At 45.0% G+C, this 139,347-nt stretch overlaps 2 protein-coding genes across 10 annotated transcripts; both read left to right on the top strand.

Annotated features, from left to right (window-relative positions):
• The first annotated feature begins 34,072 nt into the window (after positions 1-34,072).
• slam (slow as molasses) lies at positions 34,073-105,808 on the top strand. 8 transcript variants are annotated; one of them, XR_008612747.2, is made up of 16 exons: positions 34,073-34,441; positions 34,754-34,854; positions 39,879-39,926; positions 43,303-43,377; positions 45,516-45,605; positions 55,470-55,544; positions 63,651-63,903; positions 70,738-71,001; positions 73,445-73,533; positions 74,774-74,858; positions 81,604-81,871; positions 92,694-92,815; positions 99,386-99,447; positions 100,092-100,205; positions 100,673-100,741; positions 102,788-104,954. XR_008612747.2 is itself a non-coding variant. In XM_055071345.2 (15 exons), the coding sequence occupies exons 2-15, from the start codon at positions 34,760-34,762 to the stop codon at positions 105,367-105,369; spliced, it is 1,656 nt and encodes a 551-aa protein (XP_054927320.1). In that variant the 5' UTR covers positions 34,073-34,441; positions 34,754-34,759; the 3' UTR covers positions 105,370-105,808. The 8 variants fall into 8 exon arrangements, 6 of the variants coding, with proteins under 6 accessions (XP_054927320.1, XP_054927319.1, XP_054927323.1 ...); XR_008612748.2 differs by having other exon boundaries at positions 100,092-100,212; XM_055071345.2 differs by lacking the exons at positions 100,673-100,741; positions 102,788-104,954 and adding an exon at positions 105,351-105,808 and having other exon boundaries at positions 92,697-92,815.
• Positions 105,809-119,030: 13,222 nt separating this feature from the next.
• Positions 119,031-137,553, top strand: LOC126531664 (uncharacterized). Of its 2 annotated transcripts, none has more exons than XM_055071343.2 (6): positions 119,031-119,323; positions 124,103-124,337; positions 125,926-126,047; positions 127,396-127,457; positions 131,918-131,997; positions 137,181-137,553. In XM_055071343.2, exons 2-6 carry the CDS (start codon positions 124,187-124,189, stop codon positions 137,210-137,212), a joined length of 447 nt encoding a protein of 148 aa, XP_054927318.1. In that variant the 5' UTR covers positions 119,031-119,323; positions 124,103-124,186; the 3' UTR covers positions 137,213-137,553. The 2 variants fall into 2 exon arrangements, with proteins under 2 accessions (XP_054927318.1, XP_050035269.1); XM_050179312.3 differs by having other exon boundaries at positions 119,034-119,323; positions 131,882-131,997.
• The last annotated feature ends 1,794 nt before the right edge of the window (positions 137,554-139,347 follow it).

The raw sequence follows: 139,347 nt of genomic DNA, 5'->3' as shown, positions 1-139,347 counted from the left end.
GCTAGCTCAATGACCCCACAGAGCGCTCGGCCACAAGTTCAGCGCCGCGCGGCGCTGTGAACTTTCGGCCCGTTGCGGCAGAAAAAACCCGTACCCCCGCGAGCGCCTTGCGAGGAGCGTGCGCGCCCGCAGGCACCGGGAAAACGGCCTCGCATCGCTGATAACGAACCGCGTCCTTGTGACGTGTACGCAATTCACAGTAACAAATGGGTAAGACTTCACAAAGTTGATCTCAAAATGCCAGACATGACGTCATCGACACGTCGTGTAGCATGACCAGTGGCCACAGTGGCATAGCCAGGGTGGAGGAGGGGAGGGGGAGGGTAGAACGTGCCGGATGTGCCCATGATGTGCCCCTGCTGTTGACGTTGCGCATGAAACAGTAGAGCTTCTAGTACACGCTAGTGTTGCGTGTGTTTCTTCTGGATGCGCTCGCGTGGAGAAGCCGCACCGATCACAGGAACGGAGCGAGGCAGCAGTGCACCTTGATGTCATGACAAATTCCCCTATTCCTGGTTTGAAGAAACAAATGTAGTATAAACATTTGTTGAGAGCGTTCTGACGCTTGACAATACTTTCTCTCTTGTTAAGAGGCTTTGGACTTTAATATACCGCAATTAAGTAATAGAGAGAGCGTCGGAAATGTATTAAGTATATGCCATTGAACGTGATGACGTAACCGCGAAAATTTACGTTGAGCTCAGCACAAAAATATGTACAGTGTTCGTCGCACGAAAGAACCAGCGAGCAAAAAAAAAAAAAACGTTTTCCTTGTCGAACGCTGCACAAAGCTCAGGCGCGACATCCTCTCCCTCCCTCCCTTCCCTCCCCGCAATTCGTTGCGTAAGAGCACGCGCCCTTTCTTTCGGCGCCTTTGCATGCAAGTCCGACCCCTTGACCAACAATAACGGGCGAAATAGGCAAAGGAAGCTATTCGCTTTAAAGAAAAAAATCTTTTGACATGCGTGGGGGCTTGCGAATGACTTCGTCTCGCTCTTGGTGTGGTTTACGCAATCGTGCCCACGTAATTAACCCTTAACTACACGTATATATGTATAGACTCTAGTGCGACATTTACCCCCTTTATAAGACATGTAAAAGGACAATATCGAGAGCAACACTGAGTCAGTTAGTGAATCATTCTTCAAAACATTATGTTTATTCATATTGCAGAAAAGGTATGGGTATTACATGAGAAAATGCGTGCCAAAGCTCAATTTCGCGAATTTTTCGCAAAAGCTTCAGCGCCGGTACACTTGTCTTTCGTTTCTGCTTTTCTTTTTTTCTGGCATATACGGGCGATCATATTTAAATTTTACGAAATCTTAATATTCGCCTGTTGCTGCAGATAAAATATTTCTAGTCCTTGAGCTGGATTATTCAGAGAGGCAGACATTACTTGCACGAGAAATCGAAAAATAAAAAGACATATTCAACTAGTTAAACAATACTAATTATTTTTTAATAATTACCTTACGGCACATATTCCAATTTATGAATTGCAGCCGATGAGATTGCACGGCGTGTGTACTTGGAATTAATTTCCAGAACAACACCAGTTTGGAGATATGCGCCATTGAACTCGCCGTATATATGCATTGTTGTTCCACTTCTTTAAAAAACACGCTCTTTTATGCATTGAAGCACAAATGTAACTGGAACGCCCACATATTTCGCCCCACACTTTGGGAAATAATGTCTCGAAGCTGATGTCATCCTATACATTCATTTCAAGCGGAGACGCCTTTTGCAAACTCAGCGGCTGCCTTTCGTAAATTGCAATATGAGCCGTAAAATAATTAATTAGGAATTAAATTAGTGTATATTTGCTCATTAGTTACATATGTGTTTCGATTTCTCGTGCTAGTAATGTGCGCCTCTTCGAATAATCCAGCCCAAGGGACAAGAATTGTGCTCTCTGCTACAGGCGATTTTTAAAGATTTTGGTAGACTTCAGTAAAAATGATCCCTCCGTAAACTATCCCTCATCCCACTGTGCCTGTTGTACTATTACAAATGTGTAATTTACTAATGCAACTTAATATTCCCTTCTAGTGACCTTTTACCCGCCGTAGTGACTTACTGGCTTTGGCGTTGCGCTGCTAAGTCCGAGGACGCGGGATCGAATCCCGGCCGCAGCGGCCGCTTTTCGATGGAGGCGAAAGGCAAAAACACCCGTGAACCGTACATACATTGGGTGCACATTAAAGAACTCCACATGGTCAAAATAAATGCGGAGTCCCACACTATGGCGTGCCTCATAGTCACATCTTGGTTTGGGCACGTTAAACCCTACATTTTTCTTTTTTGTCCTTTTATAGTACGGACCGCTATGCCGGTACATGCAGGGTTAGCGACACGGCACTCTCGATCTCCACTTTTGACTTTGAAAGCGTGCCTTATGACATGTATATTTTCGTACATATACGCAGCTGCTGCCGAGCTCCTATCTGCTTTTGAGGATTCAAAAGGCAGCTGTTCACTTGTGTATACGTATTGTACTGCACGCGTCATACTATATGAAACTTTTGTGAGCCTGCTACGTTGATGGATTTCACTTTCCCGTTCACTTTATTTCCTTAATAAGGGATGGAGTAAAAAAAAATACTGAACATTTTGTTTCAATGAGTATCGCGAGGTAATTGCTTCCATGAAGGCGGATGAGCTGGTCATGGCAGCGATACTGCGCATGCGCAAGATCGCGTTCCAGTCATTGGCTCTCCTAGTTTTCGGAATTATTCTGTTGCCTTCGTGTGTATCAGGCTAAGTAGTTATTTTACAGCGAAGCTTTTAGTGCGACTAGAAGCGCTCGAAAATGTTATATGCGCGTTTGACGATGTCGTGAAAGAGCTAGATAATTATGAGTTTGTACTGTAGCAAAGCTAGCTGTTATTTGTAGAAATATAGTGAGCCCACAGAAGGCGCTATAAAACGTTTTATGCGTGGTTTCACGGTTTCCTGGAAGAATTAAGTAGGTCTAGGAGAATACACTTAAAATAAATGTAGGGGATGTTAGAGGTAATACGCAGGAAAATGTTCAAATGTGTGGACAAGCTATAGGGGCTAAATTAAAATTACTATACCTTCTTTTCCTCGTTCTTTCCTTTTTCTGTTTAGAAACGTTTATATGAAACGCTTGACTAAAGTTTTCCAGCTGAGAATCAAAGGTGATAGCAATTCTATATCAGCAGAACAGAAAGATCATATTATGGATGACGCGTACTAAAATTTTAGGCGTGTAGGTTAATTACAGCTTTTGTACATGTTTACTTATCCAAGTGAGCTATAGAGCTTTGCAGGCGTGTGTTACGAACCGCAAAAAAAGGACGTTCGCCCAATGTCCTGAAAGAACTCAAAGGGCACAACTTAGAAATTTTTAGAGAATAGGGGGTATTTTTATGGGCGACGTATAGGTGAATTATGATTTTTTTTCATTGGCGTCAGTTAATTACAGCCTTTACAAAAAAAGAAAAAGGAAGTTTAATCAAGTGCTTGAAAGTGTTATACGGCCGTTATTAGCTATGTTTGTCATATTGTTCCGAGATAGCTCCGCGCATTTTCCGGTGCCTGTGTCACTAACCGTTTTCTCGTCAACTTGGGTCACTGGGTAGTTCATGATCTAATGGGTATAGAGAGTCAGACTGCTGTGCTGAGCAGACCGTGTTCGAAACCAACCGTCGGACCAACTTAGGTCGCTGAGTATATATGTTACACTGGGTATGTGGCTCCCTTAAACTCTTAGACGCTTGCGTCCGCACGCAGCCGCCGTTGTAATGCATGCCATCGCGTCGTCGTCATATTCAGTTGTCGCATTCGTTGTTATACCGTCGTGATCGTTCCATCGTCATCATTCCAAGATTCGTCCTTCTATTTTCGTCATACAGAGAGAGGGGGGAGGGAGGGGGAGGAAGAGATCAAGCTTTAATGACAAGCTGGAGATATTAGCCTGACATGCTACTCCACGTGCTGGGTGATGGCTATGACATATATACAGTGATAAAGAGTTAATAGCCCATACTGTCACACATATATACACTATCGAGATATACAGTCGTTGCACGTCATCGTCGTCATTCAGCCGTCGCCGTAGTCATTCTCACGCCATCAAACATACTCGTCGTCATCCCACTGTCTTCATGCCATCGTACCCATATTACGCTGTCGTCACTATACCATCGTCATCATTTCAGAATCGTCAGCGCCATAATGCCATCATCGTTCAATCAACGCCATTCCTTCGTTATCACTGCTTCTTCGTCACACAGCCGTCGTCATGCTATTACACATCATGGCCTAGTCTGACCCATGGCGACAGAGTGTCATAACAAAGTGGGCCGATACCGGATATTGTACGTCACATATAGCCGAAGCAATGGAAATCTCAGAACAGCTGCAACATCATTCTAAATAAAGGTATCTTCAGCAATACAGGCCAGGTTGTGTCGCCGTACATTAAATTGTTTGAATACTAATAGCATTAATGTCGACAGACATCGTGAAATGGGTTCTACCGAAATATATTTTATTTGGTGAAATTTCGGCGCATTTTAAGTGTGCAACGCGGCAAAACATTATTCACATTTCTACTTTAATTATGAGCTTTGCAAATAATTACTGAACGCACGTCTTCTCGCTATTTTCATGCGTTATATACGTACATACAAGGATCGTAGAAGGTTTCCACAGTGAACTACCCAAAAGGAAGCTCGTTTATATTTTGTCGAGATAAGGGAAATGTTACGGGTGTGTAGGCACCAAGTATGAAGTGTGTGTTAATTAGAGCCATTGCAGTAAAGTACGTACTCAAGAGCTCCAGAGAAGGTGTCTTTTACCAACGACCAAGGAGCATGCGAAGGTAAATGTGTGTGGATATATTACATCCCTTGAAAAAATTTTATTCAGCAAGTGCTTGAAAGCGCATAAGGTCGTCGTTAGAGAAGTTGCTCAGTGTCCTAGGATAATGATGCTTGGCACCAAGTCCAAATTCAGTGCGAAGGGGGACATATTAGCAATAATGCATGAGGAAAGTTGGACCTTTTCTAAAACAAATAGGATATTTGCAATTAAATGCTATTTCTCGTTTTCTGCCTACCTACATGAGTTCCGTGAGACATGAATTACCTATAGGTTTTCCCGATGCCCTCGGTGAACAAAACGATCGGGGCGCTTGGTTTGTATTTGGTGAAAATAAGGGGCAAAATATGCGTAATGTTAGGCAATGTTCAGAGTGTGTGGGTCAATTGCGGCCTTGGCAGCGTTGCAAGTGTGTTTTACGAGCGACGCATAAATATATAGCCATCTGTTCTCGGAGAAATACAACCATAGAGGAATATATTAGCTTCCACCGAGATCAAATTTAGTAAATTAATGCAACATTGAGGGCTGATGTGCAATCGAAGTTAAAGTTGTGTGTAAGTGAAGTACGGCTTCAGAAAAAAAATTAAGCAAGTGCTTGAAAGTGTTGGCGACGTCTTGAAGTGTGTTGTTTAATTAAAGCAACTGAAATTCTTAATACAACTTCTCGAGAAAAAAAAAACCAACGCTGCAAATTCAGCTGCAATTCTGCAAATTTTCATATGTCTTTCTTTAGAAGAAAGGAGGGTAATCATACATGTGATGTGGATGCAATTAAACTGTGAAGGTCATTAAGGGGCTAAATGCAAGTAGCTAATAACAGACTTCCTGCTTGCTTAGATACTTTAAATGAAACGCTTACAGTTTTCCCACTTCCCTGGAAGAACAAAAGCTTGCAGCAATATTATATTCGGAGAAAATGTGGGCCATGTTATTACGACGTTCTACCGAAAGTTTCAAGCATGTAGATGAACTATGTATTTTGAAAGTATTTAACTGAATGTTCAGTTTCTTCCTGTGTTCGTGTATGGTGAGGTACGTAGTTGGTTTTGTCAGAATTCTCGGTGAACGTTGTTCATATTTCGTTGAAATAAAAAGCATGCTGTAGGTGACGTACCAAATAGTTTAAAACTGTGAGGTTAATCATACGTTACGCAGAAAATTACTTATAGAAGCGTCCCAGAGCTTCGCAAACGTACTTTACGAACCACGCAGGAAGTTTGACCAATGCCTTGAAAGAAATCGACGTGCCAAAAAGTAGACATTTCGAGGAAACAGGGGGTACCTTATGAATGACGCATGGGCAAAGGTTCAAGAGCGTCACTTATTTACGGGCTTTGCAAGAAGTTCCTTTAAGGAAGTGCGCGAAAGCGTTATACGTTCGTATCCGAAATATTTCATGAAACTGTTTGCGACATCGAGTTCACATATATTCGGTGAAAAGTGGGCCATGGGACAGTATCTGGAAAAAAAAGTATAAAGTTTATGGCTTAATTATGGCTGTTCCAAATATTTACTGAATACTCGTTTTACTCCTCTATTCAGGCGTGCACGAGGTACGTATTGACCCTTTTCGCGGCGATCCCGTAGGCGCTCCCATGTATGATCACGTGGTGACGCGTCCATTGCTTGCCTCAACTGCCTCCGTTACCTTCGTGTTTACAATTGGTTGTGTATGACGCCACTGCGGTTTAGCAAACCTCCATTTCGAGAGATATCGTCGACGGTGACTGAGTAGACGACACGAAGCTTTGGCCCCAGCTTCAGAGAACATGCAAAAACGCTTTCGGAGCTGATTAAGCTATGTCCAAACGGCGCGAGCAGCGCATATGGTGCTTGTTCTGAAAGCGGGACTAAATATGTATTCCAAGTTATCCTAACTTTCCACTCATGAATTGAATCAGGATTAGTGTGTTTTGCTCTTCATTCTTTAGTTCGCAAATATTTTGAAGCAGTGGCTTGTCACATTTCTGACTCAGTAAATTTCCTCAGTGCGGTCGCTATCTCATTATTTTCTGCCTAATCGCTCACGGGTGTGCTCAGTTCCGATAGATTTGTTCTTGCTGCCCGCAAGGCTTGAAAAGTAGCTGTCTTGTACCTTGTAACACCTTGCAGCAAGGATGTATTATCGCTAGTAACTCGCTTACTTTTGTGGACCGTCACGAAACATTCAGCTTCGACCATTCGGGAGCTATCGGTGTAGTCCGTCATTTACTGTGCGTATAAAGTGCGCATACATTCAAGTGTGCGCCCAATCACTCATTGACACGTTGGCGAAAGAGTGGGCGTAAGTTCCATGCCAGTTGGAATAGATGTGCGTCGATACTGTGCGCGAAACTTACTATATGACAGGATGTGACGCTGCTCCTTTTGTCATTGTTTAACGAGTGGTACTCACTCTTGCCGACGTTCCGGGGCTAAAGAACTTTCTTTGAAGGTTAGCGATACAACGCTGGCAGATGAGCAAATTTCCGTGTCCTCGAGGAAAGCCGTACATCTCGAAGTGCCAGTAACACGTACGGACAGTTGCAGCAGCGGTCCGCGAATTTGGCCACACAGATTTATTCCGTTCCTTAATATGCTATATCACTATTTTTGCAACCAACTACTGCACACGTCTTCAATTTATATGATTATCCAGCATGATTGAAGCACAGTGCGTTAGCGAAAACACGGCTGCATTTCCAACAGCTGATCCCACAGAAGCAAGGTGGAAGCGGTAGTGGTTTCGTATTCGTGCGCTGTCGCTGAGGCTACATGCGGCGCGCCGCCAGAAGTGCCATCTCGTTTCTCTGGAACAAATTGCTCCGAGAAAAGACTCAATAGGTTTTCCGGTTGACTTCGTGTTGAAGTAAACTACGGTAACCTTGTTTATCTTTACCGATTATAAAATGCATCTTGTGGGTAATCTGTGGACAAAGTTCAAGTGTGTGCAAATTGATTGCGATCTGTAAATTGCCTATGCAAGCGCTCGGGTTCGCTATAAGTGTGTGCTACAAGCGACACAGGTCCGCTATCCTGCGAATTTAATAAGAATAGGGAAAGGGTTGGGAGGGGGGGCATTATAGCCGACGCACATGCAAAGTTAATATGCGTTTTGATGAATTACAGTTTTTGTAAATAGATATGTTCCTTCCGCAAGTACTTGAAAGCATAAATATGGCCTTCCGCTATGCTTCTCAGAGTCTCGCGATAACTCTAAAAAAGGGGCATCTTAAGCGTAATGTGAGGTGAAACTTTTTAACGATTTTGGCTTAACTATAAACTTTTTTAAATAATTACCGAACCCTCGTTTTCTCGCCATCTTCATGCAATATTCGAGGCCCCCGCGATGTCCTTGACAAAATTAATAAAAAAATCAACTTGTTTATGTTATGTGGAAATATATGGGTATGGTGAGCGTGGATATATGTAAAGAGTTGAAGGGTGTGTGGTAAAAAACAGTTAAACAGTTAAACAAAAAATAAAATAGTTAAACAAGCGCTCCAGAAAGTTGTAGGTGTGCTTCAATTGGTGCATCTCAAAACGGCAAGGACATCCTCTGTGTACTTCCCGCGAAGCGACCACTTCTCCAACGTGTATCCTCGCGCCGGGCGCTGACTATTGACGGGTAAAGAAAGACGCTCCCTTCAATGTGATGGCAACCGGCGCATTCAGTGGAAGCAGTAATGGCCGTCTAGGCCAGGCTTCTGAAATCGCTGCAAGCTGACCCTCACAGAGAGCCAGTAGTCATCGTCCAACGACTTCCGTGGAAACGGCGTTGACCCCTGCTTCCTGATAGCCTCCGGATTGCGTCGGAGGCGGGTACATCACATGCGCAGTCCGGAAAGGGGTAGTGACATCGTGTGCGGCGTGCTGCGAACAGTTAGACCCTTCAGATCGGTCGGGGTAAGGACATTAAATTTCCTCGCCTAGTGGCTTAGGGACGGACATTTTGAATATATAGGAGGGGCGCAGATATATTAAAGTACTCCGACATGTATATAGTGTGCTTCGATTTAGTCATGTAGACTGCTGAAATATATAGTGGGCTCCCAGAACGATGGAGTCAGTTGAAAATATCTAATGTATAAGCCCGTTGTTTTTTTTGTTGTTTTTTTTTTCATTTAACCTTCCGACCTCATCTCCTCACCAACATGCAACTCTCGGTGGTGGATACGGACGATGGCGTTAGTCAGCTTATATATAGTGCGACGACATATGGTGTAATGCAGGCGAGCTACCACGTTTTAGGCGCTCCGGCGCCATAGGCAAGCGACCCTCTGAATAACGTCCGACTCCAAACCCCATAACCATGATTTTAACAGCCTTAGGACACCGAATTTAGTCAGTTGTACTGACATATAGAACAGCCACTGTGAACAAATATTGTGAAAGTGGGGAAATTTAAAGATGCTCTCATCAGGTTTGGGCTTTACAAACAGGCAAGTACGGTGTCCAGATTACGCGCTGACTATCGTGTCTGCCAAGTATCAAACCACTGTTAGTGAAAATAGTTGAAATTTTAAACAAAAGCTGGCGCCCTTACTATTGAGGGATTCGCGCTTCCTGCCTGAGAATCAAGGTCACAAGCACAAATGCATCTACGTAAGACTATATAGTAAGACGTACTGCATATACAATAAACGTCTTAACAACCTTGAGGGTGTAAATCAGTTTGTTGCCAGACGAGCACCGTTAGGATGTTAATACCAGCACCCTTATAAGATTAATACCGTTAATGAAAGGTGTTTCGAGGAGCGAAATGAAAGAAAAATGTCACCATGAGCTCGTCGGGCATTCCACTGTTTACGAGTTGTTTATTAGCATTACTACGTAAGCGGAATCAATGGAACAAGCGCAATTCATCCATAACTATATGTTACGGAAGAAATGTACAGAGGTGGATTCGAACTAAGGAATTTCACGTAAGAGCCAGACAATCTATTCACTGCGCTACAGGGGAGACACGTTGTAGCTCTTAATATATTGGTATATTAACTGCATAATGTGTCCAGAAACTCAAACTACTAGCTTCATTTCATCAGAAACCTTGCATCAAGCCACATCTCGCATCGCGGAAAATGCTTTTATTACGCTTGAAACCTAACCTTCTTTAGTTACAGGGTCAGTTTTCAACAATATAGTAACACATAAACTTATAGAAGGAACGTGCCCGCTTTGCCATCCCTGTCTTCGCCACTGACGCTGACTCGATATAAGTATACTGTTCTGTTCTGACTCAGGCTGGGCGATAACGTTGTCTCCGTGAAACAGAAGTCTACGGAAGGCCTCGAGAAAAACAACTCCTGTGTTGAAAAATATATATATATATATGCGAAGCACATTGCAGGTAATTGGCTGAACAACATCGTCTGGTGCTCTGCAAAGCGTGCACCAGATGGACGACACATCAGCAACATGACAACTGCATGGGTTAGTTCACAAAAACTCTTTTCTATGGGTTAAGGAGGTAACTTACAGGCACAACAAAACACAATTTTGCGAATTCCTTTAGTGTGCATACACTGTGAGTAATCGATTGTACGCGAAGTGCTTTGCAGGTAACTACTGACTAACCAGCATCGTTTACCATGCGTTCTGCAAATCGTAAAATCTCAAGGTAAGCGCCGGCTCGGCTTGCTCTAACTGAGTATACACGATGATTATGATGCTACATGTATGGCGGGCTCACCGTTAAACCCATGTAGAACCAACTTTATCGCATATGTAGGTAGTGACGGAGCAAGAAACTAATGTAGTCAAAGTACGCCGAGCATACACTGCGAATTTTCGCAACTCGCTGGTGTTGCTCATGCGGTGGGTGTGTCTGCATGCAGGGTGCGAATTCAGCCTTAGTGCTGAAGTGCAGTCGGTGACTACATGCGTGTCAGGGCGTTTTATTATACGTGTTTTTCACTCTCTCTCTCTTTCCGCAAAACGACAAATCCAACAGTAATCTATCTGTACGCACGAACTACGGCTCAAGAGCGAAGGACATTTTCAGAAAAAAAAAAAAATGATATGTTCTTGAAGTGCGGTTGTAAACATACTTGGGCGGTGAACTGCCACTGTGTCTGTATCGTACGTAACAAAGCGAGTTCAAGACCGCGTCATGATGCGAGTACTACTCTTTTTTTAATTTTATGGTCGCAGAGGTTCACCTCTAGAAGGCGCACGTGAACGAATGCCATTACAGTATAGGAAAGGGATCATGTTTACCTACTTTCAGGGTATACACGAGCCATGCTATAGGCTTGACAGAGTATTGCTCTTGATCCAGTGCTTGCAAGTCTCGAGTAAGCCCCATAGCTCAGCCGCAGCCTCCTATTCGCGCAGCGACGACTGGCTCTTTGGTCGTGCCAGATGTCATCAACGCAAATCACCAGCTATGGAACTGCCCTTTGATGTCACGGTGCTCCAATTCATAGAGTCACCACTCCCTTATTCTTTTCTTCTTTCTATTCCCCCTTTCCATCACCCCCAGTGTAGGTTAGCAAACCGGACACTCGTCTGGTTGATCTCTCTCTCTCTCTCTCTCTCTCTCTCTCTCATGTCAGCTGAGGTAATTCATATCACGACTACTAAGTCACACCTGCTCCCGATATCGAAGGATCTGATTCAGTCGCAGAACTGCTCCGTTATTCTAACCTGGAGCTGTTAGAAACGCGTAGACAAAATAAAAATAGATTGAAAGTATTATTCCACATACTCCAAGGCCAAATAAATATTAGGAAAGAAACATACATACTGGCACCTTGTAAACGGAGCTCCAGAGCTAACTATAATCGGCCAATCCAAGCTCACAACGCTCACACTGGTATATTCAGGTACTCCTTTTTCAACTATAATCGGTCAATCCAAGCTCACAACGCTCACACTGATATGTTCAGGTACTCCTTCTTTCCCAACGTAATTGCAGTGTGGAATAAGTTACCGTGTTGGGGAACATAGTGATTTGTTCAAACAAATCGCGTACGAGTATGCCACTTGACTCCAATGCACTCTGTGTTTGCGAATATTGTACTTTCTTTTTTCATTACCTTCTCTGTAAGGACCCTCGCAAGGGGATTGACAGTATTGTTAAACAAATAACTAAATACAACGAACTATGCACCTCAGAGCGATCGGCTCCACAAGAACAGCGAAACACCTCAGTGACTTGGGTCATTACACTGCCGTTACATCTGTCACATTTAAATGCATGACGCACGACTAATAGAAAGTGATGCCGGGGGAGTTGCTCGACCATGAATTTATGAAGGTACACTGTCACGCGGCACTATTGGCCTAAACGACGGCCGTGTATGAGAGAGCTATGATTGCCGTCGAAAGCCGTGCCACTCGAATGGCTGTTACAAGCTACAGGTCCTGCGTCTAAGTTACCGCTGTATTACAGTTTCTGTTGCTCAACGTCCGTTAAGAATGAGTACCGGAAAGAGGACGTTGACACTGCCGCTGGCCATTTTTGAGGCGCGTATATATAGACGAACGCGTGTTTACAAACAGTCGCTTCCTCGACGAAAGATTCTCAGAACTCAGAGCACTCAAGGTGACTTTCGGTCGCATAGTCTGTGACGTAACACGCACACAAATAAGTCAGCAAACTTACTTTATATCTCGGAGTAATATATTATTACTTTTTTCTTTTGTTTAACGCAGGCTTTTGTTACCTTCGCACTGTTCCTGGGCGCCTGTATAAAGCACTTGTGTGAGTCAAGTCGCGCACGCGAAAAGCCAGGCTTCACTCAGAGAAAGAGGAAGAAAATACAGTTAACGGTAATATTTCAGCCTTATCCGCGTTAGTCTCTCTTGGGGCGTCGGCACTCTAGGACACTGCAATAGGAAGGAATGTATTTGATGCCATATCTATTTTTGTAAGTGAAACAAACAGACTGCCATGTTAACTTAATTATTTTGCTATCCACTGTAAAAATGTTTGCACCCTTAAAGGTGTTTTCTCGTCGGTCTGGTAACACCCTTACCGTTAGGGCCTTGCAAAAATTTATACAGGCCGACCATGGAGCTCTAACTAGATGTGCGATGAAAAAAGACGTAGTTGAATACTAGGTAATCATCCTTACAGCCTTGGGCACAGAGAAATATCCGACAAGAGAATTTCACAGAAAGAGACATGAAATTCTCCCGTCGGATATTACGGTGCGCCCAAGGCTGTCAGAATGATTACATATTTTTCAAGTACGTCTTTTGTCACCGCGCGTCTAGTTAGAGCTCCGTTGTCGTCCTCTATAAATTTTTGTAAGGCCCTTACGGTAAGGGTGTTACCAGTGCTACAAGAAAACACCCTTAAGGGTGCAAACATTTTTACAGTGTCCTTAATATGAACACAAGAATATTAACTTCAAATTTTAAAATAAAGCATCCTGAAAATTGATAATAACGTTTAGTAGTCATCTAATATCATTTCTAAATTACAAAATCCTAGTTAAGTATTCTTCCCTTCTAACCTACTGCCTCCCGATTCATGGCTGATCCCCCGTACTGGGTTGAGCCATTCTATAGGCACCAAACCAAACCAAACCGCGTTACATTGGCATGGAATATATATATATATATATATATATATATATATATATATATATATATATATATATATATATATATATATATATATATATATAAACATAAATTCGATGCTTAAACAGCACCAGCAGCACCCATGACAAATTGATGATGTTGCACTTGCGGCAGTTTTACCTGTCCGAGACTCGTTTGTTTGTTTGTTTGTTGCTAATTTACAGCGTTGTATAGCCTGATTTCTTCTTTAATTTACAATTACAAATATGCCGATCGAATCTATGTGAAGTGAAGCTTTAGGGAAGCAGCTATTTGATTGCTTTAAAGCTGTTCATCTCGTGCACCGCGTTTTGCAGCATAGTGATTACGTGCCTGCCCGTCAAGACGGCAAGACGCGAAGACTCCCCCAACACACAACCCACATGGCCCACACGATCGCGGAGTATACACTGCCTCCGGGATCAGCCGAGCTTTTACTGCACCACGCATTTCCAGGAATGATCCACTTTAGTATATAGCACTATGCCATCATGAAACAGAACGAGCAGACGTGCAAACCCGGGAGAAGGCATAGGCAGCTTCATTTTATTAAACGAATTATGCACTTGAAGGCGTATATTTCTTTCTGGCGTAGCCCCGGTCGAGAGGATAAGTCGAATCCCCCCCCACAGCCCCCTATGACATTTTCTGACGAACCCCCCTTCCCCATTTCCCACGGAGCAGAAAGTTTCAGGAGGTGCGACATGGATGAAAGGGAAAGCTTGAGGCGAGGGCTAGTGGCGGTCCGAGGCAGAGGGTGTTGTCCGAGGTGGGGTGTCGTGGGGTTGATCCCCTCTCCCACGCACAGAACATTCCGGCCCCACTCACGGCGCCCCTTTACGTCATTCCGGATCGTGTTAACCATAACTGCTGAGGGGGGAGCAGCGCCAAAAAAATACACACACACATAAAGATAGGACGAGCACGTGAGTCAATCGTGGGGGGGGGGGGGGGGGGTATTGTTGCTCTAAATCAGGCCTTCGTGTCGTCGAAGAGCTTTTCGTTTCTTGTACTTGATCGAATCGTCGATGATGAAACGCGGAAGAAAAGCATTCCAAAAATATTTTGAATTGCTTGTCTAGGAAATGCATAATAAGCATCCCCCTCCTTCCTTTTCAACAACCGCCACAACAAACAGTTGGGAAGGCAGGTACACGAATGGCTTCGTATTCCACGCAGGAACAGAAATATAGGAACGTTAGGGGCCTCCGCGCCGTTCAACAACCCAATGAGTGTTGAAGAGTGTAACAGTGACTAACGGAAAGGAATGTTAAGAACGGGAGAAGGGTGATGGATATGAGGAGGGGGGAGGGGGGTTGACACGCATAGAAGGCGCCAAAAACGAAGTTCGCGGACATAAGGAGAGCGTCTCATCACTGCCCGATCGCTCAAGACCAGGCGGCCGTGGTCAATCGCCTAGCTGAGACTCACCTACCCCATCGTAACACCTGTTGCTTGCTGCGGAGAGCCCATCATAACTAAACGTCTCAACGTCTCAGCAATTTTCAGAATAGACAGGTATCAGTAGACGCGACGCTTTCAAATCTCTCGGAGCTAGTGGTCCTTATTTTACTGCGAACTACGGATGCCGTAATTTTCACGAAGGCTTCTAAACAGGAAGCAGCCCTGCTTCGGACTGTCTCCCTCATCAATTCCCGAGTTTGATCAAATAACAATATGCGTCGCATGATGACTACAATACCATGACCGCCAGTTACTTCCAAACGTCTCTTCAAACAAGTCGGACAGCAGGTCACCGAAACTGAGTGAAACTTGCATAATATGATACATCGAAGTTCTAGCGCAAAGCTTCGTTCCTGTATTTTTTAAATCTAGAACAATATAGCATGTCCACAACGCCGAAAGCGCGATTGAGTGATAGGCGACTTGCAAAATAGTGACCGCTCTCTTCCGTACGTATCCGTGGCCGTACCACTCACTAGAAGATCTGACTTGAAATCAACAGTTGCCTCCACTATTACCTGGGCTGCAACAGGTCTGGCCTGCAAACAAGACCCGCGACAGGGTGCTGCCTTGTTCTTGTTTTGCCCGTTTTCAGCGCTGTTCGTTTTTCTATGTCATGTTCCATCTAGGCCATCGACACATTATGTAAATGCATCAATTCGGAAACGAAATATTAGCTTGTTTTAAATATCTGCATGTTTAAAACTAGCTGATAACATAATTTGATGCGGAGTGGCTGTACGCCTTACCAAACTTATTAAGCAAACTTGTTTTAAATAAACTGTTGTTTCGGCAACATAAGAACGTGCATCCTGGTTATTAAAGCATTCTTGTTCTGGGAGTGCTAGGAGTTTATATATATATATATATGTGTGTGTGTGTGTGTGTGTGTGTGTGTGTGTGTGTGTGTGTGTGTGTGAGAGAGAGAGAGAGAGAGAGAGAGAGAGAGAAAGAGAGAGAGAGGGGTGAAGGAGGAAGAGTTGTCGGCAGAGAACGTCCCCTCCAAATAAATTTCTGGCTGCGCCACTGGTGAGGACGTTTGTATAGCGTTTGTTGTTTCATTGTGTAATTCCATGGAGGAGGAAGCCGCTCGCCGATAAAAATAACTGGTAGGGGCAGTACGGATGGCTATATACAAGCCAATTCGTTTATACCGCGTGATCCGCCGCGGTGGCTTGGCGTCTACGATGATTGCGCTGCTAAGCTCGAGGTCGCGTGATCAAATCCTGGCCGCGGCGGCCGCATTTCGATGCAAAAACAAACGCAAAAAAACGCTCATGTATCGTGCATTGGCGTAACGTTAAAGAACCCCAGGTGGTCAAAATTGATCTGGAGTCCCTTACTACGACGTGCCTCATGAATAAGATCGTGGTTTTAGGACGTGAAACCCCAGAATTTAAAACACACCATGTTTCCCAGCATTAGCCAAGCCGTACAACGAAAAAGAATATTTGAAAAAGATGGTGCAAGATACAATGATAAAACATTCGGTGTTCGGTCGACACAGCCGTGACGACCGAACACCGTAGGTCTTACTCTCGTACCTTGCACCACGTTTTTTTTTTTCATTTCCTCTTTTTTAACCGCTTTGCTAACGTTAGCTGGGACAAGCTATATATGAGATATAAGTGTTGTCGTGTGTGTGAGCTAATGGGCAAGACAGCAGCATGAGCCGCGGTCAGCAGTGTATGTAACAGTGTAAAAAATAGTTTTGCTTTAAAATGCAACCCTATCTTTGAGTTATAGATATTAACTAGCTGTCTTTGGTAGCAACTGGAAAATTCGATGCGGCTATGTATAGCTGGTGCGGAAATTCAACCATGGAGCCGCCACCAGCTTTTTCGTTTTTACGTGCTATTTGGAACGGCCAGAAAAGCTGCCATAATCTTACCTAATGTCGTAAAATTTGGTAAATTTGTCGTAATGGGTAAAATTTACGAGTTAGCTTTCACAAACTTTCTTTCTTTGATTCCTTTTTTTTTGCATTTTCCCCGATAGCGACTATCCAGGGAAATCAAAGCGACTTTCAATATGAATCAGCCGGAAAGTTATTTGGAAATACAGGCGAGGGCGGCGATATGGTGCCTGTTGGTTGGTCATCATGGAAGGGTACCTGCAGGCATAGCGCAGCATTGATAGTTATAGCGCTTCTGTCCGTCTGTAATTTCTTCTTGTATCCGTGTCTTGCTGCGCTTTGTCAGATGTCATTCAAGGATAAAGGGGGCGAGGGAGTCGACTGCAGTCCCACCAAGCCCACCACTACTTCCATCTGATTTACCCACAGAGGCGTCTCGTCCTGCGCAGGCGAAGCATGTTCGGCCGCCTGCAGGGCGGTATACACATTTACTCATGCCTCACATAGTGAGGTTTATATTTTTGGATACGCGTATAATACACCTAAATTTGGTGCTAGGGTGGATAAGGCCGCCATAATTTGTCTTTGCCTGGAATGGCAAAATACCTTGAAACGCTGGTGTGTATCTGACGTCTTTGTTAACAAAAGAGGGAAATAGAGAAAAAAAAGGGCAAGACAGACAAATAGCTTTAAGTGACTATTAAACAGGCAGCAATATTAAATATTCCCGAAGGCGAGCGTTAGGATATGTGTGACAATCACTGATGAACTAATTAACGAAATAAACAGAGATTTGAAGCGCAAGAAAACAAAAGAAAACAAGGCAGAAAAAGAAGAGGTCTCAAGAAGCACACATCAAAATGGGACTTGGGACCAGCGCTGACTTCCAAATGAATGTTTGCTCATTGGAAACCACATTTATTTATATGTGTGCACCAGAGTATTACAATAAACCTGCCAACAAATTGACCTCCTTTCGCACCAGTGGCAGTGAAGGCGTGTTGATGCACTGTTTCCTTCTAACTTGAAGTATGTGTTTGTGACCTAGCGTTCGAGCTTATCTCGCTCCCTTTTTTATAAACGAGGTTTTGTCAAAAAAGCGGAATATCTATTTGCACTGTTTACTATAAAAGGTAAGATGCCTAAAAGGTAAGATATATACAGCCGACGTGTTCCGTGGAAGGCACATCGACCCGTGCTTCCCGTCTGTCCCTCTCTCCCCTTTGCGAACTTTCCCACCGAGACACCGGTATACTACCTCAACCAACACCCCTAGCTCCTACTTCATTTTTCCCCTTATCTGGCAAAGCTAAGACTTGCAAGACAGCACTATCCGCACTGTGGAGACAGTCCTTCTCTTTTCCACGTGGTCTGGCGATGCTAGGCCGTTCCTTTCGTTACTTCAATTACTAATCATCCTCAAACCTCCTGGACGAATGGATTGACCGACCCCACCGCTACCGGTCAACAATGTCTGGTACATATAGGGCCTAGAACTGGGGGCTCCACTTTGCAGACGCATGTAAAAATATTTGACTTATAAACCTTGCGGCAGAATCCACCTCATGATGACTGTCGACGGTAATGCATTAGCACTGAATCAATATAGCGACACAACGTATTGCCACCGTCGAAACGAGCTATGTACGAGGCGTGTATTGCAACGGGACTCCTTTTCGCGCATCCCCAGAAACACTCGGCGCCATCTAGCGCCGCCGCCGCGAAGCCTGCCCGTGGCCTCCGGAATCCATGGTGCACCGATGCGTGCGAACGCTGAGAGACACGTTAGGCGGCAACCGGGCTCCTATCGCATTTTTTTATCACGCTCCGCCAACTAGTGGCACTGCTTATAGAAGTCCGTGCATGGCCTCCCAGACGAGAGAAGCGTGGCGCACCGGGGCCTGCGCTTGCCGCACAATCTGTTGCCCATACACAGACACCCTAGTTGGCGAGAGGTTATTGAAGAGCAGCACATACCCAGTGCGTTCATGACGCGCAGTTCGCTAAAGCGTTGGCGTGAAAGGTGTTCATTGAAAAGAGTCAGAGCTAGAGACAACTTCATTCGTCAGAGTGGGGAGCTAACTCAAGGGCTCGTCAGGAAGGCCAGATGGCCGCCAGGTGATGCGTGACGGCGACCTCTTCGTCTCGCTCCACGGCTCGGAGTTGCACGTCCGGGCTGGAGCTAAGCACCACTTCCACGATGAAGGTGAGGGAGAGGCCAGGAGATCGGGGGGAGGGGGCTCCTCATCACAGTCCCCGAGGATGTGACTGAGCATAGCTAGCTCGCCGCACACGCGACAGTACGGACTTACTCTGTCCGGGTAAATGTGCGAGTATACGTAGGGGTTCAGGTACGAGTGTGTCTGCATGTAACCTGCACCATGTGATCTCCTGACGCTTGTCTAATTTACTGTGTGGTGCGGGCCTAGTGTGTCATATGTAATACGGTATATTGGGTGATGTCGTGATACGAGTGCAGGACTTCGTTTGAGGACTCCGGTTCCGGCAGGCCCTCCGCTCGGCTGACGAATCCACGAGCATGTTGGTGAGCCGCTTCGTTCCTGGTGGAGCTCAGTGGAATCTTAAGTACTCCGCATGTGCACTTGCCTTACATGTAAACAGTGCAAATCCTTTTTGACAAAACCTTGTTTTATTGCGATAGCAATCATATGGACACTCCAGGCCCATTTCTGCCGTCGGCGTCGCCGTAAGGTTCCGTATGAGTGAAAGCGTGTGAGGGTGAGCCGGCGAACGCGGTTCAATCTGAGTGCGCGTGCGAGGAATGCAGCCCGGATGCGTTTCCTCTGTGGTCGCGCTCGAGGCGGGGGGGGGGGGGGGAGAGTCAGGCGAGGGAGGAGGGGCGTTCTTCACTAGCGGCTGCTGCTAGACTGCCTCGATGTCCTCCTCGCCCGCCGCTCCGTACAGAGTGGAGACAAGCGCGGCGTCTACTATGACGTTGGCCACGCTGATCGCGGACTTCGTAGTAGACGCCCTTGGTGGACGCCGTAGGGACGGTGGCCAAATTGCGCAGCCGCGCGGGACTCATCTTCAAAGCGATCTGCGATGTTTGCAGAATGCGCGTAGTGCCGGTATAGCTTCGTATGCGCTGTGCTTTCAACGTTTCGTTCGCGTTGGAGTGAGAGATGCATGAAGGTCAATTCGCTTGCTGGTTCAAGCGACGGTCGTCAAGGGCTTCGAACCAAGTGGAAAAATCTCCTTCAGTCACATTACGCCGTGATCACGCACCCAGCGACAGGCCGCAGTGGAGACGGGAGGGTAGGTACAATTGCAAGACGCCCCATTCAAACTATCCGAAAACCTCGTATTTCATTAAGAAAGGGGGAGTGGTGTGTATGGTTACCGCCGCACATATAGGATGGCGCCACACACTGCGACAGCTAGTGTTCGGGGCTCAAATGCCCGCTCCGCTCAGGTGTCCGCGCACGCACGGGACAGGCGCATTTCAATCACGGAAGCCGGCGCACGGCCGATCGCGATTTCTGTGCCCATCTGTTGTGCAAACAGTTCTTGCCAAAGAGTAAAATTTGCAGCCTTCAGTTTTAACTAAAATCTTCAAATGATCTTATGCAGAGGATCATCATCATCGTCGTCAGCCTGTTACGCCCACTGCAGGGCAAAGGTCTCTCCCATACTTCTCCAACTGTATAGCCCGGTCATGTTCTAATTGTGGCCATGTTGTCCCTGCAAACTTCATAATCTCATCCGCCCGCCTAACTTTCTGCCGCCCCCTGCTACGCTTCCCTTCCCTTGGAATCCAGTCTGCAACCCTTAATGACCATCGGTTATCTTCCCTCCTCATTACATGCCCTGCCCATGCCCATTTCTTTTTCTTGATTTCAACTAAGATGTCACTAAATCGCGTTTGTTCCCTCACCCAATTTGCTCTTTTCTTATCCCTTAACGTTACACCCATCATTCTTCTTTCCATAGCTCGTTGCGTCGTCCTCAATTTAAGTAAAACCCTTTTCGTAAGCCTCCAGGTTTCTGCCCCGTACGTGAGTACTGGTAAGACGCAGCTGTTATACACTTTTCTCTTGAGCGATAATGGCAACCTGCTATTCATGATTTGAGAATGCCTGCTAAACGCCCCCCAGCCCATTCTTATTCTTCTAGTTATTTCAGTCTCATGATCCGGATCCGTGGTCACTACCTGCCCTAATTAGATGTATTCCCTTACCACTTCCAGTGCCTCGCTACCTATCGTAAACTACTGTTCTCTTCCGAGACCGTTAAACATTACTTTAGTTTTCTGCAGATTAATTTTTAGTCCCACCCTTCTGCTTTGCCTCTCCAGGTCAGTGAGCATGCATCGCAATTGGTCCCCTGAGTTACTAAGCAAGGCAATCTCATCCGCGAATCGCAAGTTACTAAGGTATTCTCCATTAACTCTTATCCCCAATTCTTCCCAATCCAGGTCTCTGAATACCTCCTGTAAACACGCTGTGAATAGCATTGGAGAGATCGTATCTCCCTGTCTGACGCCTTTCTTTATTGGGATTTTGTTGCTTTCTTTATGGAGGACTACGGTGGCTGTGGAGCCGCTATAGATATCTTTCAGTATTTTTACATACGGCTCGTCTACACCCTGATTCCGTAATGCCTCCATAACTGCTGATGTTTCGACTGAATCACTGAATGCAGAGGAATATGTATACAAAGGAGAAGAGTTGACCTTTGCAACACAGTTGCCGGCACAACGGCAACCGGGCGCAGAGAGAACAAATGACGTTCTTTCGACTCTCGATCGTCTCCACGGGTATCGCCATTCGCAACCGAAAATAGAGACAGTGTTTGCGTGTGTGTGTTTTGTCTACGCCGCGCTCTTCGCACGGCGCGATCTGAAGGGTATGCAGCCCAGCCAACGTCAATCCGAGACACTGCCGAAAAGGCTCCTTCCTGGTGAAGAGCGTCATATAATCGTGGTGTTATAACTCCTCTTGATACAGTTTTATTTTGCCTCATACAAAAATTAACCGAATTAATCTTAGGGGGAACGCCCGCATCGCGTTGATGCACATTTTATGAGCACCAGCTGAGGTGGCTCAGATGACGGTACATGGTGTTCTGCTGCTGAGGTCTATAAACCCACTCGCTCGGTTTCCGGCCGCTGCGAAAGCGCTCGCGTACTGCACCTTGGGTTCACGTTAAAACGCAAAGTGGTCCAAATTAATTCGGAGCCTCTATATACTACGGAATCCCTCATAACCACTGTGTGGCAAACCACACGATTCAAATAGCCAATTCCCGAATTGAAAGTATACATGCAGTACGTGACGTCATTAGAGATATGTGACCAGTATAACAGAAACTTCGGCGCTGTCGATCCCGTGTATGCGTGCGTGCAGGTTCCGATTCCGGTATTAAAATCAGAAGAAGACAAGTTGGCGAACACCGCGGCGACGGATACTTTAAATCCCATTTCCAAAATACTTGTTTTATTTCACCTTAACTTATTTTAAAGAAAAGGACAGTTTTTTCCCCGCCCGATTCATGGCCGATACCCCAAGCGGGTTGCGCCATTTCACTATGGAACAAGAACAAGAATACCAGCGTCCCAAAGGCGATGATTTCGACCCTGACTCGTACCTTTCGTCCAAGAACCAACGGTGATGAAACCGCGCATACACGTGTACTAGAAGAACGCCCTGTGTATATATTTCCTTTCGGGCATCTATGGTTTTAAGTCTTACGCAGCGCACAGGGGACACAGCAAACAGCCCACAGGGCTATTTGGTGTAGCCAGTCTTATTAATGCATTCTGCTGACTTAGTCGGTATGTCTACTAAGCCAGATACCGGCAACGATTGTACCGTAATGCGCAACAGTGATATTAGCAGTCGAGATACCAAAAGTTAATTGAAGAGTAATAGGTTCTGTGAGGGTCCTCGCAATAGGCACCGTTTAGTGCACTGTCTGGGACACTGAAAGCATGAAAAGGAGGAGCCGGCGCCAATTAAAGGCGACATCTCCTAAATACCATATAATCATTAAAAAGAAGTGAGCATACGTCCAGGTTAATTGGTCTCTCTCGAAAATTACTTTTTATACTTTTCTGGGAGTTTATTTTACTCGACTCTTGCGCTGACTGGAATTTTTGGATCTATAACGTTACTTCATTCCTATAGATTTTCTCTTATTGCGATATCAATTCTACGGACACTCCAGGCGAATTTTTGTCGTCGTCGTCGCCGTTAGGTTCCGATAAAATCCAGGTGCGATAGCATCGCGGCCGCACGCAAAGGAGGAAGGCGGGGAGGGTGCACGCCAACTTTCGCGCGGGAAAGAGGGGGAGATACACACACACACACACACACGCGCGCGCACGCACACGCACACGCACACAAAGCTATTTATAAATCCAGCGCTTCCCGTGCACATAAAGAATGTGCGCACGCAGCAGGAAAAACCACAGCAAGCAATCAGCGGCTTCCGTACGTACATGCATGACCTCCGCGACAGCAATAACTACCAATCCCGGAGGCCATATGTTGCACCACTTGCCAACAATGACTCCAAGCTGCAGCGACAGGTGGCGCTGCAGTAGACCGGCGGCTACTGCAGGAAAGGAAAGGAAAAAAGAAACCGAAAAGCTGGTGGAACAAGGAGATACGAGAAGCCATCGCCGAACGACAGAAAGCATCTCGAGAGCACAGGCAGGCAAAGAAGGCGCAGTTGCCACAGGATGAAGTAACCAGTAAATGGGAAATATACCGGGAGAAAAAGTCCATGGTTCAAATACTGGTGCAAGCAAAATTAAAAGGTGAAAGTGAACGTTGGTTGTCAGAAATACGTGAGAAAAAGAAGGCTGCACCTAGAATATTTTGGAATCACATAAAATTATTAGGCAGGAAGGCAACAACAATACAACAACATATCCTAGACGAAGATGAAAACAGACTGGAAGGAGAAGCAGCAATAAATTACATCCAAAAAGTAACAGCCGAATCTTTCCAAGGCAAGGACAAGGTTGTATTTGAAGAAAAAAAGAGCATGAAAGAGACCCAAGGGGGAAAGGAGCTAGTGCTTACAAATTTAAACTGGAAGAAAGCGGAAGAGAAAATTCCTAAGCGCACAGCCACAGGGCTAGACGAGGTTCCCGTTAGGCTGATAAATGAACTGGGACCAAAAAGTAAGGAAGCTCTCGTGAAAGCAGTTGAAAAAACTTTAAAAGATAGACGAATACCAGACAGTTGGCGACAAAGTAGAATGAATTTAATTTATAAAGGTAAGGGGGAGAAAGACAGAATTCACTCGTATAGACCGTTGACCATTACATCGGTAATATACAGGCTAGCAATGCAGGCAGTGAAATTAAAGCTTCAAGCATGGGCAGAAAATAATGGCATTTTGGGAGAGCTTCAGAATGGCTTTAGAATAGGTAGGCGTTTGGATGATAACTTGTTTGTTCTTACTCAGTGTATTGAAATATCAAAAGCAGAAAGCAGACCGTTGTATGTAGCCTTTTTGGACATTACAGGAGCATACGACAACGTAGACCGCAGCATTTTGTGGGATATTCTGGAAGGGGAAGGCTTAGGTAACGATTGTATACAGCTCTTGAGAGAGATATACCTAGAAAATACTGTTTGCGTTGAATGGGAAGGGATGAGGAGCGCGGAGAAAGTTCATATCAACAAGGGACTGAGGCAGGGGTGCCCTTTATCCCCGCTGCTGTTTATGATGTACATGGTGAGGATGGAGAGGGCGCTAGAAGGGAGTAATATCGGGTTTAATCTCTCATACAAACAGGCAGGTACAGTAATAGAGCAGCAACTCCCAGGTTTATTTTATGCGGACGACATTGTGTTGCTCGCAAACAAGCAAAGTGATTTGCAACGTCTGGCTAATATCTGTGGACAGGAGGGCAACAAGTTAGGTTTGAAATTTAGTGTTAGAAAATCAGGTGTTATTGTATTCAATGAAAACAGTGAACAGACAGTGGAGATACAGGGCCAAGAAATACCTCGGGTAACAGAATATAAATACCTTGGTATATGGATAAACGAAGGCAATGGATATATGGAAACACAGGAAAAAACCGTAACAGTCAAGGGGAAGAGAAATGCAGCCATAATGAAGCACAGAGCGCTATGGGGATACAATAGGTACGAGGTCCTCCGAGGTATGTGGAAAGGGGTAATGGTTCCAGGACTTACTTTTGGAAATGCGGTTGTTTGCTTTAAATCAGGGGTACAATCAGGACTCGACGGGAACCAAAGGTCAGTGGGTCGCCTCGCATTGGGCGCTCACGGGAAGACTACAAATGAAGCTGTGCAAGGGGATATGGGCTGGACTAGTTTTGAAGTGAGGGAAGCCCGCAGTAAAATTGAGTACGAAGAACGGCTGAAGAATATGGAGGAAAGTAAATGGGCTGGGAGAGTGTTCAGGTATCTGTACAGGCAAAACATTGATTCACAGTGGAGGAAAAGAACTAGGAAGCTTACCAGCAAGTATGCGGCCTGTGGGGTGGGCAACACAGCAACAAAGAAGGTCAAGCGGAAAGTCAGAGAGGCTGAATTAATCTCATGGGTGGCGGCAATGGAAAAGAAACCTGCCATGAGTAACTACTTAAGGGGAAAAAACGAAATTAGGAAAGAAACCATTTATGATAACTCAAAGGGAAGCTCATTACTTTTCGAAGCGAGATCGGGATGCCTTAGAACACGCACCTATAAAGCGAGATATAAGAATGAAGAAGAAACATGTGCTTGCTGCGGTAAAGCTAGGGAAACGACGGAACATATTTTATTAGAATGTGAGGACGTCTACCCAGCGGTCGATTTAGGCACCACTGGCCTCCTTGAAGCCCTTGGGTTCAGCGGGAGCAGTGGTAAAGCAAACAGGTCCGCAATAGACATCAGTAAGAGGCGATTGGAGGATTGGTGGAAGAAAAGTAGGGAAACGACAAAAGACGGAGACGTACAAAAGCACAGTTCGCAATAGGGTATCAGAAAATTTGGACGTGGTAGTTCATAGTGGGTTTTTTTTTTTTTTTTTTTTTTTTTTTTTTTTTTTTTCATTGGTGAACATAGGTAGGATATTAGGCAGCATAGTAGTAAGAGCTTGGTGGCGCAAGCCACCGCCCCGTTCCAAAGGGGACGCTCATAACATCCATCCATCCATCCGGCTAAAGCCCCTCAATTTTTCAAAAGTAGCGCCATTCTTAGATCTTTCCGCCACCCCGCTCACCCTGGCGCGTCCTCCTCCACGCCTCCTGTCGCCCCAGCCTCCTCCGCTTCTCCATTGGCCAACCTGTGTCACGTGGAAGCAGGCGCCGCGCTTTTGCATATTTTTTCTTTCCAGCGCGGAGCAGGCGCCGCGCTTTTGTTTATTTTTTTCTTTCTAGCGCGCGCCGACCTCCATTGTTGGGCCTGCGCGACGAAAGTACGGCAGGCGGACTGACGGAGTGCGTTAGCGTAATAGAATGTGTAGGGCCGAGAACTTAATTGCGACGCCATGCTGCTGCACCTTCGGTTGCCGCAACAGACACAGCGAGGGCAAAAAGCTTTTTGCTTTGCCGTCCGGCGGGCGCAACGCAAAAAGAAGTGTGGATTCGCAGGATCGGGCGGGCTGACTTCGAGGAAGTGGCAAAGAACGCACGGCTTAGTGAAGTAAGGGCCACGGCTACTCACAACCTCTTATTTCGAGCCTAGTTCACGCCTTCCGCTTTGAAAAAGTGTTTGTTCATGCTCTGCGTGGTTTTTAGCGCGTTGTTTGACTTTTTTTTTCGAATGTGCTCTCTTTATTTCATGTAGTTTCGTCTTGCGGTGAAATGCACGCATCTGCAGCTGGCCTGTGACATAAGAGCGACTTTATTCAGGATGTGTTTTGAGCTCCAGCAGAAGTTAGCACATTCTCGACGCTTTTGCAAGGCTCAATATGACTTACGATGCAGTCTTTTAGCTTCGAATGTACGCCCGCATGTATTGATTTGGTTTGTGGTGATTAACGTTTTTAACATTCCGAAGCGACTAAAGCTAGGATGCAGGTCGTAGTGGATGGCTCCGGATAACATTATATAGCTCGCCTGGGGATGTTTAACGTGAACTTTCATCGTAGAGTCGTACGTGGGCCGGTAAATTCCTCGTTGGCGTTTCATAATACTCGCGCGGGCGCGCTAGCGCTGCTTTAGAAGTTGGCGCCTCGGCGCGATTGTATTTCTTCAATAAATTTTATTTACTAGTTGTAACACCTTGTCATTATTTCGTATTACTGACGGCGCCTCCAGGGCACCAAAGCCGCAACGGGAACACCAAAGCTAGAACCAGGGCTGGATGGGGCTCGCCGAAGCCTGCGCATGCCAAGGGGGTATAAGATCGTGGACAGCCAATTTTGTATGCGAACACTCCCTGCGACGCCTGCATTATTGTAATGTCACGTGCTCTTCAGAGGCCTCCGTTAGCCATTACATGTGCCCTCCTGGAGCAGTACTTGTGAAAGAAAAAACAATATGTAGTCACGATTACCAAAGCACCGCGCAATGAAAAAAACGGCCCTGTTGCCAGGCATTGCTGACCGCACACAGCCATTCCAGTTGTGTGCGGTCAGCAATCTCTCACGCGCCGGCCTAACAAAAGTATCCTGCAGGTACGTAAATGAACATACGAAACCACGTACACATACTTTCACGCTGTCAACACCTGAAACTTTGGTAATTACGCGCGTGTTTGAGTACGCCGCGTGCTTGCGTCCTGTTTCAGCAATACGAACTCTCAACGTCGCGCGCTTTACGCCTTAAATACGCCTTGAATAATGGTCCTTTTCTATATTTCTTCCGCAATTCCAACACGAAATTCTAAAGGCCAGTTACCGACTGACAAAGAAAGATCTCGATTGGAAAAACTGCTCCGCAGGGCTCGAACGAACTTCTCTGCGGATTTCCTCCCGTAGCGTGTTAGCCGTCGTCTGCTACGGCAGGCCCACCACCGGCGGCGCCACCGTCGAGGCCACGCCGAGCGGAGGAGGAGGGAAGTGAATGGCGCTACTTTGGGAGATTGAGGGGTTTTAAGCCGAGGAGAAAAAGCGCGCCGTGCGCAGCCGGCGAGTTAGGAGAATAGAGGAGGAAAGCGCCGCGAGGAGGAGAGTGTCGCTACTTTCAAATTATCAAGTGGCTTTACCGGCGGCGGGGAAAAGTGGGCAGAGATTGAGGAGCAGTTAAATAGAGAACAAATAGGGGTGTATGCGGTTACAGAAACGTACCTTAGAGACTCGGAAGAGCTGCCAGTGATTGAGAATTATGTTTGGGAAGGGTGCAACAGAACTAAGTCGGATAGAAAGGGAGGGGGAGTCGGAACGCTCATCCATCAGGGAGCCAAATGGAAGAGAGTAAATTCAAAATGTCAAGAGTATCTTTGCTTATCAGGTACAATGAGCGGGAAAAAATCTTGCTGGGCGTTACGTATTTGTGGATCGGAAATAATTGCACAGAGAAGAATAAAGAGTTAGTGGAATGCATAAGCGCTGATATTAAGGGTTTCGGGAATGGTGCTGAAATTATCCTATTAGCTGACATGAATGCCCACATACAGGATTTAGATTGCTATACCGACAACAACGGGAAGTCAATGCTAGACCTTTGTGAGCAACATAACCTCGTTATCGTGAATACATGGCCTAAGTGTGAAGGGCAGATAACGTGGGAAGTGGGAAACCGGCAATCAACCATTGATTACTGTCTGATGGCAGAAGGAATTCATGATAAGTTGAGAGAGATGGTCATTGATGAGCAAGGGTATAACAGCATAGGGAGTGACCATAAACGCATCATTTTGAAAATGGGATGTGTAGTTGGGAAAGAGCAAGGAGTGCGAAATGGCCAGTCCAAATTTGAATGCTGAACAAATAACAAATATAGTCACTAGAGTCGAGGAAGAACTTGGCAAATGGCCAAATAAAGAGTGGGAATATAGTGAGCTTCTAAGTGTAATAACGACAGAAATACGGAAAGAGAAAAAAACATGTTCGATGGAAAATAAAAAAGAAACTGAAAAGCTGGTAGAACAGGGAAATACGAGAAGCGATCGCCGAACGACAGAAAGCATCCCGAGAGCACAGGCAGCAAAGAAGGCGCAGTTGCCGCAGGATGAAGTAGCCAGTAAATGGGAGATATACCGGGAGAAAAAGTCTATGGTTCAAATACTGGTGCAAGCAAAATTAAAAGGTGAAAGTGAACGTTGGTTGTCAGAAATACGTGAGAAAAAGAAGGCCGCACCTAGAATATTTTGGAACCACATAAAATCATTAGGCAGGAAGTCAACGACAATACATAAACATATCCTAGACGAAGACGGAAACAGACTGGAAGGAGAAGCGGCAATAAATTACATCCGAAAAATAACAGCCGATTCTTTCCAAGGCAATGACGAGGTTGCATTTGAAGTAAAAAGAGGATGAAGGAGACCCAGGTGGAAAAGGATCTGGTGCTGACAAATTTCGACTGGAAGAAAGCCGAAGCGAAAATTCCTAAGCGCACAACCACAGGGTGAGACGAGTTTCCCGTTAGGCTGAATAATGAACTAAGACCAAAGAGTAAGGAACCTCTGGTGAAAGCAGTGGAAAAAAAAGCTTTAAAAGATAGACGAATACCAGACAGTTTGCGACAAAGTAGAATGAACTTAATTTATAAGGGTAAGGGGGAGAAAGATAGAATTCACTCGTATAGACCGTTGACCATTACATCGGTAATATACAGGCTAGCAATGCAGGCAATCAAATTAAAGCTTCAAGCATGGGCAGAGAAAAATGGCATTTTGGGAGAACTTCAGAATGGCTTCAGAATAGGTAGGCGTTTAGATGATAACTGATTTGTTCTTACTCAGTGTATTGAAATATCAAAAGCAGACCGTTATATGTGGCCTTTTTAGACATTACAGGAGCCTATGACAACGTAGACCACAACATGTTGTGGGATATTATGGAAGGGGAAGGCTTAGGTGACGATTGTCTACAGCTTTTGAGAGAGATTTACCTAGAAAATACTGTTTGCGTTGAATGGGAAGGAATGAGGAGCGAGGAGAAAGTTCATATCAACAAGGGATTGAGGCAGGGGTGCCCTTTATCCCCACTGCTGTTTATGATGTACATGGTGAGGATGGAGAGGGCGCTAGAAGGAAGTAATATCGGGTTAAATCTCTCATACAAACAGGCGGGTACAGTAGTAGAGCAGCAGCTTCCAGGCTTATTTTATGCGGACGACATTGTGTTGCTAGCTAATAAGAAAAGTGATTTGCAATGTCTGGCTAATATCTGTGGACAGGAAGGCAACAATTTAGGTTTGAAATTTAGCGTTAGAAAATCAGGTGTTATGGTATTCAATGAAAACAGTGAACAGACAGTGGCAATATACAGGGCCAAGAAATACCTCGGGTAACAGAATATAAATATATTGCTATATGGATAAACGAAGGCAACACATATATGGAAAGACAAAAAAAAAACAATAACAGTGAAGGGGAAGAGAAATGGCAGCCATAATGAAGCACAGAGCGTTATGGGGATACAACAGGTACGAGGTACTCCGAGGTATGTGGAAAGGTGTAATGGTTCCAGGACTTACTTCTGGAAATGCCGTTGCTTTCTTTAAATCAGGGGTACAATCAGGACTCGATGGGAACCAAAGGTCAATGGGTGGCCTCGCATTGGGCGCTCACAGGAAGACTACAAATGAAGCTGTGCAGGGTGATATGGGCTGCACTAGTTTTGTGAGGGAAGGTCGCAGTAAAATTGAGTTTGAAGAACGACTGAGGAATATGGAAGAAAGCAAATGGGCAGGGAGACTGTTGAGGTATCTGTACAGGAAAACACATTGATTCACAGTGGAGGAAAAGAACTAGGAAGCTTACCAGCAAGTACGCGGCCTGTAGGGTGGGCAACACAGCAACAAAGAACGTCAAGCGGAAAGTCAGAGAGGCTGAAATAATTTCATGGGTGGCGGCAATGGAAAAGAAACCTGCCATGAGTAATTACTTAAGAGGAGAAAACGAAATCAGGAAAGAAACAATTTATGATAACTCAAAGGGAAGTTCATTACTTTTCGAAGCGAGATCAGGATGCCTTAGAACACGCACCTATATAAAGCGAGGTACAAGAAGGAAGAATCATGTGCTCGCTGCGGTAAAGATAGGGAAACTATGGAGCAGGTTTTATTAGAATGTGAAGACGTCTACCCAGCGGTCGATTTATGCACTACTGGCCTCCTTGAAACCCTTGGGTTCAGCGATAGCAGTGGAAAAGTAAACATGTATTAGTAAGAGGCGATTGAAGGATTTATGGAAGAAATGTGCGTAAACGACAAAAAAAAAAAAAAAAAGCGGAGACGTACAAAAGCACAGTTCGCAATAGGGGATCAGAAAATTTGGCTGTGGGAGTTCCATAGTGTTTCTTTTTTTTATTGTTCTTTAACCGCTTGATAGCGCAACCCACCGCCGGAAGGAAACTTCCTCCGTGGCCGGGGGTGTTGGAATGGCCTCTATATTTTTTTCCGTAATAGGAAACTGGCCAATAATGACTCTTCTTAGTGGTACTGCTGGTGGCAGCCTGCTACAAAAAGGGACAACATTGTTAATCCCTTACCGTGTTGTGTATGCATAAAATACCTCCAAATGTGTAGCAGTGAAAAACAGGGAACATCACTCTGAAAATAATTTTTTTATATATTTTTCTTGAATAATGCTTGGCTGCAGCTAGTCGCACAACACATAAGTTAGTAAATAAACAGGTTATTTTGACAATTTTTACACTTGTAATCAGCATACAAAAACAAACCGGGGTGTTTGTTTGGAGAGGCCCTACCCCCTCCGCGCGCTAGGAGAAAAGTGTGGCGGAAATGACGTAGTAGGTTCTCATTTTTTTGCTGCTTTTTAATTTTTTTTGTTGTATGGCCACGCCTTTTGGGCCACAATAGACCTCAGACTCTGCCCAGGCGGCGCTGCGGAAAAACCCATCACCAGCGCCCCCATCGGAGCCTTGGCGCGAACTGAGTAGTGCAAGGAGAGCCGGGAGAGCTGTCCGCAAGCGAAGGTGCATAGGCCACAATTGACCCTTCTCTTTCGTTTGTGTTGAGGCACGGTTTCCTAAAAATCAAGGACCTGGAAAGCTTGTTCCGCCCATCCACGCCTCGGAAAGGAAGCTCAGCCGGGCGAAGTACGTGTACAATATAAAATAAAGTCTCAAGTATTATTTCGGCGTGCTGCTACTCGCAAGTACAGAGAGCATCAGGTTTGTCTATAGGCATATCAGCATAAAGATCTAAGCATTTCAAATTGGTTTATATTGAATATGTCCTGAACACAAGACTTAAGTATCTCCTACATTTTTATGTATTTTATCATAATGTTTGTCTCGCAATTATTTACAGAGTAAATCCTTTCATAGCCTTTTCCAGGGCAGTAACAGAAAACGTTTTCCAAGGCAGCGAATAGCGTGCGATCATAACGAAAGTAAGCTTCCTACAGTGCATACGCGCTGCACCTTTCTTTCTCTCAGGAGCTTCAGCACCGCTCAGTACCTTAATTTGAAGTTTTCGTAGACGCTTCAAGCAACAAGCGCGCACAAATAAATGTAAATAAATGCTACATTTTTTTCTTTACACACGTGCGTTACTTCTCAATTACCCATCCAGTGCTCCTATAGCAACCTTATTGCTCACATCTGAAAAACGCAGTCGAGCAGGCTGAGCACGTTGCGAAGCGTGCTTGTTGTATCGGCGCAGGACATACAAAATACCGAAAGTAGAAATGAGCTCGCGATACAAAGATGCTCTAGAACAGGATTTTGAATTCATAAACGAACCAAAATGTTTGGTTAAGCTGACCTGCCAAATCTCTCCGTTCCACTTGTTGAGTCAAGCGGGGACGGACGTCTGTTAAAAGGTGGACATCGATGGCACATAAGCAGGATGGTTCGCAACGTTGTTTTTTCTGTTACCAACGAAGTGGCGGCTGCAGATTCTTGAGTTTTCGCTTGGTTACCACGGTCCTCCGTCAGAGCCACGCAACACAATTACAGAAGAACAAAATTGTCGCACTTTCTCATGCGAGCCGCTGTGTTGTGGGGAATGCAAGTAATCCGATTACCCAACAGGTTGAACGGCCCGTATCCAGCGCTCTCGCCTTTCCTCTTCATACGATCGCGATGGAAATCGGTAAAACTGAACGTTATGATTGCAACCTTCACGTTCATGGCAATTTGCTACACAACAGTAGCGTGGATTGCGGCGTTTCTTCGTAGCGCGCGGAGCTATCGCGGTTGCCGTCGTTTCGGCCATCAGGCTGCCAGCAAGCGCTTTATGGCAGTTCAGCGGCGCGTCCGACTAGCGTAGAAATTCATAGCTCTCTGTCTGGGTGTTAAATGCGCAAAACACTCGCAATATGGACCAAAATCTAGTTAAATCGTTGTTTCGCAGTCGCTAGCTGCATAGGCAACTTAGCAAGGGAGTCGGGCTTCGCACTACTCAATTACTGCCTCTTCGCAACGGCAGGTGGCGCTAGGCGTCTTGCAAAACTCTATAGAGTCTGACGTCCATGGCGGCGTTGTTATGGTTTTGAGCGCTCACACGTGTTGCTCTGATAGGTTTCGGGCCGTGGCAAAGGCGCTGAGTGGGCGGGTTTGCGTTAGTCACCGTGTCTTGTTGCGCTGTGTTACTTGCACCGTGCTCTGCCAGATGTTGCGCGAGCGCGCGCGCTCCGCGCGCGACACCACGCGCAGCGCGGCGTGGTTTCGCGAAAGATGTAAACAAGAGAGGAGGGTGGCCCAAAAGGCGGAGCATCGCCATGAGCAACGCCAAATTCCGGCTTCACTTTTGCTTCACAAAGAGTGACGTCAGGGCCTCTCCTTAGTTTCCTTCCTCCGTGCCCCCGGCCGTCATCGCAAAAAGAGGCACGTTTTCGCCGCCGCACTACAGTGTACTAGAAGTACACCGTAGCCTCTGTAGCCGAACGACACCATACCCTTACGGAGCGTTCGCTTACCAAGGCTGGCTGCGTGACGTAATGCTCTCTCCTTTTTCCGTCCTATATGTGGAACACCCTGCGTTGTCGATTCCCGAGTCGCTCAATCCCACCAACAGTTTCAGCGTTTCCTTCCTTTCTTTCTTTCTCTTTTTACTACGACTTTAGAGCTAACAGGAACATTAGAGCAACTCATATGCAATCATGCAAGTCACTCAAAGTGATCTCTCCACTGATCTGTAAAACTATAGTGGAAATCAGTGGTCTCTGTGTCATTAGCATAGTCATTAGCCACGGTCCCTTGCCAAGCTGTTTCAGTTTTACAGAAATGAAACCGAAACTGTTTACGCCCAATGCGACATCTGGGTTTCGGCTATGCCCTTTACAGGTGCTTAGATGTGTGTATGTGCTATGTAACAGTCAGTGAACGCGAGTGAACACTTTTAATTTTTATTGCTTCAAATGGGCGTAGCGGGCACTTGCTATTCGTTGACATTTTGCAATGAAACGGTGTTTGAAAAAAGAAAGAGAGAAAGAAAACGCATCGCACGCTTATCGCGGCTTGCCGCTTGACATATTGTGATTGGCCAGTGGTTCCACATGAGGGTATTTACGTGGTGCGTGAGCGCGAGTTGCTCGAGCAGCTCGAGCGCGAGCCACGTTCGACGTTCGCATTTGGAACCCGGTTGTCGTGCGGTATCGGCTAGAAGCTTCGATTCTTCCTTCAGAGGCCGACGAAGCTCAGGTGAGCTATTTCTCCCTTCACTCAGGGCTACAGCTGCTCGCCCCGGGCACTCGTTCGCCTTTCGAGACGTCATGAAACGTTGCCTCACTCGCGGCGCATTCAAAAACTAAAGAAAAACGTCTCTGCCGTATTGCCTGTAACTGAATGCTCAGGGCGCGGCCCCGTGATTTAACGTTACTTTGTTCGTTACTAAGAGAAGCCTTTAATACGAGCAGCTGCTGTATCAGACGAGAAAATGTGAATTCCGCTTATTGTTTCGGAATGCTGTGTTAACAGCATGGTTGACAGTCTATGCTACAATGGCGAATGCAGGACGAGATGTCAACTGTCGCTGCAAAGCGTGAAAGGAGAAAGAAACCCAAGCCTAAGCTTTCGTTTGGCTCCTCAAGTGGTGCTTCCGGTAACCTGCCTTCGTGAGTATACCTTCGAAGGCGTTTAACTTGCTTTTCTCGTAACTTATTATGTGTGAGGGCAGCGAGTGAGAAGTACTATCTGCTGCCGGCTGTACATCATCGTGTGAGCGCGAGTGATTGTACTTGCATTTGGTAAACTTTTTTCACTATTAATTTGCTTATTTGATTGCTCTAAACCATCGCACTGCGTAGAGCTCACTGAAATACACCAGTGAATGTAAGGAAGAAAAAACCGCGCGGGGCTTCTTTTTTCTCCGAATGCATTTCGATATGCAAACTACGTAAAACTCTTTATTGCGGCTTGTTTCGTTCCTTTCGGGAGCCATTGCCTTTGATCAATTGCTGCCCTGACATAAAATGTTCAGATATTCCGCAGCCCCGCCCCTGCCCACTTGGCCCCACACTGGCAGACCTTACTATATTTCCCTCTGTAGATGGATTCCTGCAGGAAAAGGCTAGTTATAATTAATTGAAAGTGCTTACACCTAGTGTTTAGTTTAGTGCACATTATGTGGCAACAAAAGGAGCCTCTTTGGTTGAGGTGAGGATCGCTGACCTCAGTGTTCTGACGACATTTTTCCGGCACACCTCTTGTTCTCTAGTTCTTACCAACATCTTCAATGCCCCTTCGGTCTGTGCGGTGCACATTTGCCACTGTTTTAGTTGTGTTAGTTCTCACCGAAAGTGCATTGGTGGGCTGAAAGGCCCACTTCATTCTGCACACCAAGAACGGTCTGCATTCTGAAACAGTGCAGGTCAAAAACATGCTACAATGCCCGAACAGTTGTAGCATGTAATATCCATGAGATTGCGCACGAATGCATAAGTCATCCCTCCATCACCCTAACACAGGATGAATTTAACTCTTTAAAGCAAGTGTGAGCTGCGTGGTGCTGTTGTGCGTTTTCTGTGTGTTTTCCTGCTTTGGTGCTTCCTGTTGTTTATATTGTCCACGTGTCTGCATTGAAGATTCAGTTGATAGACAGTGCCTGTGATCGTCTCTTCTTTTTTTTGCCGTGTCTAGTTGCGCTTACGGGTCACGAACAGATTCCTACTCAACCAGTTCTCATTACTTGGTCCTTCCCATAATGTAGCTTGTAATCTGTACTAACCTGTATGACACACCAGCAAACCCAAAATAGCAACCTTAGTCAGATAAGACATGTGCCTGCATGCAGATTCATTGCATCACATCTGCTATATTTAGCTGATAAATGCACGAAAACTGGTAACCCTGAATGTGGCAGATTATAAATACAGCTGCTGCGTTGGCTTGAACTTTTCAACTTCGCAAACTTTACACATGCTTATACAGGCTTGCATTCTGAATAACAATCCATAGGTTTTTTCTGCCGCACTTATAGACCCCTGAAATAGCCAGGACAAATTTTGTAGATGCGTAGGGTACAGTGAAAGTTAATTCGCAGCACAAATTGTGTGAAGCGTCCAATAATAAGAGAGGTACAGACGATTACAAGTTACCCTCCTCCACAGTCATTTATTTTCTCCTCAACTCGTTCGCCGAGTGATCGAGGCTAAGCTCCGCCTTCACTGGCTCTGCATCATGATGGCACATTGTGTTGTTGAATTCCGGTTCTCTAGGAGCGAGCAGGCGAAGCTTCTCCAAACTGTCCGCCAACTGCCTGGCAATCGACCCCAAGCGAGAGCTATCCAAGCAGTGTGCGTTGCGAGCTGGGCGTTTCGACGGATGCATGGAGACATAAACTCAAGCTGATGAAGGAACTTTTGTATAGACGGATGTGAGCGGCCTAATTGATCTGCACGGTTCAGCCACCTGTAGGCGCAGAGCTTAACCAGCCAAACAAAGTGCTAATATTGCTCTGACCAAGTGTAAAACATTTTAAACATTTACAAAAGCGTGTTACAATTACACCACTGAAAAAAATTTACACCAGCAGCAAATAATACATTTTGTTACTGCTATTGTGTGTGGTAGAGTTCTGTGCCACCAGGTGGCTGCACCGTGCAGACCATTCACATTTGTGTTTTTGCTCATCCCGTAAAACGTCACGGTCAAACGGCCAGGCACTGTCCCCTTGTGCTTGCGTTTACCTGAATACCGGACTCGCAATACGCTATTGTGGTAGTAATCCTCCGGTGTAAAGTGACTGCCGCAAACTCTCAAATCCTAGTGCCAATCGGGTACCGACAGTCCGATGCGCTGCAGCCAGTCCACTCGCTTGCTGCCTTGCAGAGGGACATGATGTTGCAGCTTGACGTATTGCCAGTCGCTACATTTGCAGCCCACAACACAACAAAGTCGAATCATGGTGCTCGCGAAAAGACTGAGACCGACTCTGATCGAAGAGCTCTCGTCAAAATGGAGCACGTTGTAACACAGACATTTGCTGTGTGCCAGAAGAGCTTAAGGGTAGTGAGAAATTGCTCTTGTCCATTCTCTTTCTGTTGCTTTCTTTTTATAGAAACAAGTTGACTAACATTCCAACTATTACAAACATTTGTTCGCCAAAAAGTTGGAAAAATTGTTGATGACGTGCCCTGGTTAGCTCATCCTACTAACGATAGCCCTACTATTCGATAGCTCACCCTACTAACGTCAAATGATGTCAAATGGGTTGGGGTGACTTAAAATTCAGCTGAGCGATGTGCCACGATCGGCAGCGATGTACATTTTTAAAACTTTATAATAAATTACACACTTTACGCGGAGGGCTTAGACGCGTCAATGATCAGAAGGACCTACTCTGACTCAGTACGTTTGTACAAAATCGTCAATCGCTTTAATCCCTTTAACGTTACTGACACATCAATAGGTTGTGTATTCTATGTATGGTTGCTTTTCTCCTTTCTTTTTAAAGGAAAAGCTGGGTCATAGACAAAAATTAAACAAAAGACTTGTTTCTGAATTGTCGTGCTGAAAACTTCGGATAATATACCTTGTGCTTATTGCAAAATACTGTGCCCATTTTTATGTCGGTTCCTCAAAAATCAGTCTTGCAAATGTTGCCTCAATCAGTATCAACAACTTCAGCATGATTCATCAAATTCAATAAGGCCAACCTGGCTAGAAGCCATTGATACTTTTATTAGTGAAACTGAGGAACTTTTTTTCTTGAAACTTTCAGGAAATTAATCAACGTAATCTTGCGTAACGCAAGAACCATACGAGGTAAACAAATGTAGACATCATATTTGAAGTAAAGTACAAAATTCCACATACATAGAATTTTTCAGCACTATAACTCAAAGAATAAGGAATCTTCAAAATTTTTGGTCTGACTCAACTTGCCGCTCTTAAAGAATCTCAAGATACTTCTAAGCAGTTTAAGCAATGGAGGTTCCCCCTTCAATTACCAGTTGCGCTGCATAGCACATGGCAAGCCTGGTTATGAGTGAGAAATGTTGATACTTGACTATTTATGCTTGATTATGGTGCTCCATTACCATCCATCACTGCACTTGCAATGGCCTCTATATTTTTTCCGTAATAGGAAACTGGCCAATAATGACTCTTCTTAGTGGTACTGCTGGTGGCAGCCTGCTACAAAAAGGGACAACATTGTTAATCGCTTACCGTGTTGTGTATGCATAAAATACCTCCAAATGTGTAGCAGTGAAAAACGGGGAACATCACTCTGAAAATAATTTTTTATATATTTTTTTTCTTGAATAATGCTTGGCTGCAGCTAGTCGCACAACACATAAGTTAGTAAATAAACAGGTTATTTTGACAATTTTTACACTTGTAATCAGCATACAAAAACAAACTGGGGTGTTTGTTTGCTGTTTAGTAGTAGCCTACCATAATGTTTTAAACAAGACATTTTGGTTCCTCTGTCAGTCGAGCATAATAGCTGTATCATATGAGACAGCATGCAGTGATGAGCTGCTTTGTGGAGGAGAGCAAGAGGGGTGTTCTGCAAGTGTCCACCTTGTGGACATGTCCATTAGGTGGATACTTGCACAATAACCCCCCTCCCTTCCCCCCCATATGTTTCCCCACGAGAAAACAAATTTGGTAGCAAAATGTTTTTATAGGCTGTACCATTTATTAGCACCATTGTCATGAATATCAGAAAATGAAAATGCAATGTTACACACAGGCCCCACACCGTGTTACAATTAACATGGTGTGGGGCCTGCCGTATTCCAAGAGCTAATGACAATAGCGGCACCAAAAAACTCGCAGTGAAAGAGGAAGAAGGCATTCTTATGGCTAGTTAGACTATGCAAAGGAAACAATTATATAAAAGGGAGCACTTCAAAGGTTATGCTTATGGCTACTAGTTAGTCAATTCAAGGGTAAGCTTTTGCTAGATGGAACTGAGATATACTCTATTCTACACCATTTCTCAAGATTTCCTTTAATGACTCAGATATTTCACGTTTTCTGTAATTTGGATTCCTTTCTATATGGTCAAAATATACCCGTAAATGCATAGTGTATCATTACGATGCGACATTTATTGCTTATAAAATTGCAAGTGTGCATATTGTTAGAAAATTGGTTTCTTCTGGCATACTTGATCTAAACAAAGGCTTGTCCAATTGTTTCACAAGAAAATGAAAGTTCCTGCAGTATGGAAATAAACCTTGGGACACTGGAGTGGGGGAAAATGCGATAGGTTTGTTAAGCTGAAATTCTTGTAAGAGGAAGCATGCTTCCTTCAGTCTCGCCTTAACAGTCGACATCAAAAGTTTAGGGGCTGTGGGATCTAAGGAAGACTAGAATATTTCTGCAGCTTGGTATTGGGATTTCCAGCCTGTTTAGCGTAAGTGAACAATATATTACTGTAAGGTTATACTGGGAGCATTCGCGTACTGCTAGCAAATCCAATGTTTTGCAAGATCCTGCAGTTTCTGAACTTCTAATGCCAACTGTACATATGTCCAATATTTGTGGCTGATGTTGAAACTGTATGCCTTGTCAGTTCACTTGCTGCCCTACCATTGCCCTGTTTAGCATGCTTTGGCACTTTCTGTAAAAGAATCCCTCACCTTCCTTGCATTGCTTTGAAATTTGCATTGTTTTTGCATTGCAGCAATATGCAAGCAAACCTGCCAGAATTGTTTGCACTTCTTAAGATGCAGTAAGTATAGAAGGCTTGGTTCTTGCTCTTACTTCTCATATGCATAGAAAGATTACTGGCACAGATGGTCAAGTACTTACAAAAGTGTATTGGTAATAGAGACAAATGCTTTGAGGTGTATATCAGATGTTGGATGTAAATGTTTGGCGAATACTATTATTATTAGCAGGGAAACTTGGGCCAGTTGGTAAAGGTCTGCACTAAAAAAATGTTGCTAAATTGATGAAAATGAAGAAAAGTAGGTACTTGCACACCTGTGCATACTTATCTTTATTTTTACTCATATGTCTTTATTACTATTTTTGGAAGTGTGAAGACTAATGTTGCTGTAGCCAGATGTGCAGCCCAGTTGGCTGACAGGCGCAAAGGTAGCAGGCCCACTGCCTTTATCACCTTCCTTCCACTGATTAAGCAATTCTCTCTTTTGCATTTAGACCACAGAATGTTTTAAAACTGCTGAATGGAATGAGCTTTATAAACTGTAGCAACTTGCAAGTCAGAATCAATCTTCATATAATGGACCCTTCATCTGTGTGTCTTGCTGGGTTTGCTGCTGTAATATATTCTGGTTTTGCCCCTTCAACCAGTCAAACTGTGCTTCTTGCAGGCATCGATGAAGGCAGAATAGTTAGTGTCATGGGACAATTATGAAGCTTAGTTGTAAAAGGAAACCTTGGGGAAAAAGAGCCCTTGCCATACAGCAACTTCTAGCCTCCTAGCAAGATAAAGGTGTTCCATTAGCCACCGTAGACGGCTAGACAGCTAAGTGGTCACTGACCATGTCAACTCTTGTTCATATTCTGTCAAAGCTGGGATAAAAATACTTCTTTGCAAGGACAGCATTGAACTAAAAAAATTCAGTGCCCTTCCTCTCTGTGAAGGATGACCAGCGAAGCTGTGAATGGCGAACTGCACCTCCACTGCGGGTTGGCCCAGTATTGCACTATCTTTGGGATCTGCCCATGTATGGGAAGTGCTTAATGCCAGCTTCACCTCCGCCATGGGGTGGCCTGGCATTGCACTATCTTCGGGATTGGCCCACGTATGGGGAGTGCTCAATGCCCGTTTCACCTCCGCCGCAGGTCGGCCCGGCATTGCACTATCGAGATCGGCTCACGTATGAAAAATTTTTAGTCTATGTCCATGGAGACAAGATTTGCCAGAACCTAGCCATAAACAGCTTTGTTGTAAAGATGATGCGGGCTACCTTGCTGCCCAAGCAAAGTGATGCCCGGGAAGAATGTTTGCACGCAAACAATTGGGCTTTCTTATTAAACACGTTCACTAAATGTTGGTCAAGTGTGGGTGTAGGGAGTTATTTGTGCTGTGTAGCTGTGCAGGGCTTTCCTGCAGTGTGCAAATGAAATTTTTGTTCGAAATCAACTAAAAGTAAAAATTCCTGCTGCTTATGATTCGACACGTCGGGGAGCCATCTCTGCACCTGCAGATGTCTTCCAGATGCATTCCTTTAGGCTTAAAGCTGTTTTAGCCGTCAAGCATACTGTCTGCAATGCTGGCGAGAATAGGAACACATCCCAAATTAGAGAGTGGGGCGAGGACCAGAGAGTAATAGATTAGGGTGTGGCCTGATAGTAATGCAGCTATCGCTAAATGTTGCAAGCCACAACGCCTTAGTCTGGCAAGCATGTGCAGGCCCTTTCCCAGAAAGGAAATGTGCTGGAGAAGAGATTGGGTGGGGAGGGGGTGGACATTATTGGGAGTAGGTTACTTTGTAGATGCCAACTACCTGATATTGTGCTCCTGCTAGATTTCTTTTTTTTCTTTTGTGCCTGGGTGCATTTACATGGGCGGGGATGAACCCCTTATGTAAAGACAAATAGCACATAGTTAATAAAAAAAAAAATGGTGCGTTGAAGTCCCCATGCAAGAATATTCAACTGGCAATACAATATGAAAGACTTATTGGCATCCATCCATCTGGAAGCAACACAAGAAGCCTTAAGATTTAAAAACAATTTTTTGTAGCTTTGTGTGAGCAGTCGCGATTACTTAACGTCTACGGTGTTGCGCTGCGAAGCATGAGGTCACGGTATCAAATCCTGGCTGCGGCGGGCGCATTTCAATGGGCATGAAATGCAAAAGCTCCTGCTTCCCATGCACTGGGGACTGGTGGAAATGGTGGTTTTGGCAAGTAAAACCCCAGAATTAATTCATTCATAGCTTTGTGCAGCTTGCTTTACTGCCCATTTGTTTGACTTGCCTGGAAATGTAATTAGGGCAAGGTTTCATGCCCTGGCCAGCACAATTATTCAATTGTTATGGAGGAATGTTATGAAGTTTGCTTTTATCTTTGTGTTACTCTGAGGTAAATGTCAATGTTCCCTTTCATGGAATTTTCTCATGTTTTCATATTTAACAGGACAAAGGGGTGTTCAGGCACCTATGCATAATTGTTTTTAATTTGTGTCAATTTTTGTGTTCATTTGGTACCCGAATGTATTGATTGGATACTTCATTAGTCTTCAGTAAGGCTTAAACTGGCTGTGCATGAGTGCATTTTTTAATTGGAATTGAGCATGCAAGAATTATTAGATAAGAGGGAAATTTGGTTTCTGAAGGGAGAACTTTAAGTTAAGGTTATGGCTTCAATACCAAAACTGGTCCAACTGACATGAGCACTGCTAAGTGCTCTGGAATGCGTGCAACATTGGATGTATAAACAGCAATTAGACTTGGAACACAGGGGCCCAATTTGACAATTGCTGACGGCACTCACGGCTATCCTTGTTACTCAAGTGTTCAGGTAGCAGTGACTACCTTTTGACTAAGAAGGATGTGGGAAATTAGAAACAAAGAATGCGCTTATGGGCTAGTAGTTGGTTTGACATAGTGCTATTTTCCTGTGTGAGAACGGTTAACCAAATGGACAAGACATGCCGACATGAGAAATGGGAGGCAGTAAAATTTGCAAAAGTAGGTGATACATGTGTCAGTATTGCACCTCATTCCCTCTCGCTAGAGAAGCAAATGGAATTGCATGTGCTATACATGCTGTATGACTTTAATGTAAAAAAAAAAAGGCCTTTTCATATCTTTCCCTCTCCAATACAGCTTATATATTCTGCAGAATCGAATAAATATCAATTGATGGCCAGTGCTGTACTGCTTTTGTGCTGGAAAATAGCACCAGGAATTACAAGCTTGCTGTGTGAGATTGACGTCTCTACCTTTCTAGCATACACCAAACAAGATTTAATGGCACCAAACCATTAAATTTAAACTTGTCCAGTAATGCTTTTGGTGGTTGTTTCTCATGTAAGGTGCCGTGTCCCCTTTCTGCTTCTGTGTTCAGTTTGAGATGTCGCATTTTCACATTCAAAAGGCTAATTTTGCTCCTTCACATGGAACTGTGCAGACAAGTGCAAGGCGATGACCCTCCGTGCGAAGTTAATGGCAACGTGACGGGGTGGTCTGCTCACAAGCGCTCGCTGTAAGTCTCTCATACTGGTTATTTACTTTTCGGGCATTTTTGTGGGTTCCGAGCTAGAAATGCACTGCATTACGGCTTCTTGGCATTCGTGCAAATTCAGGTTTCTGACACAGGCGTACGAGTTGGTCTATGAAATTCATAGTGATTAGCCACCTGAGGCTGATTCTATAAATCTGTTATTGCAACTATCCAGGCATTGCATGCAATTTGTTTCTGTACTTTTTTTCTTTAACTTGTATAATGTGGCTGTAGAAGCCTGTGTTCTACCGCATGTATTCTTCAGTCAGAATGTCCACATTCATGAATGCATTGCCAATTGTGTTCAGTAGCGGTAAGGGAAAAAGCCACATAAACTGAGCTGTGGGTCAGTTGGTTTCTTTACTTGCCCAATGTTGACTCCAGTTCACTTCAGACTGTAGAGATCTGCTATGCATGACCGCTTTACCAAAGGCACTGCAGTGTTTGGAACGTTCAGTTGGAAATGCTGAAGTACCATATTTACTCGAATGTAGCTCGAACCACGAGTACAGGTTGACTGCTATATATCGAACTTACTGAAAAATAAAAAAATTCTTATATAGGTTTTATCATCTTTTTAGACAAACAAAAAGCCTTTTAACATGACACAACTTCATTTACAGTAAGCTCGGCTACTAAAGCTTATAGTCCATGCCACAATCGGAATCCTTCTGGAACTACCAGATAAGTAGTCCCTGTCGGATTATTCGCAGGTGCCCTTGGCACTACAAATTATGCAACTTTAGCACATTCTTTGACGGTGCATTGTAGTTTGACTAAACGGGCTAATATACATGTCGGTCCTAATTTTTACAGCAAAGCGTACACTTCAAGGTAAATGCAGCATTTGCAAATATAACAGGCAGGACATGGCATGTCTGCTGTTGGCAGTGGCAGCCATCTTGTGGTGTGCCTTTTGTGTAGAATAGGCTCTGGGTCAACAGATAACCAAAATTCACTTTATGGTGCAAGGTAGTTTAGCAGAGTACTTTGTTGGACTAGTTGGTGCATAGCTTAAAGGGCCCCTCACCAGGTCCAGCCATTTTGGGCTGACAAGTGCAGTGTACACGAAGCGTGCTAACGATCCTGGCTGAAAAGTATTGCATTGCTGTGTGCCGCAAAAACAGTAGAGATTTCAAACCACACGCTGTGCACCCTTGTCGTTGGCACTGTGCTCGCGGTGCTGGGCAGTTGCTCACAATGACATGCGACTTTGAGAATTATTAAGGGCAACAACAGTTATATTAGATCTATTGCTTCAATAGATTAATGAAACTTAAGAGAAATAATAAAACCTACAAACTGATTGTCTGCGTGTCCTTGTTTTACTTCGTACCATAGCAAATAAATTAAGCGAGATGTACTTCAGTTTCGTCTGCTTGTTTCGACGTTGTGCAGTTGAATGTGCAGCGAACGAAGCTGTTATTTTCTACCATGTTCCAGCACCTAATTAATGCTCTTTGATCCGCTCGCATCTTCCTCAGTGTTCATGTGGCACTGACTTATCATACCACTAGTTTGGGGCCAGCGGTACAACAATGCGGTATATCTCGGTAAGGATCTGAGCCGGGCCAACCTCTCTAAACATCCACACATTGAGGGATCCATTTCGTTGAAGCAACCAAGCGGCACAGGTGTTCCTGTGCACAGCTCGCAAGAGGATGATGCAGGGTGAAATGAAACTCGGCAGCTTGCAGATTCGCAACTGTCACCGGAAGTGCTCTGTGCGACAGAAATACGAGGCGGAAAAAAATGGGCAGGGATTCTGACTTGTGCGGGACGGGATCCTCCGGCTCAATTATGGGAGAACTCAAAAAAAGCAATTTTGCATGCAAAGGCTGGACGGGGCAAGTGGCAAGAGTGTGTATGTTTGCAGTCAAGCTAGCCTCCTAAATCATGGGTTTGTGACAATTCACATTTATATCTCTGCTAATAATGAACCAATTTGAAGAATTATTGTGGTAGAAAGCTCTCTAGAAGGCATGTAATGATTTCCAGCCTATAATTAAAATTTTTTGTGTGGCCTGGTGAGGTGAAACGGGAGGAGACAGAAAGAGGGGGGCGGGAATCTGTATTGTTTGAAGGGTAAAGAGAGATGGTTTTCTGGTGGTTGTCTGCAGGAAAGATGATCTCCTGATGTATTCTGGAACGACGCCAAATGTTCCCAACAGCACTCGGTCATCACCGGACAGCACCACAGTTTCGGCCGGGTGAGCCCCTTGTTACTTCTCTGGCAGCTGCTTTCAAGTTACATGCTGACTTGTGGAACAGGATGGCTAAATACAAAGTCCCTTAATACTGCGGAGGCTCAAGTGTTCGTATCTTGAACCCAAGCAGAGCCATAGGCTAATGCAAACAGAACACTTGCAACTGCTGAGCAGTACTCTTATGTAGTAGGCCTAAATAGTTTCTACAAAACATAAGTATCATAGAGGGGGGTCATAGATTCATCTTGGTGCGGATGGTTCAAATTGAGCAGCAGCAGTAGGACTTTTGGTGCTAATTTTCTGTACTATAAAGTGATACGTCAGTGTGCAAAAAAAAGATGATAGACTTCGATTTAGCTCAACATATTCTCTTTTTAAACTAGGGCTGAGTGCTTTGCAACGAAGACAGCAGTTTGGTGAAGTAGATATCTGCCACTGATGTATTCAAGCCAGGGAAATAGTTTTGCATATTTTAATGCGATATGACCTTTCAGGTCCAAATAGACAAGGCACTTCTACAGGTTTTGGAAGCACTGGTACTTCAAAGCAGTCAAGGGGAAACTAATGTTTAAAGGGTGGATATAAGAGGATGTTGGAAGATAAGTTGAAAGTTGGTACTACAGTTAAACCTCGGTATAACGAACTTCAGTATGACGAAATGTTCTATATAATGAAGTATTTAACTTTTAATAAGCCCTGATTTATGAGGCATGTGGTAGTGTGGAACTCCATATTAATTGTAACTACCTGGGCTTCTTTGACGTGCACCCAAAGCATGTTCTTCCATTTCGCCCCCATTTGACATGATTAACTCCAATGAACTGACTTCCTCTGGTTTTGTCGTGTGAATAGCAAATGAAACATAGTACTTGCGAGCCACCCAAGCTGCCTCGTGGATCGGTGCTTGCTTTTTGTCCTCAAGATGAAATGCCGTTGGATTGTTGCTCGCGATCACAAACCAGTGGTTTAGTAGTCGACACTGCTTTACGAAACACTTGCACATTTGATCTAATGTTCTATTAAGTACTACTTCATGTGAAAAACAAACTAGCAGATTTCTGTGTCGCCGTGAGCAGCAGTAGAAGTGATTGCCTGGGCTGGGTGATGCGAGACCAGCGACGACGGCGAGTTACCAACACTATACGGCAATGCTGGTTGTGTATAGGCCTGCGCAAACTTACGTCGGCTCACTTCATCTTTGTGCCAAGTGTAAATTTTATTTCGCGCACAGAAATTCATTTGACACGTGTAGCTGCATTGATGACATACGCAACGTAGCTATGACTGTGCTGCCCACGTATGTGAACGTGTCATAGGCTCAGCACAATGCGTTGGCGGGCTAGTTGGTGTGAATCCATGAATACTTTGTTTAGCGCAAAACAAGACACAAGAAAGACGACAGGACAAGGTGCTACTCTCAACTCAGTTGAGAGGTGAGAGTAGCGCCTTGTCCTGTCTTCTTTCTTGTGTCTGTTGTTTTGTGCTAAACAAAGTATTCGTGTCATAGGCTATCTACACTGCAGGTGGCTCAATTCCTTGAGTATAATACAGTAACGTATACAGAGCTTCCTCTTTGCACCAGAGCAGTAAGTTACTGCTTCAAAGCATTCTTCTCTTGCTCTAAACTGTTGTTTTTCCTGCTCTGAAAGGTGCTCCAAAAGACCAAGCGCTGCTTCTATCGTTGTTGTACTATCTGATTATTTTCTGCCCAACCGCTTGCAGGCATGGTCACTTCCAATAGATTTGTTCTTACTGCGTGCAAGACTTGAAACATAGCTGTTTTGTACCTTGCGATACCTCGTAGCAAAGACGTATTATTGCTAGTGACTTGCTTACTCTTGTGGATCTTCGCGAATTGTTCAGCTTGAACCATTCATGTGCTATTGGTGTAGTCTGTCATTTATTGTGCATATAGGGTGCGCATATATTCAAGTGTGCCCCTATTCACTCATTGACGCGTTGGCGATAGTGGGAGTTATCGTGCTAGTTGGGGTAGATGTGTGTTGATACTGTGTGCGAAACTTGCTATGACAGAACACGACGCTACTACCTTTGTCATTGTTTAACGAGTGGTACTCACTCTTGCCGAAGTTCCGAGGCTAAAGAACTTTCTTTGAAGGTTAGTGGTACAGTGCTGGCGGCTGAGCAAATTTCTGTATCCTCAAGGAAAGCCGTACATCTCGAAGTGCCAGTGACACGTACGGACAGTTACAGCAGCGGTCTGTGAACTTGGTCACATAGATTTATTCCATTTCTTAATATGCCAGTCACTATTTTTGCAGCGAACTAGTGCACACATCTTCAATCCACATAATTTGATCCAGCATGATTGGAGCACAGCATGGTAGTGAAAACTCAGTTGCATTTCTGACAGCTGATCGCACAGAATCAAGGTGGAAGCGGTAGTGGTTTCGTATTCGTCCGCTGTCGCTGAGACTACATGCAGCGCGCCGCCAAAAGTGGCATCTTGTTTCGCTGGAACAGATTGCTCCGCAAAAAGGGTCAACACAAAGGGGAAGCCTCTAAATATTTAAGTTTACTGTACATTGAGTTCAGCAAACCTTGAGTAACCGTTGAATCTGAATACAGTAATCCCTCGTTATAAAACAAAATCGCTCTACTTGAAATGTCGCTTTATTGGAAATTTCTTCCAGTCCCGACCCAAATGCATGCATATTAAGCCATATTACTTGAAGTGCTGTTTGGTGGTGGCGACCATTTTGTGCACGCAGTGTCAAACTAATACCGCCAACGAATCCGCCTTTTTGATGGCGTGATGGCGCATGCGCCTTGCCCTAGCGGATTAGTCTCAAAACGTTTTGGAAGGGACGTGCGTGCGGCAGTGCGACCAGATATCAAGGGAAAATACCCCGGAAAAAGAGTGCACGGACGTGCACTGCAGTGAACCCTTGTGCTGTGTACCACATTGGTTCGAACTCCGCTGGTCCACAGCTCTTTATCGGTGCGGTGCCAAAAACGTGCATAGCATAAGACCGCAACTCCGCTTTAAAACAGAATGCGGCCAGGGCTTAGTCTGGGGTGCACCGTGAACCATGTAGTTGCCGCCTTGCATTATTGACTGCTATCAAATTTATCGATAAACCCCTGCGTGATACTTGGGTGACACTTCAGAAATATCACATTGCTGATGCAGTCTTCTTGCAGCGTCGGCCCTCCCTTGCTGGTGGTGGTAGCGTGTACCTGACTTCACGTACTTAAGGCATGGTAACCCTGGGTCAATACAAAACCGACAAGACATTGATGCCAACGATTGGCCGACTACTCGGCACTGTGTCACAGAGACCATTTGATTATAATAGACTTTGTAACTAGACTAGTCAGTTGTCAGGGCCGGATATTGAGACAAGATTAAGCATCGGAATGCAATATTCAGGCTTGTAAGGCCCTCGGGGCTGTACTTTACGGCGATAAGGTAGCCTCTCGGCATGTGGGATTAGCTGACTGAGCTATGTCGAATGCTCGGTTGCCATAGTCGAAAGTTCGAATCCCACTATATAAGAGGTGTGTGTGTGTGTGTGTGTGTTGTGTTGTGTTGTGTTTTTTTTTACATTGGTGAGTTTGAAATTCGCCTCCTCTAGTGTACAACATCTGCAGACTTGGAGTGACTCCTGTCACCGGCAAAAGATGCCGAGAGCGAGGGGGGGGGGGGGGGCTATACTAATCCAGGTACAACCAAATTAGGAAGGCCCACTAAGCTTCAACAAGACACTCCCTCACCAGAACAGGAATTGGCCTCCCTGGTGCAGTATTCGGCCACCCCCCTCCTGCATGGCTCACTCAATTACCCATGGACCTCAGTCCCCAGCAGCTGCGGAGCACCTGACCAAGGCGGCGGTCAGACCTGTAACGCAGCAGAGGGTGCTAAGAATCTCTGGATCCGGACAGGCCGCGAATGGAAACTCACCCTTGCAGCATTTAACACCCGAACCCTCTCGAGTGAGACTAGCTTAGCACGACTCTTTGAGGAATTATCAGATATTGTTTGGAATATCATCGGCCTTAGTGAGATTAGAACTGGTGAGGCTTATACATTGCTGAAAAATGGACATGTCCTCTGCTATAGAGGCCTCCTAGATCAGCAATACGGGGTAGGATTCCTAATCCATAAGGACATAGCGGGCAACATTGACGAATTCTATAGCATTAATGAGAGGGTAGCTGTAGTCGTAATAAAGCTGAATAAGAGGTATTGAATAAAGTCCAGTCACGATGATGAAGAAATAGATCAGTTTTATGAAGAGTTGAATTAGCAATGATAAAAATGCAAACTGAGTATACTATATTAATGGGCGATTTCAATGCAAAAGTGGGGAAAAGGCAGGCTGGGGAACAAGCACTTGGCAACTACGCCGTCGATTCTAGGAACGCTAGAGGAGATATGCTGGTAGAATTCGCAGAAAGGAATAAGTTTCGAATAATGAACACCTTTTTCAAGAAACGTAGAAATAGAAAGTGGACCTGGAAAAGCCCTAATGCTGAAACAAGAAATGAAATTGACTCCATAATTTCTGCTGATCCCAGCATAGTACAGAATTTAGAAGTGATAGGTAGGGTAAAGTGCAGTGATCATAGGTTAGTAAGGCTAGGATTCACCTGAATTTGAAGAAAGAGCGAAATTGGTCAAGAAGAAACAGGGCAACCTTGAGGCAGTAAGGGTAAAAGCAGACAAATTCAGGCTGGTACTTGCCAACAAATATGCAGCCTTAGTACAAAGAGATGATGATGGCATAGAGCTAATGAATGAAACCGTAACTAGGATGGTTTCAGAGGCAGCAATCGAAGTGGTAGGCAAGGCACCACGGCAACCAGTAGGCAAGCTCTCCTAAGTAACAAAGGACGTAATAAAGAAATGAAAAAAATGAAAATATCCAACTCAAGAGATGATAGAATTCGCGGAACTGTCAAAACTGATCAACAAGGCGAAAATAAGTGATATTCGAAACTATAATGTGAGAAAGACTGAAGCCATAATAAATGGACGCAGCTTGAAATCAGTGAAAAAGAAACTTGGCATAGGACAAACCAAGATGCATGCACTAAAAGATAAGCAGGGTAATATCATCAGCAATCTCGAAGATATAGTTAAAGCAGTGGAAGAATTCTATACTAACCTGTACAGTACCCAGAGGAGTCAGGATACTTCAATTACAAACAGTAATGAACGCGATACAGAAATTCCTCCTATAACTAGTGATGAGGTCAGAATGGCCCTGCAAGACATGAAACGAGGAAGAGCGGCAGGAGATGGAATAACAGTCGATTTAATCAGAGGGAGGAGACATAATGCTTGGAAAACTGGCGGCTCTTTATACGAAGTGTATCGACTGCAAGGGTCCCGAAAACTGGAAGAATGCAAACACTATACTAAACCACAAGAAGGGAGACGTTAAAGAATTCAAAAATTGTAGCCCCATTAGCTTACTCCGAGTATTATATAAAATATTTACCAAAATGATCTCCAATAGAATGAGGGCAACACTGGTCTTTAGTCAACCAAGGGAACAGGCTGGCTTCAGGAAGCAATACTCTACAATGGATCACATCCATGTTATCAATCAGGTTTTCGAGAAATTCGCAGAGTAAAGTAAGCCTCTCTATATGGCTTCCATAGATTACGAAAAGGCATTTGATTCAGTAGAGATACCAGCAGTCATAGAGGCATTACATAATCAAGGAGTACAGAACGCTTACGTAAATACCTTGGAAAATATCTACAGAGGTTTACAGCTACCTTAATTCTACACAAGAAAAGCAGGAAGATACCTATAAATAAAAGGATCAGGCAGGGAGACAATCTCTCCAATGCTATTCATTGCATGCTTAGAAGTATTCAAGCTATTAAACTGGGAAGGCTTAGGAGTAAAGATCGACGGCGAATACGTCGGCAACTTTCGGTTTGCCGATGACATTGTTCTGTTCAGCAACAATGCACACGAGTTACAATAAATGATTGACGACCTTAACAGAGAGTGTAAGAGTGGGATTGAGGATTAATATGCAGAAAACAAAGATAATGATAAATAGCTGGGCAAAGGAACAAGAGTTCAAGATGGCCAGTCGGCCTCTAGCGTCTGTGAAGGAGTACATTTACCTAGATCAATTAATCACAGGGAACCCTGATCATGAGAAGGAAATTCACAGAATAAAAATGGGTTGGATTGTATACGACAGACATTGTCAGCTCCTGACTGGAAGCTTACCATTACCATCGAAAAGGAAGGTGTACAATCAGTGCATTTTACCAGTGCTATCATATGGGGCAGAGACTTGGAGACTCTCAAAGAAGCTTGAGAACAAATTAAAGACTGCGTAAGAAGCGATGGAATGAAAATAACGTTAAGTAACGTTATGCGACGGAAAGAGAGCGGCGTGGATCAGAGAGCAAATGGATATGGACAATATTCTAAATGACATCAAGAGGAAAAAATGGCCAGGCTTAGCTTGGTTAAGCCAAGAATGCGTTGCATATTGCGCGGTCTTTTTTTTTTTTTTGAGGGCGAGGTATTGCTTGGCGGCACTCGATTTTCTCGGCAACACTTGGTTATACTTGGATTTACTTGGATTTACATATGCCGTGACGTCAATCATAGCGCAGCGCCCCTAGCGGGAGGAGCGGGAAGTCTAGTGGTGGCTGCGGCCGCGCGCGACCGCGCCAGTTGGGGCCCAGCTTTTCCTCCGTGACGTCACGCGCCGGCGCAGCGCCCCTAGCGGGGGGAGCAGGAGTCAGGTTGTGGCTGCGGCCGAGCGCGACCGTGCGAGTTGGGGCCCAGCTTTTCCTCCGTGACGTCACGCGCCGGCGCAGCGCCCCTAGCGGGAGGAGCGGGAGTCAGGTGGTGGCTGCGGCCGCGCGCGACTGCGTGAGTTGGGGCCCAGCTTTTCCTCCGGCTGTCGTGACGTCACATCACGTGGTTGCGCTAAAGGTCAATGGTGGCTGCCCGGCCGCGCCGAAGGGCTGAACTGAGTGATTGCAATATGCAACGCATAAAAATGGAGCTGGGCAGGTCATGTAATGCGCCGGATAGATAACCGTTCGACCATTATGGTTACAGAATGGGTACCAAGAGAAGGAAAACGCAATCGAGGATGACAAAGGCTAAGTGGAGTGCTGAAATTAGGAAATTGGTGGGCGCTAGTTGGAATCGGTTGGCGCAAGACGGGTAATTGGAGATCACAGGGAGAGGCCTTCATCCTGCAGTGGACATAAAACAGGCTGACGATGATGAACTAGGCTAGACTTTGTAAAATGTCACTTGCAGGCTTTTTTTTTCTCTACAGGCTAGAGGCTTGGACTGGCAATATATGTAATACAATGTGAATCCGCGCTGTGTCATATGCCAAAGTTATCTCACCGCCAGTCCTGCAATTACTTCAAGCAAAAGAAAAATTCTCTGCTGTCAAAAGTGTGGGAGCTAAGCCCACGCCATGCAGGCAGACATACTATCTATCTCTAATTAACTGTCTTTGATGTGTGCATGAAAATACATGTATATCCATATCTGTGCAATCCACTTGTAAACTGCATGTTGTAGAGAAGTCTTATCAAGGTGGCTCAGCTGTTTTCAGATAGCTCATTTCTGAAAAAAGCCAATGGGAAAGTCTTTGTGATGGCGCCAACATGAACGGTGCACATTCAAGCGGTGCACATTGTGCTTTGTACAAAAGCAGAAAAGCGGAGCTGTATATATTGATAAATATGTTTATTGAAATAACACATACCAGAATTTAGTTTTCTTTTTCAGGATTTTTTGTTTTATTAAATTGCACACTTAATGCTTTTTTTTAATTTTTGACCTTTTGTTTGCTTTTTCTAATTTGTTATTTGGTAATGAGATTTAATACAATCGCTATGATATATGGCCAGTGGCTCTGTGGTAACATGGGATTGTTCTTGGCCAATGTGAGGTATGACGTAATAGTTCTGCGGAAGCCTTCAATGTGAGTTCTATGCACGACCAATGTCTCATTGTGGGCACACTGATGTTTGTAACTTTGAATGCCGAACCTTTCCAAGAGAAACTCCACAAACCACTTTCGGTCTGTCCGAAACAGGTCTATGTTGAAATCGCCCACAATTGCGATGGGGGCGGAGTCGGTAGGGGTAATCCAACGAAAAACACGTACGCTTGGTGTTTGTGGCACGATCATCATCCGTATTATGTGCCGCCCGCCGTCGCTGCGCACATTCCTACCTCTGTTCACGGCGGTGTTCTTCGTAGGCACTCTGTCTCCTGCAGTCCTTACTGCACGCGGCCTACCCATTGTACGGGTGGTTATGGTTATGTTAGATAAGGTTACATGGTTTGCCTATAGAGCCCGTGACATCATACCGCAATCCAAACTGAACAGTGTATTCCGGTTTTACTTTTTTATTACGATATTTTTTTATCACAATATGTTTTGACACTTCTCGCGATTAAACGCAGCTGGGGCATACCCGCAATAAATATGCTTTTCCTTTATACTTTAGCTATTTCAGCTCTGGGGTGGCCGCTATCTTTTTTGCCTATTTACACAAACTTCCAGGACCTAGCGTATAACAGCTACGCTGTAAAAAGGACCCAGCACGGAACCGTACGGCCGCTGTTTGCGTTGTCGGCATTTCAACGCCCAGATATGCATTGCATCCTGTTGGTACTTTAATCTCTGCACTTGATGACATGCTACGTGCTCAGTATGTGGTCATATTTATAGTTGATTCGTGGGCATGGCGATACATAAAAAATAAAAGTATTTTCAACTATGCATGTGGCAATTTGAAATTTTGAGCACAAATTGAATAGTGTCGATTCAAGAATTCGCGATTCGAAGTTGTCAAATGTGCGTTTGGTTTCTACACTATAAGGGACAGCTACAGTTAAGTCTACAGGGGAGACCCATCTGAATGATCCCCGTTTAGCCAGGGCCTGGTTTAACAGGACTGCAATTGTGCAGATAGTTCCTGAACAAATACACGAATGAGGTTATTATTACCAACCATTGAGTAAGCACATCTAGTGTTACGTAGCCTACGAATTTGCTGTTTCAATTAATCCGAATAAATAGTATATCATATGACCACTCTCATGTTTGGATTCCTTCAGAACGATGTGTGGTGCTGTACTTGCGTTTCGCTCTTTCAATGCGCACTATACACTCTTCTACATGCATTTGGGACGTCCTGTTCCTCTTTATTTTCGATGTTGTCATGCACCAGATATTGTGATACTGCATTACGGTGCATATGTATCAAATGTAAACAAGCCCTTTTTTGCCGAACAGGCTTGGCAAAATCTTACATGGAGCCTGTTATATCATCTAGTATTGAAAATCGAATTGAAAATATTTTATATTCATTTGATGTATGGTCGTTTTTCTTGGAAGATTCAGTTTGTATTGACAGTAAAACGAAATGCGGGAAAGAGGACGTGTTGAGGCACCACACTGAATGCTGCACACTCTTGCGATGACGCTAAGATAACCATCTTTGTGTATGGCTGCTGTAGCTGTACAAAACTTATTCGTGTCAAAACATTTTCTGTCCAATGTAGCCTCTGTCTTTCACCTCCTGAAAAAGCATGTGTATGTCCCATGCAATCAAGTCGATGCTCTTGTGCAGCATTTCACTATAGGGCAGGGTAAAGTTTACTGTGCTGAACTGGTTAAGTGTTGTGAACTGGTTTGCAAACCATTATACATCTGTTTCTTCGAGCCAGAACTGAACCAGAATGAAATTGGAGCGCACTTAATCTGAACCCAAACCAAACTGGTACTTTTTTTTTTACACCCTGCTTTAAACGTTTCTTTTTAGGAAACCATTCAAATGCCTGCTGGCAATTGCACTATTGTGTTTTTTTTTTTTTTTTTCAGTGTGGAAGAAGGAACAGTGGAGGAAGAGGTGGAGCCTGAGCCTCTGACTGAAGCAGATGTAACTGATATCGTGAGGTGAGCTTGGCTGTCATGTGTTCTCGTTTGTTTTTAGAATTTGCGCTCAGCCGTCGCTGTTGCTCACGTTGGTTGTGTGCTAACTGTGGTAAAGCAGTGGTGAGTAGTTTTCTACTGGCAGCATTGTTTCAACAACCATCCCAACCCTATGGTGCACTCTTATCCTGTCTGGCACTGTGTACACATTTGTGTGTAGGACTCGTCAGTGCCAGTTTTTTATGCTTTTATAGGAATTGTGCAAGTGATTTGCATACATGCACTGCCTCTGTTTGGTACAGTCAGTAGTTCGAAATGTTCAGGTATAAGTTAGACAATGCTGCACGGAGCCTTCTGTACTATATAATATTTCATACTCTACGCAGTTAGTGTGGTCACAGAATTCTCGCTTTTTGCATTTCATAGGACCATTGATCTTGATCTACAACACCTTTTATGAACAACTGTGATATATTACAACTGCAACTTGTGAACCTAAGAGGAAGATTTAGCTCGGGAGAAATATGGAAATTGTTTTAATGCGTTAGCATTAGTAATGTCAAAGTGGAAAAGTGCATGGGAAGCCGGTCACATGGTAGAGGTACAGAGGGTAGGGTATAGCTTAGAACAGCAGGTAAATGTGCAATCGCACACACAGTGCAAATGATGGTCTGCTCGAAACCATCAGTTGCACTTTGCTCCTCAAAGAGGTAGGATGTGTGTCGAGTGAGCTTCTGAACAACACAGCACATTTTCCCCCACTTACTGCTAAATCGTCAAATATTTTTTCTCGGTCAGCCATTGCACTGATTTTGATCAGGTTTGTACGTTTAAGAGAATTTTAGAAAAATGTTGACTGTTGGAAGCAGTCTTTTTGTTTGTGCCATCAATGTTTAAAGAAAGATTCTCAAACATAGCAAAATTTCAAAGAATATCACAAATCTGTTAAAAGCGCCTAATAATACATCTAAAGTGGACAATATTGATGTATCATACACCGCTTTGAAATATAGCACTAATTTGTGCGTAGGACTTTTGCAGAACCCTCGTAAACACTAATTTTGCACAAACTGTAAATTTATAAATTGCGTTTGTCAGCTTTGGATGCTGTAACAAGTGGAGTTTACTGAATTGCTATATCTGTTTTCAGTGCAGGTTGTGAGGGCTCAAATATACTCTTCTGACAAAGAAATGACAATGCAGTAGTGCAATCACAAGTGCATTTATGGCACCTTTCATGCACCAGCACAAGCTAGCCGAATTACTACCTATAGAACATGCTGACTTGCCACGACAGGGTATTGAGCGATTTGCATGGAGTTTCACACTAACTACTAGAGGGAACTCTGGTGCCATGATTGTTCAGCCACCATGGGAATGATGGGAAGTACATGGATTTGTCTGGTCTTTGTACTTGTGGATTCTGTCGTGCTTGTAGCTTTGTTTATAACACTTTATCTGTCTTCGGTGTCCTAAATTTCAAAGCGATCAACACTTTTCTATTTGAAGAATACTCTGCGAACACGCACAATCACTACTAATTGCAACGGCTCAACCTGTCGAGATGGCCAAATGGAATCGCTGGCTTGCCCGCAAAAATATTCATAAGGGCATTTTATGCCATTTGTCATTGGCATGCGTCCGTGGCATAATGGTTTCAATGTTGGGCTTCTGTGCTAGTGGTCCTGTATTCGGATCCTGCTGTCAGACGATTTTATTAATGCTTATTTAACTATTTATTACTCATCACATTATTGAAAATGATGAAATTACTCAGTTGCAAAGCCATGTGAAGCCAGAAAAACGGAAGTTTAGGCAAATCCATGTATTTCCCATGCTGGCTGACCTCCCCCCCCCCCCCCCCCCCTCCCGAAGGTAGCTCCCATGGACACTAGTGCCACAGTTCCCTCTATTAATTACTGTATGAAACTCTGTGGCATATTGGACACCAACGCCTAGTCTTTCATGTGTACAGTCACACGAATGGTGCCGCATTGCAATGATCGTGTTCGTCCATCCTGGTGTCCCACTCCAAAGTCTTTTGCAGGACAGTCATGTGAGGTGTGTTCGCATGCGTGCGAAATAGCTGTGCACACAGCTGATTCCAAGCCAGTGAGGAAGAGGCTGCTCCCTTTTGCACTCCAGTAACCCTGCCGTTAGGTGGCGTTATCAGTGCAATGCTTGAGTCATCTCTGGTACTATTTTGCAACACCTACCGCCGGTGGCACTTAGCTACACAAGGAAGCCGGATTGCAGGAGATGAGAGCCAGGGGGAGGGGAAACGACATAAGGGGATGCAAGAGAGTTGAGCTTCCACCCAAATTATAGACTTCTAAATTTTTATTAACCTGCTGATTTCAATTTTTTTTTTAACTTGGGGCCCTTATCGATAGAAAATTCTGCTTCCTAGCATTGCTAAATGTTTTTTCTTAAAATAAGCTTCATTGAAAATGGCCTAAAATTTTCTTGTTAAAGCATTTCTGCATTTTAGATGTACTTAAATACTAGATAAATTGGAGTTGGCTTCGAGCTATCCCTTTGTATGTGATACTATCTTGCGGTAGCAAGTGAGAACAATGAGAGACTACCTAGCCTTTGTAGTCAGGGTGTCTACCAACCGGGAAAACCGGCAAAACTGGAAATTATCAGGGGTTTCAAGTAGTCTGGAAAAACTGGAAAATTAGCTGTATTTTGAATGAAAGGGCAGAAAGTTGCGGTAATGCTGGCTCAAGTAACAGACAGGAATCGTAATGAATCGTCTTTGACGCCTTGTCGTTGGCTGGTGGAGCTGCCAGTGTACAGTCAACGACCGACTTTCTGGATTTTCGACACTTTGGACGGCTTCGCGGCCAAAGTGAATAGTCAATGTATCAGAATGTATTAAATTTCGGACGCAAGAACTCTTCGCCATCAGATTTTGCAGACGTTTTGCCCTGATCGCAGGTCCAAAACTGCATTAATCAAAGCCACCACCACTGCCATTTTGACTACCTTGCCGCTCGAACCGGCACTCTCGCACGCAGATCCGCTGGCAGCCGTAGATGCCACTGCGGCAATGCTAGGCCTAGCTGCTTCGGCGTTCTCTGTGAACCTTCTTGCTGTTGGGTGCCGTGTTTTTTATCGAAAGAATTCGCTGCTGTCAGCAATGGCACGGACTCCGCCTTTGTGGTCCTCGCAATTGGCTTAGAAGCTTGGAAAGCACGGTGTGTTGCATAATGCTGGTTCCCGAAAGTCAGCTTCGCCTCTGTACAGAAATGTTACTTCGTGAAGCCACGGCCGCTCGATCCAAAAGCACAAGGTGCGGCCCGCTGCGTCGCGCCTGAACGGCGTCTCGGGCCTAGTTCTCCGTGCGCCCGCTGCGGCGCCACCGCTTGGGGATGGCTGCTGATAGAGAGCGCCTTCACAGCTGCGTCGGCACGCGCGATCTCCACTCCAGTCAAGGCGTAAATAATGTTTTATATTTGGAAATTGCAGAAAAAATCTTAAGTCGTCATTGGAAGTGCTGATTACGCCACAAACGCCAACAGATTGTCACAGGGGTGGAAATCCGTTCTAGAATACGCCTGAACGCTATCTGTGACGGTTGCCCGTACGATGCACGACCGGTTGGTGTACTTCCATCGAGAGGTTCTGCTTGAAGCAATCTATCAGTACTTTTATTCACTTCTCGTGAACACGTACGCAAAGTAAAAACTTTACATAGGGAGAACTTGTACGTGTTTCCCAAGTAATTTAAACTAAGATGAAATAAAAACGCTTATCATTGCAAATAATCATCAGTAGATTGGTTCTCATGAAAACGAAGCATATCGAGTGATGCTAGAGGCTATCTAAGGAGTGCGTCCCTTTTAACGAAGCTTCAAAAGGCCTCTCGTTCGAACATGCTCATACCCTTTATTTGAGCACGCTTTCCATAAAACACATTCCCGCAGCAGTATCCTTTCATTGTAGGCAGGTTTTTTTTCCCCTGAAGTGGCCACTTGGTTGCCGATAAAAACAGCAGCTTTGTCTCCTTTTTCCGCTCTTTGTAATACCTGAACAAAGAACTGAATTTCGTTGTTTTCATAGAGTAAGAGGCGGTTTTTCATTTCGTCCCGTTCGGACTGCAATTTTTTCAACTTTTTTTTTCAATCTCTTGACTGCTTGCTTTGACTGTTCTAGGACGTCCACAATATCTAATGTAGTTTGGTAGGCCTGGTGACCGGAAAAACTACGTTCAGAGCATGATTCTAAGGCAGTCTCTGGAACTAGAGCTTCCATCTCGTCGCTGAGAAACTGCAAGGCACTTTCGATGTCGGGGCTTTCTCCTGAGCTGCCGCAATTATCGCTTGCCTCAACTACTGTGTGATCAGTAAAGTTTCCTCGATGGCGTTTTTTGGGCTGCACATTCTCTTTTTGCAGGTACTGTGGATATTTGCAAAACACGGTCGGTACCGCATTCGGAAGCAGGAGCCTAAGTTCCATGTTCGTTTTATAGTCACTTTCTGTAAAGTGCAGGGAACATACCAGAGATCTATCGCTCAGTTCCCACTTGCTTCCTTTTCCCGACACTCCTTGGCGAGGGATATTTTTTAGCCACGCTTCTCAACGCTCCAAGTCGCATGGGAACTCGTGATGTTTCACAGTCGGGTCCTTTTTGGCATTTGTGTCGCAGAGTGGCACACAACAGTTGCGCGGCATCGCGCCACATGAACGAGACTGGCTACGGCACACACGCACACCGAAGAGCCTCAACAAAGCACAGCAAGCACAGGCAAACTTGCTCACACACGCGCACGCGAGAAAGCACGAGATTAATGCATACCACACAAGGCAAACACGTTCTGACGCGAACCGACTTGTTCACACACACGCACGAAAAAAGCACGAGATTAGTACATAGAGCACGAGCCAAACACATTCTGACGGGAGAACCAACGCCCGTTTGCCCCGGCGCGAAGTCGCGAAAGCATCCCCGACCGGTGGCGCCCTCACAAAGAAAAGCGGTCGCAACTGTAAACTCGGCCGAGACGCGCCCGCCTATTGTCCGCGGCGCGACGTAGCTGGCCGCACCTTGCTTTGCATCGAGCGGCCTTGGTGAAGCATACGAAAAAGTATTGCAGTGAAGCATAATAAGCGTGGGAAGGGGCTGTTGCCACAGGACACAGCATGTATTCCTTAATTATACACTCGTGCACCCGGTATTTCCTGTCGCAGTACAAGTGCCAATATGCCTAATACATATACTGGCAGGCCTGCAGAGCGTTTTCGAATGTGCCTGTGCCGGATTGAGCCCTTAAGGGCAGTAACTGACATGCATTTATTTTTTCAACCGACCGATTTTTCGGACATTTCCGCGGCCCCTAGGGAGTTCGAAAAATCGGATTTGGACTGTGAAACTGACCAAGAAGATGCTTCAAATGGTCCGTGTGGCGAATTAGTGGTGGAAGGCAGACGAGAACAGAAAGGACCTATGCATTGGGGAATGAATGGGAAAGGAAGCCTACTGCCGCTGTTTTGAGCTCAAGAAACAGTGTTGGCTGATTCTGATCTGCAAGTGTCCCTCATCCAAGCCAAAATAAACTCTCTAAAGCAGTCAAACACAACACTGAGGCATCATGTGCGGGCTGAAAATATGTCAGGACTGTTGAGGTTGACTTACGAGCTGTTGACGAGAGAATCTCAATTGTGACAAAGTTCGGGCCTCATACCACTGAGCTTGCTATCAGTTGATAGAAATTGCTCATATTCGAAAATATTTGCTTCTGTATGCATCTCGTTTTTATTTGTATTTGAGAATGTCCGACTTGATTTGCAATTTTTTTCAGAGACATTTTATTTGCTGTGCATTTTACTAACCCCGCCCTTCTATTATTTTTTTTTTGAGTAACATAAACAATACTTCTTAGTATTCAACTCGCCTTAAGTTTATTTTTTTCATATGCTTACCAGAGAGTGACAGCATCGGGCGATATGGTTTCAGCCGGTCTTGACTTAATACATAGTTCTGCATCGCAGGGAATTTCGCAAAGGCACTCGGGGAAAACTTGGAAAACTCTGGGAATTTGGAAATGTCAACTTGGTAGACACCCTGGTAGTGTTGCCCACTTATATATAAGCCTGTGTGCCAGGCTTATCTATGAAGAGTGTAAAGCTGCCTACATTTTTTACTCACCTTATTTTTAAATTATTATATGACCGTGAACCAGAAGTCCTTGCCCCTATTTTTTATTAGCCAAAATAAGGTACATGTAGGTAATTACAAATATAGGTACTATTCTATGTACCTTGCACTATTTTTCCACATAGTACCCACACTGGTTCAGACATTTGTCCCATGGTGCTCCACATTTAGCCTGATTACGAAAGCACATTCGAGCATTGAGTTATTTTACATGTTAAGCTAGTGGCAAGAAGTCCTGTCACATATTCTTGCTGTTACAGAGAATCTCTTGCGTTGCAGGATAAAGTAGTGAAGTTTAGGAAATGGGCAACCATCTCATCTGTGATAGTTATGGAGTCATTTAATAAATGCAGAATATCAAACACATTATTAATCGTACAGAGGACAAGATGTTGTGGCTCTTTCTACCAAGTGTTGAAGTGTTGACGATGGACAGTAATAAAGTTTCATACTCTGAAGGTAAAGTTTGCCACTTTTTTCTGTGTGTGTACTTTTTTCTGTGTGTGTACGTGTTGTGAATGCTCTATAATTGGAGGTGCATTCCATTTTTCTTGATGAAACTTGGGTGTGCATTTGATATCTACTTTGTTTAGGAGCTCTGTTAGGTTTCTTTGTTTTTTTACTTTAAGCCCCCCAAAAAAGTGGTTGTGCATTAGATTCAGGGCAAGTGCTGACAAATGAATCTGCAATGTTTCTTTATTTTTTCTGCCTCTTTAACTAGATTAATTACATTGGTCCCATCAGGGTCGAATTAACATAAGTAGACTATATGTGAAAAAATGCAATATTTAATATACTCTCAGTTTTGTCAAAAGCACATCTTGCAGGGCCACACATGAGATCTAAGCTTTTTTTTTCTATCCTGTAACTTTGCTGCAACATTGTATCAGGCACTTGGTAGCTGTAGATACTGTAATGTAATCCTGTAAATGTTGCAAAGTGGTGTAATCATTGTGGCATCGTTGCTGGTAGTGAGGCCGGCGATGCTTCTTTTGTTTTGCAACCTCCTGGTTCTGGGTGCATCCTATATTTTTGAGTATATGTGCCATGTTTTTGAGGCTGTAACCTGCACTTAAGCCTACGGGAAGCCAAGCCAGCTCTAACTATGCATTCTGAGCGCATGCACGAGTGCTTGGACTGTACCACTACCATGGACAGTTGTCCTCCCAGCAACCTACTTAGTTTTGTTCTGACCTCCAAAAAATGCATGCCCAGATGCCACTGCCCTGTGTGGAACACAATACCTTGCAGTAATTGCCGAGGGGGTGCTGTAGTGATAAAGCCGAGCGGTTAGCGTGCCCAACTCCTAAATGTACATTGCTGCTGTGACATTGGTTCAAATCTCAGTGCTGACAGTTGGGGACAGTTTCATTTTTTTTTCTTTGCTCAATGGTGAGAGTGAAGTGGCTTGATGCTGGCTAAAACATACTTGTCAGTATAGCAGAATGGATGAACTGATGGGCACACAAGGCAACCCTAGTTTTGAGCACTTGCCACTTTTCACATTGAAATACTTACTGGTGCTGGATTGCACTAAATAAGTTCTTATGACTTGCTTTTGCAAACCAACAAAGGAGGCGAGTGCATTATGACAGTGACGCACTGGCTTGTGACTGCCACCTGTGAGTGTACCCAGAAGAAATGTGTACAGCACCCCTATTTTATTAACGTCGTTATACCTAGCCTCACTGTTACTCATTGGCAGATTTTGCTGTCGTGTCGCAAAAATGTAAATAGGACCAAATCTGGTGGTTCAGTTCCAAGTTCAATGTCAAATTAAAGAATGTTTCCTAACTTCGATACTTTCCAACTGTAATCCTTTCACGTGTGAAAAGCGTGGGGTAGTACGACTTGTGTGCATTGGTGCTTCTTCAAAAGCATTGGATTGGCTAATGCTTGATGAAAACTGCTGTGCGCTTGTTCATATACTGGCACAGCTTCACTAATCACCTGCCTGGCTTTTGCAGGCAACTGCGAGAAGTCCTGCAGGAGAACGGCCCATCACAGGAGGACGACCTGCTGAAGGCCCTGGCACCTGAGCAGGCTTGCCGGGTGCTGGCCACGTATGACACGTTAACTGCCTTCCTGGACCGGCACCCGGGATTCCGACAGCTCCACGAGGACCTGCACTCATTCATCTACTACCAGGACCCTGACGATGATGACGACGACGACTGCTACTGTCCCACTGTTCCACTTTACAACGGAGTCCCTGCACTGGTGTGTGCCAAGTTGTCTGTGTTGCATTTTAAAGTGACAGCTTTCTTTAGCTACTTCACCCAGCTTGAATGGTTGTTGGCCGATCTTGCACCAAAGAATGAGGAGTGTACAGTGCGGAGAGAGAAAGTGTAAATGTGAAGAACAAGGCACCTAATTGGTTGGTGTATATGCGAGTGACATCACACACTAGAGGAGGAGGTGGTAAGAAGGGAAGCTTACAACATATACTGGCATGTTTGGCATTGTGGCTTTTAGATTTTTGTTTCATGTATCTACTGACACACCCATCAATAATTATACAGTAATAATTAGAAGTATAATAAATAATTGGAATGAATAAATCTACAAAAACATAGAGCTGTCTACTGCATGGAAAACCTAAAACAGACTGCACAGCGCCATTCATTTTCCCTTTACGATTTCTACATTTCAATTAAAAGCTATCTTTGAGTACGTTAAGCATAGAAAAGAAAGTGTATGAAACAACTGGCCATAGGTGGGAAGTGGGACCTGAGGTGGGATTTTTCACCCATTTTAATTTTTCCTTTAAAATTTCTACAGTTCAGTTAAATAATTTGCCCTATGCTTTCTTTCGATAGATGTGTGTTCAATGCATTCACAGTCGCCCTAAGATCCGCTGAGACAGATGCTGTTACTGAAGAGGTTGCTGTTGGAGTCACCATAAGGGTCAGGCACCTGCGTGCCAACTAAGTTCGAATTTCCAGAAAAGGCAGATTTAATGTTCGAAATAATGAGTTTGGGCCCCTAGAAATGCACGGGCACTGGCCGGGACCTTTGTTCGGGATAGAGCTGAAAAATCTAATTAACAGGAGTCAAATTAACGGAAGTCTGCTGTATTTTGGTTTTAATGCATTACTTAAGGCATGGTTGTTCACCATGTTGCTGGTACCTCCTTGAAACAAGCTAGCGAGGCCTAGTCGATCCACTAGCTGCTCACCGCGTCCAAACCGCAGCACAAGCCAAGACAATGCACCAAGTGGTGGAAGGCTGGATTGGCTACATTTGATGTTCGTGGTGAGAGTTCATTTCGTGCATCCAGCATTTGTTCATTAACATGTTAAAGGGGGATGTGGATTTTGAAAAAAGAAAATGTTATTCTTTGAGACATAGTGCTGACAACTTGAATATATATGTAATGTTATGTGCTTATTCTCGGGGATGGAAGTGCTATGCCAATTGCGGCATCTTGTGCCAAACCACCGAGCTGGGCCAACTTGCACCAAAACACTAACTTCGAATGAAGTCGCCAAATTTTGTGGGATTTAAGTGTTCAGTGGCAACCACACAACCATGTGTAGACTAACATTTAGCCCTAGAAGCCAAGCCAAAGCAATCCGTTTCAGTGTGGGAGTGTTTGATGCTGCATTGTAACTTCGCCACAGGAAAACGAAAATCCTTTGTGCTGTACAATGTGTTACAAGTGCTTTTTTATGTAAGTCTTAGACGTTTGCGTAATATGCGGACCAGCTAAAGGCGATTTCAACAGGTGCTTTTTTCTATGGGGGCAGTCGGGAAAGAAAGCCGTACTCTCAGCTGAATTAATGTGTCACACGGTCTGTCTTTACACATTTTAAGGCTCGCTCGTACATCCTATTGATAAATGTGCATCGAATAATGGGGAACACCATGTGTGTAACATTAAAAATATGTTTCGTATGTGCACCATGTCCGGTTACCAGGATGGTAGTGCGATACGCCGACAAAGGAGTTAATTGCTTCGGGAAACTTCTTCACCAGAAATTTGTAATGGCAACTGTAATCATCACTCAAATGTGCGCTCCAGTTACTCTATATTCTCCACAAACACCATACAAAGTCATACTTTGGTGGCCACAAAACGCAAACAGAGGATGCAAAGTTTTGGTTTAAGTCTACCTTAGCAACTGAATGGAGGTCGTAAATGGTCGGAGAGTATGTGAACAACAGAAATTCCGTTCGCTGCAGTGATGTTCATGATGTGACTTGCGCAGATTGAGTCCACAAATTTTAAGAAACCATTGTTTGGCATTCAAAGTATTGGTTCCCATTTTACATTGACTTTATGGGGCAGCCCTAATAATCAAGCTTGTGCAAAATATTGGTCGGCAGTGCTGATTTGAAAGCCACTGAACAATTTTTTCCCTTTATGCTTCTCATAGTTGTTCGATATTTTTCTTTGTTTTGTTGGAGTACCGGCAAACATGCCATGGCAAACGAAGTAACTTGGCATTTATTCTGTGGTACTTCATGCCAACTGAATGTCACCAAAAAATTAAGCATAACTGAAGGCATCACACAAACAGTGTTCACTGTATGTTGACGGGTATTGTTCATTGTCGTCAGTCAGTATCTCTTGTTCATTGTGCACTAATACATCTAATTAGCTAACTTATAAAGTTGATCAGATGTCAATGAAAAAGCTGTGGAAGATGTTGAAGCATGAGCAATCACTGGATTTAAAGCAACCTCGGATTTCCATTATCCAATACCCTTATCCTGTAAGTGAAGCAATTAATGTTAGCTAATCAAACTTAAATATTAGTTGCTAAATGAAAGCCTACCAATATACAATGGGTGCTCTTCGCGTAAATACCTTAGTTGCTTTTTTTATTTTTGCCAAGTTTAGTTGGCAAATCTGTTATATAACTTAATTGTAGTCTCCGAAGAACACACATGGTTTTCCTTTGTCGGGTGTACGACATTTTACCTTATGTGAACTGTCCTCCACCTTGCGGGCTTCCACAGAACTGATTTGCCGTAATCTGTTAGTGTCCTGAAAATTTGTATTTCACTCACTTTAATCCTTACCTAGCATGCACCAAACTTGCACCAATGTGTCAAATTTGCTGCTACCAGAGCTTCTCCAAAACTCCCTTGGCCACTTCCATCCCTCTTATTTTGAATATGCAGCCCATTTTTGTTTATCTCCTCTGGTTCTAATTTTATGTGAGCTTCCATTAAATAATTTTTTGCAAAGATTTAAAAAAAATTTGTTCCTGAAGTTTCACTAAACAGGGTACCAATGGCTTCTGCATGATGCAAGGAATTCAATAAAACCAATATTATTGCCTTGGTGCAAGACTTCAATATAGGTCACGAGAAATTATTTTCAAATTCAATACCTTGCAACTCATGTTTATAGGTAGGCCAGAGCAATAAGGTTGGTCTTATTACATTCCTTGAACTGTACAGAAGCCATTGATACCCTATTTGGTGAAATCTAAAGGATAGATATATTGCGTATTCTTGAGGAAGATAATTAAAGGAAGCTTGCCTAAGATTTTTACCCAAGCAGATAAACTAAAATGGACCTTATATTCAAAATAATATGTAACATTACATACCGTATTTACTCGCGTAATGAACGCACCCCAAAATCGGTCGTTAAAACTGAATTTTTTCATTTTCCGCAAGTAGTGAACGCACCCCCACTTTGCTACTGCGCAGTCCCAAGATTGAACGCCCAAGCTGTAGTTTTTGGAGAGACTACAATCTTTGACCCTCACACGTGTTTCAATCGAGTGCGCTTAATATGTGCTTAACGCATCCTTTCCATCATTGCTGGCGCAAAGGCACATCGCAGATTCGAGAGAGAAAAAGACTTAACATACACAGTTTACATACTTTACGCTGACATTATAGGACAGCATGTGCGGGATGTGCGGCCAGGTGCAGCACATGGCAGTCTGTGAAGTGGCGGCCGGCACTTGATTGGCATAGTGGTCATAGTCGAGCGTGGTGTCGAATTTGCGTGTTTATGGCTTGCTTTTCTGCCCCCCCTTGGGTTTCGATGTGTGTGATGGGCCTTAAGTCTAATTGTGCACCTGTTGTGGGACATTGTTTATCTGCTCACAAAACTGAAACTCTGATCGGACACCAATTAACTCTGACATGCTGGTCAAGGAAAGAGACGCACACAGTGTGCTTGTCAAAACAGGTGCACGCTTCAACGTGATGCTTGTGGTAACGGCAGATGTGCTCATTATGTAAAGTAAAATTATTAGCGATCTTTTTTTTTTCGTGGCCACCTCTAAAGAATAGCAGCTTTGCCCAAAATGCAAATCGTCGATTGCAATGGGAAATGTGCACACAGCTATACGAAGTAAGGATAGTAGTTTTATTGGCCGTATAATCTTCCAAGCATTTGCTTACTAGGTAAATTAATAAGCATGGTGTCAGCACACACGGGCAAATATGAACACATCGCACTCAGTGACTATGGCCACTCTCTGTCAAAATGCTGACTTGAGAAAGTGCGGCAGCAGCAGCGAGCAAAATGACCTGTGTGCTGCGTATAGCTTCAATGCAAACTGAGCGGCGATAACTCAGCACGCACACAGGTATGAGCCGCTGTCGCACCTAGACTCTGCCCCTGACGCAGATCACTTTCAAGATATGGTGCACTGCAGCCACTCAGTATACAGTTGCTGCCAGAGTGACCCTCCTCCCCCTCCCCCCCCATACCCCCAGCACCATGTATGCAATGGAAGACGGCGCGCGTTTCCTTCCCAATGCGCTCCCTCACATACGAGAGCCGCAATTGTCGGCGTCCCTCGGGTGGGGTCATGCAACACAGTTCCTGCCAGTGTACAATGACACTGCCTCCCCCCCCTCCCCCACCACGAAAGGGGGGGGGGGGGGGGAGCTTTTTGCGCGATGAAAGACTGCAAGTTTCCTCCCTGCTTTCCTCCCATGCGCGTGCCAGATCAAGCAGCGATCGTCAGCTTCTTTCATGCTTTCACTCACACATGCAGCATGCGGTGCGCGGTGACTGTGGCAAAAATGTGCCTGGGAGCGTCCTATGACAGCTATCGCAATAAAAGGAGATGCACAGTACTATTTGGCATCCAATACGGCATTTGACACGATCGTACCCACCGGTTGCCCTATCAAACGCCGAATCATATCGCATGTCTCCTACTTCACAGCAGCAAGTTCAGGTTGCGGTCATTATGTAAGGAAAAGAAACATACTTCTTGATTAAAAAGTGGGGGCTGCATTCGTTACGCGAGTGCATTGATAATGAGAGTAAATACGGTATTCTGAAGAAACCCGCAATTATTCAGCTATCATAGTTCGGTGGACTTCTGTTATGTTGCCAGGGGATGAAGAATCACTGCATGCATTCTGTAATTTTGTCTTATTGGTAGCGATATGGACCATCGCACAGGCAATTCTGTCGGCATGCAGCAACTTGTTGGCAAACTCTGGCGGTATTCTTGCAATATCACTCCTGAAGACCAGACTTGTAGACAGGTGACAGCGATACAGGCTTAGCATTGAACCAAGAATGCCGTCCCTTGTAGACGCTGATGCACTAGTCGCACAAAATCTAGATATTCCTGAAATTATGATCAGAGAGTACAATACTTTTTTGACACTTTTGCTATAGGCCATTCTATGCCGAATCTAATTCAGACCTTTAGGTGTTCCCTGTCGAGTCTGCATTATCATTCGACTGTGAATTCTTTATAGGCTTACGCTTACGTAGTGTCTTTGCTTTTTATTTTTACCAGCACTTTACCGTAATCACTTTCCCAGTATAAGTTCTCCTTTTCCTTGCCGTCCCGTGGAAAACGTAGTAGAGTGGTTCTATTGTAATTTTGTTACCACCAGTGTTAAGGCTCAAGGTAAGCTTCCAATCACTTGCTTGATGGCATTCTTAAACTTCAGGGCAGACCACTGAGTAATAAGCGACTTTATAAGAGGTTTTTCATTATAAGAGGCTTTATATCTTCGAAGGATGCTGTATTCCATGAAGCATAAGTACTATTGAAGACTATGCAGAACCAGTACAGTTGACTTCCAGTAATTTAACTTCGATGGAACAGAAAATATATGGTGCATTGAATTAAATATGCAGAATAACCATCCAAACACAGGCTGCTTCATTTGGCAGTATTTACCTGTTCCTAACATGCCCGCAATATAAGGCCACGAGTTTTTATTTGTTAAAAGGAAACACTCCGCCCCCAAATCTAAGGTCACCATATTTAACGAAAAAAGGACAAAATTGCATTTTTTACCCTTACATTTACACTTGCAATGTCCATTGGTGTCGCGCAAAGAGTTGGCACTTCCTCGCTGTCTATGAACCAGAACATAGTGTCCCTCCTTTCAAGAACTTCTTTCTAGGGGTGTGCAAATATTTGCAACTTTAGAATAACGAATAGTGTCCTATCTGATTTGGTCTTCGAATTGAATAGTCACTATTTGTGAATATGAATATTTTTCTAATATTTCAAAATATCAACTGCGCACAATCGAAGGAAATTGAGGGAACATATAATTTTTATCCCCGTGGCCATAACATATCCATAAAACTTGAGAACTTGCGCAGTGAAACAGGATACGATAAAGGGATCATTTGCACTTTACAGAAAGTCTGTATATGGAATCAAACTGCTTAATTCCTATTGCTGCATTCATGCATTTCTATAAGCACTTGTTAATGCTCTGCTCAGTGTAATCACAAAGCTGATAAGCTTATGTAATACTGGGATGTGAATACCATTTTACATCATTTGTGAAAATGGCTGCTTATTTGAAAATTATGAGAAATTTTAGAAAGATATTCTATATTCGATTCCATTTACTTCTGGCACTATTTGATTCAGTCTAAAAATGTGCTATTCGCACACCTCTACTTCATTCATTGACTACTCTAGTGAAAGTCTTTATTTTGTGGTAGTGATGCTTCATGCTGTTTCAGAAGTCTGTCGTGAGTCTATGCAGAACTAATTCAGAGGGAAATCAAATAGCTGTACACTGTAAACGTGCCGCCATTCTTGCAGAACGGCAGCAGTGGTCGGAGCTTTATTTTTTGCTTGACAGAATGCTGGTGCCGAACACCAGCTGCACTCCCTGGTCACCGGTGACAGCGGACCCCGAAGTGTGCGAAGCTCATGCAGCAGCACTTCATACGAGTCTGCTATGGAGGAGGAGGAGGACTATGAGAAAGGAAAAGGCAAGAAGTATGGCCGCAAGGACGGCTCCAGCCAGACACCCTCACGGCCTCGTTGCCAGTCACGAGCCCTGCAGGCAGTGCAGCTAACGTGCGATGCCGAGGCCCAGACCCAAGGATGGGACCCTGCCCAGGTGAATGACTTAGTCTGGCAGGGGTTTTATGAAGTTTGCTTAACACTTTTCTGTCTGTGGGAAAATGGGCAGTTTCTTAGTCTAGTAAACGATTTTTTTGCTACTACAGCAAATGTTTGATATTAGAATGTTATGGTATCAATTTGTAAAAGTAGGAATGTGCTTTCTAATGGTATTATTTTCAAGCAAACATTTATTGCAGATTCTTTGAAAAAAATTATTGAATGCAAGAATTTCTAACGAGAATGAGAAAACTTCGTAAAAAAATTGATGCTGCTTTGCACCAAAAGATAAAAAGAATTTCGAAATATACATTTTTAAGGAAAATGCTATATACAACATTCCTGCAAATACAAGCTTTCTATCTTTAAAACTTCTTCATACACAAAGGAAAATGCCAAGGTCAACTCCCGGTTGTTTTGTTGCCCAAACTCTACTCTCTGCGCCACTGCCGGCAAGTAATCTTGCCCAAACTATTCCTTTTGGGAGGGTCTTCCATCTGAAGATCAGATAGGGGGGCAGCTCGTGCCCATCCCCAGTGCAACAAAGCATTGCGGCGACTAGTGTTTTTGTGGCTAGAAGACGAAATGTGCACTTGCTTCGCCCCCTTGTTTTCAACGATTGTGGTGGAAGGCATGTCAAAGTAGAGTGGCGTCTGATTGACATTTACAATCTGTCCAAAGTGGTAGCTGTTTCTACGGCGCAACTTCAATACGTGCCACTGAGAACTGTGCAATTTATCTTCATATTCTTCGGACAATTTTTGGCATATCCCTGTCTGCCTTCGAAGAGAAAAGCCTTTTCTTTTCATAAAATTTGATAGCCAGCACCTGCTCGCTTTGAAGTCACTCCGCATTAGCCCTTTCAGTAGGGCTAACTGCATCGCCCGTACTTTGAGCAGATCAGTCATCGCAGGCCGCTGTGCCGCTTGCTGCTCTTGCACGTATTCCGCGAGCAGCTCTTCTATTACGGCAAAGCGACCCTGCTTCGGTCCACTGAAGCCCTTCCTTGTTCCTTTGCTGGTGAAAATATTCTCCTTCTGTTTGCACCAGATGCGTGCGCAAGTTTCGGGAACTCCGAACGCCCGTGATGCGGCCCAATTTCCGTCCGTCTCCATGCACATGATAACTTTTCTTTTAAATGCGGCATCATCGTAGACTCAGCACGTCTTCGCAGTCTGCACTTCCATGCTGATTGAATAAACGCAGAAAATGGGAAGACAGGCGGTAAATACACCAGCGCCTGATTACACATACAACATGGAGGTATGCACATGGAGGAAGCTACGGCAGCTAGGCTAGAAGCGCGTACAAGGCGGCCATTTTTCGTATGCCGATGGCGATATGGTAATGCGGATTTAGGGTCGTACTCAATTCTAACGCACATGCAACTTTTGGACTCGTTCTATCGGAAAAAGGTGCACGTTAGATTTGAGTAAATACGGTACTGGTGGATACCTGTTGATGTTACGGGGCTATTTGACACACGTCCGAGTAATAAATTCACTATCGCAAAATTCTTACTCACTCATCTGAATCCGTGGAAATTCAGTTTCCGAAGGGCAGCTGCACTGACGTCGACGCCATGTCGGAAACTACAAGCGCTTGTCACGCGTGGGTAAAAGGTGCTTTAAAGATCCCCCGGCTGGGAAAAAAAGAAACACAAAAGTGAAACTATAAAAATTTTTTCTATTTTAGACGCTGGATGGTGCCAGCTTCCCAGAAGTGCTCCGAGCGCGGCAAAATTTTTCAGTTTAAACCATCGACAAAATGTTAGATGGGTACATGCGTGGACAGGAAAGTGTTTAGAAGGAGGTGCTGGAGTGAGCATGGTTGCCTTTCAAAGTACATTTCTGGAAAAATGTTTCAAGGGACCCAATGTGAACAGCGCAGGTTTTCACCAGAAATTTTTTAGTTTTAGACATCTCCAAGTGGGGGCCACTGAACAAAATTCTGTGTCTATCCCTAGTTTCTTCATGCCTTTCAAGGCTGATGTCTGAGAAAGGTGCCTGAGGGTAACAAAGGAGCCATGACTGCGTGGACGGAACGCTTCAGCAACTACTGCTTCCCCATTTCCTAGAAACTCTGGAAAGTTATGCACATGTGAAGCCAATGGCTGGTGTCTACAGGCTGTTACAATTCGTGTAACTTTATCGCTTACATTTACAAAGCTGCGGGAGAGAGCAGGCAATCTGTTATAAGAGGTTCTCTGTTGCATGTCTAGAAAGGCATGTGCGTAGAGCAAGTTTTTCCACAAAACTTGTCCTGTCCCCCTTCAATGTTGCATCAGCATAATTTTAAGTACTTAATGTTCAGATTGGCAAGTATTTACTCCACAGCTTGATTTCTGGAAGTAGGAGCTAGTGGTACATTACTTGCCCTTTGGTGTTACCTTTTATGATGGTGCTCATTAGTAAGAGGTGGCATTCTTTCTTGCTGTGCAGTTCGCTGAGATGGAGCTGCTGCTGAGGAAGCGAAACACTGAAATCTCTCAACTACAAGAAAGGCTGGCATCTGTGCAGGAAGAGCATGCGTGAGTTTTGCAAGATTATTTTGGCAGGGAGTGTCATGGCTGACAACTAGCTCAGGTACAACCCATGCGAGTCTTTGCCTGTTCTGTGCTTTGTGCTTTTAGCCAGTGTTGAAGCACATGGGGTGCGTTTTGATTGAAACTCATTGGATTCAAAAGGCTCAGAGGGTCATTTCATCAGTCCTGTTTAAGTTTAATTGTAGAGGGCCTATTGTAGAAATTTTTAATGCCTTGAATTTCTTGTAAAAATATAAGCTCTGTGAAATAATGAAGCACTTCTAGTTCAAACCAAACATTGAGGGAAGGCTGAATCTCTCGTATTAGACAAAACTAGTCATTATTGTACATAAGATTGTCCAACAAAAGCAGATGGCAAATTTTCATATCATACTCTAAGCTGTAATCGGTACTCGAAGACAGATTAGGCGTTCCTTAGATATTGGCCTTGTCCCTACATGTGCTAGCAAATGGCCTTGCATTTAAAGGGGTCCTGAACTACTTTTTTGGCTTGGTGAAAAAAAAAAAAGTCGGCAAACAGCATACGCTGCTGTGAACATCTCGGCAAAATTTTGCAGTCGTGTGCGTTGTGTGGAGCTCGCAAACGGAGTGCAGTCACCTTTTTCTCACATGCTCTTTTCAACAGGAGCTTTGTCTTCACTCTTTTTGGGCGCTGTATTTCATCATATAGCAGATTCCATATGCGGCTGCTGTTGGCCAATAGTTGACATCAATCAAGAATGGTGTCAGGATCTGTGCACTTCTTTCTACTGTTACTGTGTATATTTATTGACACAGTTTTATAAACTGGCTGAAGTAAGCGAAAATATGCATTTCAAATTGTGACAGGAATCGCATACTTCTGAAAGTACGGCAATTGTACTATTGCTGATTGTCTGCTAGCGTTAACCTTTGCTCGCCCGTGTAGGAATGAAACTTTGGCCACACTGCTTATCAGTGCTGTAGCCATCGGGTGTCGCTAATTTCTTAGTTTTTAACACTCAGCTAGCCTGGAACCACGTGAAACTTAAGTTCAGACCAGACATACTTATTGAGCTATTGTGCAAAATGTGCAATAACTCAATACGAAGTAAAGTTTGCCAAGGCTTGCCAAGCGCCCAGGAATGAGTGCGTGGTGGCAAGTGTACTTACGTTACTTTAATGGCATTAGGTCTTTTAATTGGAGCAGGTTGTGTAAAATTGCTAGCACTGTATGCGGATGATTGATTTAAACACTTGGTTGCAGCCGCGAGATGCAGCAGCTTCGTCTCAAAATTGAGGAGCTGCAGAAGAGGCCACTAGTACCGCAAACACCACCGCCACAAAATGAGGTTAGTGGTCTCAACTCATTCTTGCATACGCAAGTATATCTTTGGACGGCGAGTGTAACTTATTTTAACTGTATTTGATGTTGTTGCTCACCAAATGGGAACATTCTTCAGTCACAGGGTTGTGTGCTTTGGGCCTGTTCAATTTGAAACTTTCTTTCATTTTTCTTTTGCCGAAGAATGGGTTGAAGTCTACCATGGTTGAACTTTCTTGTGGTGTTAAGGCATTATAGGCGATCATTGTCTCGCAATTCATCATTTACAGGTAAAATGAGACATCACAGGTGGCTGGAACGATTTTTTTTTTTTCACAGCAGCTGTACCAGTCTTAACCCACAATTTTCATTTTCTTAGTTACAAAAGTTCTTGGTAAGGTTATGCTTTGAAGCAGTAAATCTGTCACTTTAGCTTGACTTGGAGATCTAAGCACATGCAGAAGGCACCTACAGAAGGCTTGTGCGAAGTAGTTCAATATAGAATATTGCTACGGAATAGTATTTGCGATCACGAAGAGGCGAGCAGTGTGAAGAAGACGATGATTAGAGGCTAGTGCGGGCTGTTGCCTCTTGGCCAAGTGCGGCGTATTTCCTTGTAAGTATATGTAGCTTTTCGTCTGCGTCTTCCTAAGTAACATATCTGGTAGAGGTGGACGTTCCCTGTACCTTGTCACGGAGCTTCGCAGTGGACGGTACGTTGAGCCTTCCTTCATGGCTCCCGACGACGACAACTTGACTCCGCTGGCTCAGACACCTGCTGCCACTTAGACGACCTACATCACTCTCCCCGCTCCCCGTGATACTGGCGTATTCTCGGGCAAACATGGGAAAGACGTCGAGGACTGGATCAGCCTGTACGAACACGTCTGCCGCAATAACCGGTGGGACCCTACTATCATGCTCGCCAACATAGTCTTTTACCTCGGTGGCACACCTTGAGTTTGGCTTCGGACGCACAAAGATGAGCTCACCAGTTGGGATTCGCTTAAGCAAAAGCTCAGAGACTTGTTCGGCAACCCCTACGGTGACCAACTTGCCGCGCAGAAGGCGCTTTCCGGCCGTGTGTAGACGTCAACAGAGCCCTATGTCACATACATTCAGGACGTCTTGGCTCTGTGCCGCAAAGTTGACGCACACATGACTGAGTCAGACAAGGTTTCCCACATCCTCAAAGGCATTACCGATGACGCCTTCAACTTGCTCGTTTTTAACAATGTGGCGATGGTGGATGCAGTTATAAAAGAATGCCGCTGCCTGGAACTCGCTAAAAGCAGATGTATCGACCAGCAGTTTGCCCGTCTGCCCAACACCCCAGCGACATCTTCCTCTGCCGACGCTCCTCGTCCCAACAACACTGGCAGTGTTACCAGGATCGTCCGGCGCGAGATCGAGGCCGCCTATCAGGCTGCCTTCGACTCCATCCCCACCAACACACCTGCAGTCACGGTTTCCCTGATCCAGGCAGTTGTCTGCCAGGAGTTCGAAAATGTGGGTCTTCACACCATCTGCTCGGCCCATCGCCCTGATACCCACCCGGCTTCGATTCCACCCCGTCCCGCATCTTCTTACCCACCACGTTTCCGCAACCCATCTGAATGGCGCACTGCTGACGACAAGCCCATTTGTTTTCACTGCCATTGAATCGGGCACATTTCTCGGCACTGTCGCAGTCGCTGGAGTTCCCCGACCCAGTCTACTTATACTGCCTACTCTCGCCCCCCAGGTGGCCCTTCTTGTCCCTATGCCGCACGCTCCGATAATGCCGCCACTGATTCTCCTGTGCCGAACTGCCCCTATTCTCATTCGCCTTCGCCCGAACGACGACAATCTCTCGGGGAGAGAGAGATTGTCGTCGTTGGGGCGAAGGCGAATGAGAATAGGGGCAGTTCGGCGCAGGAGAATCAGTGGCGGCATTCTCTCTCTCCCCAACTGAGCAATAAAGTTCTTTCTCTCTCTCTCTTTCTCCCCAGCCCTGTCGCTCCTATTCGCCAACTCCCTTCAGATGCCGCTCCCAGCCGGAAAACTAGACGATGCAGCACCTCGAGGTGACACTGCATTGCTCCCTACGCCGCCAAATTCTCTACCAACGTTGCCCACTCATCTGAACCTTCTTGGCGTGCAAGTCAGTGTTTCTGTGTCTGCTCTTATAGACACTGGGGTGCATTTGTCGGTAATGAGTGCTGACCTTCGTAACCGGCTGAAGAAAATAATCACGCCCGCCGTGACGCCTGTTGTCCGTGTCGCTGATGGTGGAACAGCCCCCGTAATTGGTATGTGTGCCGCCCGCGTCTCCTTCGCCGATTGCTCCACTCATCGCCACTGTCCCCACGACATCATCCTTGGCTTAGACTTCCTCTCCGCACATTCTGCTCTCAATTGTTCCACCAGTACTCTCCGCCTTGACCTGCCCGTTCTGGATCCCGCTGAACCACATCCCAGTCGCCTCAGTTCCGTCGACTTCGTTCGCTTGCCACCTTCAGCACTGACTTACATTGACTTCGTGTCATCCCCACCAGTCCTCGACGGTCACTACAATGCGGCTCCTATGCAAGGCGTCCTCCTTACACACGGGATCACAGTACCTCATACAGTTTTATCTATTACGGCGAATTGCGTCTGCCTGCCAGCGGTCAATTTTGGCTTGACGACACAAGTGCTGCCACGCGGTAGGTCTCTGGCCCAGCTTTGCTCATTCGAGAATCACTCGGTAGCATCTATTGTAGTACACTACAATTCAGCCGATACTCCTCTACCATCGCAGTCGGCAACTTGTATCATCGCCGACTTAAAGAAAATGATTGCTCCCGACATGCCGTTTGAGCACGCTCGTGAGCTCTACTGCGTTCTGTTAAACAGCTGTTACAGCTGTTAAACATCACATTAATACCGGCAATACCCCTCCTATTCATCGCTGCCCGTATCGAGTGTCACCAGCTGAGCGTCAAGTTATTCACGCCGAAGTTCGCAGAATGCTTGCTAAGAACGTTATTGAACCGTCATGTAGTCCATGGGCGTCACCTGTTGTACTGGTAAAAAAAGGATGACTCATGGCGCTTTTGAGTCTATTATCGGCACCTTAACAAGGTTGCCAAAAAGGATGTGTATCCCTTACCTCGGATTGATGACGCACTTGACTGCCTCCACGGTGCTCGCCATTTCCCCTCTGTTGACGTTCACTCCGGCTACCCGTCACGCCGCTTGCGCTCCATGGTGTTGTGCTCGAGGGTGCAACTCTACTAGGGGAAGGATGCAAGCGTGCAAACAGGAAGTGGAGCTGCTGAACATAGCTGTTTGGATCGGGCGTGACAGCAGTAGCTGGAGTGAAAAATTCACTTGGCAATCGCAACGTTGTGCCATAGACCAGCTCTGCAGCTGTGCAGCTGAGGTCTTCCTTGAAAGACGATCGCATGCCTAGCAGGACTAGGGGAAGGTCTTCAGCCCAAGAAGCAAGCCTGGTGGGCCATCAAGGCAGCTTTAAGTTCACAGTGAAAGCTTCACTGTGAACTTGTGCCCCTTGTAGCTGGCAGGGAAACATGCCACACCAAGAGTTGCTGATGGCGGCCGGCGACTCTTGCTGTACGACAAGCCACCTGTTCTACGCCACTTACAGGTTTGCCGGGCAACAATTTCTCATGGATAGAGGTGCAGAGGTCAGCATTGTGCCTGCTGGGCGACTAGACCAACAGCGTGCCAAAAAAAACGCACCCTTTCAAGCCCTGTCCTCTCTTGCCATCAATTTGCCATATTGGGTGCAGATTTTCTAACCTACTTCACCCTTTGTCTTGACCTCCGTGCTCGTCGCCTCGATGGCTAGGTTGCCTATACAAGGCATCCTCGCGCTAGCGACTTCAACCAGTAGAATGGTACCATCATCTGCATTCGCCTCACTTCTGTCAGTCTTCGGAGCCATCATGAAACCTTCCAATCTTGAGCTGCCAGTATCTCGCAACGTCACGCATCATGCTGTCACCACAGGCCCCTCAGTGCCCTGCCAACCGAGACGCCTACGTCTGCGATGGAACCCAGGCGTCAACTACTCTGTGTTCAACGCATGCACTGTCCCCGATTGCCACTCCCCCACATTCATGACTTCACAGCCAACCTAGCTGGAATAGTCGAACCAGCGGACATCCCCAAGACTGCAATTGTGACACCATTCGGGCTTTTTGACTCCGTTCGTATGCCGTTCGAGCTGAGAAAAGCTGCTCAAACATTCTAGAGGTTAATCAACAAAGTCAACCTGGGACTCCCGTTCGTCTTTGCATACCTCGATGACCTCCTGGTGGCTAGTATTTCCCTCGAGCAGCATAGCAACTATTTGCGCCTGCTATTTTCTTGGCTCCAGCAACACTTTTTCATCAACCCCGCAAAGTGTGTCTGTGGCGTCCACAACATTCAGTTCCTCAGACATTGCGCGACTCCCAAAGGAATCGGACCATTGGAAAAGAAAGTTCAAGCCTTGCGCGAGTTCCTTTGCCTAACGTCACTGCGAAAGCTCCGCAAATTCCTTGGGCTGCTCAACTTCACCGTCGCTTTCTTCCTAACATCGCCATAGTTATTATACCACTGACAGAGCTCAAGGCCACTGAAGCTCAGTCTGCTCCACTGTCCTAAACGTCCGAAACTGTAGTGTTTCCAGGCTGCCAAAAATGCATTGGCAGATGCCACCAATGCACCAATGTGTTTTATCACTGATGCATCTCGTGCTGCTGTCGGCACCATTTTACAACAGTTCCAGTGCAACTCCTGGTGCCCACACGAGTTTTTCGCCCAGAAGCTGAAGCCGACACTTACACCACACGAGAGATATGGTACCTCAATTTTATCGCCAAGTTCACTGTGGACATATGATACATTGAAGGCCCAGTCAATGCAGATGCAGATGCATTTTTCTGTATTGTCGCAATATCCACGACCACACTGCACCGCAAAGAAATTGCCCCTGTGCAGCATTCAGATGTCAAGCATTGCGACTTCTGGTCCTCTGCTACGTCATTAGCGCTGTCCAACGTGCCCTTTCATTTTCTTCAGGCACTAACACTTGCGACGTGTCAAGGGGTCCAACACGCCCATTCGTTCCATTCCAACTCCACCAGTAAGTATTCGACAAGCTAGCGGTGCATGTGATCGTGGCGTTTGTGCCACTCAACATTCTAATCACTTCCGCTTTATGTGGCCAAGTGTGAACACTGACGTGCACAGCTGGGCTTGCGAATGCCTTCACTGTCAACGCTCGAAGACTACACAACACACGAAGTTGCAAATTTTGTCCACCTGACGCCCGGTTCTATAATTCACATCGACATTGTTGGCCTGCTGCTACCATCTTTAGTTGCTTGTGACATACTCACTTGCGTAGACTATTATACCCGCTGGCCTGAAGCATTTCCTCTCGCTAACATAATGGCACTTACAGTGGCTTCCACGTTTGTGAGTGGCTGGATCTCTCTCTTCGGATGCCCCAGTGTTATCATCGATCGTGAATGAAAATTCAGGTCACCACGTTATAGGGACCAAGGTTAGGTCCACTACAATGAGTGAGTTGGTGAGTGAAAGACCTGAGAACTGTTCGGACCGATAGCAGGAGCAGAAGCTCTTATTCTTCCGTTTTTCTTTTACTCTCGCAGCTCGAGCTCAGAGATACGTGCCGGAGCGCACCATGTAAAAAAAGGCGGCTGAGAAAGATGACAATAGCTGCTAGAATCTCTGCAGTAGCAGCCTCATTTTGATGGGGGCAAAATTTGGTCGAAATTATTCCGGATTCCGGATTATTCCGAAATTATTCCACTACGGCATGGCTCATAATCAAATTGTGGCTTTGGCATGTAAAGATCCAGAATTTATAATTTCTTACTGTATTATTATTTTACATCTTCTTTACCTTTATTACTATGCAGACGTGGCTGAAATATTGCTGTCACCTTGACTAGTGCTGAGGTTCTTGAACAGCACAAAACTTCGCATACATCTTTCGGCCGAAAATTATGATCTTTTGCTTCATGTCCCTTTAAAAAAACACGAAAGAGAAGCAATAAGTAACTATACTAGAATACTCCTGGTAGCTTAGTGGCTATAGCGTTGCACTGCTGAGCACAAGGTTGTTGGTTCAGTCCAGGCTGCGATGGCCACATCTGGACGGGCAGAATGCGAAAATGGTACTGTACCGTGCGTTGGGCATGTTAGAGAACCGCAGGTAATCTGATTTAATTTGTAACCTTCCACTGTGGTATTGTTTATAACACACTGTAGTCTGGGATCTGGACTACATCTCTGCAGTAATCTTAGCTGTGTACAGTAGTGCCCCTCTTCGGTGTGTGCCGCATTGACTGTCTAGAAGGCAGTTCTTAAAGCTGTGTTCCTCCGCAGTGCCATTTAAGAAAACGCTGGCATTGGCACAAGCTGGTGGTAGCTTATTTATTTGCCTTACATGCTAGAATGTTCACAGCTGCACAGAGTCTCGCAGTAGTGCATTTTAATGATGTTGTGAATACATTACCTTTCTTGAGATTACAGTTTTTTATGATACACAGGGAAAGTTCACTGGGTTAAAGATCAATGAAAGTATTCTGGTTCAAGTGTATTTAAATGAACGGGAGAGCGATTTCCATTTCTTTTGCTTGCTTTCTATAACCCCCGCCCCCTTGCTCAGTCTCCCTAGTTAGCAAGTGTGGAACTTCGCGGGTATGCTTGAATATGCAGTCTTTTGTACCACAGTGGCAGAGAGCAGCAACACAGCTGGCTGCTGTGACAAGCATTCGACACTTGCGCAGGCGAACCAGGAGTTGAGGAGTAGCTGCTCCACTTCGGATGAGGAGGAAGACGAGAGGCCTCGGGGAGTGGCCACCATGAACGGGGAGGCTGAAGAGGAGGAAGAAGGGCATGGCTGGCCTCAGGCACAGTCGCCTGCTGTGCGCCGTTCTCCACTTGCTCGTGCAGAGCCCGACGAAAAGCTGCATGCACTTTCCATCGAGCCCAAGCCTAAGCCAGCGCCCCCAGCTGAGCAGAAAGTCAAGAGGCCGGGTGAGCGTCTTCACATGCTGTGACTTAATACCGTGAGGAAGGTTATAAAGCATTAAGATGTGTGTGCACTAGCAACTGACAAAGGTTGTGCAACCAACTGTTGACTGATGACCAAGGAGCAAACATCTGGGACCTATGTGTCAGTCAGCCCTTCATCACATTTTCAGATTAAGAATATGCCTTCTTGTGCAGCACACGTCGCAATGCCTCTTGAAGTTCAATAACAATTTTGTAACTTCGGCCTATTGAAGGGTTCGTAGTGTTTATTTTTCTCTTTTTCGGTTTAGCTTTTTCTTGTGGTTTGCAGTTGATGAAGTACTTGAGTGTCAATGTTTTCCCAAAATAAACTAGTTGTTGCGCTTGTGTCACCTGTTCCTTCTTTGTCCCTGTTTTCTTGCTCAGGTAATGAGTTGCAAAACGGGTCCCGAATATTTTTCATTTTCACTTAAATCTTTATGTTATGCTTAAAAATCCTTTCACACCATGGAACTGTGACTACTTCTCCAACATATATATATATTTTTTTCACCCACAGTTTCAAATGGGACAAGGTTCAGAAATCTTGCTATCAAGTCTCAAAACGTTCCAAACTTTAAAAGCATGCGATATAGAGACGTTTTCTGCGCGTTAACCCTTTTACTCCACATCTATACCACCTCTCACATGAAATTAACACAATTCAAGTTTAATTAGTCTTAGCACGGTGCAGAAAACCAACAGCGAATGTTCTTTCTTAGACAACAAGGGGGAAATTGGGGTTTTAGAAACAATTTTGACGATAGTTTAAGAAAAAAATGCAACTCAAGGTATTTTATGTGCTTGTATGGAGTATGTCTCACAATATGGCTTCTTTGGGCAGTTTGCCAATATTCAGGCGCAAAGCCTTCGGTGATCCCAGCTGCTGAAATAAGAACTGCATCGTTTAGCTCAAGCCCAACAAGGAAACAATGATGATTGTCATTCAAGCTTTTTAAAGAGCAAGTAATTTTGTGAACATTGTAGCTGGTAAACTTACGTTTTCTTACTGCACGTCAAGAAGCATGAAGTAGAAGCCTTCAGAGAATGGAAGAAAAAAGAATGAATAGGTCTCTATCAGGTGCAGGGAATTGGACAACCCACATGTGGAACAACATAAAATCTGACTGAGGAAATTCCTTGTACATAGCACGTCGTGCAAACACAGAATGCAAGACGCTGTGAATCTGCAGTTTGCGAAACTTGCTTTCCGACTGATAATTACTGGTTGTGGATAACGTAGATAAAGCTTTCAGAAATCTTAAACGTGACGCTGTGGTTCTTGCACTTTCCTATGACTCCCTCGCACCCTACCTTTCAATCCGCGTTGCAAAGGATTAGTCAACCTTTGTTAGCCTCGTGATAGCTACTAAATAACCCCGTATTATGATAATGCTCAGGTTGCCTGTGCATTATTCCAATCCAGTCCAGCCACAGTGAAGTTCGTTGCTTTATGAACAAAATCAGGAAAGGGTCATCATTGACCATGATAATTACCTATGTCGTTGAACAGTGAAACGGATCAAAATTCCTAGTCTAAATCGAATATTTCTGTTAATAATGTATAGCAACACGTTTTTGTAGGAAGTTCAAAAGATTGTCCTCGTAATTCTACAGAAGTTGGAAATTTTTTTATTAAATGAAGAAATAGGTGCACATCTTGCTTTTCATGTCTTCTTTTTCTTATTTTCCATCCAGCTTCAAGCAAGTGCAGGAAATTGTTGCACACTTTATTTTGTAAATTGTGTAGCACTCAACAACAGAGTGAAACAAAATTTTACGTTGAAACCTTAATATAAGGTGCTTTACAGAAACATTCAAATACGCCTCTTTTTTGCGTGTGAGAGATGGTACAGATGTAAAGTACTTTATTACACGATTGTAAGTTGACTTGTATGTAAGTCGACCCCCCCCCCCCCCCCCCCCATATCGCGTGTGACAGGGGGAAGAAAAGCATACCCTAGGGCGCATTCGATAACAAACATTTATTCATAGCTGACATGGTGACTGGACTATTCGTCTTCACTTGTGCCATCGTCCTCATTAGTGCTGCCGTCGTCATCGCTGCTACGGTCCCACAGTGCGTCGGCGTCCAGCGAAATTCCACATTTTGCAAACGACTGCACGACGTCATCTTATGGAACAGCAGCCCACGCCGAACGCACCCAACCACATTTAGCCGTTAGGGAGGCTCTTCTGACGGGTCCGGTTGGCGTAACTTTGTGGTCTTCTGCCGCCAGCCACTCGTACTCACAGCGGAGCCGGTCCTTAAAAGGCGAAGATCCAGGCTTGCTTCATGACCATGTCGCACTTCACTGGCAGGGACCAATCATGCATTTCAGCAATGTTCGCCGCAAGCTTGGCCTACAGCTCCGAAAAGCGCCCAGACTTCGGCCCATGAGAAATTTTTCGCTTGCCGTTACAGGTGAAAATTTTGCTTCGCTGCAATCGCCACTCTCGCACCACCCATTGAGAAAATGTGAACTTGCAGCCCGCTGCACAGTGATTTGTTTCTTCGGCTGCTGTGAACGAGCGCCGAATGTTTATTGGGCCTGGAAGCATTCACGACGACTGAGGAAGCATGGCATGGTAGTAGCACGTAGCTGGCAGTCAAGTTGAACGCGTTAAACTAAGAGCTGCAGGGAAAGAGAAATGTGTGAGCAGTGTCTGCTCTTCCATGAGCTATCCATACTCCCCGCAAGCGCTGCCGTTCTGAGGGTGCCACCGCGAATGGAACAGCGGCACACCGACACACCCCCTCCCATGAGTGTTGTGTGCACTAAAACTCTCAAAGGTAAAAACCCTTCCAAAAAGCGAACGAATGCGTGGTATAGCGCAAAGCTATGGGTAGGGCGATAGAGCAAAGATAGAATTGTAACTACATTGTAGCTCCCCTGATATCTTGTTGGTCTCTCTTTTTTGGCAGTGCCATGTTTTGGTTTCGGTTTTAAGTCTACCCCCACATGAGATGTTCACATTAAAAAATACGTCTACTTACAATCGTGTAAATACGGTAAAAGGGCTTGCCTGTAGAAAACTGTTCTCTATGCCACATACTTTAAAGTTTGCAATGTTTAATGACTCGGTGACAACATTTTTTCACCTTGTCTCAGTTCAGATTTCTTGTGTCGGAAAAGTAGTCTCACTTCTGTGGTGTGGAAGGACTTTTGTGCCTAATACAAAAATTTATGTGAAAATGAAAAATTTGGGGCCCGTTTTGGCGACTGTCCTCATCTGAACATACCCACATCTGAACATACCCAGCTGGCTCATCCATTGCACTGGTGACATTGAACTTTCACATTAGGCTGGTGCATCGTTCATATACATGGGGAGCATTTCCGATAGATATAATTAGAGATCAATTCCAGAAATATCAACACATTCTACTCCACTCCATTCTACTCCACACCTGCTTGGGCCGCTGTATCTTCAAAACCTGCGTTGGGAACAGTCTGCCTTGCGCTGTTTTTTCGCGGCTTAGTTCACATTGATGCGAGAGGCAGCATAAAGGTCAATTAGCTCACTGCTGCCGCGCTTCCTCACTCCAGTGTTTTGAGTTTCTGCAGTCATAGTGATTTGTGTTCATGTTTGCTTGTTAATTTAGTTAGTATACCTATGTTTACAAGTTTATATGGCCGATAAGAAACGCCAATGTATGGAAGCCTCTAACCCTACAGCTAGAATAAAACTGGCAGAACTTTCGAAGTTAATCAGAAAGCGTAAGATAGCTGACATAAGGAAGTATAATATGGATAGAAGTGAACATGCTTTCAGGAACGGAGGAAGCCTAAAAGCAGTGAAGAAGAAACTAGGAATTGGCAGAATCAGATGTATGCGTTAAGAGACAAAGCCAGCAATATTATTACTAATATGGATGAGATAGTTCAAGTGGCTGAGGAGTTCTATAGAGATTTATACAGTACCAGTGGCACTCGCGACGATAATGGAAGAGGGAATAGTATAGAGGAATTTGATATCCCACAAGTAATGCCAGAAGAAGTACAGAAAGCCTTAGGAGCTATGCAAAGGGCGAAGACAGCTGGGGAGGATCAGGTAACAGATTTGTTGAAGGATGGTGGGCAGATTGTTCTAGAAAAACTGGCCACCCTATATACGCAATGCCTCATGACTTCGAGCGTACCGGAATCTTGGAAGAATGCTAACGTAATCCTAATCCATAAGAAAGGGGATGCCAAAGACTTGAAAAATTATAGACCGATCAGCTTACTGTCCGTTGCCTACAAAGTATTTACTAAGGTAATCGCAAATAGAATCGGGACACCTTAGACTTCTGTCAACCAAAGGTCCAGGCAGGATTCCGTAAAGGCTATTCAACAATAGACCATATTCACACTATCAATCAGGTTATAGAAAAATGTGCGGACTATAACCAACCCTTATATATAGCTTTCATTGATTACGAGAAAGCGTTTGATTCAGTCGAAACCTCAGCAGTCATGGAGGCATTATGGAATCAAGGTGTACACAAGCCGTATGTAAAAATACTGAAAAAATATCTATAGCAGCTCTACAGCCACCATAGTCCTCCATAAAGAAAGCAACAAAATCCCAATGAAGAAAGGCGTCAGGCAGGGAGATACAATCTCTCCAATGCTATTCACAGCGTGTTTACAGGAGGTATTCAGAGACCTACCTGGATTGGGAAGAATTGGGGATAAGAGTTAATGGAGAATACCTTAGTAACTTACGATTCACTGATGATATTGCCTTGCTTAGTAACTCAGGGGACCAATTTCAATGCATGCTCACTGACCTGGAGAGGCAAAGCAGAAGGGTGGGTCTAAAAATTATTCTGCAGAAAACTAAAGTAATGTTTAGTCCCGGAAGAGAACAGCAGTTTACGATAGGTAGCGAGGCACTGGAAGTGGTAAGGGAATACATCTACATAAGGCAGGTAGTGACCGCGGATCCGGATTGAGACTGAAATAATCAGAATAAGAATGGGCTGGGGTGCGTTTGGCAGGCATTCTCAGATCATTAACAGCAGGTTGCCATTATCCCCCCAAGAGAAAAGTGTGCAACAGCTGTGTCTTACCAGTACTCATGTACGGGGCAGAAACCTGGAGGCTTACGAAAAGGGTTCTACTTAAATTGAGGACGACGCAACGAGCTATGGAAAGAATGATGGGTGTAACGTTAAGGGATAAGAAAAGAGCAGATTGGGTGAGGAAATAAACGCGAGTTAATGACATCTTAGTTGAAATCAAGAAAAAGAAATGGACATGGGCAGGACATGTAATGAGGAGGGAAGATAACTGATGGTCATTAAGGGTTACGGACTGGATTCCAAGGGAAGGGAAGCGTAGCAGGGGGCGGCAGAATGTTTGGTGGGCGGATGAGATTAAGAAGTTTGCAGGGACGACATGGCCACAATTAGTACATGACCGGGGTAGTTGAAGTATGGGAGAGGCCTTTGCCCTGCAGTGGGTGTAACCAGGCTGATGATGATGATGATGGCCGATAAAACTGCTATCCTTACTTCGTATAGCTGTCCACTAATTTGCGGGCGAAACTGCGGCACATCGTTCTGATGACCATACGTGTGTCTTTGTATACATACATGTACACACTTGTATAGATTATACAAATACATTCATTGCAGCATCTTCATTCAAAACTGCCATTTTTGTTTGATTTACCCGTATGTTGTGCTTCTGCTCAGGCTCTCTGTAGGTTTGCATTGCCATCTGATTAGATGCATTAATTGTTTGCCGAAGTAAACAGCTAGGTCATACCTGTGGCAGCAACAGCCAATAGGCGCAAATAACTTTTTTTTCTGCATTTCTCAAATGCTTTGCAAAGTTTATGAATTTGTCAAATGTGGGAAATTCTTCAGACTGCACATAAAAGAAAGTGCATTGCCTCGCTCCTAAGAGTACTTAATGTGTACAAAGCATGAAAATGGACTTGAAGTATCAGTTCTCCTGAAGTAGCGGCCCGCATGCATTGCTACTTCTTTTTTCTTGAAATATCTCATGTGTACCCTGCGCAACATTCAAGAGGAAAGTCTCGCAATGTGACGACACATTCGGCGGAAAGGACATTGCGCGAGAACATTGCTCCCAGTAATGGTATCAGATTTTGGTGAAAGCGGCGGAGCTGACGTTGAATAGAAAATGCTTATTCCCAGCATTCTGACTGCAAAGATAAAAACAGTGCCGGATGCATTACTGCAAGAAATACCTTGGTCAGCAAATGCTTAAAGGAACTTATAGAGAAGGAAATGATATTTTCCTCCGCCTAAGTTCTGCAGCCTCACTGACAGCAAGATGAATCGTATACTCCATACAACTACTTGGAAATGTATGTGCCCGAATCTATTCTCAAGTACTTCACAGAGCAGACCTACACACCGTCCAGACATCTGGAGCGTACATCTGGAGCGTAAGCACATCTGAAGAAATAGGAAACCTCTTTATCTTATATCAAGGATTATCCAGAAGGATGGAAGACAAAGCTTCAAGACTTAATGATCTTGTGACTAGAGTTTGTAGAGGCAATCATTAAACCTGTGCCATGCGCAGGAAAGCGTTGAAAACTATTATATGATCAAGGCCTGCTGCCTCAACTGTTTAGGGGAACACGTTCGGTGGCCCAATGCGGTAGCCCAGTATGATGGCGTTGAATGATGGCCTTGCATCTCTGGGAACCAGTAGACAAGGGTGATTCGAGAATATTTTGCTGAAATGCCAGGTGTCAGTGTGCTGTAGCAAGAAGCAGTCTATTCTTCACTTTTCACGACTAAAATCCGTCTGCCGGTAACATGACTACTGAGACACTTTATACACACTTGTTCGCAATCTCGTAAAAAAGAAACTTTTTCTCAACAACCTTGTCATTTGGCCTTATCTTGTCATATAAAGGAGGTTTAGAGTGAAAAAAAAATTTGTTGGATAATGGCAAACAGCATCTGAGAGGGTTAAAATAGGCTCCATTTCCTCATGTAATATAAAATAATGCGACATGTTCTTGGAATACTGTTTATCAGCCCTGGGTGGGTATTCTATAAAAATTTCATCAAAATTGGTGATAATTGTTTTCCAAAACATCCCTAAAATGTTCCACTTTACAGTATTCTTGCAATTTGGCATTTTGGGGATTTTATAATGAAATATGGGGTGTAGTTGCATACATTCTTCAGTTTGCACAAAATCTTTTGAAGATTTGTCAGAAATGTTTTTCAGCTTCATTGCCTTAGGTAAGATGGTTCCCAGAAAAACTTCGGTTTGTCAAACCCCAAAGTCTTTGACAAACTTTGACAGTTTGTCAATTATTGAAAAACATACTGTGAAGGAGATAAATTTAACTTCCCATGAACCAACAGTACTAGTGGTGTAGATTTATTGAAAATATGTTTGGCAGCGTGCAGTGTTAATTTTAGTGATAGGCCTTCGAATTTGTAAAATCTGCAAGTCTGTAAAACTCTTTTCCACCTTAAGTGAAATAAGAATTTTTTTTTGAAGAAATGCATGCTAATTTTTTCATTACGAAGGTTGATTCCTTTCTACAGTCATTTTCCCATCTCGTATAAAAATTTAGCTGAAAACTAAAAATAGTCGTGACCACCCCCCTTTAGTCTGTCCTCATCTGAGCCCCCCACCCCCCCGCACAGCCACTTATAATATCACGTGTGAAACCTCTGTTCTGCGTTCTGCAGGTTAGTCCTTGCAGTAGTTCTTTATGGACTGATTGTTGTGGCATTTTTGTCCTGCCGTGCCCACAGAAGTGTTTAGACCTTGCCTATGAATGTCTTCTTGTGTGCACGTTGCTTCTCTGTGGGGACGTTGAATCAAACCCAGGCCCCACGCAGAAGGAATTGTTTGAAGAGTTGCTTCAGGGTCAAGCTGCTATCCGTAACGATATTTCAGAAATGAGTCCAACTGTCTAACGTAGAAACATTGAAAAATAACCATCAACAGACGTACACTCAACTTGACAAAAGGTTATCTGAATCTTCTCAGACGGAAAGGGATCAGGTTCAAATTTCTCTAAAGTCTATAGAAAACGTTATTGGCTTCCAGTCAAAGAAACTAACTGATCTCGAAGACAGAAATAGGCGGTCAAACGTAATTATTCATGGCGTTTCTGATTGTGACGACGAAACGGAAGCGTCCCTCAAGGAAAAAGTTCGCACCGTGGTAATGAGGGATAAGCTGCAAGTACAGTGCAAATCAATCGGCCGCATTCACAGGCTCGGCCGACAAGGCAGCAAACGACCGGTCATCATCTATCCTCCCGAGACCCGGGATGCATTTGGGTACACAGATTTTTCCCAGACTTTGAGAATAAGTCAGTAGGGTTTCAGCTCAACGCGATGTCCAATATATTGGACACTGGGATGCTACCCGGTCTTTTTTCAACCAGCGCGCAAGTAATGACGTACCGGAGATATTGCGCTCAAACTCGTGTGCAAACATGTTTTAATAACTCGAAAGGCAAAGTAGTGAATAAAGTACATAAAAAGAGCATTCCACTGCTCAACAAAAATTTTGCTGTTGTGTTCACTTCCTGTGGGCATAAATTTTAAAACACCTTTTTGTCCTTTGTGATGCAGAAGAAGAGCCGAAATTTGGTGCAAAAGAAATTTGTTTTCATGTCGCAGCCCTCTAGTCTGCAATGGGCAGCGTTTGCAGTGTCTGCCAGCATTGAGCAGTGGGTTGTCCTCTTTTCTTGGCGTTCTCGAGCAGACAGTCGAGCCTGCTTTGATGGCGGATGCCACTCTGCTTTGTTCTCACCCTCCGTTTCATCCTGCTTCTTTGCTTGAGCCACAAGAATCTCAGCAACAGATTGGCGGAACTGCATATATTTGAGTATTTCTTTCCGCGGTTTCTTTAGGGAGCGTATGTCCCACGTGTACTGCACCCAGGAGTTGCTGAGGGCAATGTCGTAGAGGTGAAAGATGACTCTGATTGTCCACTTGTTGCCGCGTGCTTTTGTCCTGTAGTAACTTATCATTTGGCCTGCCTTGTCAACACCGCCCATGTTGACATTCTACATGCGCACAATCTCTGGTAGAGGGATATCGATATGTTTCTGTTTTTCCGCATTCCGTAAACTGTACTTTTTAAGACATAAGCTTAGAAATTCTCCTCCTAACGTAAAATTACTTGTTTACAATTCACTAATTAGACCGAAACTTGAATATGCATGCGTTGTCTGGGACCCATTTAATAAACACAATATCACCCGCCTAGAAAAGGTACAGAGAAAAGCTGTAAGGTTTATTTACTCTACATTTTCCCCATATGACTCACCCTCTGAATTAATGCAGATTAACGGTATCCAATGTCTTGAACAACGAAGAAAAAATTTACATTTGCAATTTCTTTTTCTGCTTTGGAATCAAGATATAGCTATTAACCCTTCTCCATATCTGTCGCTTTCAACGTCAAGGCATACACGCCCATACACATACACATACACACAGGCATACACATACACCATCATCCTTATTCCCTGACCCCGTATTTTGCGCGAACAGATTTATTAAAGTTTTCATTTTTCCCTTGCACTGTAACTGACTGGAATGATTCTTTATTGCCTTTCGCCACACTTTGATGTTTTTTGAACTTTGTTATTGTTGTTTGTTTTGTTGCCATTTAACCCACCCTGCTTGGACCTGTACAAGGTTTGCAGTATTGAATAAAGAAAGAAAGAAGAAATTGGAAGTTAATGCACGCGCAATAGCAAGTTTCAGATCTGTTGCCTCCTATAAAGCAATAGCGAAAAGGGTGCTCATTGCTCTGTGTCCTGCTATGGTTTGGGTCCGGCTCATATGTGCAAAGCCCGAGCCATTTTGACCCAACACGGAGGGCTAATGGCAGTTTGGAAATAACAGATTGGAATCATTTTACATTATAACCGCCCATGTGTATAATACACACATTGACTATGCATGTACTAAAGCCCCTCCGTACACGTTTCCGCTGACCAGGTTAAGTACCGCCAACCTACCCTCCTCCTCCATGCTCCTCTCCCACTCACCCCTTTAGCTTCCGGCGTCAAGCGGATCTTGCATAGCTGCAGCTTCCTGTTCCGAGTGAAAGTGACTCTATATTTTTTAGTGTTGTTTACTTTCGTGTCGATGGAGAGGTTATAATTGCACTAGCTGCAGTTTAAACTAAATGCTATTCCATCCAACAACCACTGCCTATTGTAATCAGCGATCTGATCGTGTTCGCTGCTTCGCGTCAACCTGTGACGGGTTGTGCCACGAGAGCCAACGTACAGTGGAATGTAGTGCCTGGGCGCTTGGAGACCACTGCCGTTTTTCGTGCATCTGGAAAGTAGCGACCGCGAACTACTACTTCAGCGGAATACAACAGCTTGTCCTCGTTGCATTCTTCTTATGGCGACTGCCACAGCTCTGCTAAGCACGTGCGGGCGTCTCACCATCGTCTAACAGCAGTCAAAGCGGAAATTCCTGCAGCGCAACTCCAGGAAGCGGAAACGCCGGAACTGGAAATTTTGAAACCGAAAATGCCGGAACCGGATTTGGTGTGAGGGGAAAAGGCAGCGCACAACAAAGGTCGCTACTTAAGAAAGCGGCGGCGGCGCGTGGATGGAGGGGCTTTAGCATGTACAACGTACCTGATTTTGTCACCTTGTCAGTGTTACTGTACTTATTGTTAAACTGCGATATATATACAAGTTTTGTACTGCACTAAATGCACTTGTATTTTGCCACATTGCTGTGGGATACATACACCTTAATGTGCAATGCGTAATTCAATCTTGAAAATTTGCTGTCATGACCACTCAAGATGTTCAAAAATTCTTTCAGCAGAGCGGCCTCAGGTTCCCGAGTTCTATGACCTCCACTGGCGCATGGAGCAGGCTGCTGCTCCATGCTCGGATGTTGAGTCCATGTGGTCCAGCCGGGGAGGATCGCCTACGAAAAGCAAGGTGGGCTGCTGTGCTTATAAAAGAACTGCTATCAGGGGAGGCGTAACGAGAGGGTGTGCCACTAATAAAAGGAGCACCTTAAAGAGCCCCTGAAACTGTTCGGACAAATTTTGTAAACGCATAGGGTACAGCTAAAGTTAATCATTCGCACCACAGTTTGTATGAAACACCTCATATTAAGAGAGCTACGGAAGATTACAAGTTACCCTCCTCCATAGTCATGCATTTTCTCCTCAATTCGTTCGCCAAGTGATCGGGGCTAAGCTGCACCTTCACTGGCTCTGCGTAATGATCGCATGACGTGTCGTTGACACCCGGTTCTTAGGAGCGAGCGCACGAAGCCTCTCCAAACTCTCCGCCAGCTGCTTGGCAGTCGACCCTAAGTGAGAGCTATAGAAGCAGCATGCCTTACGAGCATTCTGTCACAGTGCCGAACATGTCTGGTATTCCGTTAACCACAGGCAAGCTGGGCGTTTCCATGGAACTTTGGAGGCATAAACTCAAGCTGATGAAGGAACTTTAGTTTAGACGTACGTGAGCTGCCTGATCGGTCTCCACGGTCCAGCCACTCGTTGGCACACAGTTTAACAGGCCAAACAAAGAGCCATTATTGCTCTCACCAAGTGTAAAACATTTTAAAAATTTACAAAAATGTGCTAACGATTACACTCCTGCAAAAACATTTACACCAGCAGCAAAGAATACATTTCGTTACAGCTACTGTGTGTGGTTGAGCTCTGTGCCACCAGGGGGCTGCACCATGCAGACCATTCACATTTGTGCTTCTGCTCATCCTGTGAAATGACACGCAAGGGGACATGGACAGGCCCTGTACCCTTGCGCTTGCGTTTACCCTAATACCGCACTCTCGAAACGCTGTTGCATTATTAATCTTCCGGTGTAAAGCGACGGCTACAAACGCGCAAATACTCGTGCCGATCGGATAGCGGCAGTCCGATGTGCTGCAGCCAGTCTACTCGTCTGCTGCCTTGCAGAGGGACACGATGATGCAGCTTGACATATTGCCAGGTACGTTTGCAATCCACACCACAACAAAGTCGAATCATAGTGCTCGCGAAAAGACTTGAGACCCAACTGACCGCGGAGCTCTCGTCAAAAATGGAGCACGACACTTGCTGTGTGCCGGAAGTGCTTAAGTGTACTGAGCAAGTGTTCTTGTGCATTCTGTTTGTTTCTTTTTGCAGAAACAAATTAACGGAAAAATTATCGATGACACGCCCTGGGCAGCCAATCGGATAGCTCGCCCTACTGACGTCAATTGGGTGATTTACGTCATATGGGAAGGGGTGGCTGAAAATTCCGCCGAGCAGTGTGCTGTGATCGGCAGCGATGCACATTTTGAAAACGTAATAAATTATAGGCTTTACGCGGAGCACTTAGATGCATCAGTTATCAGAAGGACCTTCCCTAACGACTCAGTACGTTTGTACAAAATTGTCAAAATCGTTTCGGGGTCCCTTTATTCAGTAATCAAATTAAAGTGAAGGAAGGGGACCAAACCTCCCTCAGCAAATACCTGCCAAGTAGCTCTCCTGTCCAGCTGTTGCTTTGCCCTTTCTTGGTTTTGAGTGTTAAAAAGTTTTGAATGCAGATGAACTACATGCATTAATTTGGCGCGGCATGCTGGGTGAAGCTTTCAAAAGTCAAAAGGACAGTTCCCTTGCATTTAGCGTTTTTTTGTGTAGCATGTACAATTATGCAGGTATTGGCTTTACATTGTTGCAGTGTCTGTAATGTGACACTGCATAAGCTGTGGGCATCATCAGCAGCAATATGAGTGTCACCTGCATTCCAACGTGGCATTACTTCTGTTGTGAACTGTTTGCTCCTCACATTTTCACAGGTTTGACTCTGCATTGGGATGGATAACACTGCAAGTGGGCTTACACAGAGAAAAACAGGCGCATTTATTTCTTAAGAACATGCTACACTTAATATTAAATATAGCAGACAATGCAAAAGCAACCTGCCGTGGTTGCTTAATGGCTATTGTGTTGGGCTGCTAAGCACGAGGTCGTGCGATCGAATCCCGGCCGCGGCGGCCGCATTTTGATAGGGGTGAAATGTGAAAACACCTGTGTACTTAGATTTAGGTGCACGTTAAGGAACCCCAGGTGGTCAAAATTTCCTGAGTCTCCTACTACGGCGTGCCTCATAATCAATCAGATCGTGGTTTTGGCACGCAAAACCCCATAATTTAATTCTTTTTAATGCGCAAGCAGGACTAAGGTTATGGAAATGGATGGAGGACATGAGTGAATAATTGTCACACTTGCTAGTACCCTTCGCATGCGTTATATTGACATGTGTACTTTTTTATCTTTCTCCGGTGACCGTTTTCATCGGCTAACAAACGTTAAACATTATTGCTCAGCGCAGGTCGCGCCAGCATGTATAGGAAGTTTCTTGAATGTTATTGATGGTTCTATCCATTGCCTGCTGTCACCGAAGCTTGTGTAATCTGATTGTATGCGTGATGCGAATTGTGTAGTAGTTTCTGGAATGTACGTGGGCACCACCGATTACGCCCGTGAGTCGTGCATAAAAGCAGATGCGCTTAACCCGCGGATCAGAGATTTCGACGATTGCTGACTTTGGTCACCGCTGTCATTCTTCTCGAGTGTTACTTGTTTTGCTGGGCACAAGTTCGCCCAGGCAATACAACTGCCGTGCGCTAACAAGCGAAGCTGAAGCTCTAGCGCTAGGCAGTGACAACCTGTGTGAGACAATTGGAGTGGTCCTACGGGAAGAGCTGCAGAAGTTGAGCCCCAGGTTGCAGCCCCAGGTGGCCTCAGTTGGTGGCCACATAGTCAAGGAAGAACTGCTGCAGTCACTGGAAGTACCAGCAGGTGTTGCCGTCGCCCGCAATCAAGGTCTCCCTCTGTGCTTGCGCCAGGGCCCCAGAACGCTGCTTTGCTGTCACTGCCATCGTCACCACATCACCTGCCTGTCGCCCAGCACAACTACCCAAGAAAGATGTATGGCATTCTGCTGACCACCATCTGCTCTAGCACTGCGGAGAAGCAGGCCACTATGAAGTCTTGCATCTGGTATGACCTCGTAGTCCAGTGTGCCAATACTTCTGATGATCTTGTGTTCAAATTAGTGTCGCAAAAATTTCTCCCTAAAGTTCCTTGTTGGCATACGGGGTCCAAACCCAAACATGGTCGCTGGGTCGGTATTCCACGTAGCGCTGCCAAGATTGTAGCGTCGGCTGTCCGTCCTCTGTTGGCTGTTGATGCGCAGGCGGGCAAATTGTCGTGCTCCTTTCGCGCGCATTGCAGATGGACGGCAACGTCAAGATTTTCTTCGTCAGCAACATGTATAATGTGTGGCAGCATGACGTTGAGTCATCAGGTTCCTTCCGTAAACATGATCTGTGTTTACTTGCATGGCGGTGTTGTAAGAGAAAGTTGCGTAGGGGAAGACCGCATTTCAGGTCTTGTCTTTGACATTGACGTACATGTATAACATGTCTGTGAGGGTCTTATTCAGGTGCTCTTTAAGGTGATCCGTAAGGCGGGTGGTAGGCGGTAGTCCTGCGGTGACCTGTCTGGCTGTGTTGCAGGAAGGCTTGAGGAAGCTCTGTATAAGAAGTTCCCATGTCCGTGATCAGGACTTCTGGGGCACCATGTTGTAATAGGGTGTTCTCGACAAAGAACTTCGCCACTTCGGCCGCGCAGTACCTTTAGGTAGGGTGTTGCAGGTAAGGTAGTCGGTGGCCGTGACTATCCACTTACTCCAGGATGCTGACGTCGGAAATGGCCTCAACAAGTCCATTCCGATCTGGAATGGTCAGCAGGGTGGGTCGATTGGCTGCAGAAATGCTGCTGGCCCTGTTTGTGGTGTTTTCCGTCGCTGGCAGTCTGCTGCATATCCTGACTTAGCAGGCAACGTCTGTGGTCGGGTGCAGCCAGTACCGTATTTACTCACATAATGATCGCACTCGCGTAATGATAGCACCCCTGAATTTTGTCGTTAAAATTTGATTTTTTTTTCTTTCCCGTGTAATGACCGCACCCTGAACTTGTTGCAGCGATATGTCGTGTCGCAAGACTAGCCTATGATGATCCCGCCTACCACCTGTCGAATGCTACGCGAACGACTCTTGGAAGACATACCAAGCGGTCTGCACGCACCCAACATTCTTAAGCAGATGCCCCATTTCATTCCTTTCATCACTTTCCGCACTTCCATGAAAACAAAAAGCTACAATCAAACTTGCCTCAGGTTTATTATTTGTAGGCTTCATAATGGTTTTGGTCAACAACAACATAAAAAGCGCCTTTTGATTCTTCTCGTCTGCACTCGTGGGCATGCAACAAATCGCGAGCGGCAGCGATAGTGGCCACGTTTACACTGATACGTTAGAAGTGTACCCTATTAATATGTCAACGCTTGTAATGCAGCTGAGATATTCGCCCACCTTTAGCGGAAACGTGCGTTTTACTATAGCAGTGAAGACAAATGCCACAGTTTCCACAGCATGCCCGCCATGTGTTTCTATGTCACTGGCAGCTAAGCGCGCCCATCTCTGTTCCTGTCCCCTCAAAGTGGACATGGCTACGTTATTGTCACAAACTTGCCTATATTAACGATATTATTCATTGCTGATATGGAAGGAACTGTTTCAATAGGCGTAATGTACTCATGAGAAAAATAATGGCGTTCGGCATGTTCGGCTTGTTCCGTCAGCAGTCATTTTTGTTTTGGTGTCTCGCACTGACAGCGGCAGCCACCTGCTTGTTGACCCGTTGTCATCCCGTAGCAAATGCGGGATGAAAAAAGAAAACATTTCTTTTCGTGGGAAATTTAACCAGCGTAATGATCGCACCCCTGAATCTGCGTCATTTTTTTAACGCAAAAGTGTGATCATTGTGCGAGTAAATACAGTAATACGTTCTTGTATCCTCAATAGCGTACTGGAGTATCTGATATGCCCAGCGGTCAGATGTCGCGTTCTAGCGTCAGTGAAGGGTGATGCAGTGTCAGAACTGTGAGTTCTGACACTGGGCAATCAATTTATTGGGCAATCATATGCCCAGAAAAACAAGCAGACGAGAACGTTAGCAGCGAGCTAAGTTAGTGATTGTCGAAATCTGATCAGAGAGTCGAGCGTCTGCTTTTATAGGTGACTCGTCCAAGGTTCCAGAGAAATCGCTGGTGCCCGCGTGTCTTCCAGAAAGTACTATACCATTCGCGTCACGCATGCAGTCAGATCACATGAAGTTCAGTGACAATCGACAACGTAGAGACTCATTGATAACATTCAGCAAACTTGCGATACATCCAGGCATGTCCTGCGCCGAGTAATAACATTTAACATACGTTAGCCTGTGAAAAGTGGTCACCAGAAAATGTCAATATCTCATACTCTTATAAAACCAAGGGCTTGCTGGTTTTCTTCATATTGTACCCTCTTGAGAATTGGCCGAGATCTTCAAAGGTCCCTTCACCAGGTCTGGCTATTTCAAACTTACAAGTGCAGTGCACACAACGCACACCGATTGTGCCTGCGAAGTATTACCTTGCCACATGCTGCGATAAGAGCTGAAACTTCCTACCAAACGCCCTGCGCCCTTCTCCTCACGGGGCATTGCACTCCCAGCTGGAGAGACGACATGAATCGCGCAAGTGTGCCTATGTAGGTTGCTGTTCTGCGACGTCGCTCACAGTGGCGTCACTCACAGTGGCACGTGACTTTGACAATTATTCAAGACAACAGCAGATATTTGTTTGTTGCTTCAATAGATAAATTAGTTTAGAGAAATAACAAAACTTATAAAACAAATGTCTGCATGTCTTTTTACTTCATACCGTAGCAAGAGAGATGTACTTCCGTAATTGTACTGTGTAATTTTCTACAGTGTTCCAGCACGTGATCATGCTCGGTGATCTGCGTGCGTCTGCTTCAGTGTTTGCCCAGCACTGACTTATACCACTAGTCAGGTGTTCTCGTGCACAGCCGGCGAAATCATGAAGTGAGACATACGCAACAACTCCCGTGCGAGACCATCAGCGGAGGTGTGCCATGCAGCAAAAAAGCGAGAGAAGAAAATGCGGGGTCAGTGTCGTGGTGCTCCAGCTCGGGTATTGGAGAACGCAGGAAAGGAATTTCACTTGGGAGGCTAGACGGGGGTCAAGTGGAGGGTGTCTATGTTGGCGGTGATGCTCACCTGAAATCATGGGTTTGCGGCTTTGAAATATTCCTATCTTGGGTATTAATGAAGCACTTTGAAAAATTCCTATGGTAGAACGCTCTCTAGAGGGCACGTAACAACTTCCAGCGTATAACCAAAATTTGTTATGTGGCCTGGTGAGGGGCCCTTTTAACGGAACATGATGCAGTGTTTTTTTGCAATGCAATCGATCATGCTAATCATGTGATGATCATACTGTCAGTTCGCATCATGCGGTTACTTGCTCACCTTACACAAACATGTTGGTCCGTCGGGTAATGCTTTACATAATCCTAAACAATGCTGGATAACCAACTGCCTCTGAAATGCTTCACTTAAAATTGATCTACATCATATTTTATCATTTCAGACGGAGATGCAGATTGCAAAAATAGTACACATGGTTAAAAAGAAGCAGCCGGACTATGCAGAGTGAGTGCTTGTTTTTCCATTTTGCTGTTTTACTCTAACCAGCTACTCTGTCTTGCAAACTTGCCAGTAGAAGGAAGTAGTCTGTCTGCATTGTAAGTTTTAGCGCTCTGCCTAGTGCCTATCATCCATTTGAGACTCTGGGTGGCTTAGTGTAAACGCTGTATTCAGATTCCAAAATTTCATGTGGACAAATGTGGAGCCGAAAGCAATAATTCCTGACTACGGCTTTGGGATCAATCGATCAGGCATTCCTCTGTTGCTACGCACTACTTCTCAGTGCCTAGAGTAAGATGGTGTTGGTCTTGCTTCACCTCGACTCCTTACCTGCTTCCATATATCCCTAGTAGGTGCATGCTGTGTAGATGCACTATATGGTTGTCTAGATTACGTCCACTATGCTTATGCGGTGATTCAGTGTGAATAGTGCTAAATAAGCCACGGATGAGAATAGAACAGGTGCCAACCAGAATTCTGGTCTGTGTGCCAAATTGGTGAAAGGTTGGCAGCTGTGCCTCAACCACTATTAAAGCATCAACTAACTTTCCCAGCAGCACATATTACTTGTGCAGCAAGTTGTCGTTCCTGTATATATAGCCTGCGAAACAGCTGTGCATCAAGTCTTGTTGTGACCTGTGTGCGTGCAGGCAAGAGATCCGCAGGCATGTGGACTACCTGCGAAAGATCCAGGGTGGGTTCTCCCGCATGACCTTCAACTCCATTGTAGCCCTTGTGCTTGGCCACATGAAGAGCAACGCAGAGTGAGTGGTGCGTGCTTCACAGCCTGCCATTCCCGTGAGGGCTTGCCTGCATTACTTGTGTCTGTCTGCTGAGGCTGTCAGCTGGAAGCGTGCACTGGTGAAAGCAAGACATTGGTTTCATTTGCTGCAGCTTACAATTTTAGGAGCTAGTAAAAATTCCATTGCATATATGGAGCATGCACAGGTACAGAAAAGAAAACTTTGTTGTTGACACATCACATACATAGTGTCCTAGCTAACTTTAGCCAAGATTTAAAAGTATTCGAATGCACTATAGGAGAATGCAACTTTATGGAGCAAATTTCACAATTTTGTAGAGGTGTGTGAATTGAATGTGTTTCTGATATTTTTTTTAATGCAAAGTTTTCTAACCAACCAGAGTTTCTACCCAACCAGAGGGGGGCACAGAAAATCTATTCTGGTTTGGAGTTTGTACAGACAGCTCTCGTCATTTTCTTTACATGAAGCGTGTGACATCACTGCAGCCAGAGATCTTGCATTGACCTGTCTTCCTCTGACTGTGGTTTCAAAAGGAAGTGAGTCGCGTGTTGAGTGTCTTCTACCTTCTCCTGTGTTGCTCTAAACCAACAGATCATGCTTGCTGCCTTTCATTCAGTATTGGCTGAAGACATTTAGCCAAAAACTGCATACTCAATACAAAAATTCTTAGGATACATCCATCAGTAAAGGATTAATGCATCACAATGGACTCTCAAATTCTCTACAAAATTTAGTTCATCCTCTTTATTCTCGCTTAATATTCACTAAGAAAGCTATCGGGAGTTACCACGAGCATAACCTGAAACCTTTTCTGTTTACGCATAAATACATTTAAAGAGACTGTCTACCAATTAGGGGATGTCTTTGGATTGTGGTAAGAATGAGAAGATTGTGTGTTGCATGGACGGAAATGAGCGTGCTGGTATCTTATAAACAAGGAAATGTATTTTTAATTTGTCTCTGAAAGTGCTGCAAGAATGACATGTGACGTCGCATGACAGTGAAACAGTGTCAACCAATCTGTGTACAGACGTTACGAAAAACCCACATAAGTAGAGTCATTTTGTTTAGGTACATCTGATAAATGTATGGTCTGAAATTTTGTTTAATGCACTTTTCAAACTTTTCTTTGCGTTAGAGCAGTTCCTTTCCTGCTTTTAACTAATGCATGCCCCTCATGTAACGTCCCATTTGCGGGACCTTTGAGGTATCGCGAATGAAAAAATGGCTGTGCCTTCATGCGGATGAACAGAGTGGTGCATTGATCGGTCCTCTAGTGTATCCTCTTGACATGGTGACACGCAACAGTGCGAATAGCGTTAGTGGGGCGAGGATTGCTGCCTTTTCAGGAGGTTGAAAATGCAAAGCACATTTATGGCATGCCAGCATCATCACAATATCAGTGTAGGCATTTCTTAGTCGCATGTCGTAGAATGGCCTCCCTATTGTATGTTGTCCCACAAATATCGTGCCACAAAAACTTTCACGATTCTTCGACTAAGTGGATTTATCGCATTGATACCTGGCTTGCTCTCTGCTAGCACACTGGATGCTGCTACACAGCGGAGGAGCTAATAGGGCAAAGGCCCGATCAAAAGTTCAGTGTTGTGCCAGCGAAAGGGCTCATCATGGCACCCTGTGGCGGCCACCTGTATGTAGATCACGCTATGCAGCATGCTGCTGCCGTCACAGAGGCTACGCGCAGCAGATGCAGCTATGCACAGTGCAAAGATTATTTTTTTGTCTTTTTGAGATCGCAGACATATATTCATTTATTTAACTCAGGATTAACAATCATGTGTTACTAAGAATGTTCTTGCAATCATGAAATCAGCCAGTAGCGTTCGTGGACCGAGGACCGACTGCTTTCCATGATAACATTGCTGATGCAAGAGCCAGCGACTTGTTTGCTGCTTTTGACAGGAGATTGTAAATTCCCAGTTGCATGCAGTGCAATAACATTTGGCTCACATGTTCACAGGATCCTCATTAACAGATTGGCAACATTTCTCACTATGTTGCTTCATGTTCAAAAAGTGTTTCAGGGCCTCTTTCACACAACTATTCCTGCAGAAGCCCGATGCACTTTTGTCTCTCACTTGTACCAGCATCTTGTTGTTGCTATTGCATCCAGTAATCAGTGTTGTGGGTGTTTGTACAGTGTAAGAAGACTATGCAGACTGAAAGACTGTTTTGAAAATTTCTGTTCTTTTCCAGAGAAACCATTACATATTTAGATACTTTGGTTGGTAGGAATTTCTGTAGTGCTAATAAATAGGCCCTTGATAAATGTCAGTCCCTCCAATTACAGCTTTTATCCCCGAAATTCGACCTTAATTTCTTACCTATTACTGTGCATTCCCTTCCTCTTACTGAACTTATTTATTCACTTAATGCTACTGTCATGCTTGAATATCTAGGTTGTTCTTAATGTCATTCTGTAATTCTTAGAAAATTATCTATGTACACACTTGCTGTAGGCCTTTAAAGCTGCAGTATGCAAAATAAATCAGCCTGTGTGAGAACATAGTAAGTGTACACAATAGTGTGCACAGGGTTCTAGTGTGCTCATTTTTTTCCAGATAAGCACTGAAAGAGGATTCTGCCCGTGAAGACAGCACCTCCACATGCTGCAGCTCCATCAAGGACACTGCACGTGGCCATGCCCTTTATTTTTTTTAAACTTTTTTTTTGCTTTTGTACTTTCATTTGTTTTAAGCTAAACCTGTTTCTTTTTTCTGTTAACTTCTTTCTTTTGTATTGTAAAAAAGAGGTGACTGCGCGGGTGGGCAGTCTTATGCTTGATGTACAGAACTTCCCGTTAAATTTTTTTTTTTTTCGCCTGCCATTCATCAAGCAGGCAAACATTAGTTAAGTTTCTACTGTACAGTGATGCCATGAACATGTGGCACGTGTAATGTTCTCTGGTGCTCTCTCACTCCATCTGTGGGCACACCTGAAAAACAGGTGCGCCATGCTCGTGCCTTGCAGTGCCAATGCTCCCCTTGGCAGCCCGGTACTTCTCGCCAGTGTGTTCCAAGAAGCCTCTCGCCCCTCCTCGCCAGTGATCTCAACAACGAACTGGTCTCGCAACATTTTTTTTTTTGCCCCATGCGATCCTTTGCCACGTGCACAGGCATGTGGCAAAGTATTAGTATGTTAGAAATGGCTACGCTTCACCTGGCCTGACCTTGCCGCAGAAGGGAGCGTGCAGGTTTTGATTGATATTGTTAAAAAGAAAAACAAAGAAAATAAACACTTGTGTAAGATACTTTTGTTTGGCCTTGCTTAGCTGAGGGCCATCGTATTGTGCACAGGGGTTTGTGCAGTATATTCACATTTTTTTGTGATATCTTTATGATAAAGGAATGTGATAAATACCGGCCTTGTACAATGCAATTCACTTGTAAAGAGAACACTTTAATTTGCAAGCGGTGCTTTAATACAAGTGGTGCTCACGTAGTTTGGCTTCAAGTGCGAACTGAAGCTATGTTGATTCTCTGCTAAGGTGTCCAGGCAGGTGCTAGTGCCAACCACAGGTTTTGTGCTCATCTCTAACAGGGGACTGCACTGTATGTGGCCATTTTGGGTTGAGTACAATTGTACATAATGCTACGACTTTGGCAGTGGAAGTATTGTGCCTGAACCTACATGTTGCTATGCCTATAGTATTTGGAAAATGATAGCAATAAGTGCCTAGTCTTCCATATGTAGGGTCCTTCGTTTTTGGGTAAGACCCAATACTATTTTCTCGAAACTGCACTTTACGTGGGCATTTGGGTTTCATCCTACAAGTGTATGTTATGGGTCAACTTTTGCAATGAGAAAGTATTGTGATTGAAACTGCATGGGGCTATGTGTATATCGTGATCGGAAAATGATGCAAGTGCCTAGTTGGGCCCTTCGTTTTTAGGTAAAACCTAATAATAGTATTTTTTCAAACCCTGAATAATTTTTGCCTCTGTAAAAGGCAAGAATAAATGCAGGTTGCAAAACACTACATTGCATGCCTTGTGTGAAGAAGTGGTCAAGATATCATTCATGAATGTGATACATGCTTTCTTTATGCTTAACACTCAACAAAAACTGGATATATATATATATATATATATATATATATATATATATATATATATATATATATATATATATGTATTAAGCGCCTGCCAGCCTTGAGTGAAGCAAAGCTTGTTGCACTTTAGTAGTTGCTTTTACATTAATGCAATGATGGCGCACAGCATTTTTGGTGCGTCAAGCATGCAGAATGGTAGCTGCCCTGTTGAAAGGAAGTTCTCTCAACTAAGGGTGCTAGATTTGGTTGCAGGTATTCCATACAAAAATATTTTCTTGCTGTGGCTCGCAGCTTGAAACAGTAAACAGGATAATAGAAACGGACGATAGGCCATGCAGGTGCACAGGTGCTCATGCACGTTAACATTATTTATCATATGTTCCTATTGGCGATTTTGCATTAGTGTTCAAAGACAGCCAGTTGCTTGTGTTGGGCTGCCAAAAGCTATTTGGAAATAACTGCCCTTCGCATCTATAGGCTAGTGTCACTGTTAAAAAGTGCACCTGATCAGCTTCAGTGTGTCGGATCAATCATAGGAGCAGGCTGATTTTTTACCCTTGAATTTCAACCATCAATCCCAAGAATGGACCCTGTGTATACATGCTTTGGAATAGTGCCTGGGTGGATTTCTTCCTCTACATTGGTTGAACTGTTTAATAAACATTTTTCCTATTGTCGTTATCTGGTATTGCTGCTTGGCTGCTGCTCGCAACTTTCACTGTGGCATGAAGGTTAACACATTGTCATTATCCAACTGTATAGCAAAGAATGCGCTACCTGCAGCTGTCCTTGCATCCATAACTGCAGTGCCAGTGACCCACTCAGTGCTACGAAAAATTTAGGAAAAGCGTAGCTGCGGTGAAGAATATGCTACCTGCAGGTGTCCTTGCATCCATAGCTGCAGTGCCAGTGACCTGTTTAGTGCTATGAAAAATGTGGGAAAAGCATAGCTGTGGTGAAAGCTGGCCGGGTGATAATACAAGGAAGAGGGGCGAACAGAACACCTCGCACTGTAAAACTGGTAGGTCATTTCTTGAGGCTAGGCTGTGAAATGGTTATTCTCTCCGTTAAAGGGCCCCTCACCAGGTTTGACCATTTTGAGCTGACAAGGAAGGAAATCAACTTTATTCGAGGTCCTGCAGGCCACGAGAGCTTCGGGCTCTCTTGGAGTGGGCGTCTCCCACGACGGAACCAGGAGGTTGAGTTTCCTGGTGGTGGCGTGGACTTCGCTCCGGATTGCTTCCTCAAGCTGACAAGCGCAGAGCATACATTGCGCGATAATGGTCGTGTCTGCAAAGTATATATTGCATCGCTACCCGCCTTGAGAAGATATCAAATTTCAAACAGAGCGGCGTTTTTTTCTTGCGACCGCCGCGCACCAAACCGGAAGGTGACGTAGTCGTGCCCTTGCGTCTACGTGGTCGTGTCCGGAGTGTGACGTCGCTCGTGGTGACGCGGGACTTGATCAGTTATCTCTGCGATCTGTTGCTTGAATTGACGAAGTTTAGAGAAATAAAACAAACTGATTGTCTGCGTGTGTTTTGTTTTACTTCTCATCGAAGCAAGAGAGATTTGCTTCCGCTTCGTCTGCTTGTTCCCACGGTCGTGCGGTCACGTGTGCAGCTAACGGAACTGCTATTTTCTACCGTATTCCAGCGCGTGAACATGATCTACGATCCGCTTGTTCCGCTTTAGTATTCGTGTAGCATTGAATTGCACCGCTAGTTATGTTTCCTTCTGCACAGCGGGCAAAATCGTGCGCTGCGCGAACGAAACAGCTCGCGCGCGACGGCGTCGGTGGAAGTGCGTAGCGCCGAGAAAAAGCGAGAGAAAAAAATTAAGGCGGGGCCTGTGAAGTATGCGCCGCGCACGGAGGAAGGAAACTCGGGAGAGGCCCTGACGTCACTCTTTGTGAAGCGAAAGTGAAGCCGGAAGTTGGCATTGCTGAGCATGGCGAGGGCTATTCTTGAGTTAGCTGAGGATGACGAGCTGTCGGAATGCCTTGAGACCATTGAGGAGAGGGAGACGGCAAAAAGACAGGAACTTAAAGAACAGAAAGAGCGAGAGCAACAAGAAAAAGAGCGCGACCGTCAACACGCTTTGGAAATGAAGCGTCTCGAGGTAGAGATGGAACGCGCTCGTAATGGAAGTCAGGCACACGGTGCAGGAGAACGAGTATCGTTCAAAATGACTGACCTGATGCGGCCGTTTAAGCTTGGAGAGGACATTGGTTTGTTCCTGGTTAACTTTGAGCGAACGTGCGAGAAGCAGGGGTTCTCTCGGGAAACGTGGCCACAGCGCTTGCTCACTTTGTTACCCGGCGAGGCGGCCGACGTAGTCGCTCGCTTAAAGAGAGAGGAGGCAGAGGATTTCGACAAAGTGAAATCGAGTCTGCTAAAAAAGTACAGGCTGTCAGCGGAGGCTTTCCGTCGGAAGTTTCGGGAAAATGAGAAAGGCAGAAGTGAGTCATATACTGAGTTTGCCTACAGGCTAATGTCAAACATGCAGGAGTGGCTCAAAGAAGAGAGAGCGTTTGGTGACCACGAGAAAGTTCTGCAGTGTTTCGGGCTGGAACAGTTTTATAGTCTGTTACCTGAGAACGTGCGGTACTGGGTCTTGGATAGGCCAGACGTTAGTACGGTGGCTAAAGCCGCCGAGCTAGCCGAGGAGTTTGTGACGCGTCGGGCTCGCGGAGCTAAGGACGGTCAAAAGGGTGAATTTGGCTCCGAGTTTGAGAGGCCGAAGTTCACACCCATGAGAGCAAGGGGGGACACACGTAGTGCGGATGCGAGTGAAAGCAGTCCGACCGAACGTAAGGAGACGGCGGCAGCCGAAGCCGAACGCAGAAAGCGGTTCGAGATGAGGCAAGCGCGCGTGTGTTATACGTGTCAGAAGCCGGGTGACTTTTCGGCGCAGTGTCCAGAGACAAAAACAAAAGTCGTGGTTTTGTCATTATGCAGCACTGACGAGAACATGAAGCTTCTCGAGCCTTACATGCGAGACCTCCTCGTAAACGGGAAAGAGTGCCGAGTGCTTCGTGATTCCGCAGCTACAATGGATGTAGTTCACCCCTCTTACGTAGAACCCGATATGTTCACGGGCGAGTGCGCATGGATCAAGCAAGCCGTGGAAGCTCATAGCGTGTGTCTGCCCGTAGCAAAAGTGCTTATTGAAGGACCTTTCGGAGCGCTTGAGACGGAGGCCGCAGTGTCATCTATGCGAGTTGGTTTTCCTGCGGAAATCCAGTCAGATCAGGGCACGGTGTTTACGAGCGCTTTGACGACAGCCTTTCTCGAAAGGTGCGGGGTAAAGCTGTTACACAGCTCAGTGTACCACCCACAGTCGAATTCCGTTGAGAAGCTCCACTCCGTCATGAAGCGCGTGTTGAGAGCATTGTATTTTGAACAACAAACTGACTGGGAGCTGTGTCTGCCTGGGGTGATGTTTGCATTAAAGACCGCGCCGCATGCGGCTACGGGGTTTTCGCCAGCTGAGCTAGTGTACGGTCGCTCGCTGCGATCTCCGCTTCGCATGCTTCGAGACGAATCACTGCCCTCTCCAATGGCTGCAGACCATCTCTTCCACAAATGGCCGCCTCCTGCGCTGGAGCCTCGCTTTGCAACAACATTTCTTTGAGGTGCGTTACAAAAAGGAGAGTCTCAACGGTAACGCCGATGGCTTAAGTCGAAGCCCCTAACGTAAGAATCAGCCTCAAAGTTATTTGTTACTGATGTTTTTCTTCCTGAGGCAGGATTTTTAACATATTGCTTTGGTTTAGTGTTTCAAAGTGATGACGTGCTTTCTAGTGCAATTTTCCAATTTGTGGACGCGTTCTGAGTGCTGCTAGACTACTGTAAGGAACTATAGGCAGTAGTATAAAAGGGGAAAGAGCCTGGCAGGGCTTAGTGAGGGTTGTGTCGTGCTTGCTGACTGAGCGGTTGAGTTTCGGCGTAGTTCTAACGCTTGCTGGGAACGAGAGAAAAATGGCAACTCTCCCGAAGTCACTTTGCAGTGTCCTGTGTGAACCTGAACGTGAGAACGAGGCCTTCTCTGTGCGCTGCGCTCAAGAAACGCCGAAGGACGCCCGACTTCGATATGAGCATCATCGAGCCCTTAAAGTCGAAGGAAAACAAAAGGGCGCCGGCGATACTGTTGCGTATACAAGTGCCACAACTAAGTCGGGATGAGGGAGGATGTATCCTTCTGCGTCTTTCCATCTAAACCCTACGATCAAGAACGGAGGCGGCGTTGGATCCAAGCAGTCAGGCGAGCGGAGTAAGCTCCCGTCTTGTCGCCCTATCAAGCGGTGTCGGGCTGGTTTCTAAATCAGATTTCGCGTGTATCCTTGGTTTATTCGATAGTGAAGACGGTCAGCCATGGCAGACAGTACCAAACAGCAGAATCTGCTGTCGGTATTTCGTCGGAACCAAAATGAGCAATAGCATGCACCATCCGGCATATGTACCATTTTTCCTTCGCAATGCCACCGCCAAGCCCCTTCCAACGCCACCGCACCAAGTGAACGATACGAAAGGTAAAAATTATCCATTCATTGCCAAGAATTATGTGGGAGGGAAGCTGCCTTAATTGTAATACGAGTTGTATGCGCATAGTGCCGGCGCACGCGCGACTAAGCCACCTATGTGTTTATAAAAATGCGCATGCGGATGAGGACTCGGCGCTGAGATGCATCCGGCAAATTAATGTAATTAGTGCTAAATGTAGCCAGGATTGTTACGGATCAAGCAGCCGAGCACTCAAACCTTTGCTTGCGCGAGTCAGCTGATGCGATAAAGCTTTCTTCTCCATTGACTGCTGTGGCGAAGTAACATCAGAATTTTTTATGTCTAGCCAGAGAAATATGGAATATCTTCAGGCCAACTAATACTTACGAAACCATAGCGCAGCACGACCGGAGCCATAACTGCTAGATTTGCGAGGCAGGCAGCCACGCAAGCATGGCATCGATACACGACGCAACCGTTAAAGAAACGCACGTGCTCGCCGCGACCCACTGTGAAAAATGTATAAAGCTTAAAAAGCTTCTTTCGTCATTTCTTCACTTGATGGCGCTAGCTTCTTTACAAAAACTCCACTTGAAGCGGCGCGAAAACGGAAACATACGAACTATAATACGCCTGCGTATGTGTGTGTCGTCTGGTTGTGTGGCTGGAATATGCCGCGTTTCGTCGCCAGGACGGCGTGCAACGCACTCTTTTCGACGCGCCGCCTATCCAGCGCTGGTTCCCCATAGCCGGCGCGGATGCAACGGACGCCGGGGCTTCGTTCAAAGCGGCGGACATATTGGCCCGTTCAGCGCCGCCGATACGCCTCCCCGCCACGCGCGTCCAGGCATGTTTCAGTGCCACGTGTCTTCAAGTGTGCGTGTGTGTGTGTGTGTGCATGGTGGTGCCCACGCATGTCAAAGCGCGGCAGCCGGGGAGAGGAGCTCCCCAAGTGTGAAGCGAGGAGGTCTGACCGGCGCCGGCTCGGCGGATGCGTCACTACACTCGTCTCAACATGTCTCTCAGCCTGCCCGTGCCCCGCATCACGTGCGCCTCTGACGAGGCGTTCCCAGGCCCCGCACACTCTCAAGTTCAACAAATGGCCACAGAGGGCGAAAAATCAATCGAGGCGCGTTTTAGCGTAAGCGCGCAAGTGGAGCTATTGTAATTTGGTCGAATACTTTGATTTGTGCTTTCTCTGCTAGGGGCGCTGAACATGCTGATTTTTTTTAATTTACACAAACAATTGACATGAACAATCGAGGTGTCTAAGGATGCTTTTTTACCTCAGGCAAATAGGCAGTTGATTTTTTTAAATTTGATTGTTGAAGCTGCTTTTTAGTCATAGCGTCAAGTTTTTTGTGCTCGATTAACCACCGACAGCCGACAGCCTATTGGTATCGATGCGTTTCCTGGCCGTTGGCGTTCGAATACTACGGCGGTAAAACATTTTCGAAAGCATGCTGGTTTCGTCTGCGAGTCATTACATAGACTTGCTGTAAAAAGGTCTACTCTTGGCAAAGAATAGTGCCTTATTTTGTTTAGGCGTTGATTATCATAATGAATGCGGCGGAGGTTGAAGGAGTACGCTTGAAGGTACGTTTGTATGCCGTTGATCTCCCTAACACCGTAAGTACGCAAACCGATGTCACAGAACACCCGATGCATCATTGTGTGTTCTCCGTCATCGCTTGTTTGCTGTATGCCTACTAATCCTTCATTCCTTCAAGTGTTGTATCCTCCTTTTGTCCTTGTTCTCTTGTACTTCACTTACAGTATGTCGTTCCGTCAGCTGTAATGCGCATTTGCAAAACCAATACGTTTGATAAGACGCAGTGGTTATCATAATTTCACTACACGTGTATCAAGCTGGCACATATGGTTCAGATACAGATACCTGTATGCGAACTTGCACGACGTTGATGCGGAGATTAGGAAAATTATGACACCCGTAAGGAAGAGGCAGCTGACGGCCCTATAAGCTGTTGCGTTCTTTCCGCCAAACTACCCGGCCTGGTAGTGCAGTAAAGATGATGTATAAAAGTGACACGCGGTGACAGGGAAATTATTATACTTAGCAGCCGACCGTACGTTTTGTAGCTTAGGTCTTCTTTCTTGTGCGTTTGTGCTACCCTTATTAATGAGCCATTTCTTAACTATGTTCTTGACTATGTAACCGCGTTTGTGTGGATGCGTAGACGTGTGCTTTTTGTTGTACTTGTAAAATGCAAATAAAATATTTTCAGGCTTACTCAATCTTTGGTGTCGTGTGCGTTTATTCCAGTCAAGGCCATCGTGCCACCTGGAAACCGCATTCTGTCAGTAGCCCTACACGAAATGCAACAGCTGGAGCGCGGCGGCACAATTTAACTCAGGGTAACGGCGGCGTAATAAACGAAAAACCGCTCGGGATGCCCTTAAAAGTCAGTTCAGAGTGTGCCTTAACTCGATATGACTCAGCGCTACATGTATTCTGCTGCGCCTCGATCGTGCTCCCGCCAGTTTGGTTGCTGTGTGGTAAACGTAGCGCCTACATAAATATGTAGGCGCTACGCTTGCTACACAGCAACTAAACTGGCGGGAGCACGATCATAGAGAAAGAAAAAGAAGTCTTTTTCTTTCTCTATGGCACGATCGAGGCGCAGCAGCCAGAAACCCAGTAAAGCCACAGAACACCTGGTAACGCGTGTGCAAAACCCCGTTTCCGATGGATGGATGGATGTTATGAGCGTCCCCTTTGGAACGGGGCGGTGGGTTGCGCCACCAAGCTCTTGCTACTATGCTGCCTGATATCCTACCTAGGTTAACCAATTAAAAAAGAAAAGAAAAAAACACTATGAACTAACACGTCCAAATTTTCTGATCCCCTATTGCGAACTGTGTTTTTGTACGTCTCCGTCTTTTGTCGTTTCCCTACACGGAGGAAGGAAACTAAGGAGAGGCCCTACCCCCTCCGCGCGCTAGGAGGAAAACGGCATAAAAACGTACCTTCAAGCGTACTCCTTCAACCTCCGCCGCATTCATTATGATAATCAACGGATGGATGGATGGATGGATGGATGGATGGATGTTATGAGCGTCCCCTTTGGAACGGGGCGGTGGCTTGCGCCACCAAGCTCTTGCTACTATGCTGCTTAATATCCTACCTAGGTTAACCAATGAAAAAACAAAAAACCCCACTATGAACTACCACGTCCAAATTTTCTGATACCCTATTGCGAACTGTGCTTTTGTACGTCTCCGTCTTTTGTCGTTTCCCTACTTTTCTTCCACCAATCCTCCAATCGCCTCTTACTGATGTCTATTGCGGACCTGTTTGCTTTACCACTGCTCCCGCTGAACCCAAGGGCGTCAAGGAGGCCAGTGCCTAAATCGACCGCTGGATAGACGTCTTCACATTCTAATAAAATATGCTCCGTCGTTTCCCTAGCTTTACCGCAGCAAGCACATGCTTCTTCTTCCTTCTTATATCTCGCTTTATAGGTGCGTGTTCTAAGGCATCCCGATCTCGCTTCGAAAAGTAATGAGCTTCCCTTTGAGTTATCATAAATGGTTTCTTTCCTAATTTCGTTTTTTCCCCTTAAGTAGTTACTCATGGCAGGTTTCTTTTCCATTGCCGCCACCCATGAGATTAATTCAGCCTCTCTGACTTTCCGCTTGACCTTTGTTGCTGTGTTGCCCACCCCACAGGCCACATACTTGCTGGTAAGCTTCCTAGTTCTTTTCCTCCACTGTGAATCAATGTTTTGCCTGTACAGATACCTGAACACTCTCCCAGCCCATTTACTTTCCTCCATATTCCTCAGCCGTTCTTCATACTCAATTTTACTGCGAGCTTCCCTCACTTCAAAACTAGTCCAGCCCATATCCCCTTGCACAGCTTCATTTGTAGTCTTCCCGTGCGCGCCCAATGCGAGGCGACCCACTGACCTTTGGTTCCCGTCGAGTCCTGATTGTACCCCTGATTTAAAGCAAACAACCGCATTTCCAAAAGTAAGTCCTGGAACCATTACCCCTTTCCACATACCTCGGAGGACCTCGTACCTATTGTATCCCCATAGCGCTCTGTGCTTCATTATGGCTGCATTTCTCTTCCCCTTGACTGTTATGGTTTTTTCCTGTGTTTCCATATATCCGTTGCCTTCGTTTATCCATATACCAAGGTATTTATATTCTGTTACCCGAGGTATTTCTTGGCCCTGTATCTCCACTGTCTGTTCACTGTTTTCATTGAATACAATAACACCTGATTTTCTAACACTAAATTTCAAACCTAAATTGTTGCCTTCCTGTCCACAGATATTAGCCAGACGTTGCAAATCACTTTGCTTGTTTGCGAGCAACACAATGTCGTCCGCATAAAATAAACCTGGGAGTTGCTGCTCTATTACTGTACCTGCCTGTTTGTATGAGAGATTAAACCCGATATTACTTCCTTCTAGCGCCCTCTCCATCCTCACCATGTACATCATAAACAGCAGCGGGGATAAAGGGCACCCCTGCCTCAGTCCCTTGTTGATATGAACTTTCTCCGCGCTCCTCATCCCTTCCCATTCAACGCAAACAGTATTTTCTAGGTAAATCTCTCTCAAAAGCTGTATACAATCGTTACCTAAGCCTTCCCCTTCCAGAATATCCCACAAAATGCTGCGGTCTACGTTGTCGTATGCTCCTGTAATGTCCAAAAAGGCCACATACAACGGTCTGCTTTCTGCTTTTGATATTTCAATACACTGAGTAAGAACAAACAAGTTATCATCCAAACGCCTACCTATTCTAAAGCCATTCTGAAGCTCTCCCAAAATGCCATTATTTTCTGCCCATGCTTGAAGCTTTAATTTGATTGCCTGCATTGCTAGCCTGTATATTACCGATGTAATGGTCAACGGTCTATACGAGTGAATTCTGTCTTTCTCCCCCTTACCTTTATAAATTAAATTCATTCTACTTTGTCGCCAACTGTCTGGTATTCGTCTATCTTTTAAAGTTTTTTCAACTGCTTTCACGAGAGCTTCCTTACTTTTTGGTCCCAGTTCATTTATCAGCCTAACGGGAACCTCGTCTAGCCCTGTGGCTGTGCGCTTAGGAATTTTCTCTTCCGCTTTCTTCCAGTTTAAATTTGTAAGCACTAGCTCCTTTCCCCCTTGGGTCTCTTTCATGCTCTTTTTTTCCTCAAGTACAACCTTGTCCTTGCCTTGGAAAGATTCGGCTGTTACTTTTTGGATGTAATTTATTGCTGCTTCTCCTTCCAGTCTGTTTTCGTCTTCGTCTAGGATATGTTGTTGTATTGTTGTTGCCTTCCTGCCTAATAATTTTATTTGATTCCAAAATATTCTAGGTGCGGCCTTCTTTTTCTCACGTATTTCTGACAACCAACGTTCACTTTCACCTTTTAATTTTGTTTGCACCAGTATTTGAACCATAGACTTTTTCTCCCGGTATATTTCCCATTTACTGGTTACTTCATCCTGTGGCAACTGCGCCTTCTTTGCCTGCCTGTGCTCTCGAGATGCTTTCTGTCGTTCGGCGATGGCTTCTCGTATCTCCTTGTTCCACCAGCTTTTCGGTTTCTTTTTTCCTTTCCAATGAACATGTTGTTTCTCTTTCCGTATTTCTGTCGTTACTACACTTAGAAGCTCACCATATTCCCACCCCTTACTTGGCGACTTGCCAATTTCTTCCTCCGCTCTAGTGACTATATTTGCTATTTGTTCAGCGTTCAAATTTGGACTGGCCATTTTGCTTTCGTTGCTCTCTTTCCCAACTACATATCGCATTTTCAAAATGATGCGTTTATGGTCACTCCCTATGCTGCTAAACCCTTCCTCATCGATGACCATTTCTCTCAACTTATCATGAATTCCTTCTGTCATCAGACAGTAATCAATGGTCGATTGCCGGTTTCCCACTTCCCACGTGATCTGTCCTTCACACTTAGGCCCTGTATTCACGATCACGAGGTTATGTTGCTCGCAAAGGTCTAGCATTGACTTCCCGTTATTGTCGGTATAGCCATCTAAATCCTGTATGTGGGCATTCATGTCACCTAATAGGACTATCTCAGCACCATTCCCGAAACCCCTAATATCAGCGCTTATGCATTCCACTAACTCTTTATTCTTCTCTGTGCAATTTATTCCGGTCCACAAATACGTAACTCCAAGCCAAGTTTCTTTCCCACTCATTGTACCTGATAACCAAAGATGCTCTTGACATTGTGAATTTACTCTTTTCCATTTGGCTCCCTGATGGATGAGCATTCCGACTCCCCCTCCCTTTCTTTCCGACTTAGTTCTGTTGCACCCTTCCCATACATAATTCTCAATAACTGGCGGCTCTTCTGAGTCTCTAAGGTGCGTTTCTGTAACCGCATACACCCCTATTTGTTCTCTATGTAACTGCTCTATGTAACTGCTGTAACGTTTCCTGTTGTACAGCGCCACCTGTGGTCACATACTTTAGTTCACGACGCCACCGCTATGCTTATTTCCGTAGCAATGTGGAAGGTACAGTTTCCCTTCTCTAAGTTTGTATAGGTGTTCTGTGGCGTTCCTTCTTGCCCTCAGCTCCGAGAGTATAAGAGCAGCTGCCCCCGGACGCCAAGAGAGAGGCTCCGATTTCTTCCGTTGAGTTACGTGCTCTCCCGTCTCTCCACTTCGGTCGACCTGACCGGCCGCTCTTTTGCGATGCTAGAATAAACAAGTTGTTCTGTTACCAGTCGACTCATGCTTTGCCAGGACCTTCGGATGCTTCCAGTTGTGCCCCAGGCCGCCAGGCCAACGCTACCCTTGGGGCTTGCGACCCAGTTGCAACAACTCGTGCCAGCGGTCCAATTGCAACGGGCGTCAGCGCTGAGATTCCAACAAAGAATATACCTTCTCCGTGGTATATAAGACGGGACGCTTGCACCAGGATGCCGATTGTTTGTCTCGCTACACCGTCGACGAACCGGCTGATGCGGACGCCATCGCTTGCGTTTTCTCTGTGTCCCAGTTGCTTCAAATCGACAACGAGCAACGCCGCGATCCTTCATTACGAGCTCGCATCGACGGTCTGGACTCCTGGCGACGCCTCTCTCCGGATGTTTCTCCTGAAGGAGGAGACATACCGCCGCAACTTCGATCCACACGGCCTTTACTTTCTGCTCGTCATTCCATTACACCTGCGTTCGACTGTCCTCCACCAACTTCACGACGCTCCCTTGGCTGGACACTTGGGCGTCTCGCGCACATGCGAAAGCGTACGCCGCCGATTCTTTTGGCCGGGTCTCGCCCGCTGCGTGCGGCGCTACTTTGCCGCTTGTGAACCCTGTCAGCGCCGGAAGAAGCCCTCCACACTTCCAGCTGGATGTCTCCAGCCGATCGACATCCCACCTGAAACCTTTTTCCGTGTTGGTCTAGACCTTCTTGGACCATCTCCTCTCTCGGGCTCCGGAAATAAATGGGTCGCCGTCGCTACTGATTATGCTACGCGGCACGCAATCACCAGAGCCCTCCGACAAGTTGTGCTACTGACGTTGTTGACTTCCTTCTCTAAGACATGATTTTAGTGCACGGTGCTCTGCGCCAATTACTCACTGACCGTGGCCGCAGCTTTCTCTCGGCAGTCGTCGAGGACATCCTCCGCTCCTGCTCGACAAAGCACAAGTTTAGCACGACCTACCACCCACAGACCAACGGCCTCACGGAGCGCCTCAACCGCACCATCACCGACATGCTTTCGAAGTAGGTTGCGACCGACCACCACGACTGGGATCTTCACTTACCATATGTGACGTTCGCGTATAATTCATCGCGTCACGACACCGCCGGCTATTCACCATTTTATCTCCTATATGGCCGAGAACCCGCGTTGCCCTTGGACACTTTGCTGCCCTCGACCACACGTTCCGCCACTGAATACGCCCGCGACGCGATCGCACTCACCGACCACGCACGCCAGCTCGCCCGCACCAGTCTCGAGGCCTCACAGGAGCATCAGAGACGCCTCTATGATTGCCACCATCGCGACGTGCACTTTTCTCCGGGTTCTCTGGTGCTTCTCTGGTCACTCACTCGACGTGTGGGCCTTTCCGAAAAGCTGCTGTCGCGCTACACTGGCCCATACCGTGTGGTGCGACAAGTGACCGATGTCACGTATGAAATCGTCCCCGCCGACCTCTCAGCGTCATCGTCATCGTCAGCTGCAAGTGACATCGTTCACGTGGCGAGACTGAAACCATACCGCACGGCGCACACCTTTCACCGCTGATGTATAGATTAAGCACCGGGAAGGTGCTTCTACCGCCGGGGGTGATGGTACGGAACAGCCGCCACAGTGTGGCTGCATTGAGGAGAAAGAAGACGACGTGTGCCCGCTTGATATAGCGTCGCCATCTTTGCCACCGTTGGTCTACGTGTAAATATAGTGTAAATAGACTTGTACATCAGCTACACGTAACAATATCTACATACAATGGCGAATCAGAAAGTCTTTGCCCCTATTTTTTTAAGCCAAATGACGACTGTAAATACGAAGTCAACATATCTATTCCCATCGGTGGACCTCGGCCGGTGCGAGAAAGGTCGGTAGCTCCGCGGCACGGCGCTACCTATGGCGCTGTTGCAGTTTACAAGTTATGTACTAGTGCACTGTAGCGCTACTGTCCGTTGTTGAATTATTGCATGAAGTTTACTATACATAAAACCATATATAGGAAGGAAACATGTATGAAACTCTGTGGTTGAAGATGGCCGTTGTGCTTCACACGTCCTCGGCGCACGAGCAACGAAGTGTGATTCGTTTTCTATGGAGCAAGGGACGAACGCCCATCGAAATCCACAATGAAATGCAGCCTTTATTCTATGTGCAGCAGCCCACGTATGGGGGAAAGGTGTTTCGCTTTAAGAAGTGTGAGGTGGTGATGCGAGTTCGCGAAAGGACGCGTGAAAACTTGTATGACAATGAGCGTTCGGGGAGGCCGCGTGCGTAGCTTCGCTTACTGACGACAACGTGACACAGGGGTATCTCAAATTTAGTTCTGCGATGTAACAGATTTCTGAACCGGTGTAGGAATTGTGCGGAAAAATAATGCATTTGGTACGTTGAATAGTACGCATACTAATTACCTGCATGTACCTTTTCTTGGCTGATACAAAACAGAGGCAAAGACTTTCTGATTTGCCTTCGTATTAAATTTTTTACTTGTTTACAGAGCAGTACTGCATTCGCAGCTCGTCTTTTGCGAGCGCGCAAGCCTTGACGCTTTCCCAAAGCTATTCGTCCTGCCCTAAATTATTGGAATCAAAACGGGAGCATATTTATTTGTTAATACGTATTCTTTGTATAGTTGCCTTCAAGAAAACATGACTTGAGAGCTGTGCTTAATATTATTAGATAATACAGCTGCCAGTAAATGCGTTATATACCCAAGATATGTTAAAGGGACACTAAAGCGAAACAATAAATCAGTTTAGACTAATGAAGCATTGTTTGAGAACCCTGCAGGCAGTCATTTCAAAGAAATAGTTTGATTATTAGATGAGAAAATGAAGGTTCAAGTATCAGTATGTGAATTTCGCCCCGAAACCCCAGCGCCGGTACGTCAGCGTGTCGTCAGGGATTCCAAAGTATGTTTTCGCATTTGGGCCGCGTTGGCTGCATAAAGGTTCCCGAAACTTGCCATGTTTAATATTTGCTTCCTTTAGAATACAATGTAGTCAATCTGTACCGCTATATATAATTAGTAGGCCCTAGAAGATGCCATCAAAATCCAAGACGTCACAGCCCCCAGGCGCGGGAACTTAAGTAGGCGTCGCCACCCGTATTTCGTTCTTGCGTCCTTTCTGGCTTACCAAACGTCTTATCGTTGTAAGAGTGGTGTTTTTGGTGTTGTAGAACGGTAATTTACTGATGCAGAAGAAATCATTTTTAGTTTTAGTGTCCCTTTAAAAAGGCGCTCGAAAAAAATATTAGCTACGTCAATGCCTCAGATGCCCGCCGCGTCGCTCGCTTTCCCATTGTGGCGGCGGTTCCCTTGGCTGTGAAGCGGCGCTCGTTGCCTTTTCAACTTCCGACGGCAGCAGCGGCGGCCGAATGCTTCCGCCGGCGCGTTCGTGCGTTCTCGCGAGCCTCCGAGACGTTGAGAGATGCCATGGTAATCTCAAAGGCTGCACCACGTGATCTAAGTTGCAGGCGTTCGCCATGAGAGGCGCTTGTTGCCTTTTTGTGGAGACAAGAAAAGTGAGAGCGCATAAAACCGAGTTTACCGGACAACCTAGCAGGCTGGTAAAGGAGGCATTAGCGCTTCGGTGGATATTTTAGCTACTTCTAGCTACTTTTACTCGCCGACATTTGGCAACACTGTCGAGCAACTACGCTGACATGCTTTAACATTTTTGTTTTTTTACTTCCTCCATGTTTTTGAAAGTGACGGGCGTCCAGCAGAAGACCAGCTAGCAAAGTTTCGTTTTCTGGAACGAAATAACGACAGTATTCTCATATGTAACCATTGTCGTGGGAACATCTAGGCACCACACGCTATCGGCGCAAACCGCACGCAGGTAAGCACAAATTATATGGTACATGAGTTCGTTGGCGAAGCGGCGCGAAAGTCGTTTCTTGAGTCGCCTTGTCGCATGCATTTACGTTTGTGTGTGCTTGCAGAGGTTGAACGCTAGGGTTGTACGGTTTTGCCGCGTTGTTGCTCATATGTTACACCGGTATAAGGCTGCGAGTAGTGCATTCATAACGATACCGACGACGAGAAACGTCTATGTAAAATGACAGTGCTTCCAAAATCAACATTTAAGCTGTCGCGAGTTGTGTGCGGCTGACAGACACTTGTTCCGTGCATCGCGCAAGTATGGCTGATAAATACATATGACAGAGAGGTCTGGGAGGTCCTTCTGAACTCTTTTTCTGCCCGGGTTGGTTGCACTGCGTGGAAGTGGATGACTTGTGTGGATATGCGCTTAAAGCTTGTGTCCTTGACTGCACCAATTTACGGTGCCGTTTTATTTATTACCTATTTATGACAATGAATTCCGGGGTGCACTTTACTGGTCAGCAGTCATGCCATCTGTTGCACCAAATGCATGAAGCAGAAGCTTTTGTGGCTGGTGATGACTCGCAGATCAGACGAGCAAGAAGCCCTTGTGCAACGGCAACGCTGTTGGGGTACTTGCACTACTACAATGAGCCGGGTAGAAGGGGCATATAGCAAATCACGGGCACTGAAAGGCAAACACAGTATTCCACTTCGTGGTGACACTGACGAGACAAACCTGCATCTACTGGTGATTGAGCGTGGCACAGCTGCACTTGAGGTCAAGAAAGCAAGGTTAGTGCTCCTGCCTACTGCTGCTACCTCTATTCACTTTTCTACTGAAACAAAACTGCATCAAGGCTCAGGGCCTCCCCTCTGGATCCACCAGTGGGTAGAGCCATATTGATCACTAGTGCTGTTGCACTGGAGGGTGCAATTCAGCCATTCACCTTGCATTAGATCCATTGCATGGCAGCATGATCAGTCAGTCCTGTGGCTGCTGGTGTTCAAGCATCTTTTGTTTCCCAAGGTGTTGGGAAGCCGAGTTGACACTAATGCCTCCACATCAGATTTGTTGGTAGCCTGTGGTAAGTGTGCAACTTGCTGCCAGAAGTGGGCATGCATGTCTGCATAGTGTCGTTGCCATAGTGGCTAGCCATCGGCCAGATGCTAGGGGTGGATCTTTTGCTGAGGTAGGACAGCATAGGGGCACTGCATGACACAAGATGCCATCAAGAAAGGTAGAACGCCACCACTGACCAGAGGAATTCTTTTACCCAGGGACTGGGCTTGATGACGACTGGGCTTCTTCGATTATTTAGTCCAAGGCTTTCCGCAAACCATCGGCAGCTTCCGTTCTGACACGTTCTGACAGAAGGGCACATCACATTCACGTGACCCAGCTGCCAATTTACGAAGTTTCAACCGAAAGCTCCGTGACTGGATGTCACTCTTTGCTGCTGTCGTCTGCTTGTAGCAGCTAACCAACCACTACTCAGCGAATCCATTAGTGTGGCCTCCACGATATAGTAATCTTGGAGGCCACGTCGCCGCACAAGCACAAAGCTTGCATAGTGGAATTGCAAGCTGAGCACGTAGTATGTGTTCTTAATGCACAGCTTATGTTACATGCTCTCTTTTGTGCCGCTTAACCATTGTAAGCTAGCTCATCGCGTGCAAAATTTAGCAAAATTCCCGCATGAATGCAAACAAAATCATGATTGTATTGCGTTGCCATTCACACAGAAAGTGAACCATATCGCACCCATATACAAGAGAACCACGCTGATATGTTCCGAAAAAAGAAAAGCGCTGAAAGAAACATGCTAACAGGGAACATGTACAATCCAAAGTAACTAAAAATTTGACAAATTCAGCTGTAGTTGACATCTACATAATGCGAAGTGTTGTACGAATCGTTGTGGCACGAGATGCCAACGCGCATCGGGCTGGTGGGGCTCTGGCAGACCAAGACGAATTTTGTTGCTTTCCTATTGCACGGTGTTTTAAGACGGCGATGAGAAACCGAAACAAAATCAAGCTAGTGGGCAAAGCCAGATGCTGCAGGAGCGAAATGCTATGCTCGCATCGCGCTGCCTGCAACAGGGAACGGCAGCACATTTAGGTTACCGCTTACTAAAAGAGTGCAGTATGTTCCTAATGGCACTATGGCCGACACGCTGTAGCACAAGTAGGTGAAGATGCTTATCGCAATAGAATTGGCGGTGATTGCTGTGAATGATGCGTATGAAGACCCGGGAGGAGGTTTGCTGGCACCGGAATAAAAAACTGGGTTTATGCCAGCGTTTTCGCAAGAGAAGGGCGGGCAAGTATTGTGGAAAAGCTGCTGCGGTAGGCGGCTACTACTCTTGATTGCATGTGCCTCGCACATTTACTTGTTTACACAGGATATAGTGGCCGGAAAATGTATCATGTGATTGCAGTGTGGCGATGCATTGAATGTTGGTGCCAAATAATTGTGTTTTCTGGGAGCGTATGAGTCAGTAAAAAATAAGCGCAACTAAATTGGGTAATTTTTTAGGTTCTCGATCGTGAACGCTGGCACTGGGAAATCATACATAATGGGATCGTGTCAACGAGCTTCTATTGTGAAAGCAATTCATTAGGCTGAGAAAGTGCAGTTACGTTGTGCATGGTCCTCGAAGCTTGTGAGACCTGCCGACGAAAGGCTCAATCACGTCACTATGTGCGATGCACGTCTTGGACAGACAGTGCCCATGTTTAATCACAAAATATCACCGTCGACTAATTGTGAATGACAGAAAGTAAATGCTTAAACTTGTCAACAGAAGGGTTTAGATGGTAACAGCTATTCGGGAAGCTGTGATTGTATACCTAGTCCCTTCTAGCGGCAAGAAACAGCCACATGCAGCATCATGCTTCCTGGCACACCATGCAGTTTCACTCACCTGAAGGACAAAATCCACCTGTTTACAGTACTACCTTGTTAGTATGTACCCAATTAATAAGTAATTCCGGTTTAAATATAGTCACGATGAATTTCCCACCCTGTTGCCATAGAACCTAACGTCATTGGCTGACTGCTTAAGCCGTAGTCGCTTAGTGCGTAGTAAACTGTTAGCGCGCAGTGGTTAACTAATTTTTCGGCACATGCAATCATGGAATTGGCAAAATGTCATGCACGCAGACCATAAATAGTGAAATTGCTGCACACGGACCTTTCCCGGACTGCAGTCTCCACCAATAGTGACAACAAAACATGGTAGCCATGACGGGTTTGCTGTTTCAGTAGCTTCTGGTGCTTCCATGTCGTTCAAGACGATGGCATGGAAGTGGATGATGGCCCTTCTGTATTTGGCGGGGCGTGTGTGTTGACCGCCATGAGGGTGTTTGCAGAGAAGTAGAGCCTAATGGAGAAACTGGCTCATGGCCTTGCTGAGTTGATGCCATCGTCACTGCAAGGCCGCCATGGCGACAAGCGAGAATCGCAGATTTTTTGCTGCCTGCTTGCAAATAAAACTTGTATGCATGTGTGTTTGTGTGAAAATTAAGACAGTTATTTTGGCTGTAACCATTCATCTGTCATTGTCAATTAATTAGTACATTGCTTAGTGCATACCTGATCCACGTTCCCCGCCAGCTATGTATTAATGAAGTATTACTGTATTACACATAGCAATGAGCATAACAGATTTTGCAAAACGCTTCAAAAAAAAGAAAAGCATGCATATGTGCCAGACTGCTACGCTTGTCTCTTATAAAAATGTGAAGACTAAAGTGGCAGAAACTATACGACTAATTATAAGCTGCATGATGGTACAGAAGCCATGAGAGCTAAGCACACAGTACCTATTAGACCTGTGGAACGTGAAAAGCATGTAGTACACAGCAATTTTCACAACATGGCGGTGGACGTCATGCGCACCTTTTTCAGACGGCCATTGTCTGCAAGCTATTTCTGCTAGTCCGAGCAAAAGTATGTTGACAGCTGCGAGTTTGCAGACAGTCTAGGAATTCTGCTTTGAAAAACAAACGCAATTCTAGCAACTGTCAGACTGGTGGGTGGAGCTTCCGAAGTTGCTTGAGAAAATCGAACGTGGGAAAGCAGTTCTAAGCAGTCCAGTTCTGTTGGGGACAAATAATCAATGAGGCTCACTGCATCCATGCCTGGGACGCCGTTTTCCTTTGCTTCATGCAATCTGTTGTCTTTTCCTCGCAGCCACTCTTCTCCTTTGTTACGCCACAACACCTTTTTGTGTATATGCTCTGCACACGTGCCGTAATCGTAACACTTCACACCTTCAGAGCACCATAAAGTCGCCACTCTCATCGCGTGCACATGGGTTCCAATTAGGAAGGTACTCGTTGCCACACTTCGTCATTGTCGTTCTCTTTATTTTTGTCTTTGCTCCATGTGTCTGCATGCGATTGTTTCTACAGTTCGTCACCCACCGCAGCTCGCTGTGCACGCACATCACACACACACACACACATGCCCACACATGTGTATTGGCTACATTGCTTAGAAGGAGGTATCTGATGTTCATAATGTATTCACTTAAATTTTATGCCCTTGTCTTGTTGTTTTTTCTGTTCTAGCATATTGTAAGCTGCAGCAGGCAGTCGACCCTTTCTCTTTTTTATTTCTTTTTTTTTTAAATAGCAAGGCTGGGTCACTGTATGGGTGCTCATTGCTTTATTACCTATTTGAATGTTTATGAATATCAGGGTGCACTGCAATCGTCGGCAGTCATGCCACCTGTGTTACTAACTGCATGAGGCTGAAGCTTTTGTGGTTGGTGCTTACTCGCAGATCAGATCTGCAGGCAGCTCCTCTGAAAAAGCAAGAATAGAGGAGGAGGGCTGTAAACTACTTGCGAGTACTTGCACTGCTACAATGAGACGGGCGGAAGGGGCATACAGCTATTCAGAGGCACTGAAAGGTGAAAGATGTGTTCCACTTCATGGTGGCACTGATGAGACAAACCTGCATCCACTGCATATTGAGCCCAGATGTGATACAGCTGTGCAGGAGGTCACGGAGCAAGGTTGGTGTGTTCTTGCTGCTTCTACCTCTGAGCCCTTACTTTGCTCACTGAAGTAAAACTGAATTAAGCTCTTCAGTTCTGTCCTCACTGCAGAGATGACATTCATAACGTTCTTTCTAGCCATAAACAGTCAGTTTTTCATGTTTTTTATTTCTTTGCTCATTTATAGATATAAGTGAAGAGGTTGTTATTCCACCCTCAACAAAATGTTAGCATGCTTTATGTGCTAAGAAGATGGATATTTTTTCTTTATTAGCCGATGTGAGAGGGAGGTAGACTTGGTCTGTCTCATTGCACTGCCACTGTGTGAAATTGCTTGTGTAGCCAAGATGGCCAATGACTGTGCATGTTGCTTTTGATCCTGACCTGATCCAGGGGGCCAGGATGGCATTCTGTCAAGAACAGGTGGCACTTAGCTGTCACTGCTGGTGTTCCTCAACATCATTAAAAACAGCTTGACTGGGCACAGGGCCACCAACCATCAAAAGTCGGCATCATTGGTAGCTGTTGTCAAAGTTTAACGTTCTAACAAGAATTTTCTTTTTAAGGTTATTGTGCCTGCCATGTACCATTACAGCGGTAAATAATGTTTACAGGAGTGGCTGCCAATAAGACAAGTGATTGAGCATGAGCATGAGCATTTTAGCTTCCCGAGTTGCATGTAGGTGTTACCGACTCTTTCTTGACAGATGATGCACGTAACTTTGCAAGCTATTGAGAAGGGTAACCTGCGCTATGGTTTTTGTAGGCATGTATGCTTCTTAAGAGTTGAAGCAAGGGGTTCAACTTGGTTCATCAAGCTGCTCACTGTGGGAGAAGAGTTAGTTTCTGTGAGAAGAGTTGATGTAGCAGCTTGTGAAGAGAGGCAAGAGTTCTAAAATAAAAGACCTAACAATATTTTCCGGGAAATGGTTACATTATTCACATACTGTGAACCGGACTGTAGAATTCCATGCACATGAGGCATTGACTACAAGTGCTGTAGCTTCAGAGTGCCTTTCATTAGATCCATTTAGAGGGGCCTTGCAGTAGATCCATTGCACGGAAGCATGATGATTTTGTAGCCTGCTGTGTCAATCCTGTGGCTGCTGGTGTTGCCAAAGGTGTTAGGAAGGTGAGGTGACACATGATGCTTCCACATCAGCTTTGTTGGTAATCTGTGATAGCCGTGTAGCTAACCAGTCTAGTTGAGAAATTGTGCAGGTCGACTGCTGCTCCAGTCATACGCCGAGTATATTTTGGATAGGCTTTGTTTTGCTGTTCCACTAGTTAACAATACTTATCTAGTGCTGGGCTTTTAGAGGCTATCGGCACCCTTTGAAGAGTTCATATGTAACTGAAGGTAAGCTGAACAATGAGCTGGCAAGATATGAAAATAAATGTTCACTAAGCATTCGGTACAACTTAAAGATGATAGAGTACGATAGAAATTAGTTTCTTGTCGCATTTTTATTTAATTTTCCCTGAATCTGGACAAACAGAATACTTTTGAATGATAGTGTTTTCCGTGTGCAGAAAAAGGCTAATCAAATTCTTGCACCTTGCTTTGTGTTTATCTTATGTTGAGCAGTATTGTGTATTTGTACAGTGCTGCAGCATCCACCAGCGGCAGACTTTTTCGACCTGCAGCGGCGGCTAGAAAGGGTTGATCCTTTTGCTGACACTACTGTGACATCGTTTAGCTCTGAGGCCTGCTCACAAAGGAGCAAGGTGGGTTGGTTTCATGCTACGATTCTGGCAAGTCGCCTTTAATTTTGCATCTAGGTTGTCTTATTCCAGTTTTCTAGCATTCTGCTACATCTTCAAATTCATGACTGCTCCATTTTGGTGGGATGAAACTGACCATTTCTACCTCTTACTTCTCCTGAAAAGGTCACATTGCAAAAATGTTTAGCAGCTACAGTTTTGGAACATGTTTAAAGATTCCTTAAGATTATAATCAATCCTCTCTGGTCCAATGATGCCTGTAGGAATCGTAGCTTTGCAGGAAATATATGACACTGAGAAAAACAAACAACAAAACTATTTTCAGAAATGTGTGTTGCCAATGGTGATTGCATAATTGTTTACTTTTTGCTGCAGATAAGTGTGGCTCTCTAATATTTCAGAAATGTCCATGTGTGGCATCATGTTAAGGTTGCGCTCTATTTTTGGAGCCTGCTGCTTAATGCATATAACCTGTATTGGGTGGCACACAAATGATCTTCAAATGATTTGTGGCCATATTGCTTGCCATTTGGATTTGGAATTCAGGATTCTGAAGAACTGCATGCTGCCTACAAAACATGTTGTTTTTGGCAGTTCATGAGAAGAACATTTGTTTCACTACCAATAACAGCAGTGGGAATTTTTTAAAATTTTTGCCTAACTTTTTTTTGTTCAAGTGCAGGTAATAAAAAATTGTCACTTTGTTTAAAGAATTCAGACTGAAAAGGGTTAATGAAAAACACTCAAGTATATAGCATAGCCTGATATGTAAAACCTGTCCTATCAATATTATGAGCATGTTTTTTTTTTTTAGGACACTGGTGGGAAACGAATGTTCTGCACTGCTTGAATGCCTGCGCTTTGGTTGTTACATGACTTTGAGCAGTTCAGTTGGATCATTAAAAAATTAAAAAATGCGAGGGAAAAAATGCGATGCAAAATTTTAGTTGGCCGGTCATGTTTTCAAGTCAATCTCGCACTAGCCATTTTGAGCAAGGCTTCCAGGTAAATGAACATTTTTGGTTTCCATTGGCAGCATGAATGCACACACAGATGCCTGTGTTTGTGCCCTTGTGTGAAGCCCCCTCGCCTTCTAACTCAGTGTTGTCCGACTCATGCCTGCTAGTCCAGGTGCACTCATACATGCTTCAGTCGATCGGGCATGCAGCCTTTTCGACATTTTAAACCGTGTGAATTATTGCCATTGTTTGGACGATACCTTGAAGAACTTGGCTTTGTTTTTTTCCACGACATTAATGTTTTTCATGGAGGCGAGCCATGTTAGCATGTTGTTAGCGGTGTCCTTTCTGCTTTTGCCACTTAAGCCATTTTATTTGCTCATCCATTTCAGAGCGAAGCTCAGATTATGAAGATAGTTCAGATGGTGAAAAGAAGATTGCCAGAACGGGAGGAGTGAGTACTTTTCATTTATCTCTGGTTGCCTCATTGCCTTAGAGACTCCCTTGAAAGGATGCTAAAGGCAGATGTTAGGTCGAGAAAAAGTGTTCAGTGTTTCAAGACGCCCATGCTATTGCTTTTATGAAAAGAAAGGGCAGCATCACCTCCGACGTTTTGGCACATGCCATTTATAATTGATAAATTGTAGTTGACCAATGATAATCATATGAAGTTAATTGTATTGCATTTAAAAAAGAAAATGTACATTTCCAATATTATTGGATTTGCCTACAGAACTCGCTGCATCTATCTTTTTGCACTGCTCTGTAGACATGCTTTTTGGAGTGTGGCATCCTCTCGGCACAGGCCTCTGACTTCATACTGACAGTAGCACTCAGTAGATTGAGTAGAACATGACATCCCACATGACATCCCATACCCCTTTAACCTCTTATTGCTTGAATTTTTAACCTGAAAAAAAGCAGTTACGTTGGACTTCAAGTACCCCTACGTATGCGAGCTCAGGATGTTTGAAATTAGAGTTGCATCATTTGCTGCCTTAGGGTAAAATTTGTAGACTTGTTAGGAAAAAAAAAATTAGGAAAAAAAAAAAAACTTACATTGTATGAAAGGGTGGCTTTATATCTGCACATTTTCTAGCTGTATCTCCCTTGACTTGGAAGATGAATTATTGTGCATGTTATGGCAAAATATCTTGTGTGCTGTGCATTAAATGCACATTAAAGAATGCCAAGTGGTCAAAATTAATCATGCCTCATACTCAAAACGGAAAGTTGGCGTGTAAAACTGCAAAATTTAAGCATTGTAATCCAGCTCCCATAAATCTTTTTTTTTTTCCATAGCATCTATTTTTTTGTTTGCTCTTTCCTAGCATAATCTGGGTTGTGGCGATGCCTCAGTTGCCACAACAGCACAAGCAACATAGTGTTCAGTACATTAGACTTCTGTTAATCCGACTGCGGTTAAATAGATTATTTTGGTTCATTTGATCCACACTGAAGGTTGGGCCGGCACCCATACTTTCTATGGACTTGTTATTTTGACCCAGGAATTGGCTCTTGTCAGATAATTAATAACTTGATGGGTAAGCACACATGTGCCTGATCTCAAAGTAACCACAGTTGTGACCTTAACCATTGGCGTTGGCAACATTATGAGAAAGTCAATGCACCGATACTCCATCTCCTGCATAACATGTTGATCTATGGCTTGCTCTTAAAGTATAAACCCCATGTAAGTGATCTTGTGCGCAATGGTACAAGGGGTGTGACAGAGATGACTATCATGTCCACTTGTCACCTACCAATCTAACCCCCCGTGAGCAGCTGCACTCCAGAGTTGTTGGTATGAGGGTAGGAAATGCACACTGAAATGGGCATGACGTATGCTCTGATAACTTAAATTGATTTGTTTTGTTGTACAGAGCAACATAAAATATATCGGAAGCTCCTTGCAGAAGTTTTCTGTTTCTTCTTTTGTTTTGTTTTGTTTTGCATGTATCTAAATTTGGTTGTTTCCTCGACGGCTGTAGGCAGCGCATCAATGTGAAGAGGAGACAGCACAGTGTGCTTGGTCACTTGTTTTAGTTAGTAAACGGCGATGTTAGCAGTGGGCTCGCACTCGCAACTGTACAGTGTGGTTTTGGTCTTGAGGTGCAGTGGTGATAGGCATTCAAAACAAACCGAGCAGTGCCTTCCAAGAAGAAAACATGCTTTATTGCAACAATCAAAGGAGCGGTGAAGTAGGGAAGCACGTGTGTAGCCAGCGGGTATCCCATCGGCTAGTCAGTTGCACGGCCTGTTTCCTGGCAGTCTGCATGACAAGCTACAAATTCTAGACAAGGGATTGACGTCAGGCTAGTTGGTGTTCAATTTGGAAGGGGAAAACAGCATGTCTAGATTTCCATAACCGCAACGACGAGAATGTGTGCTCTGCTTGCACGCAGGCCCATTTTGTTGCTTAAAGCTGTGGCTCGTTGCAGTCACGCGCAAAATTGTTTACGTGTAGTTTGAACTTCACAGTGTCAAGTGTGAATGGCAAATCTCTATGAATTGTGTAGTGCTTACCCAGGCCTAAAGCCCACCTTTTTTCCAAGAAAATTGGACCGAATATTGCTTTCATATTACAATCGAATATGAAACTGAAACTGCATTGGCAGTATCAATTAGTAAGAGCATTGCATGTGTAATGTGAAGACGTGGGTTTGTGCCCCACCTGTGGCCTGTTATTTTTCATCCACTTTAATTTCTATTAATTTATAATTTCTTTAATTCATTTAATAAGTACAAGTAATTTCCCCTATGCGGTCGTTGTCGTCTTTGTTGGCTTCTTATGATACGACCTTTCCAGTTTGGGAGCTCAGAACGAGTGTCATTAAAAGGTCCCGAACCACCCCTTGGGCTTGGTGAAAAAACACAGCCTGTGGATTGTATATACTTATGAACACCTCAGCCAAATTTTTCAGTCATGCTTGGTGTGTGGAGCTCTCAAGCGGAGCGGGAAGTCACTCATTTCTCAAACACTCTTATCAAAAGAGGCCTTCTGACCCGTTTTGAAGCTGCCTGTAGCTTTCATATGCCATCATATGCACGATTGCCATTATACGGCTGTTATTGGCTGATAGCAGACATTACTCAAGAAGGGTGTGTGGATCGGTGTGTGGATCGGTGTGCTTATCCCTATTGTAACTGTGTATATTTGTTGATACAGTTTAATAAATAAGCTGAACTAAGCAAAAATCTGTTTGAAATTGAATTGGGTACTTCTGGAAGTACGACGATCATACTATAATACCGACTGTCGTCTAATGCTCAGCTGTGCCTGCCCACCCGCCGTAGGAATGAAAGTTTGGCCACGTTGCTTATCAGCATCGCAGCCATCGGGTCTTGCTAATTTCGATTAGTTTTGAACACTTGACTAGCCTGAAACCATGCAAAACTTGAGGTATGACGACAAGTAGGCGTGCCAGTGCACGCTCGCTCCTGGCCGCTCTGGGCTATACTCACGTACAACTTTCTGCGGCTGTGATGGGAAAGCTACAGAAACGGAAGAGAAAAGCCACAAAATAAGTAAACTTTTACACTCAATGGCATGTTCTGTCTTATTTAACTGTTGCTAATAAGGTGCTTATGTTTTCTCTTCCCTAGCCTAAACTGACGTGGACTAAAATGCAGGACTCTTTTTCAGAAAGGCTCTCACTTGTGTGCGCTTTGCCTCCGTAGCTTTCCCTTCATAGCCGCAGAAAGTTGTCCGCTAGTATATGTGCCTTGGCATACTTAGCTTCATATTGAGCTACTGTGCAAAATGTCCAATTTGGATGTGACTACTATCACTTGGTCAGGTTCCTGTAGGTCAAAGCCGGTCCACAGAATGTATCACGGCAAGACTGGAGCACATGAGTGCGGGTGCGCACTCCAACCCAGTCGAGCACATAGTTAGGCACTAAGTTTGCGTGTAGCTGGTCTGCAATGTAGCGTAGCTATCGCAGCTGTCACGATGAGACCACTCGCTGAGGACAACTGCATGCTCTGATTCAGATTGATATCTGTGGGGGATGTGACTCAAGGCCCAAGCGGCAACTTCTTATGTACAAGTTGTCTGCTCCCCGAGTTGCATACCCTCAAGTTGTCACCATCATGGTTGACTCGTTATATTAGGAATTCTTTCAACGCGAGTCCACAGGGCGGGATCCATTGCTTAGCTGATGTGCAGTTGCCGACCTGCTTGCACGAGCGAACATAAAGATTAAATTTGTGCGACATTCGTCAATTGTGTGATTGCCGTAGAGACAGGTGTGAAAGGGAATGTTTTACTTGTGCAACCTGGTGCGAGAATAGCTGCACTTAGCTATCTAGTACACTGTAGCCCAGCAAAGCGACGAGATCAAGTAGGTTTAAAAAAAGCTGAGGGATAGCCTACAAGTTAGCTGCATTGGAGGCACCAAAATCGTGAATAGCGTTGTCTCTGTAAACATCAAACATAAAATTTGAACTATGCACCACGGTGATCAGTAGGTGGAGTGTTGTGGGTACTGTCACATTACACTGTAGCATTCGCAGTGCAAGGCATTCAGGAAGGACGGGGAGCACCTCAAAGGGGATCAGAGGTGATCTTTGATTGCCAATAACTCCGCTTCTGCTGAACGCGTTGCAGTACGTCCTGCTGGAAAATATTTCCGAAATAGTGTATTTTAACGTCAAATGCATTTATCGACTTTGTTAAAAAGCGGTTCAGGACCCATTTAGAGTAGCAACCATTGGCTTGACACAGTTGGATTGACTAGACCATGCCTCAAACTGCATGTGTGAGCAATTGTTAATGTTCACAAACACCGATTGCTGAATGTAGTCTCGAGGAGGCCTAGAATGAAGCTGTAGTAGTATGCCATTTCTAGCCAATCCTTGCGCTTATGTGTGCAGGCAGGAGATCCACAGACACGTGGTTGACCTACGCAGGTTGCAGGGTGGCTTCTCGCATATGACGTTGAATGCCATTGTCGCCCTTGTACTCAGCCACATGAGGAACATTGCAAACGGTGAGTCTGTTTATGCTTCTTTATTTGTGGCATTGTGCCGATAACTTTGGCCAATGTGTAATGTCCGTGCAGTGCTGCCAATCCCAGGGAAATTTCCCTAGATTTACAGATTTTTGGCCTTTAGAGAAAAAGGAAGTTTGTTCAAATTTAGGGGAAATTTGCCCTAATACGTGGAGAAAAGAACAACTCGGAGACGTGAGAAACCACTGTCTGTGACACCATGATGACCGATACTTGGAACTGCTGACTGAACAGCATGGTTTGATTTCAGTTGCTACAAATTGCCTTTGCATTACCATGTGAAGTGACTTATGGTCGTCCTGCTTTGCAGTGAATGCATCTTGCCAAGTAAAGGACAAGGTGCACATATCTTGGGCTTGATAATGGAGCACAATTAGTTGTTGTTTGTACCTCTTGCTGTGCTGTCAACTAATGTGCCCTTTGAATTAAATATTTATCGGTAACCGGAGGAACAGACATATGCTTCAGCACCAAATGCGGGCACGTTTACCTAGTGCTTAGCAAGGCAAGCTGGTCAGGGTACAGCCCAGCCTACTTTGCACGCAAATTAACCTGGAACTGCCCGTAGGCAGAGCAACCTTGGACAGAGTGCTATTGTAGAATCCCAGTGCTCATGTGTTAAGGTGAGTTTTGGCGTGGATGAAGGTGATGCAGTTAGTCTGCTCGGCCTAATGAGCAACTTGAAAGTGTTATCGGGCCATCTTGAAATCTGTGAATGGAGCAGCCTTTGACAGTGCTAGCTTCCACCAAGCACATTGAGAGAGCTTACACTGTTCACTGCACACGACGATGATAATGTGCTGCCAACAGTGCAGCTGTCTAGTGCGAATTTCTTGTGGGTTGTGACAAAACTTTCGTGTTAGACAGCATGGCATCGTTTGAAATTCTGGCAGACCTAGCTGCGTGAAGTGTAGGTGTGTTAAGTAGTTCAGAAGCTTTTTGCCATTTGCTAGTGGTAAAAGGCACAAATTAAGCATACTTTCTCTTGTGAATTATTCGGACCTTCAGGCGGTCTTTTCAGAGTTCAAGTAATCTGTTGGTGACTACATAGACAAATGTCTCTTACATCTGTACCCTCCTTATTTCAGGTTGTGTGTATTGGTATGCAACATGCCTTTCTTCTCAATTATGAGATACAGTCTTTGACTGTAGTGGATTAAGCCTTTTGCAAGAGCTGTTATATTGTTCCTATTCTACACTCCTGAGATATTTAAAGGTGTCCTGAACCACTCCTCAAACTTGGTGAAGAAAGAGTCTGTGGATAGCATATGCTGCTGGGAACATCTCAGCCAAATTTTGCAGTCATGTTCGACGCGTGGAGCTTGCAAGCGGAGCACAGTTACCTTTTTCTCGAACGTTCTTTTCAACAGAAGCCGGCTTCTCATTCTTTTCAGGCTGCTTTATTTTGTACTATAGCAGATTCCCTTACGCAGCTGCTATTGGCCAATAGCTGACATCAATTAAGAAGGGTACTTGGATCAGTGCGCTTTTTCCTACTGTTACAGTGTATATTTATTTATGCAGTTTAACGAACAGGCTGAAGTAAGCAAAAATCTGCTTTCGAATTGCAGTAAGAATTGCGTACTTCCGGAAGAAGCTGACTAGCATCTGCTTACACTCAGCCGTGGCCACCATCGTAGAAATTAACTTTGGCCACCCTGCTATAGGTGTTGTAACTGTTGGGTCTTGCTAATTTCCACTAGTACTGAACACTCATCCAACCTCAAACCACGCAAAATTTAAGGCCAGTTTACACTCACTTTTGGCCACTCCTAGTTAGGTGTCTTGGCAGACTTTGCTTTGCATTGAACTATTGTTAGAGCTTTAAAATGCACAAGTTGGATGTGGCTACTATTCATTGGTCAAGCTGGTGCAGGACAAAGCCGGTCGGTCTGCACCATGTAGCATGGCCAGACTGGAGCTTATGAGCGTGAGCGTGCACTCAAGCCCCTTCGTGCGCAAAGCAAACGCTGCGCTTATGCACAGCGGTTGTATGTAGCTGCATAGTGTAGTTGCATACCGCGACTGTTGCAGGGTGCTGTGACAAGGCCGTTTGCCGAGTGCACTGCATACCTGCCAACCCTCCTGATTCACCCGGGAGGCTCCCGATTTTTTACGAAACTTTCCGATTGTACGATCACTGTCTGATACCTCCCGAAAAGTGGTCTCTGTTCGCACAATAATGTTTTTTGCGAAACCGGCACCGCGGAATCTACAGCCACATTGTAATCGTCGGCATCACCAACAACGGCTGCACTAGCACCATCGGTACCATCGACTAAGCAGTCGACTACGGCACCTAGTAAGCCGACTAAAGCCAGAGCCAATGTAGCTCTTGCATTTCATGCATGCCTTCCTCCGTGGTGCATTGTTGCTGCTTGTGTGTATGATTAGTGTGGGCTAGGTCGTGTGTGTGCGGTGGACCATGTAAAGTTAGAATCCTCGCGTGCTTGATGTCATGGCGCTATCAAAGCCCAAGAAAAGGTATTTGCAGAAGTTGTGCAATCTTACACTTCTGAATTTCCGTGCTTTTTGACATCAAGAAAAGGAGAAAATTTTGCATTTTGTACAACATGTGGATGCGACGTCAGCGTGTCCCACGGTGGCAAAGGCGACTTGAAACTGCACGTTTCCATGGCGAAACATCAAAGCTATGTTCGCACCGCTGAGCAGCAAGACAACATAGTGAACTTTCTCCGGAACAACTGCGACGACAGTGTCATACGTGTGGAGTGCCTGTTTACGGGATTCCTCGTCGAACACAACCTACCTCTTCGTGTCAGCGACCATGTTGGGTCTCTTCTACGGAAAATGTTTCCGAAATGCGACGAGGCAGTGTTATGGGTGTGGATGCAACTCTGAAACGCAACTTTGAAGAATGCGGAGGTGGCCAACTTGAAATTCATTTCCCAGGCGTCGCTCTCGAGTCTTCATTTCTTTATTCAGTTTCCCTCAGCTGCTGCCCTGAGATTCCAATGAATCTGCTGAAGTCGCTTTAGATGCTGTCAAAGCTGAATTTGCCACACTACAGGCGTAGTCTTCCAGAGGACATTCTGAATCAAGAAAGGTGGGATGTGCAGTGGTCTATGGTTCGAAAAATGAAAAACACTGATGGAAAACATGTTTCACCGAGTTGCTAAGGTGATGCTGGATTTACTCATGATACCGCATAGCTACGCAGAATGTGAGAGTATTTTTAGCATGGCGTGAAAAACTAGGACTGAATTCTGCTTGTCGATGTGCAACACAACCCTCCAACACCTGCTGCTAGTGAAGGGCCGTCAGTCTGGACCATGTTTTGAGCAAAACTACTCCGACAAATTTTTGAAGTGAGCAAAGTCTGCCATTGCAAGGTCCCTGCAAAAGGACTCGTCGAACACTGCCTGAAAGTTTGAACGAACCCTCCCCCACCTCCGTTGGCACGAATAAAAAGTCTCCTGATTTTTTATCTTGCCAGGTTGGCAGGTATGGCACTGTGGCTCGCTGAGGACAACCGCGTTTGGGTAAAGTTTGGCCCGTCATAGGCGCCAAAAATCTGAAATAGCGGCATCTGCATGAACACCCAAATCATCAAATTTTAACTGCGTGCCATGGTGATGTTCAGCAGGTGGTTTGGGCAGGCCCTGCTCCGCATTAGCCTTCGCAGTGCAAGGCATTGAAGGAACGGAAGCACTGCAAATGGGATCATATACAAACTTTGATTGCCAATAACAGCTTCTGATGAATGCATGAAGTACTTCTTGCGGCAAAGTATTTCTAAAGTAGTCTGTGTTAACTTCAAATACATTTCTCGAATTTGATGAAAAGTGGTTCAGGGCCCCTTTAGTACTGCTGAGAGGTGGTGCTATATGGTGTACCCTACACAAACGTCAGTTTTTTTCTTTCCTCTTTGTTTTATTCTTTCTGTGTCCCTCTACATCTTGCTGCAAGCAAAGCACAGCATTCAGCTACTTTTGTTGACTCACTTCTTCTGCTTTGCTTATTCAGTATATGGGTAATTGCTAAATGGTTGAAGTCAACATGGTACTCAAAACTCTCAATACAACTGGAAACATGTGGCTGGCCAGCTTGCATGAAATGTGCAAGAGCATGGTGTTTACAAGCAAATGCAGCTAGCATCTTATTTTGACCGATCAGTGACAACTTCTTTAGGGGTAGCAGACATTTATATTGCAGTTGCAGTTTTGTAATCATTCGCGTGTGCACTTACTACTTTTGAAGGGCAGGCTGTACTGCTGTTGTGAAAAGTCCTTTCAGCAGGCATGGCGCAGCACTTGTTTAGAAGTGGCATGGGGACAGTCGAGGTTCCAGTCTTTCAGTGAAATAGACAGTTTTGAACCTGAATGATTGTTTAGATGACTTCCTCATTTGTTGTATTTTATGATAAACATATCGTGTCCACTGTTGCTGCTTTGTTGCCTTTGTGTTGTAGTACTAGCGCAATAGCTAGTGATGCTGAGACAAAGCTTTGTGACTTTAGAAGATAACGAAGTTCATTTGTTTGCACACTCCATGCCACTTGAATGCTAATCGCGACAGCAGGCACCGCGCCATGAGATGGCGCATCAAAGCAGTGTGCCGCGCGCTTCTGTGGTCCGTATACTTTTGCTCACGGGTGTACAGTGTATTGCCGCATTGTTGTGACATTGAAGAACACAGTTGCAAAACTGTGAACCACATTACTAATTTTGATTGAGCAAACTTGTGCCCACAAAAGTGATACTCGAAGCACTGCAGTAGCGGCAAGCACAGTCGGCGAGCATCATAATTTGATCTGTGGGCTGAGCACGTCGACTTTTATACATGCCTTGTCAAAGGTTCTAGCGTAATTGCTGGTGCCTGCGTGTCCTCCATAAGGTATTACACAATTTGCGTTGCGCAAACATTCAGATTACACATCTGGTGACAACAGACAACGTAAAGTACCATCGATAACATCTGAGAAACTTCCGAGACATGCAGACGCGTCCTGTGCCGAGTGATAATGTTTAACATTGCTTAGCGAGTCGAAAGTGTTCATAGGAGAAATACAGACAAGTGCATATGTCAGTATCAAGCAGTGTAACCAATTTACCAATTTCTGAGTTTTTTACATTTGGAAACAATTCTGATGCTTGCTCAGTGACATTTATTTCTTTGTGTTTGTTTTTATTTGTGCCTAGATGCGTCGTCTACAATCAAGCCTGCTGCTTAAGTCATCATGCAGCTTGTACTTTGGCCACATCCTTCTTGAATTGTCTCTGCAGTGACCAAACATTTGTTGATGTTTGTTTTTACTGAACTCTCCTCAGATGGGTTATGTGACTGTGATATATGCATATAGACTGTCTACTTTGGTGAAAACATGCAATATATGCCCAAGGTGCATATTTATTGGATCTGAAGTGTTGCTGCTGTAATGAACCATTGTTACCTTGATGATCTTATCTATGTTGCTTAGACAATGGTGCCGCTACAAAAGTGTTTTCAATTACAGATGTTAGCGCTATGTGTATAGACATGCATGCTTGGTGTGAATAAACATTTTAAAGCAAACCCTTCTTTAAAAAAAAAATTAAATTATGGGGTTTTACGTGCCAAAACCACTTTCTGATTATGAGGCACGCCGTAGTGAGGGACTCCAGAAATTTCGACCACCTGGGGTTCTTTAACGTGCACCTAAATCTAAGTACACGGGTGTTTTCGCATTTCGCCCCCATCGAAATGCGGCCGCCGTGGCCGGGATTCGATCCCGCGACCTCGTGCTCAGCAGCCTAACACCATAGCCACTGAGCAACCATGGCGGGTCAAACCCTTCTTTGCCTCTTCGACTTTCCTTATGCTGCTGATGCTGTCTTGCCAATTGGCCGGTAGTGGACAAAGTACAAACAAGCATCAGGTATACAGTTAAAAACATCGGTATAACGAAGTTGGTAAAACCAGCACTTCTTTATATCTAAATTTTGTTATATTGAAATGCAACATTTTATGTGAATATATAGTTGCCGTTGAATTTTTCTTAAGGGGTCCTGAACCAGCCCTCGGGCTTGGGGAAAGCATGCAGTACACAGAGGGCATACACTGCGCTATACACCTCAGTCACATTTTGCAGCCGTGTGTGGTGCGTGGAGCTCGCATATATCGCTATTTTCAAATGAGGCTTTCTCCTCACCTGCTTCGAAGCTACCAGCTGCTAGCATATCTCATCATATGCAAGATTCTCCTAGATGGTTGCTGTTGACTGATAGCTGGCATCAATAAAAAAGGGCGTTTGGATTAGACTGCTTCTTCCCGCTGTTACTGTACTGTTACTGCATATCTCTATTGACGCAGTTAATAGATGGGCTGAAGTAAGGGAAAATCTGAATACGCCATTTTTCATGGCGTAACTGCGCATGCGTTCTGCTCTATGAGTGGATTAGTCGCAACATGTTTTGGAAGGGCCGTGCGTGCGACGCGATGTCGAAGGCAAGCCCGTGAACGTGCACTGCTGCAAACACTCGTGCCGTGTACCGCTTTGCAACTCCACCGGCAGATCTATGTCGTTGCGGTGCCGAAAACTTTTAGTGTATGACTGCAATTCCTCATTTGAAATGGGAAGCGGCCAGGGCTTTGTCCGGACTGTACCGTGAACCACATAATAGGTGCCTTTCATTGATGGCTAGCAAGTTTATCGAAAAACCCCTGCGTTAAACTGGGGTGACACTTCAAAAAATTCACTTCACTTTGCTGACGGAGACTTCTTCCAACGTCGGCCCTCACCTGCTGGTGGTGGCAGCGTGTGCCCGATTTCTTATACTGGTTTAAGGCGCGATAACATTGGGTCGATACAAGACCTGCAGCTTCTTCGCTTGTATATATAATTAATCACGCCCAAAATGAGTTGAAACATGCTTTCGAAGTTGAAATGCAGAAAATCCAGGCCTCTCGGGTGGTGCACATAAAGTTTGAGCCGATGTTGATCCTGCTTAGCGAAGGTTAGGCCTAGCGGAGCCATCGAGTTCGTGCTCCAGACATCTGCCAACCTGAGCTGAAAAGTAAGCAGTTAGGTCGGAAGAAACTGCTTTTATATTCAGTTATATGACCTTAGCGACTTGAAAAAAAGTCGCAGTTTCGCCTGAAAGGCGAAGCATCGATTGCGATAGCAATTGGTACACAAATTACACTTAAACAAATTACACCCTTTGAAGTGTACATTTGCCACACAACAATAATTGTCATCTGTCTTGCTTGCGTTTCCTTTCTTGAAAACTCTTCGCTCGCTACGTTCCTGTCGAGAATGTTCTGTCATGCTGATAACGCACATGCTATTCGTGACTTGGAAGTACTAGTCTCGCAGCATTAAAGAAA

Source organism: Dermacentor andersoni, chromosome 5 (genome assembly GCF_023375885.2).
Source record: "Dermacentor andersoni chromosome 5, qqDerAnde1_hic_scaffold, whole genome shotgun sequence".
Classification (NCBI taxonomy): domain Eukaryota; kingdom Metazoa; phylum Arthropoda; class Arachnida; order Ixodida; family Ixodidae; genus Dermacentor; species Dermacentor andersoni.
The sequence above is the reverse complement of the archived record's forward strand: the minus strand, read 5'-3'. Positions and strand labels throughout refer to the sequence as shown.

Excerpts from the sequence above, each read along its gene's own strand:
- LOC126531664 (XM_050179312.3), top strand. The coding sequence starts at position 124,187 with ATGAGACGGGCGGAAGGGGCATACAGCTATTCAGAGGCACTGAAAGGT. Across the intron at positions 124,338-125,925 it reads GCAGGAGGTCACGGAGCAAG|TGCTGCAGCATCCACCAGCG; the intron begins GTTGGTGTGTTC and ends GTATTTGTACAG. Across the intron at positions 131,998-137,180 it reads CATGAGGAACATTGCAAACG|ATGCGTCGTCTACAATCAAG; the intron begins GTGAGTCTGTTT and ends ATTTGTGCCTAG.
- slam (XM_055071344.2), top strand. The coding sequence starts at position 34,760 with ATGTCAACTGTCGCTGCAAAGCGTGAAAGGAGAAAGAAACCCAAGCCT. Across the intron at positions 45,606-55,469 it reads AGCACCACAGTTTCGGCCGG|TGTGGAAGAAGGAACAGTGG; the intron begins GTGAGCCCCTTG and ends TTTTTTTTTCAG. Across the intron at positions 73,534-74,773 it reads TCTGTGCAGGAAGAGCATGC|CCGCGAGATGCAGCAGCTTC; the intron begins GTGAGTTTTGCA and ends ACTTGGTTGCAG.